Raw genomic sequence first — 144,179 nt, 5'->3', positions numbered from 1 at the left:
AATCTGAAAGATTAGAAACCGGAATAAGCGTCTCTACTTGAACTTTTGAGTAGCCTGGGGAGTGGGGACCATTCTGGACTTTTAATATTTTTAGGTTTGTTTATATCATTGGGCCTGGGCCTGATTTCTTAGAAGGAAGTCCATAATAAGTCGTCATTAAATTTCAAATAATATTTTCTGCTAATTGTTTAAGAAAATATATAATCTGAGCCCGGGATTGATCCCGACATTTCCCGATTTTTTTAAAAATACCAAAAAAAAAAAAAAAATTATTAATAATAACCAGTTTTTTGAAAAAATTTTAAAAATGCCCAAACCGTCTCAAAATTCGGCGGTCCTGAACTTTTATTCCGAACTACGGTCAGTCCATTTTTGTTTTTGTTCCAAATCGTCGAATTTATGGGTGGTCCGAGAAATTTTTTTTTTTTTTTTTTTTGGCATTTTTTTACAATTTTTTTCATTTTTTTGCAAATCAAATTTGCAACTCTGGTTAATATAGCAAAACATCTTCAAAAATCATGAAAGTTGACCGACATGCAGTCTTGACATCGTAGAACAGGACTGTGAAGTTTCATAGAAAATCTCCGAACAGGTCGTGAGATATCAGCTCTCAAAAATTGCCCGAACTGCTGAATATTTCATTATGAGCCCAACTTTGCACATCTGCTTAACATAGAAAAACATCTTCAAAATTCATGAAAATTGACCGACATGCAGTCTTGAAATCGTAGAAGAGGACTGTGAAATTTCATACAAAATCTCCAAACAGATCGCGAGATATCGGCTCTCAAAAATTGCCCGAACTGCTGAATATTTCATTATGAGCCCAACTTTGCACATCTGCTTAACATAGAAAAACATCTTCAAAATTCGTGAAAATTGATCGACATGCAGTCTTGACATCGTAGAAGAGGACTGTGAAGTTTCATACAAAATCTCCAAACAGATCGCGAGATATCGGCTCTCAAAAATTGCTCGAACTGCTGAATATTTCATTATGAGCCCAACTTTGCACATCTGCTTAACATAGCAAAACACCTTCAAAAATCGTGAAAATTGACCGACATACAGTCTTGACATCATAGAACAGGACTGTGAAGTTTTATACAAAATCTCAGAACAGGTCGTGAGATATCGGCTCTCAATAATTGCCCGAACTGCTGAATATTTCATTATGATCCCAAATTTGGGATCAGAATGAAATATTCAGGTTGAAACTTGGGATCAGAATGAAATATTGAGAGCCAATATCTCACGAATTGAGAGCCGATATTGAGAGCCCAAATTTTAACCAGATGTGGAAATTTGGGATCAGAATGAAATATTCAGCAGTTCGGGCAATTATTGAGAGCAGATATCTCACGACCTGTTACGAGATTTTGTATGAAACTTCACAGTTCTATTCTACGATGTCAAAACTGCATGTCGGTCAATTTTTCACGATTTTTGAAGGTCTTTTGCTATGTTAAGCAGATACCCAAATTTGGGATCAGAATGAAATATTTAGCAGTTCGGGCAATTATTGAGAGCCGATATCTCACGACCTGTTCTGAGATTTTGTATAAAACTTCACAGTCCTGTTCTATGATGTCAAGACTGTATGTCGGTCAATTTTCACGATTTTTGAAGGTGTTTTGCTATGTTAAGCAAATGTGCAAAGTTGGGCTCATAATGAAATATTCAGCAGTTCGAGCAATTTTTGAGAGCCGATATCTCGCGATCTGTTTGGAGATTTTGTATGAAACTTCACAGTCCTCTTCTACGATGTCAAGACTGCATGTCGGTCAATTTTCACGAATTTTGAAGATGTTTTTCTATGTTAAGCAGATGTGCAAAGTTGGGCTCATAATGAAATATTCAGCAGTTCGGGCAATTTTTGAGAGCTGATATCTCACGACCTGTTCGGAGATTTTCTATGAAACTTCACAGTCCTGTTCTACGATGTCAAGACTGCATGTCGGTCAATTTTCACGATTTTTGAAGATGTTTTGCTATGTTAACCAGAGTTGCAAATTTGATTTGCAAAAAAATGAAAAAAAATGTAAAAATATGCATAAAAAAAAAAAAAAAAATTCTCGGACCGCCCATAAATTCGGCGGTTTGGAACAAAAAAAAAAAAAAAAATCGGACTGACCGCGGTTCGGAATAAAAGTTCAGGACCGCCGAATTTTGAGGCGGTTTGGGCATTTTTAAATTTTTTTCAAAAAACTGATTATTATTAATAATTTATTTATTTTTTTGGGTATTTTTAAAAAAATCGGCGACATTTCTACTGATGGTACAACTCTTTTTATTTTCCTTTCTTTTTTTATATTATAATTTCTATGAATAAAATATTCTCCATAATACATTGGACCAAATACAATGCATAGTAATATTTTGTGAGATGGTAAGTGCATCCTAAAATGCTATTTAAACTCGTGAAATTCAGAGAAATTTAGGTGGAAAAAAAAATACATAAGTTTTACATTCAATTGCGCCAAAGTCTTCGTCTTCTCTCTGGGCGGTGATAACAAAGGTTTGATTATTTTCAAAATTTCAATTAGTTTGTATAGAAATCCTTCTCGTTTGGTTTATACAAGTAATTTATCAAATTGTAAATTTTGCTGAGAATTAAGGCAGACTTGACACCTTGTTACTGATTTTATAATTGTTTGGAATATTTTTTGTGAGGATAATTTTCTTCTAAAATATTTGATAATTAAAAAACATTTGGTTCATCGCGGAATCGATGTTTGCACTTTAATTGCCTTCAATTATTACTGTTAATATATATTCGTGATCATATAGTAGTTTCATTCATTCATTAAGATGGCCCCGTTTTTTTTTTGAAGTTTATTGACTTATCCTCACCATAATCTTCCTTTAATTGGTACTTCAACTATTCTTATAAAATCTTAGTTTTGAAATTTTAAATAACAGGAATTTTGTTCCTCTTTTTCCATTTTAGATTTGTTTTTAAAATGACATATGAACTTAGATGACATCTTCAAGAGCAATGAGGGAAAATTTTTATGACATCTTAATTCAGCATGGATGGTCTAGAAATTGTGTCGTCACAACTGGCGTTTTGTTTTCCCTTGCTCTGTTCTTGGTGATAGAAGGAGAGATATAGAAAGTCGGTGTGCACGAGAGAGACAAGCCGCCATCACCAGTGTTTTAAAAATCGGTCTATTCGGCCGAATATTCGTATTTGGTTGGATCCGAATACAAAATGAGTATTCGGTCCAATATACGGTTTTGAATATTTGACTGCATATTAGGCCGCATATTAGGCCGAATTGAGATTAATATATGAATATTTCAGTATTTCATTTAGTATGAAATGAGGATCGATATTTTAACATTTAATCACCAGTTTAACATGTACAGTCAATTATAAATACTTTTTTGTATACAAATTAATATGAATTCTTATTTTAAAATCCGCATATATATATAGGAATATGCTAGCATGCTATGCATAGCATAGAACCCCTCCATGCAACGGCTTGGATTTCGAGTTTTCAAAATCCTAATGGTCGATCCGAACCGTTCATCTTGTTCTCCATATTAATATGTGTTTGGAGACCAAATTTTATATTTTTTGGAATTTTTTTACTATTTCTTTAGATTTATTGAAAATCGCTGTTTTCAGCAAATCTGGACCATAAAAAAACAGTAATTTTCAATAAATCTAAAGAAATAGTAAAAAAATTCCAAAAAATGTAAAATTTGGTCTCCAAACACATATTAATATGGAGAACAAGATGAACGGTTCGGATCGACCGTTAGGATTTTGGAAACTCGAAATCCGAGCCGTTGCTATGCATAGCATGCTAGCATATTCCTATATATATATATCTGAATAAAAATCTGTATATGTGGTATGCAGTGGCTTTTCGAATACCGCATAAGAATCGATTTTTAAAACACTGGCCGTCACAAAGGTTTTCAGAGAAACAGAAGGGATTATTGATAGGTGTTCTTTATAAAGTTTAGTATTTTAGGATTAGAGTTTGTGGGGGAGGAATGTTATCTTTTTCAACCATGACTGCTTCCCTCGATGGTGGAGTCTAGGGTTTTGGTTATGGCTTGAGAAAATAAAGAAAGAGAAAAACCAAGATAAATTGAGGAGAGCGGAATAAATTTTGCTAACAATAGCGTCAATTTTTGTGGGAAATTAGCGGGAGCGAGGGAAACCATTTTTTTAAAATTGAAAGAAAAACCAAAATCGAAAACAAGAATAAAGGAGGAAGTGAATCTCATTGTCAATTCGGCATTCTTAGGACTCGGCGCACAAATTTTTGTTTAGATCCGAACCGTCTGATTGGAATCCGCACGAAAATTAAAGGGATCCATGCATTGTGCGTTGGGTCGGATTGGCCCGGATCATGATCGCACGGTCTGTATATAAATAGAAATATCATGTTATCATGTTATCTCAGGGAAATGAGGCGCGAAACCCGTTAGCATTTTTAAAAAACCTAAAATCTAAATTTTTCTTTCCTAAATATTAAATAGTAATTAAAAAAATGACATAAGAGAAATCAAACTTTGAATGTCGATTTTTTTAATATCTATTAAAAAAATAAAAAATTACACAAATATCCATTTTTTTTGGGTATTTCTAAAACTATCGAAAACCGCTTGAAATTCAATTCTTTCTCTGACCACCCAGAGTTTGGGCGGTTGAAGGTATTTTTTTTTCTCTTTTTTTACAAACATATAAAACCATTTTCTCTCTTCACTCAGTAACAATACCGTCAAATCAAAAAAAAAAAAAAAAAAAAAATAGAAAGAGGAGAGGGATTTGAGACGATTTATGAAGCTAAAAATGAATAGTAACAACTGAGGTAGATCGTCTAATTGTGACGGAGAGTGAAGAGAGTCAAATTACTTTTTTTGCCTCTGCTTTTGGATAAGAATTTGACTTAATTAAAAAAAAAAAATCAAAATCACAAAACTTGATATGCATTTAGACTTGTCGATTCTCTACAATTTCATATCAAGAACCAAATTGATCGTTTATTAAAAAATTCAGAATTAATTTTTTGAAGATAAAATAGTAAATTTGTAACACTTGCATTTCAATTTTTTTTTAAGAGATGAAAGAGAGAAAATATGTCAAATATATATTGCAATATACAATTTTGCTGTCAGAATTTGTGTTGTTGATGATTAGAGCATCTCCATTGGTGCAATTGAAATGCAATTGCAAATAAAAAATAACTGTCAAATGAAATTATCTTCAAACTTAATTTCAAATTCTCTACATTCATGCAATTACATTTCAATTGCATTTATGTCACGTCAGCGAAATTTTTATCAATTTTTTTCCGTTGACTGATGAGATATAAATTCAAAATACGTTAAACTCCTCTGTTCCTCCTCTCTACGATACCCTCTCTCTCTCTCTCTCTCTCTCTCTCTCTCTCTCTCTCTCTCTCTCTCTCTCTCTCTTAACCCCATCTCCACGATACCCTCCCTCCCTCTCTCTCTTTTTGAAAAATTGGCAGAAGCTGCCAATGCATATATTAGAAAAAATTATCCAAATTACAACAACGAACAGCTTCAAGCAAAAACATCTAAACAGAAAGCCAAGAAAAAATCCCCCTTTACCAGTATGCATACCAGTAAGATTAAATTCCTTTAGCCCTATTTTGCAAACCTCCCCATGCATAAATACATAGCTGTTGGGTAACTAAACACATCAAATTCATATACACTAACGACACAACAAAATTCTGAAAAATTAAAATGAAAAATTAAAATGTAATTTAAGCGAAAACACCCGTCTCCCACAGACCTATTAACATACCCATTAGTCAATCCGGGTCTGCCAGTAAGTTGGTACCCATCATTCTATGCTTTCCCAAGTTACAATACTTCAGCCATAATCTCCCATCCTGTATAATGCGGTCTGTCAGAAGTCTCGTTGTAGTCATTTTCCCAGAGAAGATTTTTTCGTTTCTTCTTTTCCACATGTGCCAACAAGCACACATGAAGAGTGACCGCCACTGCTTGTATGCTTGCTTTCCGCTTCTTTTTGCCTGTGACATGGATTTACTCCAAATTTCATCAAGTGACTGAGCAGTATGCATCAGTCGGAAACCAACCGTTGCTGAAACTTCACACCATACTTGGACAGCTACTGGACATAGGAATATCAGGTGCAGTGCCGATTCAGACGGACCGATCTCAGGCAGCTCTGCAGTTTGTACCATAAAATAATTCATCAAAATTTACAGACTAAAAATTGCTTTGAAGAATGGTATCTGCCAGGTACAGTATAGGCCTGATACCAGGTAAATCTAGAAATTCAGTACTTGGATTCTAATGTTAAACTACTCATTTGGATAGTATTACAATACCCACAAATTGAGCCAATACTATACTGGTAAAGGGCACACTAATATTATATTGTAATCAGGAGACTAGTTATATGTACACACGTCATAATTAAATTTATCCAAAATCCCAGATGTTTTGCATATTCAGAGTTCCAAGCAAAAAGAAAAGAATTAAACATGGCCCAAATCTTATTTAATAATAAAACTATAGTTTACGAGTCACTAAATGACCTTGGGTTTGGAAGTGCAAAATTCTGTAAAAAGAAGAAAAAAGGAAGGGTAAACTGGATATATAATCGGTGCTTGGGTTTACATATCTAATCATACCAAGAGCAAATACACAATATGAAAAAGCATGTTTAGTAGCTCATCTGTTGTTCATATGCTAATTCTGCAATTAAATCACATTCCATAAATTTTTTTGACTAGCTTTTGGGGCAATAATTTTCTAGGTTTTCTTAGTACATTTAGTTTCTAAACTTGATAAAATAACATACCCAAGGTGATAGTAAGGCAAGCTACCTTTGATCAGCTTCACCAGGCACTGACCCGATTAAGCTACCTTTGCGCATATACCTGATCCTATCACCTGATAAAAATAACAAGTCCATGTTTAAAATTGGCTGCCTGAAGATTTAACCACAGATTGGCATGAAAGAGAACAAAGAAAGATACCTTTCTTGAGAGACTTTTTTGAGTCAGACTATGTCAGATGCCGAGGTGCTCTCATCTTCAACATATACCTCAAAGAAGGTACTCAAGCAAGAAGAGTAAGATAGAGACTGGGTTATTCAGAGAAAACCTTACTCGCCAGAATCACATAATCAAAAACCATAACCGATTAAGCTACAAGACCAATGGAAAGGCGTATTAATTGTACTTGTTTTTCAAGAGCAAATCACAACCATGATATACAAAAAGAAAGGTAAAGCGGCATCTTATTTTCTGTCAAAGTAACTAGTATATCTCAAAGTAGATCAAGGCTACTGCTAAAAGGGCCTTTAAATGAGGAGATATGTACCAGTAGACAAGGGAGAATGTGTACCAACTGGTACTAAAGGGAGAATGTGTACCGGTAGATGCATAGTTATGAAAGGATACCACAAAACTAACAAACATAGAACAAAAGAATATCTATTCAGCAAAATTTGAGAGGGAGAGTTAACTAATTATGCGTCTGAAACAAAATTAATTATAACAATCCAAAATTGAAACAAAGATACGATTAAAGAGAAAATATGCACGTACTAGCTCTTTCAGCTGACAGGGTTCGTAGTTCATCTCTCTCTCTCTCTCTCTCTCTCGGTCTCGCGCTTGCTCGTTCCTGTTATTTCTGGAGTGAATAATTTTGCAGGGTTCGTTTACAAGTTATGTCCGAACTTGGATGCGAACTGAGAAATTAGAAGAGCATAAATCTGAAGTGAAAAATCAGACGCGGGGAACGGGGAACGAGGAAGAGCGAGGGCGGTGGCGATGCGGAGGAGGGGAACGGGGAAGGGAAGACCGGAGGTGGTGGCGACGGAGGTCAGATCTGCGGAGGCATGAGCAGGAAGGGGGAGAGGAAATTCTTGGAGGTGTGTGCCTGTGAATTTTAGCTGAGACAGGAAGAGGGGAAATGAAAGATAGACTGGATGGAGCGACGAGGTGGAATTCAGCAAAATTCAGCGAAATGAAAGGCTTTTGCAAGCTTTCAAATTATGCAAGCTTGCAAAATTGGATGTTCCTCTCCATCGGTGAAAGCAGGTTTTGCAATTGTGACGTCGGAGCCACGTCGGATTTGCAAGCGTATTTGCAAGCCGATGGAGATGCTCTTAGAACGGAGATCAAATTTGAAATTCTTTTACTATTTTTAACACACACACATATATATTTTGCAAAAGAGAATGTATCCACCTGTTTTATTAAGAAACTATATATAGTGCTCATACAAACAATTCATAGCTAATCAAAATAAGAACTAACTACCCTAGTAGAATTTTGATTATTTGCATAGGTAACTAAATGCAATTGCATCTTTAAGTGAATTCCATACAATTAATATTTTCTACATGAGTGCGCAAACTAAATTGCATGGGCTAAAAATTTCGGCTCATGCAATTAATAATCTCATACAATTGATGTAAAGTATCTATTAATGGTCTATCTTTATTGTTGCCATTTTGTATGAGGTTATTTATTCATGCTAGTTTTTCAATAGGCCTCTTCTTCAGTGGCGTCAGATATGGGCTCTTAATATAACAAACTCGGGTTTGACAAAAATATCTGCGAAAATACTAACGTTGTTTAGTATTTTTAACCACAAAATAGATTCTCGTTGTACATATCTAATTTTTTTTTTCAAAATATATAAAACTAGCTAATTATGCAAGTAACTAACATATTAATCAAATATAGCGATTCAAAATTTGCAATTTCAAATAGTTTAAACCACAAGCTATGTATTTTTAATAATTTACATATGGTGTGTACTACAATTAATTGAATTTGAGAATATTCAATATCAATTTAGGTCAATGAAGCGGATATGTTATTTTTTCAAATGTCTCAAAAACTGCTAAATGATATTAAAATTGTGACAAAATTTAATAAACAATCTAAGTATAATATCGATAAAATATCTATTGTTTTAGTTATTTCGACTAATTATTTTATTAATTGTTACCATTGTTTATATAATAGAAGAGAACTGGCCACTTAACAATCTTCACAATTATTTTTCAAATCAATTAGAATAAGATTGAAAATGAAATAAATTCATAATTATATAATTGGATATATAGATAATGTAATAATCAAATTCTATATCGAAAGGGAAACAAACGTTGTACTATTCATGTGCCAAATTTGTTTACGTAATGTAATATTTTTCGCTCAAATTATCAATTTATCACATTCGTTTTTAACTATGTTGTGATATTACTTCAACAAAAAAGGGTCTTTTACCACCAACAATTATTTGTATATAATTTTTCTAGTGAGCATGGTGACCATAAGCTCGAATTGTTGATTTGTCTCCAACTGGACTCCACGCGCGACTTTGTCTTTCTCTCCAGTTCTACCATCGCGGGACCCATCTTCAGCGAGTTGTCTTCCAAACGGTCGCGGCCATTGGTCTCTGACCCCACTGTCAGCGTCCGAGATATTAAATTAAACTCTTTTTTTTTTTTTGAAACATTGGCGGTGACTATCAAGTAAAATTTTTATTAATTAAAATATAAAATACATCCATCGTTCTACATCCAAAACATCATTCAAACTACATCAACATCTAAAAAATATTCATATCTAAACATAATATCTAACAACACAAACAATAAAAACAACAAAAACAACAAAAACAACAAAAACAACAAAAGAAATAAACTATATCCTTTAGTAGTAGACACTGATAACCTTTAGTATTGGCTGACTAGTGACTAAAGGAAATGAGATATATTTTTTTTCTTCTTCTTTTTTTCTATTTGGGTTATGGATGGAGAAGGCAGGGTGTCGCGGTGGTGTGAGTGCAAAGAGAGAGGAGAGCTGACGACTAGGGCTATTACCGCCAACTGTCCTTAGTTCTCCCAACAATGGTGAAGGAATAGAAGGTACCGATAGTGTTAATTAATGGATAGAACTTACAAAATACTCCGTTAATCTTCGTGCGGAAGCGGATCTTGCGAGCGTAGCAGTATCACTGGTTCTGCAAGGAATCACAAGCCGAAGCCGGAAGCCCTGCGTTTTCCACGACCTAAGACTTTCTTGTATTAACAGAGTACTTCTTGGTGTATTACGAAAATAGTGGTTCTGTTATTTCTGTTAAGTCAGAGAGAGAGAGAGAGAGAGAGGGATTTGGTTTATATAAAAACCAATGCACCTCTTCATTATGGATCAGCACCTTTTCATAACGGGTCAACACCTTTTCATAACGAGTCAGGTTTTGGATTCGGGTTTCCCATAACGGGCGTATTATTTAATTAATCCAATAGATAGACAAGAGAGATGACGACTAGGATTATCGTTAACTTTCTCTTCTCCTGACGGATATGTGCTGGGGTAGGGGCAGGAACGAGTAGCGCTTGCTAGCGGCTAGGTATATGCATAAGATCCCACGAGACCGATCTCGGTAAATTTCAATTCCTATAACATAAGAGGCTTCACCAAGATCCTTCATTTCAAACTTAGTTGATAGAAAACGTTTTGTCTCGTATAACATGTCTAAATCACTACTTGCCAATAAAATATCATCCACGTACAAAACGAGAAAGATAAATTTACTCCCACTAACCTTGAGGTATATGCATTGATCTATTATATTTTCTGTAAATCCAAATTCGGTTATAATCTCATCAAACTTGAGATACCACTGTCGTGAAGCTTGTTTTAATCCATATATTGAACGTTTTAACCTACATGCCATATGTTCCTTGCCTTCTTCAACAAACCCTTCAGGTTGTTTCATAAAAATTTCTTCATGCAAGTTACCATTGAGAAATGCAGTTTTCACGTCCATTTGATGTAGTTCTAAATCATAATGAGCTACAAGGGCTAAAACAATTCTTAATGAATCTTTCTTTGAGACAGGAGAAAATGTATTGTCAAAATGCACACCTTCTTGTTGTGTAAACCCTTTAGCGACTAGTCTGGCCTTAAATCTTTCAATGTTACCTTTGGAGTCAGTTTTAGTCTTATAGACCCATTTACATCCTACAGGTTTAACCCCGACAGGTAACTCAGTAAGATCCCAAACTTCATTAATTTCCATAGATTTCATCTCATCATTCATGGCTTCCAACCATTGAGATGATTTATCACTCATAATAGCTTGCTTGAATGAGATAGGATCATCTCCATTACCTATATCACAACCCTCCTCAGTAAGGTATACGATATAATCATCAGGTATGGCAGATCTTCTCTCTCTTTGTGATCTACGTAAGGGTTCTTGTGGCAGCATAGGAGCTTCATCAACAATAGGTACATCATGAACATGAGTTTCTTCATTAGCCTCTTGAACAACAATAGGTATAGAATTTGTAATTTCTCGAATTATCGGAATTGGAACATAAATCCGATTTTCTTCGAGGTTTACTGTTCTATTGGCATTACTCCCGCTGATGTTGCCATTTTCAAAAAATACAGCATGTCTCGTCTCAACTATTCTAGTGGTATGTGACGGGCAATAAAATCTGAAACCTTTGGATCTCTCTGGATAACCAATAAAATAACAACTAATGGTTCTGGAATCAAGTTTCTTAAGTTGCGGATTATAGACTTTTGCTTCAGCAGGACAGCCCCATACACGTAAGTATCCTAGTTGTGAATTTCTGCCAGTCCACAGTTCATAAGGTGTTTTTGGAACAGATTTACTAGGAACCCGATTTAGAATATGTGTGGCTGTTTTTAAAGCTTCTGTCCACAAAAAATCCGGCAATGTGGTATTGCATATCATACTTCGTACCATATCCATTAGTGTACGATTACGTCTTTCAGCAACTCCATTTTGTCGAGGATCTCCCGGCATAGAATACTGATGTACAATACCATTTTCTTGAAGAAATAAAGCGAACGGGCCTGGACTTTGACCAAGGTCGGTGTGTCTTCCATAATATTCACCGCCTCTATCTGATCGCACTATTTTAATTTTAAGGTTATGTTGATTTTCAACTTCAGCCTTAAAAATCTTGAATTTATCTAGTGCTTCAGATTTTTCATTAATCAAGTACACATAACCATAGCGAGAATAATCATCAATGAAAGTAATAAACGATTTATGCCCGTTAATACCCGGAGTAGGAAAAGGACCACAAATATCAGTATGAATAATTTCTAATAGTCCCCCACTTCGAGTGGCTCCTTTCTTATTTCCCTTGACAAATTTTCCTTTTACACATTCTACGCAGTTGTCAAAATCAGAAAAATCTAATGCAGGGAGAATTTCATTTCTAATGAGACGTTGCATTCTATCTCTTGAAATATGACCCAATCTGCGATGCCATAATTTGGAAGAATTTCCAACATCACGATTTCTCTTGACTCCACGTTTATGATTAACACTAGTAATATTCATAGATAACAGAGATTCACAAAAGGAAGAATCCAAACATAATTTATATAGATTATCACATAATAATCCAGAACCAACAAACTTAGAGTTATGATATAGTTTCAACTCATTATTTCCAAACTGAAACATAAAACCACACGCATCAAGTCTAGAAACAGAAATTAAATTCCTAATCACACTAGGAATATAAACGACATCATGCAAATCAAGAATAAAGCCACTCTTCAAAACTAAACGAAGAGTTCCAACAGCCTCGACTTCAGCCTCTAATCCGTTAGCTACTTTAAGTTTCCTTTCTCCCCTTTGAAGCATCCTCACGGAATGGAATCCCTGCAATGAGTTCGTAATGTGCACAGAGGCACCAGTGTCAACCCACCACGTATTTAAGGGAACATCAACTAAAAAGGTTTCACAAATCATGAAATTTAAATCATTACCCTTTTTAACGAGCCAATCTTTAAACTTCACACAGTCCTTCCTCATGTGTCCACGCTTCTTACAGTGATGACACTTAGGAGCATGCACGGGTTTTGTACCAGATGTACTTGCCTTGTTAATACCAGTAGCCATATTCATTTTACTTTTACCTTTACCATTTTCCTTATTTTTCGGTTTTGGACTTTGAACAGCAATGTGTGCATAGTCAGGTTTTTCAGCTTTAATCCTTTCTTCTTCTTCAACACACATGGCAATTAATTCGCTCATTTTCCACTTTTCTTTCTGCGTATTATAATTGATCTTGAAAGGACCAAATTGTGCAGGAAGAGAAGTCATAATGAAATGAACTAAAAAGCCTTCAGAAATTGCCATATCCATACCGTTCAATTTTGCGGCCATATCATTCATCTTCATGATATGTTCACGTACACCGCTTGTGCCGTTATACTTGGTGGTGAGCATTTTCATTATGAGAGTACTTGCATTAGCCTTAGAAGTACTTTTAAACTGCTCTTCAACAGAAGTCATATACTGTCTAGCAGTGAAGACATTATTTGCATCATCCTTCTCAGGAATACCTCCTCTTATAGCAGTTGTAATAGTACTTTTTATAATCATGAGAGACATGCGGTTTGACCGCTCCCATTTTTCAGAATTTTTCTTTTCATCATCAGTACTTGTATCTACAATAGTAGGTTTGTTCATTCGTAATGCCTGGTCAATATCCAGAACACCAAGACAAATCTCAATTTGCTCTTTCCAAGTGGAAAAATTAGTTCCGTTCAATGGTACTATTCCAGAGATTTGAGTATGAACATTATTCAATGCTGCATTAGATTCAGAAAAATAAAAAAAAATGCTTACTGTTATCAAATTATAAATCCACAAATAAAAAAAATAAAAAAAAATAATATTAAATCAACTGTATATAGAAGGGACTAACCAGTAATTATACTGAAATATATACAATAAAACGCCAAATTATATTTCAGTTCTATCATAACAGTTGTTGCATAAATTCGATTTATATCACCGTTGGGCAGAAATAAATTGAATTGTTAAAATAAAGAAATTCATTTAATAAATCATAATGGCAATTAAAGTTGGTAAAATTAACCTTTATAATTTATTACATGAAGAAAACGTAACTTTATTAAAAAAAAATAATTTGTATCACCGTTGGGCAGAAACAAATAAATTCATTTAATAAATCATAATGGCAATTAAAGTTGGTAAAATTACCGTCATAATTTATTAAATGTGAAACATAATTGTGACTTAAATCACAAAATTAATTTTAATAAAGATAACATCCAATTATTAAAATAATAATAATAATAATAATAATAATAATAATAAGGTCTAAAATTATTTATATGAAATATATATAATAAATTTCTGCAACAGAAAATTAATTAGGCCGAAAATTATATATGAATTCATATAAAATTATAGAAAATACCAACATAATACAATTTGTGCAACATATATACACATAGTTTTTTGTACATGCAATCCCATCTTATCCTATCATATAACATATAGTCAAGATCCAATACAACACATATAACACATAGTTCGGTCCTTCCCCTTTATTAGCCATGCAATCAACTTTTGGCCGAAATTCAGTAAGTTCGGCCCATTTTGCCAAAACGCATGGCTGTCATTGAGGTTGGACCGAATTTTTGTTCATCTTAAGTTGTATTAGATCCAATATAGCAAAAAATAGAGATGCGCATGTGAGGCCTCTTGTGAGGTTAAAGGTCTCCAACTTTTGCATCTCCCATAAATTTTAATAATAGAGAATAATTATGAATTGATTCAAGAATAATAATTCTCAAAATTTATACGAACCAAAGAATTAAATAAAATTAATAATTCTCCGATTAAAATTAGTAATTAATCCCAAAAAAAAAAATTTACTCTCGGATTAATCCAAAATTCGTTCAAAATGAATTTCTCAGTTTAAATTCGTCGTTCATAATATTTATACGAACCAAATATTGCATCTTATATGAATTTACGATTTGGCTCTGATACCAAATATTAGTTATACTGAAAACTTTAATATTAATCTAGAATCCGTAAATTCAAAATAAAATAGCAAACGTATTTAAAACTTACAATTTTGAATTGATGGCATTTTGCGGAAGCGTTAATACTGAGATCTTCAATGATTTTCCTGATAACTGATGATGGACACAGCGTTTTCTCTTAATGGCGTTTTTCAGAAATTCTCTCAAAATTCAGTAGAGAGAGTGAGACCTTTTTCTTAGTTGTTTTTTCTGTGACTTATCAGGCAATCAATTGGGACCAGTATATATTAATAGCAATAGATTTTTCCATCAAAAATGCTGAAGCCCTTTCGTTCATTTCTTTGAATGAACCCGGTGCATATTAATAACATAGGCCATAACATAATAAAATAAAACTAACACATGACTGATCTAGGAGGCTTGTAGCGCGAGATGGAAGGAAGAAGATGGCAGAGGCGGCTAGGGTTTTGATGATTTCTTAAATATGGATATTGAATTTTGTAAGCTACGTTGTGTTGTGAGTTTGTATAATTCATGAAATAGATAGATTTCAATAGTTTAGATTCGTAATTTAAAGTCTATCCGATAAGTTGAGACTTAAATTCACTAAAAGACTTGATAAGCTTAAGGATAACCTAGTTCTACTTTATGCAAAACTTCTTTAATTTTTTTCTCAAGGATAACAATATATTGAAATCGATTCTCGAATAATAAGCTATTAAAATTAAAAAAAGAAGAATAAAAACTAACTTTTAATTTAGTGACAAAGAAATATATCTCTAATGTAAGAGATTATGAATTTAAAACTCAAATAGATAAAATTCTTTATTACAGAGGCTGAAATAAAACGTCTTGAATGGGTTGACCCCATTACTTATTTTTTTTTTTAAAAATACAGATACAATGCGGTGGCAGATTTGTGTGCCTCAAAAAAAAAGAAAAGAAAAAAAAGACATTGAACGTTTCCTTTATTTACAACGTTAAAATGAGCGAGATTTTGCTAATTTACTAAGCAATGCATGTGCATAGGGTAAAATTCCAAGGCAAGAGTATTAAATGAACATCCAGCCCAGCATTTTTTTTCTCTGTTTTATTATTATCAATGATGTGTATTAGTATTGCCCGCTGTAATTGAGACAATCATTGCTCAATGGCGATGTAACCCACATGGGACTCCATTTATTTTAATACAACTGGCAACCTCTGCCATGTTTCAAAATAAATATATAGAGAATATATTGGAATGTTCAAATAGAAATATATAAATATATAGAGAATATATAGAGATTTTGCTAATGTTCGAATAGGTGGTTTGAATTTTTAAAATAGAAATATGATGTGGAGTACAAATGTATTTTTTTTTCATGACTCACCCAAGTCAACCTCTATGTGTGTGTATATATATGAGGAGAGTTCAAATGCCTATATTTTTGTGCTTCCATCCTGTCTTCATTTTTAAAAACTTAAATAACTCAAAATTTAAATCTTAAAATTCAAAATAAAACCATTGGATATGAACTACATAATTTTATCCATGCACATGTAAAAAATTATGACATTACAATTTTGTTTTGGTTGTCATCTTGAGTTTGTAAAAATGTATACTAATGTGGATAATTTATAGACGTTGATTTTTCAACTTATTGATTCATATAAAAGCAAAATCAAAAGGTGATACTTTTTTAATTATGGGTACATAGAGAAAATAACATAGATCACATCTAACGATTTTATTTTGATGTTTAAGTTTTAAACTTTGAGTTATTTAAGTTTTTAAAAATGAACGCATGATGGAGACAAAAAAATGGAGGCTTTTGAACCTTTCTCTATACATATAGAGTGAGTCTATGGTACTATGCATATCACGGGTTGGTCCGTAATACGGATCAATATTTTTATTTTCAACATTATAATGGTCGATTCGAACCGTTCAGCATATTCTCCATATGAATATGTACTTGCAGACCAAATTTTATATTTTTTAGATTTTTTTTACTATTTTTAAGATAGTTAGAAAATCACTTGATCTGAAAATTCTGGATCATCCAAAAACAGTGATTTTCTACGTACCTTAAAAAATAGTAAAAAAATTCTAAAAAATATAAAATTTGGTTTGCAAGTACATATTCATATGGAGAATATGTTGAACGGTTCGGATCGACCGTTATGAATTTGAAAATAAAAATATCGATCCGTATTATAGACCAAATCGTAATATGCATAGTACCATTAGTGGATTGATTTTACCCCAGTCGGGTATACCCGCCCGTACCCGCCGCCCGGGGTACCCGTGCCCGAGCTCGGATATGGGTCGGGTACTCGGGTATGGGCAAAAACCGGACCGGACCCGTTATTTTGGACCAATATCCAACCATACCCTACCCGAGTTTACTCGTACCCGACTACCCGAGTACCCGTACCCGTATACCCGACTACTGTTCATCCCATTTGAAAATTCAAAAAATCTGATTTTTTCCCCCCGAAACCAACAAAAAAACAAAAACAAAAAAACCAGAAAAAAAAACAGCAAAAAAAAAAAAAAAAAAAAATACCCGTACCAGCCTTACCCGTCAAGGGTACACGGGTAAGGGTATAGGACGGGTAGGGTATGGGTTTTGAAAATTATACCCGCCATACCCGTACCCGAATACCCTTGTACCCGAGTATACCCGTACCCGAGACATACCCGTACCCAAGACGGGTATACCCGGGGTACCCGTACCCGCCCGAGTTGCAAACCACTAAGTACCATAGACTCACTCATATATATATATATATATATATATATATAGAGAATGGCTAAGCTCAAATCGTTTGTTCCTGGGCTCAGGAACAAACGATTGGGTTCTCCAATTTCCGAAGTTCAAACGGACGATCCAAACCGTTAGATGTTTAATCTATATTAAAATGTGCTTGGAGACAAAATTTCATATTTTTTGGAATTTTTTTACTATTTATTAAGAGGGTTTGAAAGTTGCTGTTTTTATTAAAATTCTGCACCATAAAAAAACAGCGACTTTCAAACCCTCTTAATAAATAGTAAAAAAATTCCAAAAAATATAAAATTTTGTCTCCAAGCACATTTTAATATAGATTAAACATCTAACGGTTTGGATCGGCCGTTTGAACTTCGGAAATTGGAGAACCCAATCGTTTGTTCCTGAGCCCAGAAACAAACGATTTGAGCTTAGCCACTCTCTCTCTCTCTCTCTCTCTCTCTCTCTATATATATATATATATAATTACCAACTCTTGAAAAACAAGCATTCAAGGGCATCCTGCAAATTGATTAATACAATATTATCTCGCATGGCTCCGGGGCATGATCTCCTTTTCTCTCTTCACATCCCTACAATCACAATCCTTCTACTTCTATCAACAACTGCAAATTGTTGCTTCACCCACATTTTCTGCTTCGGCGACTCGACCAGCGATACTGGGAACTACCTGAAGTCTATCGGCGATGGCTACGACCCTGTTCGTAACCTGCCATATGGGGAGACTTATTTCGGCCGTCCCACTGGCCGGTTCTGTGATGGACGGTTAATTCTTGATTTCATTGGTTAGTGCACTTTACTACTCATAGGTTCCTTCCTTCTATACTGAGTTGTTTCTTATGAATTTAGGGATAGAATTAGTAAAGCAACAAACTAGCTAGCAGCCTAGCTAGCACCTCACACATTTAAAATGAATTCAGTTGCCAGGTACCCAAGGAATATGATGTGTAGATATTTTACGATAAAATCACGGGAATAATTCCCAACAAAATTAAAAAAAAAATTGATTAGTTAAATCAGTAAAATTTGTAAAGTTCTGCCTACATAATTTTAAATTTTAGTAGTTCTTTTTTAACAAGGAGATTGAGTGGCTTGTATTTCCTTGATTAGCGGAAGCATATGGGTTGCCATTTATCCCGCCATATCTCTCAGGAGAGAGCACAAAAGAGAACTTCCTGCATGGTGTGAATTTTGCTGTCGGTGGCGCAACAGCACTGAACAATTCCTTCTTTGAATCCATTGGAATCGAGCCATTCTGGACAGATTACTCGCTTAGCACTCAGATTCAGTGGTTCAAGAAATTACTACCTTCAATCTTGAAAGAACCAGGTATATATTATCCGAATGAATCAATGAATCCTCATGTTTATATTTATTTGGGATTCATGGGTGCACACCATGTATTTCTCTTAGTACCAATACAACAAAAATTGATTAAATTAATGCACTATAGCTAGGTACTTTTTTGTGGGATGAGTCTCTAGTTTTTTTTTTTTTTGGTATTTCTATTCTATTTCTTAAATTACTATTTTATGTGTGCGCGCGGAGGTTGTGAGAGAGAGAGACAGAGCCTGTTTAAGTTTTGTTTGATAGCTTTTTTTTTGTCCTTTTTTTGTTGTTGGTTGTAATCGGTCTCAAAAGTCAAAAGGAGAGGGAGAGAATCAATAAACCTCTATATTAAGCCAACAAATAATATTAGTCAATAATTCATATGTTCCAATTCAACTTAAACGGATGTGACAGTTTAATAGTCTATACTAATTTTTAAAAATAAATAAATAAAAGAGATTTTTTTTTTAAATGCGTTGATGGCAGGTATGGTGACGTGCTGTCATGTCCCTTTGTATATTATTCATGCAAAACGCGCGGCATCATGCATGGCCCATTATTTCCTGAATACAATATTTATCTATTTTAAAGAGTAAATTTTAAATTTTCTCCATGCTTCATTATAATAACAACAGCTATTCATCAACTATTTATCATATTAATTGAATAAACAGAAAGCAACCTTTCATTTTTCTTTGACAAAGTCCATTTAATGCGATTACACTAACTCGGACTTTGTCAAAGAAAATGAGAAGTGAAAGCAATAACAGACAAAAGTAAGTACCCAAAATACCACGAAAGGAAAAACCAAAAGACGAAAATGAGATTAAGTCAGACAAGTGTTGATCACCAATCAATGTACAGAATAGCAAATATTATTCACAAATTAATAAATTGAACTGTGCAGGAAGCGGCAGATCTATCATGAGCAGTGCTCTGTTTGTGGTGGGTGAAATAGGAGGAAACGACTACAATTATCCATTATTGTTCAAGGAGACAACACTTGATGAAGCCCGAACCTTTGTCCCTTATGTAATCGGAACCATCAGTTTAATAATCCATGTACGCATTCTTTTTCTCTTCTCTTAGCCATTGTTTCTTTTGCAAATTATCATGTATTGAAAGTGATAATTATTTGATAAAATAGATCAGTTGGGGTGATGTATGACTGGGATCTTAATTAAAAAAACCAATTATACAGGAATTGATCAGTCATGGAGCAAAAACATTATTGGTTCCAAATAATTTCCCGATAGGATGCGTCCCGATGTATCTTACGCGGTTCCAAAGCCAGAAAAAAGAAGACTATGACCCAAAAACAGGATGCATCAAGCGCTTAAATGAGTTTGCAGAGTACCACAATGCAATGCTTTTGGAGGAGCTTGAAAAGATTCGGCTTCTCTATCCTGATGTGACTATTATCTATGCAGATTACTATGAAGCTTCCATGAATATCTTTCGCAATCCACAGAAGTTAGGTAATATTTTGCAATCAAAATCAGCAAGATATACACTCAACAAGCTACCAAAATCTAAAAACAGTATTTTTGTACCTATCTAAAAAAATAGTAAAAAAATTCCTAAAAATATAAAATTTGGTCTCCAAACATATTTTAGTATGGAGGTTAGGTTGAGCGGTTCGGATCGACTGTTTGAACTTTGAAAATGATAGAGAGAGATGGAGGCATGATGGAGGCACAAAAACATGGAGGCATTTGAACCCTCCTATATATATATATATATATATGGTCCCAAAACTTTGATTTGACCTTTTTGAATTCGAATAAGATATATAAATGCAAAATACTAAAAAAATATTTATTTGTAAAAGAACTTATTAATCTATTATGCAAAAGAAAATAATATACTCATTACTTAGTGATTCATTTTGCTGAGCTATAAATTCTCTTTTATTTGGTTTTGCGCCCGTAAGCATCAATTTCAAGCAGATAAGAAATATTTTAGACTGTTCTTCTATTTATGGTGTGCACTAATTAGATTCACTAAAGTAACTATATATGCAGGATAATATAATATAATTTATTCCATTATTAGATCACTATACTAAAATGTAACATCCTTTTCATGTGTATTTAAGCCACTTTTCTGTGTAGGTTTCAGTTACCCTTTAATGACATGTTGTGGGGCCAAAGGCCCTTACAATTACTCGTCATTTGCATCATGCGGAAATCGAGGTTCTACAGTTTGTTCGGACCCATCAAAGTACGGATCATGGGATGGGCTCCACTGGACAGAGGCTGCTTACAAGGCGATTGCACATGGAGTGCTACGAGGGTCATACTCTTCTCCTCCCATAAGTAACACTTGCTCTGATATCATACTTGATTCGGGGAACCTTCTTCTCATTCCCTCCAATGCAATGTAAATGGATGAAATAGACAACATATACACAACCATTCTTGAATCTTGATTGTTATTTTGACCAAAATGGCCACTATAAGAAATGCGAATTTCCTTTTCCTTTGTTTTTATTGTTAGTATACTGTGGAATGTTTATATTACTGTTGCCTTTGGATGATGCTTCAGCCCAAAATAGTTTTTAATTAAGATTGGAACTGTTGTATTGGAGTAAGGACCAAGTTCATGTCTATAAAAGATATTCTAAAATTTCGGGAGATATCTTTTATTTTTTATTAAAAAAAGAAAAAAATAAAAGAAAAAGAAGAACGAGGCCCAAGTTCATGATTTATGGAATTACGTAACCCATAAATCTAAGTCCCGCTTTATTTTATTCGTCTCTGATTTTTAATTAACTTAAGCTACGGCTTCATTTTATGTTTTCGCAAGTGATTATGCGTAGATTAATTTAGAGTTAATTAATGTTTGCATTCATTTAGTAAGGAAATTCTCATTTTATTTTTCATTAGTTGAGCCTGTCTACAATTATCACCGGATCCCGCATTTACTTTGAATTTCCAATAAAATTAATCACCTCAACCCACAGATCCAAATTACAATTAAATTTTAATTTTGGGCCGAGAAGTAGACGCAAGGCCCTTTTATTTCTTTTCTCCAGGAGAGATCCATCCTAGAACTATTTTCTCTTTTTCTTTTTAAGCTTGTTCGGCTATCATGAGATAATACCAAATATGATCATATATATGAGCATGGAATTTTAGAATTTAATTTTTTTTAAATTCACAGATAAAAATCATGTGAAAATATACAGAATGACTCGTTTGATTGCGTTACGCGAAATATCATAAGAAATTCTAAACTTTAGATTGTATGTAACATCTTTATTCTCGTTGTAGTGTTGTTATTGTAAAAAATATTAGATAAAACTTAAAATTTACTTTGATTTACTAAATTTCTATGTTGCAATGTAGGGATCAATATTTGTACACATTTATTAAAAAATGTTGAAATATTATTGTGCTAAAAATATTTAGCTTTATTCAACTTTTTTTTAAAGAAAATTATAACTAAGGTGTCACAAAAGATTTGTAATTAATTTTCTTTTGTCAAGTTCAAAGAGGAAAGGTTAACCTTAGTTTGTGGGGAAAAAAAAAATATAAAGTTCGAGTAAATTTTTTAATTTCGCATGAGACCTGCACTGATATGACATAGACAAAGCAACTCAAATTTTTATTTTTAATTTTGTAATAGTCAGCCGAACACTTTTTTTAAAACTAAATCCTATTGAGTTGAATTTTCATTGAATTATCCCGAAATATTTTCGACCTAGAACAAAGGCCAGCCAGGTACAAAATACTTTCCCTTTCATTTTGACAAACGGTTTATTACAAACTTTTGCGAAACAAAGTTCACACCTGTTTGAATACTGCACAAGCCTTTTAACGGGCCTAGCTCGTAGAATTTTTTTTATAAACCATAAATAATTAAATTAAATTTAGAAACCAATATAATTGCATTTTTTTTTTTGAAAAATCATAAGGACCGAACGGCTCATTCGGTCTCCAAAATTGCCTTTGCCCCAGACCGAATGGGCTATTCGATCTCACCTTTTTTTTCTTTTTTTTTTTTTTTTTCAATTTTTCCACTGCTTCACAACTGCGGCTATAGAAGATCCCATCAATGCCATTTTTTTCTCTAGACCGAACGGTGTGTTAGGTCTCCCTTATTTTTTTCACTGTTGTCAATTCTTCAGTTACAATTTCCATGCTATCTTCTGTGTGGTACATGTTTATAGTAATTTAAATCTTGAAATATACATTAGAAATACTACCAAAAAGAAAGGAAACTAATTTAAAATTTTAAGTTGATGTGGGTTGCTATAGTCAGAAATTTTTATTTTTATAAATGTATAATTTTTTTTTTGCGAGGAATCAGAAAGATAGAAAAGGAAATGTATAATTATTTTTAGAAATGCATAATGTATAATTTCTCCTCCTGACAAAATATTTAATATATTTGTACAAAAAAAATTTTGAAAAGAAAAGGAAAATAATTGCTCACAACAATGCATAATGTATAATTTTCCCAGTTACACCATTGGTCACACGAGAAATTGGAAAAACTGAAAAAAAAAGAAAGAAAGAAAGTGAGACCGAATGGCCCATTCGGTCTGGGGAAAAGACAATTTTGGAGACCGAATGGGTCGTTCGGTCCTCATGGTTTTTCAAAAAAAAAAAAAGCAATCATAGTTCCCTAAATTTGATTTAATTATTTATGGTTTATAAAAAAAATTCTAGCTCGTACCACTAGAGCAAGTAACACCGATACCAATGTTTAAGCAAGTAGCACAAAGGTTTTATATAGCTCAAAATACTGTGGGAAACTCATTTTTCAGTGAACAATAAAGTTTAATAAATATATATTTAATTTTACAATTTGAGAAGTAAAAGAAAATGTAAAAGCTGAGAGGTGAGAGGTGAATAAAATAAATTGAAGTCTTTAGGATGAAAAATTATCTCGAAACAACTTTTACCGTTTCAACTGTTCATTGATAATATCAAAACCCAGCAGAGATGGTCATGTAAATGTAATGTGTGGTGCAAATCATGTACTAAATGTGAACGGATCTCTGATAACAAAAAAAAAAATATTGTCTGAAAAAGTACTGAAATAATGCAAAAAAGTGTACTCCTAATATTTTTGGAATGGTTTTTGCATATAATGGTTATGCCAAAAATACTCATGAACCAGAATAACATTGATTATGAACTTTATGTAAGAAGCTTAGTTTTTGGATTTATTTCTTTCTCGGTTTGATGCGGATGTGATAAATAAACTTTCCAGTGAGGCACAACACAAACTTTTTACAAAATTTCATATGTTCAAGATTTGATTCTTTCTATGTTTCATTAGATGATACTGCATATGCAATGGCAGAGGAGTTGTTGGGAATATTTTGGCAATTGGTGTTGCAGCTTAGGCGTTTGCTGAAATGCCTCTGAACTCTGAAGGAATGTGCTCCCCGCTTGAACACATACAAAAATTGATTTAATCATGAATTGAAACAACCCAAAAGCATGAGTCTTTTCCAGGTGTTGGTGTTCCTCCTAACCGGTGCTTGTCATTGGGGACTTGTTTTGTCTACTACATGCTATGCTGTACTTGTAATTGGATGGGATGTTGTAGAAGCCCTGTTGCATGTCAAAGCTGTTGGAAATAGAAGAATGTTGTGCAGGGTTCATCTCAAAGTTCAGTAATTGTGTCTTTATGTAAGCTCGGTTAATTTGCTTTTCTCTGTGTTTAGTAGCAAATACCAGTTATTTAATGATAAAGAAATTTCACACATTTCCTGGTCAAATAGCTACATTAGTGAACTCTAACAGAGACAGGAGTACAGGACTGTACTTGATTGTGCTTCTTTTATTTGTTCGTTTTCGTATGTAGGTGGTTTAATAGATAAATTCCATATTATTTCTTTTCACATCAGATTTTATTTTTTGTTCATATCTTTTATCAAGTCTGTAATGTTTAGCGGAGACAGCAGTGCCACTGCCAGTTTTGCTTAAATCAGGTGCATAAAATCAATAGTCACTACTCACTAGATATGGTTTGTACTATAGTCCCTGCACCATGAACTGTACCTACTGAGATATAGGAGTACCACCTTATCTGGTATCCAAAGAAGAATAACAAAAATCAGGACCTTTGCTGATACCAAAATTTGTACATGGTAAAAAAAAAAAAAAATGAAATCTTGTCATGTAATGCATTCTTCTCAAAACTAGTTCTGTTGTCCCCATTAATTCATACCAGTAAATTCAATAATTTATGGGGACATGAAAATTCGTTCATAAAGTAGGAGCATCATAATTTAGGCATCACCAAAAGGTCCCAAACGTAGTCAAAGGAGAAAGGAAATTCAATCCCTGGATGCTATTGTGGTAAGATCTATTAAGGGGAGGTTGCTTGGAGAGAATATTATTGTACTTAGCCCCATTACCTGATATGGATAATCCTCCAACTTTTTTTGCATTTTGCCTCAATAATAATTTATATAGGGAATACTAAGACTGCACTTCCAAAAAATCCATAACTTCGTTTTTCTAACTTTTTTACAAAAAAAAGAAGTAAATAATTAATCATTCATTGTGCAATAAATAAGTGTGCATCAGTGTAATATTTAAGTATTAAGCAATAGTCAAGTTTGCATTTTAGGAGGATTCAAGACATGAGTTCAGAAGATCAAGAATGTGGACAACGGTCAAAATACATTTTCTTTTCAGACATCCCAAAATACTTCTTGGTTTAGTCAAAATTACGTGACAGCAAAAAATTATACAAGTATGCATCAGAACAATGAGCAAATATATAAGAACCATTCATATTAAGGAGTATATTGAAACTAACGCCCCTATTTTCAATTTCGAAATATCAAATAAAATGTGAAGGATGCCCCTATTTTCAATATCTACAAATATCAAATAAAAATGTCAAGGATGATCCGTAATTTTTTCAACGCGCATAAAATGTCGTAAGATAATAATTTTATTTTAATTGGTGTCATATAAAATAATAGTTTCCGTCAGACTAGAAAATGTTATTAAATATTTAAAAAGATACAGAAACAAGAACATTCTCACATTAAATCTTTGAATTAAGAAATGGCGGGGGCCGCGCGAACGCGTACCCCCTCAGAAACAAATTACGACGTCCACTCTGCCACTTGGGCAGATGGTAAGCCAGGGCTCCCACCAAGTGCAATGTGGGCCCCTAGCCTAGGCCATGAGCCTTTTTGATCGCTCATTGACCCCGTCCAGGTAAGTACTTGAAAACGTTGCACCCCCAGCTCCTTTTATAGATCACTCGAGTATCCAGCGCTATTTGTACTGTGCATGTGGGACTAAAAGATCGGCAAGACTACAAACCGGAATGAGCATCAACTTTTGAGTAGACTGAGGAGTGGGGACCATTCGGGACTTTTAATATTTTAAGGCTTGTTTATATTATTGGGCCTGGGCCTGATTTCTTAAAAGGAAGTTCAAAATAAGTCGTGATTAAATTTCAAATAATATTTTTTGCTAATTGTTTAAGAAAATGTATAATCTAAGCCCGGGTTATTAGTACTTATATTATTATATAGTGATGTGAGCATAAGAATCCCAACAATTGTCTTTAAACCGTTAAACGTCTGATATATTAGAAATGAGGAACATTTTGTTATTACCATTTATCAGTGTAGAATATATTTTTGACAGCACTTGCTCTTCATTCTCTAATCTGATTCACAACTTGAAATACTCTAATTTGGATCCAAATTTGGGTTTTAGAGAATCCGGACCCCTGAACAAGCAGGTGTGTTAGACACAGGATTGGCAGTGTTTTTAATTCACATCCTCCTTCATAACATAAGAGAAATAGTAATGAAGACGGTATATATTGCTCTTAAGATTTATATTTCAATAAATAACAAAAGAGGAGGGATCAAGTTACAACAATTTTTGAGTTACAATAAGTTATAACAAGTATTTTTTATATTTTCAAAGTCCAAATCGTCGATCCAAACCATTAGATGTGATCTCTACAATAAAATGTTCTTGGAGACCAAATTTTACATTTTTTGAAATTTTGTTACTATTTATTAAGATGGGTACAAAATTCAATGGTATGAATTTGACTAGTTTTTGTACCCATCTTAATAAATAGTAAAAAAAATGTAAAATTTGGTCTCCAAGCACATTTTATTGTAGAGATCACATATAATGGTTTGGATCGACGATTTGGACTTTGAAAATGTAGAAAATACTTGTTGTAACTTGTTGTAACTCAAAAATTGTTGTAACTTGATCCCTCCTCATAACAAAATAGTAATTTGTGTTTTGTAATAACATTTATGATGGAATTAATGCTTCAAACTCTTACAAAAAAGTTCACCTTGGGAATATCCATGACTCGGTTCCCTTACTAGAAGAATTCGCTTCCAGAATTGTTTTCTCTAGTAGGGGAAATGCCTACTGAATTTCATTAACCAAAATATTGGAGCACAAAGAAACAAGAAAAATACAAAGACAATGAAAAGAAAGCTAAAGAAAGATTAAAAAAACAAAAAATTACACCACATAAGCATGGTTCGTATGTGCTTTGTTCAATGAGACTATGTACGTGTAATAAGCCCGCACTATATATTCATATCTTTGTTTTCAAAGTTCAAACATTCAATCTGAACCATTCAATGTGAACTTCATGCAAAAATGCGCCTGCAAACCTAATTTTACATTTTTTAAAACTTTTTTAAATAGGTAGAAAATAACTAGATTTCAAAATTCTTGACCATCCAAAAGCAGCGGTTTCTACCTATTTAAAAAAATAGTCAAAAGTTCTTAAAAATGTAAAATTTGGTCTTCAAGTACATTTTTACATGGAGATCATGTTTAACGATTCGGATTATTGTTTAAATATTACAAATAGAAATATGAGTCCATAGTAAAGATCAATCACTTCTGTTCAATTGTTATTTTCGTCGTTTTTATGATGTCCGTGTGGTTGCCATCATATCAATACAGTGCTACCAGATATGAGCAAAGCAAAACAGTAATGCAAGCTGGAAGCCCTGTTGTTATATGTTCCTATAAAACTTACTGCAGATAGATCTAAGGAGGGTCTTTATAATGGAATTTTAATTTAATTGAAAACTGACAGATTGCAACTATAAAATATTGAATCTCTAATGGTACCAGCTCAGTACCTACCTTTATTGCAGGTGAGCTCAGTACCTTCCTTACCTATATATAAAATAGTAAATTCTCTCAAACATGGATTGTCACATTATTGATGCCACACAAAATTTATTGTATATACAAATTTTTGGCATTGAAACTATCCTACTGGACTTGATCAATTGATAAAGCTATCTCAGTTGGATTAGTATATCTGGGGTAGGTGTGAAAGGAACAGCAAGAGAAAACAAAGTAATTTATATTGCATATCATCCTTCAGAAAACCTAACAGCTCAATTTAAAACTTTATTTAATTTGAAACAAGCTCTAACTTTTCAATTACGCAATTTACTGTGGTAGTTCTCCTGGTTTTCTTGTATTCATTCAAATTTGTCATATATGGTGCCTTATTTAAATATATAGATTAGCAATTAAACCACAACTAAACACCCAAAAGGAGAATTTTCATAAACAAAGCTATTCAGGGATGATGCAAATTGTGTTTCATATTTGTAGAAATCAATGGAGGAGAGTTAGAATTCCGTCTTTCTTATAAAATAAATTCAAAGAAATCATTTAGCAAGCAAACTACTATAGTAATTTCCAACTTATTCAAGGTTCATCACTACATATTTTGACAAACATAATTAATATTCAACATGCATTAATTGCTAATTTGACGAATGATAATATGACAAGACCGAATATAGAGTTTGCACAGTAGATAGAAACAAAAACATAATTGCAGCGATAAATGATATGATCGACCACGGGTTGCTGAAGTAATTGCGGTATAAATGCGCCCTGTACTTGTGCCACCTAGAATCACAGTACTTTTTCACTTTTTTGAAGAGCATAGCCTGGTGGTGCTCCTCGTAATCGAGATAAGAGCAATACCTGAGCTGGTTAAAAAACTCAGCCGCCGCCTTCTCATCTGCCAACGTATTCTCTATAATTTCATGCTGCTGCAATATCAGGACATCTTTTGACGTGTTCACGATGCAATCCATGAAGACAGCATAGCTTGTCAGTGGCTTTTCTTTCTGGCTAATGCACTGCTCAAATGCTATGAGGTTCATTAATTGGGGCCTTGTTGCTTCGTCAATCGAGGTGTAAGGTATCGTGAGCACACCATTGGAAAAGTTTACATTGAAAATGCTCTTTGATTTGGCCTTCTTGAATGTTATCCCCGCATCTTTAAGCTGGGTTGCGCAGGGGACCATTCGCGGTTTACGCTTAGCATTGTTAGCAATAATCGGGAGACGCCTGCGCATTGTTATGATCTTTTTGATACTAGCGGACATAAGAGGAAATACCTTTCTCGGCCTCGAAAATTTGAACGCAAGCAACTTCTGAGAGGACATGTAGCTGTGGTAGTAGAAATGAAGCAAATGGTCAAAGTTTTGATCTGCCTCTGGTAATGGCAAGGGCTCGTTTTTGTGCTGGAGAAAAGTAACCAAGAGTTGAGACAAAGAGGCTTTTGGGATCTCACTCTCTTGACTACTGGAGTCAAAGTTGGACGGGGTTTGTGAGCTATAGGTGTCGTCTATGCCCGAATAAAGATCGAACACACGCTGCAGCACAAAGAAAGGGATCTGGTTCTCGAGCATCAAAAGGTCACTCTTTATGAGAGGAATATTCCAGCCGATATCATAAATGATATCAGTTTCCTCCAGAAATTCAGCCAATTGAATGATAAAACAAGCATCAAATAATAGCATCTCAACAAACTGCTCACAATCCATGTCGATTTTCTCATAGTAGCACCTCCGTGCCACTGGCTCCAACCCTCTTAAAACCTCGAGGTACTTATTCAGGGTGATATTAGTGTTTTGAGAGAGAAATTTGCTTACGTACAACCATTTTTGTGCTTCCATACATTTGAGGTGCTCACGATCTCTATGGTACGGGCCGATTGAGACAATCCGTGGCTCGTAGAAGTTCTTGTTCCACTCTCTGATGTAAGAAGGCACACGGAAAATGGTGTGTGGTTTATTTGTGTCCGCCACTTCAAAAGGTATTTTATCAAGTTTGTTCTTGATATTTAGCGCCAAAGGATCATCGGTTCTTATTTCGATAGCTAAATGGTCAAACTGTGCCATCTCCGCCGTATCTTTCTTAATTTCACAAGTTATTCTTTCTAATGTGTGGTGTAATATTCGTATCTTTGAAACCAAGTCCTTCCTACAAAATAAAGGGCAGCAATAAATTATCTACTCTGGTTTCAAAAATTATACTATTTTAAAGTACTTGTTCCGGTGTATCAAAGAGAATGCAAGGGAAAAAAAACCATCAGTATTTTTTTTTTTTTAGAACCAAAGTTCTTATGTATTACATGATGCAAAAATGTATTTAATTTAATGTCAATATATCTGGAACTGAGAACTCTGACGCTTTTTCGTATGTGAATTAAAACTTAGTTTCTTTATTGTATTAGTTTAAGCTTACCATATGAGAACTCTGAAAACCGAAATGGTGACTTTGAAAAAAGTTGTCAAGAAATTTTTATACCAGGAGTTGGCAAAGTTTCTTGCCTCAAATAGGCTCGAAATCTTGTTTTTTCAGTCGTAGGGTATCGATCCAATAGAAATGCTTTTAAACCAGTTTTCATTAAGATTTATTTTACAAATACCTACTCATGCCAGATAAGAATTAATACTATTTGTTATTTTCAGACCGAAGGGGACACTGTTCCCCTTTGCTATCTCACTTGCTGTCAGAGATAGAATGAAAACCATTACTTCTGGATGTGTTTCATCCGTCTTATTGAACAATATGGCACAAATTAGTTCATCGTTTAATTAAATGATTTTCATTGACACCCCGATGGCCAACAAACCAAATGTAAACCTTAACCTTGAATTTATAGGAATTCCAACAAACCAACAAAAAGGAAATAATTTCACTTATAAGGTAAACTAATTAAAACAACAAAGTGTACCTCTTCTTGGGAATCTAGGATTTGGATTCTCTAGGAAAGAATTGGAACAATGGTTTTTTGCTTCTCATCCACTCGCTCTATATATCTCTCTACCTGCTATATATGTGAATATCTAGGATCTTTATTCTTTGATACTTGTAGACATGTACTATATATATATGATGAAGTGAACTTATGCTAGTGGATTCTTAAAATAAAATAAATAAGCCTTGTGCTAATGTAATGGACTAATGGGCCTTGAATACAAAGTAACTATATTTATAGGCGATAGATATTGTTAAGAATTAAGGATCTTCTGAGGCGAAGCTCATGCAACCGACTATGCGTTCAGTAACACATGGCCACATGGGTGATTGATGGACCTAGATCCTAACAGGGGAATTCGGCCTTTTTTCTTTTTCTTTTTTTTGGTTTATATCTCAACATAACTTTTTACAGATGCTTTTTTTTTTAGAGTTGAATATGTGTCTCTCTAGAAAAACAGAGCTCGTGCTAAGCCTATATGGTTGAGGGGAATTCAACTTAATCTCCATTTAATAGAAATGGCATTTTACCCTATGATTAAATATTTTTTTAGTAAAATTAAGGATTAAGCTATACAACTAGTTTAATATTAACAAAGAATTTCTATTTAGATTTTAAACCTAAAAAATATTAAAGAAGAGTTCAAATGCCTCTATTTTGTGTGCCTTCATCATTCCTCTATTTTTAAAAAATATTAATAAATCAAAATTTAAAACTTAAAAGTTAAATTAAAATCATTGGATATGATCTACATTATTAATTTCATCTATGCACGTATAGACAATTGTGACATTTTAACTTTGTGGATACATAAAAAATAAAATAATTTGAACCATTCTCAAAAATATTATTGTCTTTATCAATAGATCAAATATTGATTCTCTCAGTGATTAAATATTTAAATCGGTCAAAGTTAAACATGTGTCATATTAGGTGATGCTGGCTTAGGTACTAGCCCGTGCGATACATCCAATTAATACTGTTTTTATTTGGGTAAATATTACTACATATATCATGAGAGGATTAGTATTAGGATGTTTCACTAAAATTTTTGGTGGGCTTAATTCTAAATTTTATTGAATTGCTTTTAAATTACGAAATAAAATAGTTAAAACTGATCTATTTCACGAGTTATGTATTTCATGTCAAATTTATAAATTTTTGAATTAATTTAATATAAAGTTAAGCCGTTAAAAGTGATAAACATATTAAAATTTACTTACAAACGTTTTTTTTTTTTTTACAATCTGACTTATACTAAATTAATTCAAAAAATAATAAATTTGACATGTAAACGTATCACTCGTAAAGTAAATCGGTTTCAGTGATTCAGATTCATCATTTCAAATCATTCCGGTAGATTTTGAACTTAAGCTTTCCAAATGATTAGTAAATTCAAAAATCACCCTTGCCCTTATACACTCATAACAAACATATAATTCTGTATGCATATATTGTTAGTTTGTAATAATCTAGAAGTCAATAATACGATAAATTATCATAAAACTTTGTTCATGAATTGAATGTTTATTTATATATCATTTTGTTGCCTTGAGTATTATTGAATTTATGGATCATTTCGAGTTCATGACTGAAATTGTGAAACTCCATAATATAGATGATATATACTCTTAAAAGGTCATTGACCAAGGTAATTAGCAGGAACACTAATTACCGCGATAAAGTTAGTATGCGGATTAAAAGATGGTTAAGTTTTACAAACCACCTGACACGAGATGTCATTTTAATCACATAGATACATGTTCTAGGAACATGGTATTTGACAGACCCCGAATGAAACATTAAATAGAATTGTGTTCGTGTCATTTATGTTTTCATTCAGTGTCACGTTCTACAGTATGAGGTATTTATCGTTTCCACTGAGAAATATGTATGTGTGATTGTTATCTACCGCTGTCCGTAAAAACCAGTCATAACGGTAGCATTCCCATATGTATAGCTTAGCTGAGGAAGTGATAGTCTACCAAGAATACTATTTGTCCCTCGTATCTCTATACGGTGTAATTGATTATAAATTGGTTATGATCAATAGTAAGATGGTTATAATTAATTATACGTGTTATAATTAAATTATAAATGTTATGTAAAAATAACAAGCAAAAACATTGGTTAATTTATAAACGTGTGTAACACGTTGTATAAAAGTTAACCGGTTAATTTATAAATGTGCAGGACACGTTGTATAAATTACCAAAACAACAACCGCAAGAAAAATATATATAATTGTTCAGAATAATTATATGAATATTATTTGTATTCGGGCCGAGGGCATTCGGGTCTTTTTAGATTCGTCCTTATCCGCATGACATGTCATCGATCCTATCCAGATGACACGTCATCGATACCGAAACAAACAACCGCAAAAAAATATATATAATTGTTCAGAATAATTATACGAATATTATTTGTATTCGGGCCGAGGGTATTCGGGTCTTTTCAGATTCGTCCTTATCTGCATGACATGTCATCGATCCTATCCAGATGACACGCCATCGATCTTATCCACATGACATGTCATCATTATCCATAAAATGACATATCTTGTAAATAGGCCGAACTTGGAGGGCATTTTGGTCTTTTGGCAACCGACCCTAAACCCTATAAATAGGGGTGGAGGGGTAGAGAGAAAAATCGCTAATTCACTCATACCGTTTCATGTCGAAACGGATCGGTATTTTCTCTCTTTCTCGGTTTCTCTCCCAAATATTATTTCGGTTGAGAAAAGAAAGTTATACGTAGTTGACGTATAATCTTGCGGGTTGTTGTGAAGTATATTTACGAGATCGATGAATAGTGTTTTATCGAATTTCACGGTATGTCAGTTTTGCATATTGATGAAACTGAGCAACCGAAAATTTGTGTTTACGGGTTTTCGTCTTTTCCCCGTGAATAGTGTTTTTGCATAATTCCGCGGTTTACGGTATTTCTGGCAGAAGAAATAAACCGCTCTCCGGTTAGTCCTGGTGGATAACCGATAGAGGTATCACACGTGTGATACTCCGAGTCGATTCCTTCCCTGGTGAGGCTCTACTCGCTCGGTCTGCATTCCAACTGTGATTTGGAAATAAGGTATAAATATGTTATATTAATCTATTTAATTGGTAAGTAGATTAAAGTTTTAGAAATCAATCATGAAGTAGATCTGTAAAAGGATTAAATTGGGTTTTGATGCCAAAGGAATACTGAAGGTGGACCGCCTTGGAAAGTTTCCTGACATACCCCGTTTAATCCTGAGCTTAAGTTGGCCGTAGAAATTTTTGTTCTACGGTCATTCCGCAACTTAAGCCTAAACGGGTTTTGATTAGCACCGTGAAACCCCCAACATATATAACAAATAAAATATATTTTTTAATTTCCTTCATATGTCATAACTTTATTATGTATTTTTCATAGCATTTCTGGACTGTTCAAATTGGATTCTCCGTAAAATACATTATCTCATAAATATACTTTCTTGAATTTTATAATTTTCAAAGTTGTAATAATAACTGTAGACATTAAACATTTATAAAGTTAATTATGTAATATGGAGCTTGGTGGGCTTAACTCCAAAACATAGCTAATTAGTTTCAAATGACAAATCTAAATCGTTAAATTGGTCTACTATACAAGTAATGCATTTACATGTTAAATTTATAAACAAATTTAACTTTATTTAGTATAAAATCAAGTGGCAAAAAAATAATAAATAAATATATTAAAATTAACTTATGAATTTTTTTTTACCACTTGGTTTTCTACAAAATTAATTAAAAAATTTATAAATTTTACATGTAAACACATAAGTTTACATAACTTATGTAATAGATCGATTTCAGTAGTTTGAATTCGCCATATAAAATTAATCTGATGAATTTTGAAGTTAACTCGAGACATATGATATGTAAGCAATAATCTTGGATAACATTCAATATAAAAGCTTGTTAGAATCAAAATATCAAAATTGGGGATATAGTGAATTTGTTATACTAAATAAAGTTAGCGTCATACGACTCTGCTCCGAAAAGGAATATAAAAATAGTAAAATTTAGCGTCATATGATAATTTTGGAGTCCGCATCGTCTGCATTAACTCAAAAGAGCATCTTTTGAGTTAATATATATTGACCGTTCGATTGTAAACGGGTCTTATCCGGCCTCCACCTAAAAAACAGGGAGTCTTTAATATTAGTGCAAATTTAATCCACGCAAATCTTAAAGCCGATCGGACGGTTCAGATGCATTAACTCAAAAGATTTCTTTTTGAGTTAATGCAGAGGATAAAGTTCATAATTTTGAGGTGGCAGCGCCATATAAAATTAAACTTGTTCGGGTAGTTAGATGTGGTTGATGGTGTCCGAGACTGTCGGCAAGGAAAGGAAACACGTGTTTTTGACTTAAATTTAGTGTTTGGTAAACGGGTCAGACCGAGCGGTCCGGGCAAAACCCGGACACGGACACAGGTAGTCACGGTTACGGGCATCACGGGTACACGGGCATAACGGACCGGGCATTACGGGTTTTTTTTTTCAAAAATCCTGTCCTACCCGTTTAATATCCGTGCCCGTCACGGGTAGAACGGTCCGGATCCGGATCCGGTTTTTTTTTTTGTTTTTTTTTTTTTTGTTTTTCTTATTTCTGTTTCTTATTTCTGTTTTTCTTATTTCTGTTTTTTTATTTCTGTTTTTCTTATTTCTGTTTTTTATTTCTGTTTTTCTTATTTTTGTTTTTCTTATTTCTTATTTAAAAAACAGAAATAAAAAAAAACAGAAAAAAAACAGAAATAAAATAAACAGAAATAAAAAAAAAGAAATAAGAAAAACAGAAATAAGAAACAGAAATAAGAAAAACAGAAATAAAAAAACAGAAATACAAAATAGAAATAAGAAAAACAGAATTTAAAAAACAGAAATTAAAAAACAGTATTTAAAAAACAGAAATGGGGGAAATTTGGGTTTAAATTTTGAATTTTAGAGCAAAAGTAAAAAAAAAAAAAACTGTCACGGGCTCACGGGCAGGGCCAGGGGCACGGGCGCGGGCACACGGGTTCACGAGCACGGACTCACGGGTATGGGTTCAAGGGTATGGGGGTCCGGGTTCTCATGGGTTTTTTTTTCAAAAAACCGGGTCCGGCCCGTTTAATACCCGTACCCGTGTGCCCGTGTACCCGTGCATACCCGTGGCATAGGCACGGTCCGGTCCGGGCACGGACACGGGCGGATCGGTCCGGGTTGGGCCCCCGGGGGCATTTATCAAACACTACTTAAATTTGAGTTGGATCTCAATTAGGCCCTGTTATACTTAAAAATTCTCAAACATAAGTTAATTGACAGGATCTTAATTATGATACATGCACGCCATGACACTTTATTTAATTGCTATATTGAATACAAACATTAATTATCAATTTCTAACATTTATTCCGAGATTGTATCTTTGCGCCTCTAATCCCTAAATCCTAAACTCTAAGCAAGCACGGGTGGCTAACTAAAAGTACTGCACAAAACAAAGTGTGCATTCAATGGACAGGGTGACTTTGAAGTCAAGGTCAATTGTCGTCGTTAATAAATTAATTTTCAATAAGAAACTTGCCTGATTTTTGCTCTTTCTAATTGATAGATATTTTTTTGTCTGATTGATGCTCAGATTGTCCTGCTAACCATCAAAATAAAAATCCAAAGTAACCAGCGTCACAATCTCCAATTATTGCAATATAATGTATATATGAGATATGTTTGGTTTTAATGTTAGAATAGTTAGAATAGCAAAATTGGTGTTTGTTTTATTAGAATAGCATGTTTTAATTTTTTGTGAGAATAACTTGTTCTAATAAGACAGACAAGTTTGATTCTCTATTCTAGCTATTCCAACTCAATCAAACACCGAATAGAATGGTGTGTGGGTTATATATATATTGTTGTACTGAGTAGAACTAGGGTGCTCTTAGGGTCACCAAAGTTTTGGTAAGCTTAACTTTAAAACTCATCAAATCGATTTCAAATGACAAATCCGAACCGTTGAAACCCGCCTACCTTACGTGTGATGCATCTACATGTGAAATTTTTAAACATTCGAATTAATTTAGTATAAAGTCAAGCGGTCAAAATTAGAAGGTTAATAAATTAATTTTAGTGCATTCATTTTTGAACGTTTTTTGACCGCTTGACTTTATACTAAATTAATTCGAATGTTTAAAAATTTCACATGTAGATGCATCACACGTAAGGTAGACGGGTTTCAACGGTTCGGATTCGTCATTTGAAATCGATTTGATGAATTTTAGAGTTAAGCTCACCAAAACTTTGGTGAGCTTAAGAGCACCCTAGTTCTACTCTTGTTGTACTTGTCATTTTGTCTAGTTGTAGATTAGGAGTATGTTTGGATGTGTCAAAAATAGAAGTCATTCTAGAATAGAAGCTAGTCGAAATAGCAATGTACATCAAAATAACATTTTTGCTATTCCGAATAGCTAGAATAGCTAGAATAACTCTTTTTCCATTTGTCTTATTAGAATAGTCAAATTCAACTTTTTGTAGGAATAAGCCATTCAATTCCATCCAAATAAAAAATAAGACAAAATAGTTGAATTCACTATTCTAACTATTCAATCCTATCCAAATAAAGAATAAGGTATTCCGCATTAATATTAAACATTCCGATCTATTTTAAAATTCATGCAGATTAGATCCACACTAATATCAAAAGACCTCTTATATTATAAGCAGAAGTCGAATTGACTCCGTTTAAAATCAAACCGTTAAAATTTATTAACTCAAAAATATTCCTTTTTGAGTTAATGCAGAGGATAATCATTTCAAGTTTTGTGGATTGGGATTGAGAATCTTGTATTCTTATTTCTTTAGATAAAGTAAACTTTCTACTTTTGACAATTGGGGCAAAAATTGATATGATTGACAGAGCTCCCGCTTATTATTGACCAAGCGCCTAAGGGCTTTAACGTCAAAAAAAAAAAAAAAAAAAAAAATTGACCTAAAAAGAATGACAAAGATTTCTCGCTTTTTATGGAGCGAGCTGTACAGCCGTACAAACTACTATTAATTACCTGTTCGCTTTTAGATGTGGTGCAAATCTCATAGATGCGCTATGGTAGATTTATAATTAGAGTAAAGCTAATATACACTTAAGTGTACTGTACTCTTAACTGTATATTAGCTTTACTCTTATAATTATACAGAAAAGATGATTTTTTTTATTTATATATATATTTTTTAAAATTTGGTCCTTGTTTTATCCGTATCCGCTCGTTAAAACATAGATATAGATATAATATAAGCATTATCCGCTCCGTTTACACTCGATGCAGCCCAGAATAGTAAATTGCATTCTCGAATCACTGAAAGTTTGAAAAAAAAAAATTGGAGCCGCATCCTCTAGGTGCGGACCTCAGTCTAGGATTGCATCTAGCGGTTCCAGTAAAAGAGTCCACATTTGCTAGATGAGGCCGTGGTAGATTTATAATTTTACAGAAACCGTGGTTTTTTTATTATTATTTTCTTTTGAGAAATGGTAACTTTAAAAAATTCGGATCTACGGATACAGATATCAAAATTCTAAATAAAATATGTCTTAAACAAATATAGATAAAGACAGATAATCCACATATACAAATGCTAATTGAATATACAAGTTTTAAGATATAAATACCAAATTAAGAAAATTAAGAAAATGAAATCAAAAAATTAAAATTATATATTGAAAAACTTATATACAACACCGCACCAGAAAAATGCAGATCGTAGCAAAGTGGAACCGAGCAGAAAATTTCGGATCCGGATAGTACATATATCCTCTCCGTTTTTCCATACACCATTAAATCTGTATCTGTATCCGAATCATTTTTTTCTTTGTATTCAACAAATATCTCAATCCGTTTAGGATCATTTTATTTGTATTCAACAAATATCCGGATTCGAAATTATTCAGATCCGTTTACACCCCTAGGTGTCACGGATAGAACAAGAGTATTTCTTTTCCAGAAAACTAAGAAAATTTAATTGAAAAAAAAAATTACATCCTATTTTGTATGAATATGATATTGACGAGAGAGGAGGGCCTATTTTGTATGGTGCCAGGCTGCCAGCTAGGGATGTTCATCGGGTCTAGTTTGATTGTTTCTTCAAATTCTACTGTTAACATAATCGAGACAGTTCGGTTTAAATGATTTGATTTTTCCGATTAAATAGATCAATTCGATTCTTTTTTTTTTAACCGGTTTAATATTTCTGTTTAGTTCGGTTTAAAAAATTTGAAACCAGTTAGACCGAACCAGTTGGAATTTTAAACTCATCTCTTATTTGAACCAAATATTTAAAAAATTAAAAAATTATGATATAACATATATTGGCTGATTTAGTTTAAAACCGGTTAAACAGAACTAAACAAAAAATTTAACTTCATCTTTAAAATATTCAAAAATTAACAAAAAAAATATTTATTTTTATGATTAATATCCTATTTCAGTTTAACTAAACAAACTGAAATTTACTTTAGTTTGTTCGATTCAGTTCTTATTGTATTTCGGTTCACTTCGGTTCAATTTGATTTTTAAAAACCATTTCAAACTTTAGTTTGCATATTTTAATTCGGTTTGAATCGACCAACACCACTAGTGTGAGCCTTTCTATTGTAAAATAAGAATTAAAAGGATGAGTGGTATTTTCTATCACTAAAATTATTGTGTGGCATTTGAATTAACCTTCTCTTGTTTGAATCATTAGATTTGCTTTAGAACCGGAGGATGTGAAATAAAATTTTCTTGGACAAAAAAGTCATTGATATACATATTTCATGAGCATTAATTAATAATTATATCAGAGGGCCTTTTCAAATTTAGGGAGCGGAAAATTTAAACCATCTATCAAAAATTGGATCTCAAATGTCTGATTTGTTTTGAGATTTATGCCAACGAATTTATAACTTAATAAATTTAAACCGTTTATGCAAATTTTGATACAAATAAGATAATTTAAGACCGATTTTGATAAATCTTTGTACAAAACCCTTTGGACAAAATCCATGCCCAACAATTGCATGAAAGAAAAATAACAAGTCCATTTTGTTTTTTAAAAAAAAAATTAAATCATTCTGCATGAGTTGAGAAAACATTATAAAAATTAATAAGACAAGATGTTGTCAAGAGATTCTAACCTTTTTTTTTTTTACTCCTGGGCAAATAATTGCTACGAATAAAACCAGAACAATTTTTTTTTATTACAAATTACTGTAATGGTCTTGATAATTGAGATGATATGACAAATGAAGTTTTCTTTAAATTTGGAAAATACCATCAATTAAACCCTAAACCTATCATTTATAACAAACACTACAATTTTTTTATTATGACAAACACTAAAATATTTTATTTTGTCAGTGAGTATACCGAATTTTTTTTAGAAACCATAAATAAAAAATAGATTTTACCAAACCAACTTGAATGCTTTCTTTTTTACAAAAACTATAAAAATTGAGATGTCATTTCGGTCCCAGCCGCTTCACAGATTTCGAGAAAAAAATGTTGAAAAATTGTGAAAATACCTTGAAACGAATTGTCATTTTGGTTCTGAAAAAAAAAAGTTCAGACCGAAATAGTATTTCAGTTCTAATTATTTTTGTAAAAAAAAAATAACTAATCATGTTGGTGTCATAATTTTTTTTAATTATGCTTTATAAAAAAAAATCAGTATACTGGGTCTGCTAAAAATATCTGTGAGATCCCTGTTTGTCACTCCAACATCTGGGGACCAGTACCACTGCCCACTGGTACTGGTAGCTATCATTTACAATTTTTAATGGATATAAAATAATATTTCACGAAGACTTCGCTTGACTTCAATCTAAGCCAAGAAAACTTCTCCAACATGTCACACGTGACGTCATCGCACTGGCCGACGCGGTTCTGTAACTTTTTGTTCAATTTTAAGGTGCGGTGTCAATATCTTAATTCTTCCTAAATAAATTTATATGGAACAAGGGGATATATACAGATGAGATTACAATCCTCGTCACTTTCATATTTCATCATAATTTATATAAATTTTTTTTAAATTCATATTATCAATCCGAACTATTCAACATGATATTTTTACTAAAATATGATTGAAAATGAAATTTTATAATTTTTGAATTTTTTTTTTACTATTTGTTTTTTGAAAACTTGGTATTAGCTACCAAGGTTCGTGAGGGAGAATCGAACTCTCGACTTTTGAGTATAACAACTCTAGGACATTTTCCTAGCCAATTGTGCTACCTCCCTTTTCTCATTTTTTTTTCTATTTTTAAGATAGATACAAAATCATTGTTCATGGACCATTCAAAAGCAGTGATTATCTACCTATCTTAAAAAAATAATAAAAAAAATTTCAATTCATTACCAATCATATTTTAGTATGAATAACATGTTGAGCGGTTTAGATCGATGATATAGAATTTAAAAATAAAGATATAACATATGAGGTATAATGAGGTATTATAACCTCCTCCAGATAGATATAGTCTTGATAATTATCACACTCTGTTCTAAACAACTTATTTTAATATACATAGTATAAATATTGGGTTATTGACTGCAAATTATGAGTTTGTTAATTAACATTAAATACTCCTGATTGAAACTAATTAACAAACTATTAGTTGACAAATGAAGATTTTTAATTACCATCTACACTCATGATATTTTTATTTTTAACTTGATAAAAAATAGTATTAAATTCAAGTTGAACAACTGCGTCAATTTCAAAGGGTGTTTACGGTACCTTTCACACAAACACACTTTCTCTCATAAGCTACGTCTACTTTGAAGAATGGAAGATCAGAATACATACATCAAAAGCCTCACTTTCAAGGAAACAACTTGGGTCCGATGGTCATTGAACCCAAAGTGGTTTCAACGGGTTCTCTCACCGTCGGATCTGCTTTAGGATCCGCACCTGCAATTTTGCGTCTATTTTAAAATCCGTATACACAAATTCTAAAGCAAATCTGACGGTGAGAGAATCCGTTGGAACCACTTTGAATCTAATGACCATCGGACCCAAGCTGATTCCCACTTTCAAATGTTTCTTTCTTAAATAGAAAATGAAAGAAAGGAAATTATCATACAAAGGCGATAGATTAAATAATTTTGTAGTGACATCGAACACCTAATAATAAAGCAATATAATAAGCTGTTAATATTAACAATCACATTACGTGTGATCGTCAACAACATTAATTAGACAGGAGGAGGATAGAAGAGATTAGAATGAATTATTATATTTCATTGTCACTATTCGGAGTACATAAAACCTAACAGCTCTATTAATAAAAACTATATATATATTTTTGGAGCACTTTTTCTGGTCCTGGTTTGCTGATATCTTCATCTTTTCCTTATCTCTGTTTTTCTTAAAACAGGACATGGAAAATTGCTAACTCCTAGTTGTAGCAATTAACAAAGGGTTGGCCACCGGCGCATTTGTGATCGAAAAGACAATTTCTTACTAGATATTGAATTAACCTGTATCTGTGTGATGTTTGAGAAACTCTACGAGTGGATTCTTCATTACAGTTGCGGGGTCTAGGATCCGGTCCACAATCGCGGCTCACGCAACCAATCTGAAAGATTCAGCTCAAAATATATGTGGTACATTGTATGAATGCTGTATTTCTATGTTTGTAAATCACTAAAAGATTCGGATCAAATTAGGAACAGCAAGATTGCAAGAATATATCAGAAGTAGGTAAGTGGTCAACTAACCTAGCTCATGAATTGTATTATGTCACATATTAAGTTTAAACTCAACCATACTGTTATCTTTATAGCAACTGAACCAACGTATTTGAACTTAAAAAAAAAGTACAATGACATGACATCTTTTAGTTCACCAAACAAATAAAACTATATACGCAAACTTTTAAGTATTTCTTTATCAGAGAACAGTTGTGCCGGTTATGCATGGAGCAGCATTAAATGCAAGTTGGATGTCAACAGAAATGTTTTTAGAAAAATACAACTCTCATTGCATTCCAAATTTATTCAATGTTTATTACTGAAAGATCTGATTGAAAGAGCTAGAGAGGCGCTGAGATTTGTATCTTTTTTTTTTAAGCGATTGAGATCAGTTGAGTTTTGCTTTGGGTTGGGAGATTTTTAGAAAACTAGATTTAAGAGGATAATGTAATTATTCTACATTATTTTAAAAAATTATACACTAAAACGAGGAATGATTTCAATTGGTTTTGAAGCAAGTGGTTTACATCTGTCAGGAATCAGTATCATCTAATATGAAGTTGAACTGAACTCAAATGCTTGACGCCAAAAGAGAAATATGTATGTTTCTATAATGGGTTATCATTTCACTCAAAGTTATATATAGACTGATGGTCTCAGACTCACTAGTAGGCTTTCAATTGACCAAAGCGACAAAAAAAAATTAAAAAAAAAAAAAACAATTATTAGTTATTGGTTAATAAAACTAGTGTTTTAAAATGTGATTTTGTTCATACATGCGAAAGGCCACTGCATACTGCATATGCAGATTTTCATGCAGATATATATATATGGATTTTAAAATAAAAATTCACGTATATATATATGTATATATATATTTATATTCATATATTTGAATTTATTTCAACATAATAACATAATCAACAATAGTTTTTTCACATAAATTCTAATTATGCACCGCATGCTCAAAATTATATGATCATTCTAAATACGACTGCCGACTACATAGACATATGCGGCCGCATTTTAAAACACTAAATAAAACAATAAATTGAGGAAGACTTGCTTGACTTTGAAAAAGACAAGAAAACTTCAATCCAATTTGACGTCATTGCACACGCATTCACGCTTACGCTATTGCTCTTGTAACTAAACAATTATTGAGGTAACTTGAGCCGACAATTATTGGAAAAGAGAGATTCAGTTATAACTTATAACACCAATTTTAGCTACAGTACCACTTCGAAGTAGGGGTGTAAACGGATCGGATAATATCCAATTTCGTCCGAATTCAAATCCGAAAAAGTACTTAAATTATCCTATCCATATCCTTATCCGAGACTATCCGTATCCAAAAAATTATAACGGATACGGTAAGGCATTTTACTATCCGTATCCGACCGTTTATACTTTAAACCACAACAAATGTGATATATGTTTTTAAATTAATTTATTAAATTGCATATTGTATGAATAATTTATTAAATTGCATATAGATATATATTTTGATGAATAATATAACACTATGACATAATTAGTGACTAATATTTTAATAATATAATAGATGTTTTGTAACTAACAAGCTAATTATGAAAAATATCCGTATCCGTCCGATATCCGATCCGTATCCGTAACATTTAATATCCGATCCGTATCCGTATCCGTATCCATATCCGAAAAATTATAACGGATACGGATATGGTAAGGCCACTATCCGATCCGTATCCGACCGTTTACATACTTCGAAGGTTCACTTTTTAGTAGGAATGCTTTATTGGGCTCAACATTTTAACTTTCCCCATATCTCTGTTTTTATTTTTATCTGTTTTACAAGTAAAACCTGCCATTTGAGCCCTAAAAGGCCCAGTTTATGTGGGCTCTCCTTCAAGGCCCATATCCGATTGAATTAGAGATAAATTCTAATTGTATCACACAATCGGACACAAACAACTAATTGAATCATTACAATGTTGTAGCATTACAATGTTGTAGTGTTCATTGTCATAAATCACTGTTAACGGTTTACTACGGTTGCTCTATAAGTATGGTGTTTTGGTGGATAAATAGTGTACAAAACGAAGTAACTTAACTGTAACTCTGAAAAGAGCAGAACTTGTGTTAATACTAAGCTTGAGTTGTCTTTGATGAATTTCATGAACTAGTTGGTTAATATGAGGAAAACAGTACGAGGCAAATAAGAATGCTTAGTTACAGTTGTAAGAGTTTGCTTAAACTGGTTTCTGACATTTTTTTTTCAAACTTTAATTTCTACCCTTGAACTGGTTGTGAATTCTCTTTTCGTGATTTTGGTTTCTAATTAGTTTGATGAAGTAATCCAAAGTGCCTTGATTTTGTCTTAAAAATTATGAATAGTTTTGGGTAAAAGAGTAAATGACCTTAATTAGCTTGGTTTATGGTTTTTGTATTTCTTTGTAAATATTAGTTTGGATAATAGTTTGATCTAGCTTGAATTAAAGACATTCAAAAAAATAATGTGTTTTAGTATGAAATTTACAATTACACCTCTCTTTAATAGATGTTATTCTAAGCGCTTTGAAAGAAGAAATTTTTAATTGCCATCAATGGCTTTTTAAATTCTACTTTATAGCTACTTCTGGTGATCTGATTTTTTTACAATGTTGGTTCTCACTAGTCTTTTTATTAAATTTTTATAATTAAATTAAGAAAATAATAGTTTTATTAAAATACAAATTTAAATTTTTAGAAAATAATGTGCAATTAAAAGTCCAATAACACAATATTTTTAATTAAAAATGTATATTGACCGTTATTAATAGATGAATGAATCGATGAAGAGAGCAATTAAAAAACACAAGTCTTGAGAAAAACATTTTAAAAATATAAGCAACAATCTTGTAGAATTATTATTTTCCAATTAAATAATTCACATGTTTTGAGAAAAGGAGAAAGAGCTCGCTTCTCTCTTTGGTTTTATAAAACAGAATCCTTTCGTGCCGCCGACAGTCAGATATTTATAATTAAAATATTTTTTTATTGCAAAGCATGATTTAATATTCGTATTCATAATAAAATCGAATACGTTCTAGCCATATTTGAATAAAGAAATCTAAAATTATTTGATATAACAACTAAGACGATATTGTTTACATAAAGAATTTGCAGATTCGAAATTTAACTTAATTTATTTTTATAAATATGGAAATTTAGAAAACTTCTCATTTTATTTAAACATACAATAATCAATTTACCCTAACATCTTGGATAATATTTTTTTTTGTTTGAGGCAAAATCTTAGATATGTTTTTTGTCCTTCGACATAATCAAACCAAAGAACATTTCCTAAACATGATTTTATCCTAATTAGCTAAAAAAATCCTAATAAATCTGATCAACTTTATATATTTTATAAAAACTACTCCTAAATTTGTGTGAATATATGTTAATATGAAAATACATTTGACACATGATACACAACACTATATATCCATTAAATAATCTTAATTGCTATATACGCTAAACTTGAAAAAAGAAAAGCTAGTAAGTAGGCTAATATCATAAATTATTATATTTTATTTAATTTTTCTAATATTATAAAAAAAATTAGCAAGTAGCTAATTTATAAACGTGCGGACGAGTGTGAGAAATTTGGAATTGATTAGTTTAGTCAAATGATCTAAAATATATGTTTTTAACATTCTTTTTAGATTTTTATTATTATTAAGATTTACTCACTGTATGGATTTTACTCGATTGTAAATCCTGTGATCAATATAAATAGAACGATCACGTGAAAAGTGAGATCCATCTTAACACTTTGATTTTCAATTCATAATTGATTTCCTCCAATACTTCATTATGCTAAATTCAAATGAATTTTATTTTTAAAATTAGCTCTAAATTATGTTTTATATCTCTATTTATTAAAAAAAAATATTTAGTTTGAAGTGTATGATTAATTGCTGAGAAAATAACTAATAAAAACATCATGTGTATATAAAAATACATAAGTGTATGCTTAAATGATCTAAAATAATTATAGGAATGCATATCACATGTAGGAAAGGCATTTCATATGAACTTAAGGAGGAAATCATGTGTTTATTGTGCAAATATTTATTTAATAAATGTGAATGAATAATAAGCAAAAATGATGAAACTTTATTGTTCCAACAGATACGTGCTTAGTAATGAATGGCATGCAAAAAAAATAATAAGAAAGAGAACACAATATTACCATCTTGGCCCATGGGCCACATTCATCTCCAAAGTAGGTCAATATCATCTTTCACTGTCAATATTTAGAAAATTGGTTACTATTGAACAAAAAAAGAAGTTTATCGATTGGTTATTAGATTTAAACATTTAATTTTTTTACTTTATTATTGAGTAATTATGTAGATCGCTATTATCAATAATTATTATGGGCAAATACGAGGTGCTTTGAGCTCAGTTGCAAAAAGCAGAGGCGTGCGCTTCTTCTCTTGGTTCCGACAGGCAGGGCAAAAAGGATGACCGTCCGATTGGAACTCTCCTAGGACCATGGTGGATCTCAACCGCACGGGCCCGTTATCCTTCCACCGTTGAGAGCGGGAGGTATTCGCTGCTCTGTGAAACCAGCCTCACGCATTCCCCTCCTCTCTACGATCCAGTTAACCCAGGCCTTCGCCTAAGCCGCTTAGATCAACTGCCCAACTTGGAACGGGCGGGCCGACTAAGAGCGGTATGAGATCCGGTCCAAGGAATCGAACCAATCGTTCAAATCATCCAGTGCCTCCGCTTGGATTACAAGCCCACGCTACTGAGCTCGGCGATAAATGGCCTATGCATAGGTAATATAAGTGCTATGCTATTTTTATTATCGCCCATAGTGGGATTAAGAAGTCTCAAACCGGAACAAATCTCCATATCTGTAGATTAGATGTGGAATTGCTTCATGCTACCTTTCATATAGCGTTTTACATTGAATTTGATTTCGGATGAATTGAGTGGATCATGTTCGGCTCTCTTATCATGGGGCTCTGTGCACTGAAGCAGTTTGCCGTTTGACGTTGCAGCTTAGGTGTTTGCTGAAATGCCTTTGATGGAATGTGCTCCCGGCTTACAACATTTACAAAATTGCTTCAATTATGATCAAGTGGCATGACCCAAAAGCATGGATTTTTACCTGGAGTTTCTACTAAATGCTTCGTTGTCGGGTCCGGATCCCCTAAAGTAACCCAACTTTTGGGTTTTGGATTGGGACCGTCCGATTCAAATTCGTCGCTCGAGATCGCCTTAGGATTCGAATTCGTTGCTTGGGATGTGTGCGCTCCACTTTGGATGAATTGTCTCATATTCGAATCGGATGGTCCCGATCTAAAACCCAAAAATTTGAGTTACTTCGCTGGATCTGAATTCCTTGTTGCCAGTGCCATGTCTACTGCTATCATTTACTTGTAAATGGACGGGATGTTGTAAGATCCCTGTTGCATTTGACAAGACAGGGATTGTTACTTATGGGCCCTGAATAGCGACATAATTTTTTTTATTGTTAAAATTATCTAGGATCTCAGTTATAGAGAGAAAATCGAGTCATTTCATTCCATGGCTGGTCAAGTATGCCCGGTCTAACTAAACTGAACCAAGACCATATAATTACCAGAGTTCTTAATTAATGTTCCCAGGCGGGGTCATTGTCGGTAAAATTGATGCACAAGATACTTCTGATAGAAATAAAAGAGTTGTAGTGTGTGCTGTGCTTCGTATCAAAGTTCAGTAATTGTCTATAGGTAAACTTTATTAATATCATGTTTGTTTCTTTGTGTCTTTAGTAGCAAAATTCAGCTATTTAGTAAATTCTAATCGGGATATGACTGTACGTTTACAATGATTAGTCTATTGTATCTGTGTGTACTGTCAAGTTTGTAATGCTTACCGGAGACAGCAGTGCCACCGCCAATTTTGCTCAAAATCAGGTGCATAAAATCATCTTTTGTATATTGTTCGTATTTCTTTGTAACTACTAGTCTACTAGACTATGGTTAGTCCCTGCAACATGAACTTTACTGGTACCAAAATTTGTAGCAAAGTAACGAAATTAGTAGCTCAAGACTAGTACTGCTGCCCCCATCAATTTATACCAGTAATCTAGCAATGTACAGGCGCGTGACTACATGAGAATTAGTTTACAAGTAGCAGCATCATAATTCAGGCATGACCAATGTAATATTTATCACCAGTGTTGTAAAAAACGGTCATTTAGGCCAATCAATCGTCTGATTAGTCGTTGGCGGCGACCAAACCGTTATGAATTTTTCCGACTAATTGCTGATTATTTCCGATTATGACTGATTATTCCCGATTATTTCCGATTAATCGCTTGGCGGTACCTTGTCCATCCGACGAGCGCATACTGTCATTTACAACACTATTTATCACCAAAACCTAGTCAATCATGGTACCTTACTGCCAGTGTCAGTACCTTAACAAAACTCATGTAATAAAGTTCTTAACTCACTAGATAGGATTTTATGGTGTCACCACTGGAAAGAAGAGAAAGGAGAAAGGAAATTCATGCCAATTAAGGAGGCATTTATGTAAGATCTACGAAGATGAGGTTGCTAGGAGAGAAAATTAGGGTAATGGGTGTTGCTAAAATTTAATGAAATTTCCTGAGATTATTACATAGTAGACAGACTATGGGTAAAAGAGTAAATAATATTAGCTTGGTTTATGGTTCTTGTATTTCCTTGTAAATGTTAGTTTGGATAATAGTTCAACTTCTGTATATAGTCCATTATGGTCATGACAATTCAAATATTCAATGGTTGGAACATTTTGTGTTTTTTTTTCAGCTATAGAGAGCTCTTTATTTTGCTAGCTTGCTTTTCATTGACCTAGTTGGAAAGGCATTTTAAAAAAAAAAAATGTGTTCTAGTATGAAATTTACAATTGCATCTCTCTTCAATATAGATGTTATTCTGAGCGCTTTGAAAGAAGAAACTTAAAATTATTGCCATCAACCGCTTCAGATGTTAAATTCTACTGTATCACAATTTCTAGTGATCTAAATATATAAAAATGTTTGTTCAATTGTTCTACTAGTCTTTTTATTAACTTCTTTAAATTAAATTATCAAAATAATAGTTTAAAATATAAATTTTAGTTTTTTTATAAAAGTAACGTGCAATTAAAAATCAGATTACACAATATTTTTAATTAAAAATATATACTGACCGTTATTAATAAATGAATGAATCGCTGAAGAGCAATTAATAAACACAAGTGTTGAGAAAAACATTTTAAAAATACAAGTAACAATTATAGGGACAATCTTGTAGATTATTATTTTTCAATTAAATACATATCCCTTTATTTATTAAATAATTCCTGTGTTTTGAGAAAAGGAGAAAGAGCTAGCTTCTCCCTTTGGTTAAAACAGAATCCTATCGTGCAAAAGCATGATTTAATATAAGGATCGGTGTTTATAATCTCAATTGATAGTAAGCATCCAATATAAGATGAAGTATCTGAAATATGCGGAGTTTGACATTTGGTGCTTACCATGCATGTTAACAATTAACATGCCATCCATATTCATATTAAAGTCGAATACGACAGAATTGTTGCCATATTTGGATAAAGAAATGTAAAATTATTGGATTTTGCAAAAATATTTAAATATAGAAAACTTCCCAAGTTTTAATAGATAGAAAATCACTATTTTTAAACAACTAATTTCCATATCAGGTGATTTAAAAATTAAATATAATATAAAAAGCAATTTAAATGACCTTGCTTTTTAATTCAAATTTGAAATGCAGCATTTATTATTAAAAATTAACAATGAAAATCATAATACGAAATCAATCACAGTTTCGTAACTTAAAAAGTTGAATTAAGAAATGGCAGGGGCCGCGCGAACGCGTACCCCCTCAGAAACAAATTACGACGTCCATTCTGCCACTTGGGCAGATGGTAAGCCAGCACTCCCACAAAGTGCAATGTGGGTCACTAGCCTAGGCCATGAGGCTTCTTGATCACTCATTGACCCCGTCCAGGTAAGTACTTCAAAACGCTGCATCCCCAGCTTATTATATAGACCCCTTGAGCACCCAGCGCTTTTGTACTTTGCATGTGGGACTAAACGTTGGTATGGTTATTAGAAACCGGACAGAGCGCCTCCACTTGACCGCTCTGGACTTTTTAATTTTTGAAGGCCTGTTTATATAACTGGGCCTAATGCCCTAATTTCATAGAAGGAAATCCAAAATTCAAGAATTCCCTGTCTAAATGAATCACGCTTAAATTTTTAAATAAAACGATTTGTTAATTGATTAAGAAAATGTATAATCCATGTTCCACGGTTAGTACTTTTATTGTGATGCGGAGCATTACCCAAATGTCTTATACTTTAGAAATTGAGAAACATTCTGTTATTACAATTTTTGACAGCACTTGCTCTCCTTTCGGAAGTTTGAAATAAATCATTTCTTTCAATTTGATTTAAATTTGTTTAATTCATGGTTTTATGTATTGATTCTATTACATTAAATTTGAGATTGTAACTTTTTTATTTCAAAAAGAAATGAAAGCTGGCAATTCTTCTTGGTTTGCTCTTAAAAAAAAATTAATTAATAAAACTTGATATTTAAGTCATTTGCAAGGTGTTTGTTTACTTCAATAAGAAGAAACAAAACACTGTTAACAACACCAAAATCGGATTGATTTCTGTTATGAACAAATGATATTTTTTTAATACAAAAATCTTGTTTGCATATTTTTTTACGTTTCTTTTCATTCCACAAAAAACTTGGTTTGTTTTAGAAAAAATACTAGAGATAATAATGGACTTCCTCTAATAATTGGTCGAAATAGGAGAGCCTAGCAAGCAGTAGCGGAGCCAATTCAGAGCAGGGGTGGGCAACTGCCCACCCCTTTTACCGGATATAGGGATTTCAAATGATGCCCACCTTTGATTTGTTTGTTGCCTCTCTCTGCAGCCCACAAAGCAACCCAAAGCCCAAATCTTATTATTAACATCAACCCAAAGCCACTGGACGGCTGGACCTGCTCTAGCGATCTGGGGAAATCCAGAAGAAAGAAGCGGAGATCCAGAAGACCAGAATTTTGTGTATAACTAGGGCCTACGATGATTGGCTCCTAGCTTAAGTGGGAGATTGTTAGTTTGTAATAATTTAGAAGTCAATAATACGATAAATTATCATAAAACTTTGTTCATGAATTGAATGTTTATATCATTTTGTTGCCTTGAGTATTATTGAATTTATGGATCATTTCGAGTTCATGACTGAAATTGTGAAACTCCATAATATAGATGATATATACTCTTAAAAGGTCACTGACCAAGGTAATTAGCAGGAACACTAATTACCGCGATAAGGTTAGTATGTGGATTAAAAGATGGTTAAGTTTTACAAACCACCTGACACGAGATGTCATTTTAATCACATAGATACATGTTCTATGAACATGGTATTTGACAGACCCCGAATGAAACATTAAATAGAATTGTGTTTGTGTCATTTATGTTTTCATTCAGTGTCAGGTTCTACAGTATGAGGTATTTATCGTTCCCACTGAGAAATATGTATGTGTGATTGTTATCTACCGCTGTCCTTAAAAAGCAGTCATAACGGTAGCTTTTCCATATGTATAGCTTGGCTGAGGAAGTGATAGTTTACCAAGAATACTATTTGTCCCTCGTATCTCTATACGAGCTATAGCATCACTGGGCCCCTTGATAGAGTAAGATTATCTGCTAGTGGTATAATTACAAGAGTAATTATATTTGATAATCTACTCAAGATCAAGAAAAGATTCAGTTAGCAAGGATGACACACAATTACCTTGAAACTGATCTGATAGCTATGAGACAGAAGAACAGACACAAGTAAATTGTTTACTGGATCGTGATATTGTACAGTACAGCATCATCTGTGTAATTGGATGGTCATGATGTGTTTCCAGATGCCACCCATGATTATAGAAGTTAAAACAGTTTTAACTCTATTTACCAACATAACACAGATCCTATTGGGTCACACCATATAGGAGTTAATCGGAGAATCTTATTGTGATTGATTATAAATTGGTTATGATCAATAGTAAGATGGTTATAATTAATTATACGTGTTATAATTAAATTATAAATGTTATGTAAAAATAACAAGCAAAAACATTGGTTAATTTATAAACGTGTGTGACACGTTGTATAAAAGTTAACCGGTTAATTTATAAATGTGCAGGACACGTTGTATAAATTACCGAAACAACAAACCGCAAGAAAAATATATATATAATTGTTCAGAATAATTATACGAATATTATTTGTGTTCGGGCCGAGGGCATTCGGGTCTTTTCAGATTCGTCCTTATCCGCATGACATGTCATTGATCCTATCCAGATGACATGTCATCAATCCTATCCACAAGGACAAAATGGTCATTTCACACCTATGCCACCTTGCATGTGTAGAAACATGGAGAAAAGTGTGGAAGGGTGTGGAAGGGGTATTTTGGTCATTTCACATATAAAAGGATGAGGTGTCAATGGCATACCTTGTAAATAGGCCGAACTTGGAGGGCATTTTGGTCTTTTGCAACCGACCCTAAACACTATAAATAGGGGTAGAGGGGTAGAGAGAAAATAACTAATTCATTCGTACCGGTTTCGTGTCGAAACGGATCGGTATTTTCTTTCTTTCTCGGTTTCTCTCCCAAATAGTGTTTCGGTTAAGAAAAGAAAGTTATACGTACTTGACGTATAATCTTGCGGGTTGTTGTGGAGTATATTTACGGGATCGATGAATAGTGTTTTACCGAATTTAGCGGTATGTCAGTTTTGCATATTGATGAAACTGAGCAACCGAAAATTCGTGTTTACGGGTTTTCGTCTTTTTCTTGTGAATAGTGTTTTTGCAGAATTCCACGATTTACGGTATTTCTGGCAGAAGAAATAAACCGCTCTCCGGTTAGTCCTGGTGGATAACCGATAGAGGCATCTGACGTGTGATGCTCCGAGTCGATTCCTTCCCTGGTGAGGCTCTACTCGCTCGGTCTGCATTCCAACTGTGATTTGGAAACAAGGTATAAATATGCTATATTAATCTATTTAATTGGTAAGTAGATTAAAGTTTTAGAAATCAATCATGAAGTAGATCTGTAAAAGGATTAAATTGGGTTTTGATGCCAAAGGAATACTGAAGGTGGACCGCCTTGGAAGGTTTCCTGACATACCCCTTTTAATCTTGAGCTTAAGTTGGCCGTAGAAATTTTTGTTCTACAGTCATTCCGCAACTTAAGCCTAAACGGGTTTTTGGTTATAGCACCGCGAAACCCCAACACCACCCCCCCCCCCCCAAGCTTGAATGAAGCATTGTCCTCAATGCTTGAATTCACACAAGAAAAAGAAAATAGAAGAAAATATGGAAACTAACCAGATACGGAGTGAGGGGTGAAGCAGGGCGCCTCACCGATTGGGTGGTTTTTGGTGGAGCGCCGTGTCAAATGTGTCAAAGGTGTTGGGGTTTCGCGGTGCTGTAACCAAAACTCATTTAGGCTTAAGGTGCGGAATGACCGTAGAACAAAAATTTCTACGGCCAACTTAAGCTCAGGATTAAACGGGGTATGTCAGGAAACTTTCCAAGGCGGTCCACCTTCAGTATTCCTTTGGCATCAAAACCCAATTTAATCCTTTTACAAATCTACTCCATGATTGATTTCTAAAACTTTAATCTACTTACCAATTAAATAAATTAACATAACATATTTATACCTTGTTTCCAAATCACAGTTGGAATGCAGACCGAGCGAGTAGAGCCTCACCAGGGAAGGAATCGACTCGGAGTATCACACGTGTGATACCTCTATCGGTTATCCACCAGGACTAACCAGAGAGCGGTTTATTTCTTCTGCCAGAAATACCGTAAACCGCGGAATTCTGCAAAAACACTATTCACGGGGAAAAGACGAAAACCCGTAAACACGAATTTTCGGTTGCTCAGTTTCATCAATATGCAAAACTGACATACCGCAAAATTCAGTAAAAAAACACTATTCATCGATCCCGTAAATATACTTCACAACAACCCGCAAGATTATACGTCAACTACGTATAACTTTCTTTTCTCAACCGAAACACTATTTGGGAGAGAAACCGAGAAAGAGAGAAAATACCGATTTGTTTCGACACGAAACGGTACGAATGAATTAGTATTTTAATCCTTTCATGCACCCCTATATTTATAGCCTCTAAAATGGTGTGAAAAGACCAAAATACCCTTATGACAAGGCATGCCACCTAGGGGGGTGAGGTGTCATGTGGATAGGATTGATGACGTGTCATCTGGATAGGATCGATGATGTGTCATGCGGATAAGGACGGATCTGAAAAGACTCGAATGCCCTCGGCCCGAATACAAATAATATTCGTATAATTATTCTGAACAATTATATATATTTTTCTGCGGTTATTTGTTTCGGTATCGATGACGTGTCATCTGGATATGATCGATGACATGTCATGCGGATAAGGACGAATCTGAAAAGACCCGGATGCCCTCGGCCCGAATACAAATAATATTCGTATAATTATTCTGAACAATTATATATATTTTTCTTGCGGTTGTTGTTTCGGTAATTTATACAACGTGTCCTGCACATTTATAAATTAACCGGTTAACTTTTATACAACGTGTCACACACGTTTATAAATTAACCAATGTTTTTGCTTGTTATTTTTACATAACATTTATAATTTAATTATAACACGTATAATTAATTATAACCATCTTACTATTGATCATAACCAATTTATAATCAATCACAATAAGATTCTCCGATTAACTCCTATATGGTGTGACCCAATAGGATCTGTGTTATGTTGGTAAACAGAGTTAAAACTGTTTTAACTTCTATAATCATGAGCGGCATCTGGCAATACATCATGACCATCCAATTACACAGATGATGCTGTACAGTACAATATCACGATCCAGTAAACAATTTACTTGTGTCTGTTCTTCTGTCTCATAGCTATCAGATTAGTTTCAAGATAGATGTGTGTCATCCTTACTAACTGAATCTTTTCTTGATCTTGAGCAGATTATCAAATATAATTACTCTTGTAATTATACCGCTAGCAGATAATCTTACTCTATCAAGGGGCCCAGTGATGCTATAGCTCGTATAGAGATACGAGGGACAAATAGTATTCTTGGTAAACTATCACTTCCTCAGCTAAGCTATACATATGGAAAAGCTACTGTTATGACTGCTTTTTACGAACAGCGGTAGATAACAATCACACATACATATTTCTCAGTGGGAACGATAAATACCTCATACTGTAGAACCTGACACTGAATGAAAACATAAATGACACGAACACAATTCTATTTAATGTTTCATTCGGGGTCTGTCAAATACCATGTTCCTAGAACATGTATCTATGTGATTAAAATGACATCTCGTGTCAGGTGGTTTGTAAAACTTAACCATCTTTTAATCCACATACTAACCTTATCGCGGTAATTAGTTTTCCTGCTAATTACCTTGGTCAGTGACCTTTTAAGAGTATATATTATCTATATTATGGAGTTTCACAATTTCAGTCATGAACTCGAAATGATCCATAAATTCAATAATACTCAAGGCAACAAAATGATATATAAATAAACATTCAATTCATGAATAAAGCTTTATGATAATTTATCGTATTATTGACTTCTAGATTATTACAAACTAACAAAAGGGATACACCATTCTTTCCTTATACTGGTCGGGAGGTTTTTTCGTTTTAATGCACCAAGGGACAGAATGCATAGACCAGGTTGGTTGTGCACGGCCCGTATGTTGGTCTATACGGTCCGTGTGCCTGTGATCATCCGCTGGTATGGTCCTGTGCATGCATGTGGCTAGGTTTGTGCCCATCAACTCCTCGATTAAGTTCCCGATCACAGTTTGCTGAGTTTTCAAATCCTTCAAGAGTCCAACAGTGCGATTCGGGGGCAGATCTGAGCGAAGTGCCGTGTTCTCAAACACTTGCAAAAGAAAAATCCACCCCATATCTTTCAAGTCCTTGATCGAGCACCCGATCGCGCTTATGTGAGCTTTCAATTTTCCCAAGAGCATGGCAGTCCGATCAGGGTTGAGATCTGCATTTAAGATCACAAGACAAGATTTATTTGGGTCTAGAAACTCATACCTGAAGTTAGCTGGGAGAGGCTTGAGCTCAGGAGTCGGATGCTCTGCCTTGGTACGGCCCTTGCCGGATTTGTCCGACCTGTGTAAGGTCCTCGGATCAGCCTTGTCCGACCAGCGCCCTTCGTTCTCCAGGTGCTCAGATTGAGTTGTACGCCCCGTATCAAATTTGTCCGACCCGTATCCAGGTTCTTCCAGATTGTCAGAGTTCACATCTGCTGTAAAAATCGATTCCATCTCGCTTGTTTCAACCTGCAACTCAGATAAATAATCAGGGTAATTTTTAACTGAGCTTCCGTATCCCTCGCGGAGTTGTCCCTTAGCCAATTGATCCACCACGTTGACTGCGCAGCATGTTTCTGGTTCAGCTAGCCTCTGAGGAAAAGGAACAGGTGGTTGGTAGGGTGGTGTTTTCTCGGCCACCTTCTTTTTCTGTCTGTCAGCTTCATTTTGTACGGGCCGTACGAGATTGGTACGGACCGTATGGTCTGTCTTCTCATTCACAACTTCAATCGGATCAGGCTCTGACTGTTCGAAAATCACAGTGGGGGTCGATACGGGCCGTATAGGATTCGTACAGACCGTATGGTTGGCTTCTGGCTCGACAGGTATGGCTGGTCCTTGGTTCTGTGTCCCACTTCGCAATGTCATCGCTTTGGCCTCTTCCCTGGGGTTAATCTCTGGTTGACTGGGCAGTCTTCCAGGAGGTGGTTGTGCAGAGGCAGCTTGATGACCCATTTGTTCATTCCTTCTGTTCTGAGCAACTGAACCGGCCAGTTGGGCATTGAGAGCCTGCAATTGCACGATGATCATTTGGTTCATTTTCCCCTGCTCATGCATGAAATTACTCACCGCGGGGTCAATGTACGGCTCGGGTGGATCGGATTGGAATGGGCAGTTGTTTGAAGTGTCGAATGATGCATTGTTGTAGAAATTGCGATTGTAGTTGCCGAGATAGTTGACCTGTTCGGGTTCCTCATCCCATTCCGCCAGTGGGCAATACTCGTAAGAGTGCCTCCTATCTCCACACATGACACAAGGCTGTGGTTGATGGTTACTGACTGCCTTCACGCTCATTTTGGTTAAAGCCTCTTGCATGGCCTCCTCCAGCTTGGCAGCTCTATCAAATAGAGTTGTGATCTGATCAACTTTGGATCGGCCGCCTCCTCCAGCTCGAGAACTGTCACGGCCAAACCACTGTTGGTTTGTCGCCATGTTATACATCAGATCCATGGCATCTTGTTCTGGGTCTGTCTGGCCTCTGTTGTCGGCTTCTACGGTCCGTATGTATCTTGTACGGGCCGTACAGAGAGGTGACAGATGTGGTGGTGCTGGAACGAATGTGTTGGAAGTTTGCCCCTTGCTTCTGAGATGGTAGTTGTTCTTGGGCCGTGACTCTTCCAGTATGTTCCTGCAAAGATGGAAAAGAAAAAGAAAAAGTAAAATCTAGAATCAAGCAAAAATAAGAAAAAGTCTAGAATTTTCGTTGCCGTCCCCGGCAACGGCGCCAAAAACTTGTTCGCACAGAATATATGCTTACAAAGTTTCGGTATAGCAAGCTATACCTTTTAAACCTTTGTTATACTCTGTCAAATCAGATAGCAAGTGTACTATCCTATCGATGAGTATGCTCAGGTATCGATCCACAGGGACGGAAGAAAATGACCGGACTCGTCTTAAAATTACTTGAGATTCTAGAAGTGAGAGAAATTGGTTTGGTCTGGTTCTAACAATTCTAATGATTTATGACAAGTTTAAAAGACAATAAAGAGAATTAAATTTGTTTTCAATTGATAAAAAAGCATTTCCAGGGTTCATATTTCATTTCTGTTCAGCCCCGAGGCATACGGCCCGTACGGATTCTCGTACGGCCCGTAGGGGACCCCGAATTAATGCTGCAGCTACTGTTTTCTGCGTTGATGCTAATGTTTAGGGTTTCTATCGACCAGATCTAGATACCTAACCTCAACTTTCGCATTTTGGCCTAGTACCCGATTACCGGACTCAAATACTTCCCTCTTAGATGCGTTAAACCTCAACTTTTGCATTTTGGCCTAATTTATCCAAGTTACTTGTTGGTTTACTAAAAGTATCCAAGGACTTTCGCCTCAAGGAAAGTTTCACCTTTCGGGTACTCCTTGGTTTTACCCTACTTCATATACTTTATTCGGTTGGATTAAATGTCATAGACTTGGCTCCTAACACTTAGATGTGCACATTCATCTAACGGGATGACTAATCGATTCAAGCAAGCACAAATAAAGCAATCAAAATACTACTCAACAAGGTAAAAACAAAGCATTCAACACAAAATCCAAGTAGCATGCAAACAAAACCAAATTAGAAACTACATCTTAACCCTAGAAACAAAGTAAATTAGCTACTCATGTTCACAAGATAACACAAATAACAAGAAATAAAAGAGTTCATGACAAAACAGTGGAAAATCCGAAGATCTGTTACAAACTCGCATTTTTTACTTCTCTTCCTCTTCTCCTCCTCTTGTCTTTTGCTCCAAGAAAAGTCCTCCCAGTTCCAGTGGTGAATCCTCCTTTTTTTGGTGTGGAATATCTTATTTAATGCCCCAGATCACGCCCCCAGAGGCTTCCTTTTCGGCCTCCTTAAATTATGCTCATTTCAGATTCCAGCTGGATTTTCCGAATTAGCGTCCTACGGCCCGTAGGGGACCCCCTACGGGCCGTATGCCTGTGCTTTGTCTTGGAGACTTGTGCCTCTGTTGGGGAACCTTTTGTGTGGTTGGACAGATCTCGTACGGTCCGTAGGGAATGTCATACGGGCCGTATGAAAAGTAGTCAGATCCAGTTTTTCGCCCTTTCTCCTGCAAAATACCAAACAAAGCATAGCAGTACCACATTTCAAAGTAAAAGTCCACATTTATAGGCTTTAAAGCACATGTTTTAGTGTAAATCAGGGCCGTAATTCAGATATAATATGGAGATATCAATAGAATTCGTCGATTTTATCTAGTAAAAAGCCCATGTCAACCTAACAACTATGATTTTCTCCAAAGAGATATAGGGGGTACAATGAGAAGATTTAACAAAGATTGGTTTAAACCTGATCAGTATGGCTCTTGGTTGGAATATAACATTAATAAAGATGCAGCATTTTGCCTTTGTTGTTATCTCTTTAGACCAGAAAACCTTGGATCAGGTGGAAGGACCAACTTTGTAGGAGAGGGTTATAGAAATTGGAAAAATAAGAAAAGGTTTGATGAACATGTTGGTGATACAAATAGCTGGCACAATCAAGCTTGGAGAAAAAGTTTGGATTTGTTGAACCAGAGACAATGCATCCAAACGGTCTTTGAGAAACAAACTGTTAGGCAAAAGATGGATTATCGGGTACAATTGAATGCTTCTGTAGACTGTGCTCGATTTCTCGCGAAGCAAGGTTTGGCATTCCGTGGGCATGACGAGTCCGAAAGATCTAGCAACAAAGGAAATTTCCTTGAAATTTTGAGATTTTTAGGAGATCATAATGAATTTATAAACAATGTGGTTCTAGACAAGGCTCCCCAAAACCTAAGGTTGACTTCACCTGATACCCAAAATGATATAGTTAATGCTACTGCAAAGGAGACAACCAAGGAGATAATTGCAGAGCTTGGCGATGATTTGTTTGCTGTCTTGGTTGATGAGTCAAGAGATGTCTCATTTAAGGAACAAATGGCAGTTGTAATTCATTTTGTGAACAATAAAGGTTTAGTTGTTGAACGGTTTCTAGGTATTGTTCATGTTTCTGAGACTACTTCACTGTCTTTGAAGGCAGCACTTGAGGATTTATTGGGTAAGAATGGTTTATCTTTTGTCTAAATTGCGTGGTCAAGGTTATGATGGAGCTAGTAATATGAGAGGGGAGTTCAATGGTCTAAAGACATTGATCATGAAGGAAAATAGTACCGCATACTTTGTGCATTGCTTTGCCCATCAACTTCAGCTATGTCTCGTTGCAGTAGCCAAGAGTCATTCCAAAGTCGCCTTACTATTCCAAATGGTCTCTAGCATTCTCAATGTTGCTTGTGCATCTTGTAAAAGGCGTGATCGATTACGTGAGAAGCGGAGAATTGAAATGGTGGAAGCTATTTCACATTATGAGGCCCTAAGCGGAAGAGGTTTAAATCAAGAAACAAGTCTTACACGTGGAGGTGACACTCTTTTCATTTACTAACAATCATTTTTTTTTTGCAAATTTGATGCTTTATCTTATTTTCATTCTCTTATTTTGTCACATGTAGGTGATACTCGATGGAGTTCTCATTTCAAGGCTCTCAATAGCATTATTACACTATTTTCAGCCACTGTAGAAGTAATTGAGGAAGTAGAACGGGATGGAGCATTTCCCGAACAACGAGGAGAAGCTGCTGGTTTGGTAGAATCTATGCTATCTTTTGAGTTTGTTTTCAATTGTCATGTCATGAGAAATTTGTTAGCCATCACTTATGATTTGTCCCAATTATTACAACGCAAAGATCAAGATATAGTGAATGCTATATGCATGGTAGAAATTGCTAAGCGTTGATTGCAAGAAATGAGGGATAGTGGATGGGAATTATTATTCCAAGAAGTAAGTGCATTTTGTGGGGAACACGATATTGAAATTCCAAATATGGAGGATATGCACACTCGTAGGTCAAGGCGTCGAGCAACAGATGTAACCAATTTGCATTATTATCGTGTTGAAATGTTTTATACAGTTATTGATATGCAATTGCAAGAGCTTAATAGTCGTTTCACAGAAACAACTACTGAACTTCTTAGGTGTATTGCATGCTTAGACCCAAATAATTCTTTTTCATCATTTAACAAAGATAGATTGCTTCAATTAGCTCAATTTTATCACTCTGATTTCAATCAATGGGAGCTCACTATCTTAGAAAATCAATTGATGAATTACCACATGGATTTGCAAAGTGATAGTGATTTTTTGGAGGTAAGGGGCTTAGTTGAACTTTCTCAAAAGATGGTGGAAAAGAATAAACACACTGCTTATCCCTTGGCTTACAAATTAGTGAAATTGGTTTTGATATTGCCGGTGGCTACCACAAGTGTTGAGATGGTATTTTCGGCAATGAATGCGGTGAAAAGTCGCTTAAGGAATAAAATGGGAGATCAATGGATGAATAATTGTTTGATTATTTATATTGAGAAGGATGTGTTTAGCCGTGTGGATAATGAGAAAATTATGCAAAGATTTCAGAAGATGAAGAATCGTAGAGGATTGCTCGCTTCAATGTCATTGGCTTGAAGATTCCGTACTCATTGTTGGATTGTTGGAGCTATTAGATCAATAGATGAATTCTTGAATTGTTGAATTTTTTTGAAACTTTCATATTTCTTGGTGAATTGTTGGACTTATCATATCATTGTATAAATTGTTGAATTTGTTGAAAATTTTGTATCTATTGTTGAATTATTCTTCCCACCCCTGACTCAAATCCTGGCTACACCACTACTACCAAGAATTAACATCCATAGGTATCTGACCTGGTAGAAAGAGATCCAGAACCGTTTATTTCAATTTGGCACAAACCTTAAAAGACATATTTTTATATTGTAGATTAAATATCTATAAATTTTGGGAGGGGAAGCTGTCTCAAAGAGATTAAAAGATCTTTTTTTTTTTTTTCCTCTTCAGGTTTTATGAAACCTAAAATCCCTCCCCATATAATTGCTACCCTAAAAAACAAACATAGATACTAAGATCTTTAATAAATGTCCAACTTCTGTACATACAGGTGTCCATAATACAAAAACCATGGCAAAACCTATAAAACAGTATTTTGAGAATATACATGGTAGCCACAACACCTCTATATACAAAGATTCTGCCCTAAAATTGTATCATGAAAGACCTCCGAAATTTTGTGAGAGTAAAACAAACAAAACTCTCCTAACCTCTCAAAATGTGAGTAAATTGTAAAAGCAACAATGGAGAGGTGGAAATAATTTAGCTCTGTGATTTCTTTGGTATCTTTGATCTATTTTTCCTTCCAGAGTTCACTTTTGCCTACTCAATAAAATCAAAAGCAACACCAAATTTTGAGAAATTTAAAGTACATAAAGAACAAAATACATTCAGATATAAAATCTGAAGAAAATGCATCAATAGCAAAGCCTAAATGGTGTAACCCTTTTGATATAAGATATCTTAAATGCATTTGGTTTGCAAACATTCTTCAAAAGGTATGCCACACTATGATGCCCAAACTCCCCCCTCCCCCCAAACCTCAAAAAAAAAGGAATTCAAAGAAAAACATATAAATGAGCAGGAATGTTTCTGATATGTAAAGAGCATGAACAAGAATGTACACCTGAATATGTTGCAAAAGTGTTTCCAGTTGAAAGGTTATATCAGAAAAAGAGGGCCTCTTAGTTGGATTCACATCCCAACATCTCCTCATCAAATCAGCCAAAGTAGGGTTTAGACCTGAAGGTATCTCAGGACGCAATCCCTAATTTCCAAAAAAAAAATATCATTTTAAAGGTATATCTTAAACACTAAGTACCAACTAAATTGGGTATTAAGTTATACTAATGTGAACCCACTGTTAAGACAACAAGTCTCCTGTGTGCATGTAATATTTTTGACAAAACAAGTGCTACAGTGTTTCAAATGTGGTGGTTTAACTCAATAGTCAAAAGCTTTCACATATCAGTAAACCTGTACCAGGTTTTGTAGTGCCAGACCGGAATGGAGCTCAATTTTAATTTTTACTTTGTGTAGGTTACTCCAAGTGAACTAGATAGACAGAATTTTAAATAGGTAGAACAGACCTGTCGAACACCTAATGCAGCTTGCAATGGTGTCAGATTATCATATGGCACCTGCACAAGAGAATTGCTAGGATTTATTAACAGCTCTCAACTAAAAGTTATATTGATGAAAAGTAAAACTACAGATCCTATCAGGAAATGACACAAGAGATGAGTAACTGTTGTTTACCTTTGATGTAGCAAGCTCCCATAATACTATTGCAAAGCTAAATACATCTGCTTTGTTATCATAAGGCCTATGGTTTATTACCTATTGAGGGAAGAGAAGAGAAGATTAATAAAATGTACACCTGATTGCATACAAACAAAGGGTTCTTTTGAAAATAACACCCAGCTTGTTATTGTATTAGAAAACATAAACATCCAATAATTGTAGCATTTGCAAATATAAACCAACATTTACACAAAATATGAACCAACACTTTTTATGTACTTGTGCAATAAAATCCAACCACAACCACTACCTTAGCATGAGTCTTCAGGTACACTACACTAGTTGCTGATTATTATACCACCAACTGTGCATAACATGACTTGCTCGATAAAAGTAGAACTAAAATTAAGCAAAACTAAAAGTGGATTTCAAAGTTAACATGGACTTTTATAAGGAGATCTAATTGGGATAATATAAATAGGCCAAAAGTATTTAAACATCTTTTGCTTCACTTAACGTATGTATAAGAGTCATTGGCAGCTAAACCCCGGAACAATTTAAAGAAAAAAAAAGATGGGTGCTCTTTGCAAACATGAGATATAGGGTGCTGTTGGCAATTTGCTAAAATATTGGTTATAATTTGCACAAAAGCCATAAGCAAACATAGACATACCAGAAATAAGATAAATGGATCTTCAAAGAACAAAAATTAAATACCTCAGGAGCCATCCATCGGTACGTGCCAGTTTCAGCAGTCATGTCTCCATGTTGGCTCTCAATCCTTGCAACTCCAAAGTCTGCCACCTTGATAACCTACCATACAAATATAATTTTTTTTTAAATATGCAAACAACAAGGTTAAAATAGAAAATTATTCACTAATACCATTAAAAAACAAAGAATGTTTATTAGATCTACTGTCTACTGTAGAGGTGTACCAGTTTAGAAATGCTTTCAATCTTTTAGTTAAACATTAGTTAAATAGAGTTTTTTACTGCGTGGGCAAAGAATGTGTAGGATTTTGTAGTTTTTTGGAAAAGGAGCTAGGTGACAAAGAGCTGTCTAGTACTGAGAGAGTTCTTTTTTTTTTTTTTGCCCTTATTCCAAAAAAATCATTAAAAACAAAGAAAAAATTAATGCATGTACCTGATCAGAGTCAATAAGCAAGTTGGCCGATTTCAAATCACGATGGATGATGTTGTGTCGGTGGAGGTAATCCATTCCTTTCGACACATCTATCGCCATCTTTAATATCTGAGCAATATCCAATTTGTTGTGATACTTGTGCAAATAGTCATACAAATTCCCTCCAGGCATATACTCTGAAATCAGTTACCATATCAGATCACATCTTTCATTAAATGAAAATTTGAGGAGTGTACGATATCATAAAATTAAGTAACAGACAGATCACATATTCAGTGATATATAGGGTCAAGGCACTTGCATAAACAATTCAAGAGGACTCGGAAAGATATCTGTTGGTTACAACTGTATGTTATCTGTATGTTATCGACACACCTCTACATTTTGGATAGTTGCAAGATAGTCGAGACAACATGTTTTACATTTTTGTTGTTAAAAAAAATAAGAGGAAATTTTAAATGGAATAGAGGTGATCAGAAAATTTGCATTCGCATAGGATAAACTCTCAATGAGGGGGAGGGAGAGAGAGAGAGAGACTGTGACACATGTTTGGTTCTCTGTTCATTCAATCCTGGGCTACCCGATTATGACACATGGCCATTCAGTACAGCAGATATGGGAAGATTCTGCATGAATGGTGCGGCAAAGAGATGCACAGCTGGGGGTCTTATTTTGCATCTACATGCTGGGTACTGTGGAAGCACCGAAATGAGGTGGTGTTTGGAGGGAAAAGGTCACGTCCGGAGGTCCTGGCTCAACGTGCGGTACAAGATGCTAAACTATGGATGAAGTATTCCTAGGATTCTGTTGTTCATGCTGTAAAATTTCTAGGGGCAAATTGTGCTCTTGTAATATTTTGGTTTTTGTTGTGAACTGGTTGTAAAAACTTTTATTCTTTAATGCAGCACTTGACAGCCGCTGTCAAGTTTTTAAAAAAAAAAAAAAACAGAGAGAGAGAGAGAGACTGTGACCTGTAACAATGCAGAAGTCAGGACGGTCGGTACATGCTCCACAGAAGCGGACAATGTTAGCATGCTCAAGTTTCCTAAAGCCACAAGTGACCTATTTTGAATTAATCAATTATTGCAATTTATATGATTTATATAATAGAACTACATTATATGAGATAGATCAGGGATCAGAAGGAAACTTCACTTTAGAATGGATACTTCTTGAAGAAATTCAACCTCCAAAGAATTATTCAAATGTTCAGACCGAAGAAACTTTATTGCCACTTCATGTCCATGATATGTTCCATGGAATCTGTATATTAAATTAGCATAAATTTCAGGTCTTCATAAAACAAAATAACCAACTTCATTTGTATAAACTTCAGCAACAACATTAGTGTATATTCCCTTCGAAAGACGTGGCTTATTCATGGAAGAAAATTTTCAGTTGTACCCACACCTCTGTTGTTGTTTCAATGTTTCTAGGTTTTCTTTTTGAGTGAGTCTATGGTACTATGCATATCACGGGTTGTTATTGTGCTACGGCTCTATATTCGAGTTTTTAAATCCTAATGGTCAATCCGAACCGTTCATCTTGTTCTCCATATTAATATGTGTTTGGAGACCAAAATTTGACATTTTTTGAAATTTTTTTACTATTTTTTTAGATATTTAGAAAATCACTTGATCTGAAAATTCTTGACCATCCAAAAACAGTGATTTTCAATAAATCTAAAAAAATAGTAAAAAAATTTCAAAAAATGTAAAATTTGATCTCCAAACACATATTAATATGGAGAACAAGATGAACGGTTCGGATCGACCGTTAGGATTTGAAAACTCGAATATAGAGCCGTAGCACTGTGCCAAATCGTAATATGCATAGTACCATAGACTCGCTCTTTCTTTTTTGACCTTTTGGCATGTCTTTCCCTTTTTAATTTATTCATTCATGTTTCTAGGCTTATTCAAGATAGATTTTGGCATGGCTTTCCCTTTTTATTTGTTCTGCTGTGACACTGGGTGTACCAAAACAAATTTTCGGTACTTGCTATTTTTGGAAGATAAAAGGCAATCAACCCATGTTATTAAAATATATATATATATTTTTTTTTTTTTTTGCTAAAAAAGTTCCCAGTAACATCCCATTTTCATATGACTGTTTCATTTTCAGTCTAAAAGAAACCAGTTAATAGGTTTTTCATAAAATGATCTATAATGTTTCAGACCATATCGAATAGAACTAATGAGTCAAAAGTGTTGACCAAGAAAATCATACAGATCTCCAGAAGAACCGGAAGCAATCTTCTCCCCTATATGCAACATACTTCGGTCAAATTCCATGTCACCAACCTTTTTGTGCAAATCATGTAGCTTGTCTGAAGCTGATAAGTGTGATTTACCAGATAATGATAGCTGCTCAAAAGTTAAATTAGGAACACAGATTTTGCACATTTTTAAGTAACTAAGTTAAATTTAATTAATAGAAGAAAACATAAGAAGCAATTCAAAAGGAGATGCACACATTTTTTCTTGATGCAATCTCCTTGAGTCTTTTGAGCAAATCTTCAGTCTCCTGCATTCAATGAGAGAGACAGTCATAGATATACCATGTACACAAGCAAAATCACTCTTTTATAGTTTTTTTTTTTCCTTCCCACGAATTTGTTAACCAAAAGATAATTCATGTTCATGTTCTTCCCTTATGTCAATTCATGCTTTTTTTTTCCTAGCAGAAGCACACATACACAGAGAGTGACAGTGAGAGTTTGAGGGAGAGTGTGTGTGTGTGTGTGTGTGTGTGAGAGAGAGAGAGAGAGAGAACCTCCACGGGCCAACCATCAACAACAAAGACATCCAAGCAATAACCATCTAATGTAGAAAATACATGCGCTTCCCTTATGTTCAAACTAAGATCCGATAGCAAGGCCGATAGCTTAAGAAACAAATGCACCCACAATGATGCATTTAGTAAATTCCTTATAAAAAATAATATAAAGAAAAAATAATTTGAGAAGAGGAAAATAAAAAATCTGTACTTGGCTAAGTAGCTTTGGCTTGTCCAGGGAAGAAAATATTATCTCATGAAGAGGTATGATTTCTGCATCTTTCCTGCATTTATATAATATTCACAAGATTATAATTAGAACTATAGTGTGTATTCAGCATGCATAGCACAACTATTTTGTCATGGAAGTACCATCAATGATTATTTGGATGACCAATTTGTCCTACTGTCTGATTGTTGGTCGGAGCTTTTATTTTATTTTTATACTTTTGGGAAATAATTGATTGCCCTACAATATCTCAAATACTGCTTTGGTTATAGGATCTCAATTACTGCTTTGGTCAGTGTATATGAAAAAGGAACACCTGACAAAGATAACAACTGGAACCACCCGAGTAACAATAAAGGCACAGATGTATTGTATCAAAAAGTTATAAATCATCACAAACTAGGCATATCACTTCAAAAAGAGGAGGGATCCAATTACACCATTTTATGGTGACACATCTTGACACCATATATTTATAAGTTATTTTTGCAATTCCAAAATTCAAGCAATCGATCTGAACCGTTCAACATTATCTCCGTATTAAAATGTGCTTGGAGACCAAATTTAACATTTTTTGGAAATTCTGTACTATTTATGTAGAATTTTTGAAAATCGTTCAAACATAGCTATATCAGAGAAAAAGAGGTTATACAGACACAGGTGGCAAAAATCACTTTCCTATGCAAATACAAAAATTAATAGTATAAGCAAGGCAACCTCTTAAAGCCATGCTTAGTAGTGGAATAAAGTGCTTTGATAAGGTGATAACTCTTATCAAATACAGTTTAAGGGACTCTTCTTCGATCCTTTCATTTACGTCTTCTTTTTTCACTTTCATCTTTATAATGGTAACTCAACTTACCAAAATTAATTACCCGGACATAACTCAAGATAAAAAGCATATTCTGAAAATGTTAAAAAATAAGAATGACAACCTGGCCGAAAGAACTTCATTGGTGCAATCCCTTCCATTAGTGCCATCAGGGTAAGGAAAGCCCAGTTTTAGGTCTTCTAGCCTAGTACAAGGCTCAAATTCACCCCTATTATGTACAATTGCAACGATATCAGTACCCAATTCTTCGTACCAAATCTACTTCCACTTCAGTTTTTTAAAATCTAAACCTAACACTCAAATTTCCAATTTGAAGAGCCAAATACAGGTATCCTACTAGTATATCAAATACTATTTTAGCTTTTCCCGTAATTATGTCATATGAGGTACAACCTTAGCAGTGAAATCAGTAACAAAAGTATCTGACCTAGGACTTTCTGGTACGTCAGCATATTGGGCACCACTTTCATGTGCTCGTGGACTTGAACCAACACTTGGAGTTCGGTGTTGCTCATCATCATCATCTAGTGTTTGCAGCACATACTGCTCATTGAAAGCGAATTAAATTATTCACAAGTAAATAAAGAAATTCAGTGTTCTCAGGAATTTCATTTATTCAGGGGAGGAAGTAGGTGGAGGGGAAGGGGCTAGCACCCCCTATAAATTGGAATTTTTCAGTTTTATCCATTAATAATTTTAATTTTTACAAAAATTATACTATTAGCCCCTATCATTAAATGAAATTACAAAACACTTATTTATCCAGTCTCCCATCTCAATTTTTCTGGTTCCCCCTGGGTTTATTATGACTATTTTTCTATTGAAGGACCTTGGACTGGTATAATCAGTTGTACTACTAGCAATGGGCACTCATCAGAAATTGGTCTGGCATTTCACAGGGTTAACATAAATTTATTATAACTTATTATAGTGGAACTTTAATTTGTTGGAGACACTTAGCAACACACCTTAGGAAAATTATCAATTAGTCCCTCTAAGATTCCTATATCAATTACATTAACTGTATATCAATTAGAGATCAATTAGCATTAATTAGTAGATATAGAAAATCATGTAATTAGGAAACTACAAAGGCCTATAAATAGTAATACCCTTGTACACCATGTAATTTTATAACAGAAATCAATTAAATATAAAATTCTTTCTCACATTCAGTTTGAAACATTTAACAACTGCTAGATAGTAAACACAGCAGGAAATAAAGGGTTAATAAGAGAGGGGAAAAAAAAAAGAGAAAACAATTGGCAGTTGACAAATTTGTGGGAGAGCTAGAATGAAAAATTGTTGATAAATATGTATAAGCAACAAAAATTACCTTCAGAAAGCGTGCATGGAAAACGGGGCGTTTGTCAGGATCCTCACACTCAATTAGAATTTTACGGTGCAAAAGCACATCCTCTGCTCTATCAACATGCACATCCAATGCATAACTACCGATAAAAAAACGCAAGAACAAAACAAAAAAATTAGTTTTATGCGTTACTGTTTGCGACTTGTTTATCTCCCCTCGAAGATTTCCAATTTATGCTCACTTCTTTGCATAAAAGGATAAAATTCAATGGAAATCTCAAATCTCAAATTAGCTGATTCAAATCCTCCAAGGACAGTATAGAAATATGACTTGGAATTGATCAGAAAACTAATTAAAAAGGGAAGGATATAATCGATCATCATTCTTGCTACAAAATGTGAATTTCATATTTTATGAGGGCATATAAGTAAAAACTTGTCAGAATCGGATAAACCACGAAAAGAGTTATTCTTCTGGCAATCAATCAACCAATCCACCTCAAGAGAATATATACTACCCAAAGAATAGGAGCACATCTCTTATCCAGTAATATGCAATCAACAAAACAAACCTGGCGGGAAGCCGATTGAAGTGTTCATCGAGCTGTTCTCTGAGACTGGGATTGGAGAGCGCCTCTTTGTTCCCGCTCTCGACTAGCCTCGTGTAGATCTCGTTTTTAATCTCGTGCAAGAAATATAAACCGTGTAGCCCCTTGTTCACTGGAGGTGAGCTCTCTCCGCACCCCTCCTCCAATTCCTCCATGTCTCTCTCAATCTTCACCTACCTCAACTTTGAAATACGTATCTCACTTGCTCTACTTTAGAAGAAGCATGTGATTACCAACGCCATGGCTGATGGAAGGAGAACAGAGAAAGAGATGTAAACGCTTCAAGGGTTTTTTTTTTTTGGAGAGAGAGAGAGAAAGATGGTGTGAATATAGGGAATCTTTGACGGTTAAGAGGAGAATCTTCGGCTGGGAAGCTGGGCGTTTTAAAACAGCTGCTCAATGTAGAATAGACTTCTTACCATTTTCTCTTTAGGCCCTTCTTTTTTAAAATATTAGCATCCGTAAGGACTCTTTTCTGTCCAAAACTTGAATTTTTTTCATAAACCATAATTAATAAATGGAAAATTAGGAAACCAATATGATTACTTTTTTTTTTTGAAAAACCATAAGGACCGTATGGTCCCTACGGTCTCCAAAATTACATTTCTCCAGACCGTAGGAACCATACGGTCTTACCATTTTATTTTATTTTTTATAAAACATAATTTTTTTAAATTTTTTATTTTTTGTATTAAAATATTAGAAATATTGAATATATTTCTTTGAAAATAGATGAAATATAATATAATTTGATTTATTAGAAAGACTGTAACAAATAACCTGGATCAATATTTTTGAGGTCGGATTTTTCGCGGCTGTAAGAAAAATTAATATATTTCTTTATGTGTTATTGAAAAAAAATAAAAATGCTTAGATTCTGAGTTATTGATCCCGGTTCAAAAGTCACTTCTAAGTAATTCAGAAAATATTGTGATCCTTCTTGTACATTTAATTTATGAAAAATTGTATCTATTTTTGAAAAAAAAAAACTTTAAGTTATTTAATGATTGTTATTCAAAAAGAATTCTCAAAATAGATACAACTTTTTATAAATTAAATGTCCTAGAAGGATCACAATATTTTCTGGATTAACTAGAAGTGACTTTTGAACCGGGATCAATAACTCAGAATCTAAGCATTTTTATTTTTTTCCAATAACACATAAAGAAATATATTAATTTTTCTTACAGCCGCGAAAAATCCGACCTCAAAAATATTGATCCGGGTTATTTGTTGCAGTCTTTCTAATAAATCAAATTATATTATATTTCATCTATTTTCAAAGAAATATATTCAATATTTCTAATATTTTAATACAAAAAATAAAAAATTTATGTTTTATAAAAAAAAAAATGGTAAGACCTTATGGTTCCTACGGTCTGGAGAAATGCAATTTTGAAGACCGTAGGGACCATACGGTCCTTATGGTTTTTCAAAAAAAAAAAAAAAAAAAGTAATCATATTGGTTTCCTAATTTTTGATCTATTAATTATGGTTTATGAAAAATATTCCCAAAACTTTGATGAATGAATCCAAAATGTTTCTCCTAAATTGTACTTCAGAAGGGGTTATGCGAGAAAAAGAAAAGAGAGCGGAGAGAAGACTAATTATGACTGTATTTTTCATTTACTTTAGAATATTAAAATCAAAAGGAAAGTGGAGGTGAAGATGTTGTATAAATTCAGCGAATTTTGTCATCTTTAATCAAAATCCGAGTTTTTTAAAAATACCCAAAAAAAAACAAATTATTAAAAATAACCATGTTTCAGGAAAAATTTTAAAAATATTCAAACCGCCCAATTTTTCGGCAGTCCTGAATATTTATTTCGAACCGCCAATTTCCTGGCAGTCCGAGATTTTTTTTTTCTTCCGAACCGCCAATATTTTCGGCGGTCCGAGATTTTTTTTTTTTTTTGCAAATTTTTTTAGGCACTTCAACTTTGCACCTCTGATTAACATAGCAAACCACCTTCAAAAATTGTGAAAATTGACCGACATGCAGTCTTGACATGGTAGAACAGAACTGTGAAGTTTCATACAAAATCTCCGAACAGGTCGTGAGATATCAGCTCTCAAAAATTGCCTGAATTGCTTAATATTTCATTCTGAGTCCAACTTTGCACATCTGATTAACATAGCAAACCATCTTCAAAAATCGTGAAAATTGACCTTCATGCATTCTTGACATGGTATAACAGGACTGTAAAGTTTCATACAAAATCTCCAAACAGGTCGTGAGATATCGACTCTCAAATATTGCCCGAATTGCTGAATATTTTATTCTGAGTCCAACTTTGCACCTCTGATTAATATAGCAAACCACCTTCAAAAATCGTGAAAATGGACCGTCATGCATTCTTGACATGATAGAACAGGACTGTGAAGTTTCATACAAAATCACCGAACAAGTCGTGAGATATCGACTCTCAAAAATTGCCCGAATTGCGGAATATTTCATTCTAAGTTCAACTTTGCACCTCTGATTAACATAGCAAAACACCTCCAAAAATCATGAAAATTTATCGACATGCAGTTATAGTTGTTTAATGTTATAGCTGTTTAAAGTTACGTGTAACTCCGGCTTTGCTAGGCAAAGTTGTAACTGTTTAAAGTTTTTTCGAAAGTTGAATTTTAGAAATTCATAACTAACTGTAAAAACTCCAAATAAATTGAAATTTATGTTAATTTTATGTATTTTTTTAATGCTCTACATGCTGATATAATCACTTTTGCAATTTGGTCCATAGTTTGCTATGTTAACCAGATGTGCAAAGTTGGGCTCAGAATGAAATATTCAACAGTTCGGGCAATATTTGAGAGCCGATATCTCACGACCTGTTCGGAAATTTTGTATGAAACTTCACAGTCCTGTTCTACCATGTCAAGAATGCATGTCTGTTAATTTTCACGATTTTGGAAGGTGGTTTGCTATGTTAATCAGAGGTGCAAAGTTGGACTCAGAATGAAATATTCAGCAATTCAGGCAATTTTTGAGAGCCGATATCTCACGACCTGTTCCGAGATTTTGTATGAAACTTCACAGTCCTGTTCTACCATGTCAAGAATGCATGACGGTCAATTTTCACAATTTTTGAAGGTGGTTTGCTATGTTAATCAGAGGTGCAAAGTTGGACTCAGAATAAAATATTCAGCAATTCGGGCAATTTTTTAGAGCCGATATCTCACGACCTGTTTGGAGATTTTGTATGAAACTTTACAGTCCTGTTCTAACATGTCAAGAATGTATGACAGTCAATTTTCACAATTTTTGAAGGTGGTTTGCTATGTTAATCAGAGGTGCAAAGTTGGACTCGGAATGAAATATTCAGCAATTCAGGCAATTTTTGAGAGCCGATATCTCACGACCTGTTTGGAGATTTTGTTTGAAACTTGACAGTCCTGTTCTACCATGTCAAGACTGCATGTCGGTCAATTTTCACGATTTTTGAAGGTGGTTTGCTATGTTAATCAGAGGTGCAAAGTTGAGGTGCCTAAAAAAATTTGCAAAAAAAAAAAATCTCGGACCGCCAGAAAATTTGGCGGTTCGAAATAAATATTCAGGACCGCCGAAAAATTAGGCGGTTTGGGCATTTTTAAATTTTTTTCTGAAACATGGTTATTTTTAATAATTTGTTTTTTTTTGGGGTATTTTTAAAAAACTCAGAATCAAAATATAGATGAGATAAAAAGTTTAGAGTGAGTCTATGGTACTATGCATATTACGATTTGGTCCGTAATACGGCTTAATATTTGACTTTTCAAAATCCTAACGGTCGATCCGAACCGTTCATCTTGTTCTCCATATTAATATGTGTTTGGAGACCAAATTTTACATTTTTTTTGAAATTTTTTTACTATTTTTTAAGATTTATTAAAAATCATTGTTTTTGGATGGTCCAGAATTTTCAGATCAAGTGATTTTCTAAATATCTAAAAAAATAGTCAAAAAATTTCAAAAAATGTAAAATTTGGTCTCCAAACACATATTAATATGGAGAACAAGATGAACGGTTCAGATCGACCGTTAGGATTTTGAAAAGTCAAATATTAAACCGTATTACAGACCAACCCATAATATGCATAGTACCGTAGACTCACTCAAAAGTTTACACGTCGTTTCCACTTCTTCTTCTTTTTATTTCGCTTTACATAGTCGAACATACTTTACTTCTATCTGTACGCAAAAGAAGTCGTGTGGCACAAGTATATCAAATTTGTTTATTTGTCATTGGTAAAATCTTTATTAATAAAAAAAAAAAATCAATACTAGATACACTATTTATTAGATATTTTATTTATTTTTAAATTAAAACATTTGACATTTTTTTTTTATTATTATTTTTTTTTATTCTTACACGACCCGTAGGTCTAAACATTTGACATATACATATAAGATATCCAGTAAAAGTACCATGCTCTTTTGCAAACATAATCTTTCAAGCAATAAATTCTTGTCATGAAATTTTGTAAGAATACATCACGGGTGATTGATTTGTTATGGTCAACAACAACTTGGGATGTCAATTATGTCAGAGATTCAGATTCGGATCAGATTCCATTTTCGTTCAAATGTGAACACATTAGGTCGTGTTGGGTTTATCCATGGGAATGGGTGTGGGCATAGAAAAAGTGAAAATTTGAACTGTTTTTTACTGTTTCTGTGAGGAAAAAAAATTCAGTTCAACTGAATTTTTTTTTCCCCACGGGAACAATAACGCGGCTGAACAGGGCCTAAGAGTTGTTCAGCGGACGAAGAGGGAAAGAGAATGGGAATGGAATTGCAAAATTTTTGAACTAATTTTTACTATTCACATAAGAAAGTGAATTTTTTATTTTCCCACGTAAACAGTAAAATTTTTGAGGGAGCCAATCAGCGCCTAAGATTTTACAAGATCCACACACAATTTTATATTCAATTAAAGTTTGACAAATGATAATCCAAATACGTAATATTTATTATTGTAAGATTTAGATTGGACTCGGATCATATAACATATTATTTAATTAAAATGTTTGAAACAGCAATCACAAATTAATATAATAAATTTAATTAAACTTAATTATATGACTAATTTAAATTAAATTCTTTGGACCTACATGATACTTGGCATTCGGATGTTCAAAATACATTTATTTATTAGAATAATAAAATTTATTAAATTTTATCAGATTTCAGATTCAGATAATGTAAGGTCCAGATATGAAATTCAATAAAGTGAATCTTTTTTCGATTCAATAAATCATTAGACATAATTTTGAGATCTATCCGATAATGGCATTTATTAGTACCAGAATAATTTCGTATTAGTTATATAAAACTTCCTAAATTAGATCTTATTGTTAAATTGTCAACAGCGCTTTAATCTTCCGGTCCTCTCAATCTAGTGTATTTATACTCGGGCGGATACGGGTACCCCGGGTATACCCGGGACGGGTACGGGTACGTCTCGGGTACAGGTATACTCGGGTACAAGGGTATAATTTTCAAAAACCATACCCTACCCGTCCTATACCCTTACCCGTGTACCCTTGACGGGTAAGGCGGGTACGGGTACGGGTTTTTTTTTTTTTTTTGTTGGTTTTTTTGTTTTTGTTTTTGTTTTTTTGTTGGTTTTTTTTTTCTGGTTTTTTTCTATTTTTTTGGTTTTTTTTGCTGGTTTGGGGGGAAAAAATCAGATTTTTTGAATTTTGAAATGGGATGAACAGTGGTCGGGTATACGGGTACAGGTACTCGGGTAGTCGGGTACGGGTAAACTCGAGTAGGGTATGGTCGGGTATTGGTCCAAAATAACGGGTCCGGTCCGGTTTTTGCCCATACCCGCGTACCCGAGTACCTGACCCATACCCGGGCTCGGGCACGGGTACCCCGGGCGGCGGGTACGGGCGGGTATGGTCGGGTATACCCGACCCGGGTTTTATTCAAACTCTATCTCAATCTCACCAGACATTAAAAAGTAGTCTGAAATGTTTCGAATATAGGAAATTACAGGGTTATCTATGAAAATGGTGAATAAAGTCAACAAGGGGCGCATGACTAGTACCTTATTTATTCAGCCGAAACTCCTCCCGCATTCCTGGAGCAACCCATTCTGATCCTCTGTTACAAACTTACTGGTTCTGTCCCTGTACAAAATATCTGTTGTTACTTATTAAGGTCCTCCGAACTAATTATAATTTATGCCATGGAGCCCACCCATGATGAACTTTAACAGGATGTTTACTTCAAATTTTGTAACAGAGAATCCGGAACCCGAGGCCCAGGCTATAGCAGAATGCTTAATGTCGTCACCCAACTTTCAGCGGTCGCCCCACAAGCTTTCTCTAGTATCTCCAGTTTCTATAGCCTGGAGATCTTATGTTCACTCGCTAGGAACATAACTGGAGACTGGAGTTATATGATCATCGGAGAATTATAGAAACTTCAAGTCGTTAGGTCCGCATTGAAAATTGGCAATGCTTTTTTGAATTTTTTTAATACGGATTAATTTAAGCAAAAGGTTCAGTTCGGCAGAGTAGATGGATAAGAGCAAAGATCTTACCATTCCACGTGTCAACAAAAATAACAAATCCGGTTTTGTGGTTGCACAGCTGATTTTGAAGAGAAAGCTACTAGTTTTCAATGGCGCCTCAGTTCAGTTTTCTCAGCAAGGAAATAACGTGTCGGTGTCGCAGACGACCAAACATTACTCCCCTTCCCCAGTCCGGTTTTCCAAAATACTATTTAGCCCTCGTTATAATACTTATTTACAATTTTGTGGTTTCCCAATGCCTGACCTCTTTTTTTTTTTTTTTGAATTTGTATATTAACCGTTCCTATTCGATTGAATTAATGGGAGTGTTTGCAATATGAATTTAACTCGTGCAAATTGGTCCTGTCACTGTCAAATATTCGAAAAGAAAAGAAATGGTTGATTTATTATCACGTAAAATTAAAAAAAAAAAAAATTATCCTTTTGAATCGGAAGAGATTGTGTTAAGTATAAATAAAAAAAAATTATTTGTAAGGAGCAGACTTGAAGTTAGAAGGAAAATTTAATAAGGCGGTGCCAATCAATTATTCAAGCAAAATTTGTCCGGGGCTCATTCGCAGAAGCATATCTCTATTTTATTATTAAGCACGTTGGGTGTCCGATCCGCCAACGGCTACGATTGAGAGATGAAACTTCGGATTTGATCTCAGCTCTCCAATAACATATTTTGTCTTTTTTTGATTAAATACATCTGTTTTATATATAGAAGTCTAAATTTAGTTAAAAACATACCCACCACATTTGCTGCCACACGATATGTTACAATTAAAATTGAATAAATTCTGAAATATAGCTATATATTTATTTGTTTCCTTATTCCTTTATTTTCATATTTTTTTCCTCTTCAATTGAGAAGACTCCACATTCCATTTTCTTATTTATTGTTTCCTTCTTCGTTTCTATACGAATCACAATGGAAATCATTTTTTTTTAATTTCCTTATTTTTCTTTTTTTTTGTTTCTATACATATTGGTGTGGGCAATTTAGAATATATTTCCAATATATAATATATCAATGTGTGTATGTGTGTGTGTATTCTAAATTGGAAACAAAGAAGAATATAAATTGGAACATGTGTGTGAATATATATTTTTCTTATAATATGTGTGTGTGTGTGTGTGTGTGTGTGTATACCAGTGTTTTAAAATGCGGCCGCATGGGCCGCATATGCGTATGCGGTCGGCAGCCGCGCTCAGAACGGCCATGCAGTCATCTCATGCGGTTTTGAGCATGCGGCCGCATATGCGGTCCGAATATGCGGCCATGCGGAATAAAAAAATGCATATGCGGATTAAAATGCGGCCATGCGGTCCGAATATGCGGCCATGCAGTCCTCCCATGCGGATCAGCAGCCACCGTTGGATCAGCAATTTTCAAAGTGGCTTAATAAATAGTAAAAAAATTCAGAAAAATATAAAATTTGGTCTCCAAGCACATATTAATATGGAGAACAAGATGAACGGTTCGGATCGACATTTTGGATTTTTAAATTTTAAATTTGGACCGTATACATACAAATGCACATTAGTCACACACTCTCTCTCTCTATATATATACGTGGATTTTTATTTTAAAATCCGCATATATAAATCCACATAAAAATCCGCATACCGCATATGCGGTATGCAGTGGCCTTCCGCATGCATGAACAAAACCGCATTTTAAAACACTGGTGTATACATCCTATACATACAAACGATAACACTTTTTATTTATGTTTTTTTGATATCATATTATATGTTGTATTGAATTGTTGTATGATATTTGATATTATATTCGAATCGAGCTATTATTTGATATCATATTATATGTAGATATTGAATTGTTGTATGATATTTGATATTAGATTCGAATCGAGCTATTATTTGATATCATTGGTACTTAAAAATAAAGAATCATCACATCATCAAATTGTTATCAGAGATCACGATTAAAGTTAATTAAAAATACATAATCATATAAATTTTCTATTAACATGTGTTTTAATTTTTAGATAATTATTATTTTCATTGATATATTTGTTTCTTATAATATGTCCCCGTTGCAACGCACGGGTATGATACTAGTATTTAATTATGTACATAATTAATTTAGACCTAATTGAACATCTCATTGGCTCAATTGATTAATGCAATAGGTCAAATGTTGCTTTTGTGCTGTGAACTCAGAATATATGTATATGTAATATCTGATGTGGAAGTAGGTATCACGTTTGTGACTGTTTAATTATTGTTGCATATTTTTCTCCTTCATTCTTAATTTATTTTGCTTCCTTTTTTCTTATTCCTATTTTTTAATAACTTGTCTATCTTTGACTTTTTATTTTAAGATACCTTTTTTTATTTTTAAGATATTTTTTTTTATGTGGTCGTCGTTAGCTAGCTCTCTAAGTTATTTTGATTTTATTGGTGTCAGTCCTTTACTTTATTATGGTTTTAATATTTAAGAGATAATTCGGTTGAAACTTACTTGTCTTATGTCATGAAATTTTATTAGAGGTTTAAAAACTATAGTAGTGAAGCTTTATGTAAATATTTTATTTTCTCTTTCGCGTGGATGACCCGTCATTAAATTTTAGATAATATTTTATAATTTGTACAAATTTTAATATACAGCAATAGTCTGAATAAAAATTTGAGAGGAGGTCAATACATTGCACCAAATTATTGGTTTCTAAAAAATCACTTTAAAAGTTTTGTAACAATTTAAAATTATGAATTTAAGAAAAGGCCAATTAATGAAGTTTTAAGTGTATATTGTATAAACAAATAAAAGTTTTTACAGTTACCAATAATTATTATGAGATTAATTTTTACTTGTGATATAATAAAAATATATAAATTAATGTAGTATTGGCATTAAAAATTACTTTTATGTTCTTTTAAATTACTAGCTCTATTTTGAATATTTGTTAAAATAAACTATTTATATATATAATAAGAGGAGGGTTCAAATGCCTCCATTTTTTGTGTCTCCATTATGCCTTCATTTTTAAAACGTTAAATACTCAAAATTTAAAATATAAATGTCAAAATAAAACCGTTAGATGTGATCTATATGATTTTCACTACGTGTTCATAAAAAATTATCACGCTTCGATTTTGTTTTTATATGAATCAATAAGTTGAAAAATGAACTTCTAGAAATTATCCATGCTAGTACATTTTTTACAAGCTCTTGATGACAAACACATCAAAGTTGCAATATCATAATTTTTTTACACGTGCATAGATAAAATAATGTAGATCATATATAATGGTTTTATTTTGAGTTATTAAAGTTTAAAAAATAGATTCATGATAGAGACACAAAAATAAAGACATTTGAGCCCTCATAAAATAAATACACATTAGAATCATCCTTAATCAATTGTAAATACGAATCAAATTTTAGAGGAGGTCGATCAATACATTACCCTCAAATTAATAATGTAAAATCAGTTTAAAAGTTATAAAAATTAAAATTGAGTATTTAGAAGAAAAAAATGTTTAAAAGTTTCTAAGTTTTAAAGTTACCAATTGTAACATTTCACAAAATATGTATATGAAATTAATAATTGAAAATAATATACGAAATATCTAAATATGTTTTTAATAAAATAAATTACATTCTAGTGTGAAATATCATTTTTATTAGTAGAATATGATAATTAAGTTACATTGTCGAGATATATATTGTTAATTTGATATCCTAAGATAATCGAATATTCAAAAGTCAGACAAATTAATTGATACAATAAAGGATTAAACAACTAGTACTAATTATAGTCATCTTTTTAGTATTTGGACTAATTTGAAAAGCTTGGAAAATTTTGAAGGTTAAATATATAAAATGGCAAACTTATTAAAATAAAAAAAAATAACCAAATGGGAAATGCCACATGATGTATGTCTAGTGAAACACCAGCTACTTGAATCTTCCTTAATCAAGGAGATTTCTTCTCTCTTTCGAAAGGAAAGGAAAATTAAAATAAAGAAAAGAAAAAAGAAATTGATCAAGGTGGCACCATTGCCACGCGGCATGTGGTTTTCCTCTAATCCCTTCCTGTTGCACTTCTTTTATTCTCATATGAATTAAGATTCTTTGATGATTGAACTCTTGAGCTTTATTAGCATGTATATATATGCCGCTTAATTTTGAATTGAGCAAGAAATTAAGCTAGTGATTAGGTGAAACAAGAAAACCTATCGGTATCTTTCTGTCTATTTCCTTTTTAATTTAATATGATATGAAGATTTGGAACTCGTTAAACCACTCAAGTGCATAGCTTTAATTTCTATAATGATTGAAATGAAACGAAAATTTATTTAATCTTTGAAAGTGATGAATTTACTTTATGGATCATTTCTTCTTTTTCTTTTACTGAATCTGAATTATATAATTAATTGAATTCTCGATTATGGATATAAAGCTTAAACCTTAAAATATTATAAGGTTAAATTAGAGATTAGGAAATTTGTGAGTTATAAGAAAATTTGTTTAGCTGATTCATATGGGGTTCTTTTGTTGACCTGACTCGAAAAAAAAATAAAAATTAAAGAAGGAATGAACCACAATTGAAATATGATATTATTAGATTTTAATTGATTAGACTGGAAATTGATACAGATTAAAGAATTAAGGAAATGACAAAATAATAAATACATAATGTCATTAATCAAACATAAATTAATTACTACTATATGTATATTGTTTCGTAATGATAATTTATGAGTGTTAAATTGTTAATCGAGAATATGTTATTATGCTATAGGCATATATAGTGTGGAATGAGACTTGACAGGACTGTTCGGAACAACTGATATACAATGATTGATCGCTCTATTTGTCCTACGATATCAGGTGCGAGGTTATTGGATTAGTCTAAGTTTCATTACTAGGAATTAAATCGTAACTCGCTATGCATTTTGAATATTTGATTGACTGCATTGATTGAATTATTGCATCATATGCATAGCCCAATACAATTGAAACTGAATTACAGGTAAGTCTATTGATTGTCATGTTGATATGGTTTATCGATTGGTGGATTCTTATTGTAAATGATTAATTGAGACCACAGTGACTGAATTAATTCTCTATAAAATACTGTAATCCTTGAACCTCCATATAGTGGAGAAAAATGATTAATATATCGTAAAGTCTAGCTAGCTACTAGACTTTACTCCAGGACCCTTATACGCATATGGTGAATGGCCCCAACTGAACCTAGTACCGATTGGGTAAGGGATATTGAATAAATTGTGAATTGTGACTATGAGATTAATGAACTGTGGTAACTGTCTTATCAATGATTTTCTTTCTGATAATGACAGTATTGTAATATTGATTTCGTATTGTTTCTGTTAACCAATTGTAAGGATAGTTATAACAGTATAAGCCTAACACGACAGATACATGTTATGGTATTTGTCAGTGTTACTAGACTTGAAATTGTAAAGTTAAGAAACAAAACATTACCAGACTTAGTGGTTCTAAAGATTAGGTTCCAAACATTACCAGACTTTATGGGTTATAAGACTTTGATCCAAACCATCTATTTTGATAAGATTCGTGGAGTTCTGATTTATTTATCTAATTTTTGTTGTTCAATTTGATACTGTTATTGAGCATTTGCATTCGTCATTATATAATGAACTGTTTGTTTCTCGTGAGGTGATTTCATTTTGAATATGAATTTCCTTCAAATCCAATAATCTGAGTGGCAATCAGCACTGAGAAATAATTTATTATTTCTCACTCGTTTCCCCTTGTGGGTTACAGGTTTATTATACGAAGATAAAGAGCGCTTCCGGGTTATATTTGACAATAGGGTCACCTAGTGATATGTGATTTGGGTTATTTTATCTGACATGGTGCATAGAGTATTTATCTAGCATCATCCACTATAAAATGTCACGTAATTCTTGTTAAATAAATTGGGATGTGACAAAATATAATGGATGCTATTGGCAATGCATAAAAAGATCCATGCCTTGTGTTATGTATATTGAATGGTAAATATACGCGATAGAATTGTCGCATCTCCGGATCGGGAGTGTGACACCAATAAATAGAATGACACTAATTTTAACTTGATATACAATTTGTGTTATATAAAAATTATTTAAATTTAGTGTTGTCGTTGAAAGATACATTTTTGTTCTTTAAAAATTACTAGTTATTATTCTGGATATGTGTTAGATTAAAAAGTAAAATAAAAAATAAGATACGCGCTAGAATTATACTTAATTAAATGTACTGAGAATCACATTTTGAATTAAATAAATACATAGCCATACTTTTCAACGCATGAACCACACATTTTATGACACATGCATGATCCTAGCTAGCTTTTACGTCATAGGTTGAGTTTAATTATCTTTCTACATCCAGAAAAATTTGGATCAACTCGCGTTAAAACAAAATAAAATCATTTAAAAAAATAGCAACTAACACGCACTTGGATTAGACATCTAAGACATGTAAATTTGACTTTATCTATATTTTAATTGAGGCAACTCAGAAGCACTTTCATTCCGACAAGAGAAGGTGAAAACTAATCAGCAATTCCTTCAAATGGTGCAAATGATGAGATAAGCACAAAGCTTTATCACCAAGCATTATTGCATTAAGCAATCTCTTTCCATGAATTAAATAATTATAAATGAAAGGCATAGGTTTGCACCAAGCCAGAGTCAAGGTCATTATTGGAGCATGTACATGTTGCCTAATTAATTAATTAAGGGGTGTAACAATATTTTACAATACATGTCTGAGACTTATCTGGGTAGATTGTTAAATATTTAAGTGATTGGATATGGATTAGGATTAGCACAAAGCTATTTGCGGTCAGGTCAAACCCTCTCATATGCTTAGATTAATTTTATATTATTTTTCATATATATAGATATATACCAGATCAGGAATGAAACTAGAATTTGTATATAAGGGTGTTAATATCATATATAAAAAATATTTTTTTGATTTGTGGTACTTTTATTTCCTTTTCATTATGGATTTCTTTCTCTTTATCTTTTACTCTTTTGTTTTACTTGCTATTTTTTGGGCCAGCTTATTTGGGCCCAAATTCTAATATTCTTATTTGGGATTGACTAACAGTCCCCTAAATGTCCCCATAACTAACTGATGTATAAAGTACAATGGAGACCACTAATTACATGGGAAACTACTAACTACTTTGGGGACCACTTATATTTGAAAAAATTAACAACTGGCACAGTCATGTACGAATACTTATATGCACAAGTATTACCATATGATATATTAAGTATTCATACTTAAGACATTAAGTATTAAAAAAAAAATGGACATCAACTTTCTTTTACACACTCATCTTTTATACATTTTTAGAAGTGAGTTTTTTTTTTGTCTATTTAATCTCGTCAATATTTCTAACAATATGTGAGAAATTTTACGAATCTAAAACCACAAATATCTTCTACGTAATTTTTTCTTTCAAATGAGATCCATGATGAAGTACTTTCGGGTCCTTCGTCATTCAAGTATTCATAACTCGGTGTGCAAGTATTCATACCTTGTCAAGTATTCTTCTCTAAAATGTCGAGTATCTATATTTACTTAGTAAAGTGTGAATATTTATTTGTAAAGTATTTCCGAGAAATCCACAGAAGTGTCTTTGGCATTAACTACCCGGGGGATCATTACCGATAGTTTTTCTAAAAATATTAATATCTAAAATTTTAAGTATTCACACTTAAGCATTGAAGTGTGAACTGCTATGGTGTAAAGTAACTTAAATCAGTTAATCTATTTGGTACTTGAATGTATTGATGGATACTGAATAAAGTATTCATACTTATAAGTGAAGTATTAATTATTTACATATGACATTTATATTTATAAAAAAAATATATAACATATCAAGCATTCATACTTACACATTGAAGTGTGAATTGTTATGTTGTAAAGTAACTTAAATCAATTAATTTGTTTGGTGATTGAACATATTGATAGGTACCGAGAAAAGTATTCATACTAGTAACTGAAGTATGAATTGTTACGTTGTAAAGTATCTTAATTTAATATTTTTTTAAATTGATAATATTCAAACAATTAATATATGAAATGGTAAGTAATAATAGTTAAGACAATAATTATTCATATCTACTTGGTCAAATTTTGTTGTTACTGTGATGCATATGTTTTACCAATTTTTAAGATAGGAAGTATTCATATCTACTTGGTTAAATTTTAGTGTTACTGTGATGCATATGTTTTACCAATAGTTAAGACATGAAGTATTCATATTTACTCATTTGTGTTATTATTCTTTTCATACATACTTTATCTAACTTATTGATATCTAAAACACTTAGTATTCATACTTAAGTGTGAAGATGTGTATGGTTATGAAATAATATTTGATTTTAATTTTTTTGATATTTATAGATAATAGCAATCATATTAACATTTGTATTCATACCTATGAATTTATGCACAAATATTAATGTTGAAAAGAAATTTTAATAAACCTCAACCATCTCCAATATTTATCAACAAATTTGTACATGCTCGTAATAAGCACCTGGATGCTCCCGATACTTATTTTATTTTTAGTTAAAACCCATACATGCAATGCTATAACCAAAGTAAAGTACATAAAGTACATATAAAATTTAGAACAATTTGAAATGCTAAAATTAAAATCTATAACACTTGAAATATTATCGAATTTAAGAATGAAAGCAAGCATGACATTTAAAAACAAAATAGCTTTGTTTTTAAAGACGTGAAGTATTCATATCTACTTAGTCAAATTTGATGTTACTGTGATGCATATGTTTTACCAATAGTCAAGACATGAAGTATTAATATCTACTTGTTTATGTTATTATATTTATATACATACTTTATCTGAATTATTGATATCTAAAATATTTAGTATTCATAGTTATGTGTGAAAATGTGTATTGTTATGAAACAATATTTGATTTGATTTTCTTTTTATATTTATAAATAATAGAAACCATATTAACATTTGTATTCATACTTGTGAATTTATGTACGAATACCCACAAATAGTAACAATAAATATAAATATGTCATAAGCGGGTTTATACCCATAAAAAGTCATCCTCTTCGTTAACTTATTAGTATAGTTATAGTCCTATGGTGAATTTATTCAAGAAAAATCACAAATTAGACATTTTAGCATAGGCAGAAAAGCCATATCTAATTGATCAACAGTAGAGAGAACTTAAATTAATGAATAATAAGTGACTTTTGTTAGCCTAAGCCAAACTCTTTACTGGACTAGTTCTTCTAGTGTCCCATTTCATAACCCATTATGGCAACACTTGCAAATTAATACATTGAGCATTTTATCGAGCACCTCATGGTCATTATCTTTGATCTCCTTAAGGAACTGACAAGAAACCCTGGTTCTTTCATCAAGCACTAGAATCTCAATTAGGGCATCGTATGTGGATCCCGTGTGGGCTTACCCGATTTGCCGGCCAACCCAGATGAAAAACTTGATACATAATTTGGGATTTTTGACACTTAACCACCTCAGTCACAAAAGAATCATTCAATTTTTCTCTAAATTGCCTCAAAATTTCAGGATTTTGTTGTCACAGTGTTGCAAATCAAAGGTCGAAGAGGTGATGTAGGTGAGGTAGTGGTGCTCAGAGAGAGGCATCGATGGTGAAAGCTGAAGCGGTGGGGTGGTGACAATGGGTTCCATTTCCCCAACTGCTGCCACCCTTGCCATCTCTTCTCCCTCTCGTAGGTAACCCCACGATCAAGTCAATTGATCGCACCCTTGCCGTCAATGAGGAACTTCTGAGTCTGGAACTCGGATCCACCTTCGATGCCAGGTTGCCGATTTGAGAAGAATGGCTGGAGAAGAAGTGAGCAGGGGTAGCAAAAGGGGATCCAAGGAATACTCTACGAGCGCTAATGAAGCTCTCAGGTGGAGATCATTGAGGCAGGGAGTGGGTTCGGGTGGCAGAGGCTGTTGAGATTGATCGGGATATGAAGGTTTTTTTTTTCGAAGAGGGGTTAGATCCAATTGGAGAGAAAGCTGGTTTCTTTTTTTTTAAAAATCATTTGACTTTGACTTTGACAGTTAGTGAGACTAATTAGTTAGGGGGACAAATAGGAGACTAGAAAGCGGGGGATGAAATCATTACTCTTTTTATTTATGGGTCATGGCAGCGTAAGAGATTGATTTAATTTGTCTAATTTTTTGGGCTTTAGGTTATGGGAGCGTTTCTTCGTGTGGGCAAGAGCAAACGCACAATTTTCATGTGGAAAGTCAAGAATAATCCTGTTTGAACATTCAGACTTGTCACATTTTGAATTTAATTTGTATGTACTTTCTTTTCAATTTTCATCGAATATTAATGTGGTATCCAATAGTTTTAGAGATTGTGCTTTTAAGTCAGAATCCACTTTAGTGGCATCACAAATTGTGCTTTAAGTCAGAAACCTGCTGATTCAACAAACAGAGATCAATTTGTCCATATTCTGAATGAGTTCTACAAAAATTAAAAGGCAACAAGGATATGAATTAGAATATCGTCAAATACAATAGTAAAAAAAAGAAGAATTTTAAAATTCAATCCCCCATCACTGTCTCATTTCTATATCTTCTGTCTCCACGAATCGTAAAATAATTAAAATTTTCCTTCATAGAAATTTACGAACTTGAAAGAGAAAAGGCCCATATCCAGCTTAGGTAATCCAAGAGATTAACAACGCTATTTAGGCTTTATGCAACATAGAGTTGTATGTGTTTTTTCATTTTAATTTTATTGTTTGTGTATTGCATGAAACCAATAGAAACTATAAATATTTTTGCCCTCTTAACTTCTCTTAAGCATTAGACACAATATGATGAGCTATCCGTAAGTCTTTTCTATCACTAAAAAAAGAAAGAAAGAAAAATCTTATAATTTTGTTTTCAACTTCTTAGTGTATTTAACAAGTACATTAACTTGTACCTTAGAATGACACTGCAGCTGGTATGACTGTTTAAGCATGACATGTAACTTGTATTCATATTATGCCATGTTTGGTTGTGGAGTAAAAGGTGGAGTAAACCCCTTACTCCACGCTTAAGGAGTCAAACGAGGAGTAACATAGACGGTTTAAGATGGAGTAAGATTTGAGCTAAACCGGAGTAACTTACACCATCTAGAGAGGTGGTTTAGCTTACTCCACCAAACATAATTAACTTATTCCAGTTTAGCTTGGAGTAAGAAATTTAATCCGGTTTAACTTTACTCCACAACCAAACATGACCATAGATTTGTTTACTAGTTCTGCTTAACTTGAGCATCGGTAAGTTGTGTGTGTTTGAATGCTCTTTTAGATCAACTTGAAGCCTTGCACATTTAAAGGCTTATAAAGCTATTTTGTATAGAAGCATTTGGTGATGAACCGAGTCATCAGAAAAAGTACTATTTTTTGTTTTTGTAAACGAACGAAATATTTAAGCTAGCTGCGCTTATGCTCATCAAAGTGAGTTCATGAGCTTTAACTTAAAAAACCACCGAAATGACTTAAAAGTATCAAATTTAAAAATGTTGCTTTACTAGCTTCACAAATCCAGTGATTTCATATTAAATTATTTTAATTGCTCAAATTTGTTTTGCATAAAATCAAGCATGCAAAAATAAAATTGAGAGCACCAAAACAATTATTTCTCAACCTCTTGATATAATACAAATCAAACACATACAAATTTAGACTGTTAATATCTAACTGGTGAGTGGTGAAATAGATCAAGAGCAATAATTTGAAATCATCATTTGAAACCAATCCAACCACCTCACAGTTCTCTGAAAACTACAAATAATTAAAACTGAAAAAGTATCAGGCAATCAATCGAAGCACAGAAAGCTAAAGCGCAGAAAAATTACAACATAATCGGAAAGGTCACATAACTTAAGAAAATACTTATCCAAAATAGTAAGAAGACATTACAACAGTTACAGATACATACCATTGTGTTGTGTAGGTCAATTGAGAACAAATACATACCAATAATAAACTTTAATCATATAAGAGAGGCAAATGAAATTTGGTAAATAAATCTAGCATTACATCATCTGATTGCGACAAATTCTTTGATCTGACCAATTAGCAACTTCATGCACTTGCCTTTAAAATCTAATAAACTCCCAGTGTGTACATTACTGCATAAGAAAAATCAATGAAGAAATTAATGTAAAAAAATAGCTACTAATCAACTAATGAGATAACCATTAGTCGTCATCAAATATTGACATCATCTAATGACCTTTGTATAATACTTTAGTAGGAAACAATTGCTTGGAGCAGAGTGTACAAGTATACAAAATAACTTCAACCAAAAGAAAATCGACATTTTGTACAAAGATTCTACTTTTAGACATCACAATTATGTCCTCCCAAAAAAAATACAAAACTAAAGAGAAGCACTAGCCTCTAAAGTGCGCTTGAATGAAGTACATAATATTATCTTACAATTAATACTGTCCAGCTTTTCTGGAATTGTATTTTAAAGTTGGTTTCTCCCTATTTTACTCATTTTAACATGGTTGCTTCAATATCAGATGCTTTTCAGACTATAAATAAGCGCAATCAATTCTGAAGAATCATTTCTTCTGAGAATTATTTTCTCAAAATGAACAAGGTTGCAATAAAGTTGTGACAATAAATAAAAAAAAGAATGGAGATAATATGACAGATCCTTGGTTGTGAAGGTACGTTATCTGACCTATGAAATATTTGACTTTTTAAGTACAAAGCATGGTCAGAAGAACAAAAAATATATAGAAATTACTAATTAAATATATGCATAGATAGATTTGGTCCTTCGTGATTTGATCACCAAATTGATAAACAAAGCATATTCCTTGCATCTACATAAGCAGGGGCAGATCTACATTCACCCATACGGGTACTAAGCCACCCTATAATTTTAAAATTTTAGTTATGTATAGTGAAATTTTATTGAATTTTATTTTTTTAAGAACTTTTTTATATAGCCTAGCCCCCCTCATAAAATATCACAGGTCTACTTGTAGCCTAATGGTTAGAGTTTACTTTGTGGTTCTGGAGAGCTTGGGTTCAATTCCCACCAACAACATATTGTTCATTTTAATTTTAGCACCCCCTATTATGAATTTCTAGTTCCACCCCTGTACATAAGTAATAAACTCCAAAAATATATATACTAAAATCCCATGAAATAAAACTATTGGTTCATCATAAAACCAACAGTTAAGCAGAATGCTGTAGGGCTTATTGATGCTATTTTTTTCCCCTTTTTTAAAAAAATAAAGGAGACTTAATTTCTGTAATTTTCCATAGAAACTCAACCAAAACTTACAGCAAGTTTAACAATAGAAGACAAAAAAAGCTCTCAAAATCTAAAAACAAATAGCACATTACACTATATATAGTATATACGCCTTAAAATAGTGGCAATACAAGGGAATGGTAATCAGATATAAAGTGATCTGATTGTTAGGTTTAAACATCTCAAGTCACCTCCAACAAACAGAAACTTAGCTACAGAATTACACGACCATTACTTTGCTCTTAAATTTGAACTATTATGTTATAATCACTCATAAACCTGGCAAAAACATGTAGAAGTGTAAACTCTCAGTAAATTAAGAAAAGAGTAGTTAATCTCCTCCTTTCCCAAGAAAAAGCAAAGATCATGTTGCTCAATTTACTCCTTAGTACGAAGCAAGGATCTATGGTAGAACTAAGTTGAAGTATTCCCATAATAATAAGGGGGAGTTTCATGTATAACCCTCAAAAACTTTGAAATTATGTATTTCCCCCTCTAAAATTCATAATATCATACTTACGTTCTAAACTTAAAACACTCACAAATTTACCCTTACTGTTTTTTCTATTAAAATTCATTTTAAATTTAAAAAAGTAACCATTTTACCCTTTATTAAGAAAAATAAAAAAGATATGTAGCGTGTTTCAGAAAAATGCTAGTCTTCTAATTGGTCAATTTTTTAGGACAAATGGGTCATTTATCTACTTTTGACACATACAGAACGGAAGGGAAGGGGAAACTTGTTTCTTCGATGATCTGATACGGAGATTATGAGAGGGAATGGAGCTACTGATACTTTTAAGATTGGACAATATTATCCTTGGTCTTGAGCAGAAATGCAAGGGGTATTTCTGGCACTATATTATCCAAAAACCACAACCAATGGAAGAAATAAAGTTGAACTATTTCTGCATGAGAAATATTTGCAAGTAGGTTCAAAATTTATAGGAACTCCATTTCCTTTCCCCACTGACATGCAATAAAAAATCAGCTTATCAGGTTTTCTAGTCATTACTAATTTATGATCAGAAATTCAACTTCTTTTCCTTCTTTAACTAGAGTTGTATGCTTCTATCATAATATATAGAATATGAAATGAAAAAGAGGAAAATAACCATTGCAGTGTACAATAGTTAGATTAAGATCACAGCCCTATTGAGTACAAATTTAAAATGTCATTTATCTGGAGACGCACATGTTTCATATTCTTAAACATTAATAAAACTTCATATTCAATTGTAGATCAGCATTTCTTAACAATATGTAAAAAAAATTCAACTTTATCAACTCAGGAGCACAGCCAGAACAACACCCATCACATCTTTCAAAATTTTCCAATTTACAATTGTAAAATATCTTATTCCAATTAAAAGTACGCAACCTTTTATGTTTAATCTGAAATTAGAGTAGAACTATGATGTTCTTAAGCTCTCCAACTCTTTTGGTGACCTTAACTTCAAATCTTATTGAATTGATTTCAAACAACACATCTAAATAGTTGAAATTGATCTACTTCACCAGTGATGCATTCACATATCAAATTTACATATTTTTGAATTAATTTAGTATAAAGTCAAGCAGTAAAAAAAATGATGAAAAATGAACGCATTAAAATTAACTTATAAGCCATATTTTTTTATGGCTTGACTTTATACTAAATTAATTCGAAAAATTAAAATATTTACAAGTAAACATATAACTCGTGAAGTAATCGAATTCAACGGTTTGGATTCGTCGTTGTAAAATGGACATATACCTTTCTTGCTGGATGGAGGAAAGAAAAGAGATATGTTCTGGTGCATCATATCAAAAATACATCGGTCCTAATTATAGTAATTCATGATGATTATTTGCGTATTTCATATGGGGATTTCGCAGACAAATCTTGCGACACACTAGTTCTTCTTTCCCTTTTTTCCCAAATCTGTAATTCAAAAATAGCTGCTCCTTTCATTGTACAGTAGCTCATCTCAATCTAAGCTGACTCAGCTATTATTTTCCAAGTCAGCTGAGCTAACTAAGGCCAGCTACCCAAGAACATATCAAAATGCGACTAAGGCTTTAGACGGGTCTTGAGACTCATCCAGCTCAGATCAGACTCTAAGAGTTTTAGATCACAAGGGAAAATTTTGATACCTGATGTTGTTCTTATTTTATTCAATGTGATTGAAATTGAACATTCATTTGGTCAAGATTTAAGACAAATCCTAGAGATGAGTATTGCCTGGTCAAGTCAAAGGAAAGAAATATATAAAATGCACGGACATTTCTAAACTTGACAAAGTGGAGAAAATTTCAGAGAGGACAGTTTCTAGATTGGCTAAAAACTGGAAGAAACAGAGGCAGGGGTCATACACATTAGATAAAGGGGGGCCAATTGATCCCCATTCTTTCTCGAAAGTCCTTTATATTTGTACTGTATATTTATAATATTTAAGAGCTATATGTACACTAATAACCCACAATCTATTTTATAATTTTTTTTATAGCTGAGCCCCATAATTTTCTCAAGAAAAATAAATAAACTATAGTAGATCTTGTATAAATATTGACCTACCATAGATCAAAATTCAGCCTCTACAACTGCACAGAAGCAGCATTCTCAACAGCAGGAGTGGTTAACTCTGCTTGTCTTTATTTAATAATCAATTTCATACTTAATAGTAGAACTAAAAGGGGGCCAAATTGAACAGTATCAAATAGTTTTACTAACCAATTTGAAAAATAGTTCTGAGTCATATTTAAACAAGCAGCATCACTAGATTCAATTTCACAATTTTAATAACCGCTTTAATTAAATTACACAAAACAAATGAATAAATTCACAACATGATATCTTTGTTCAAGTATGGCTATGGTGCTAACAACAAGTACCAAGGGGTTGGTACTTGGTACTAACAGACTAACTTGGATCCCTTATTAATGCTGACGACTCTGTTAATAACTTCATTAGACGTTTGGATGACACAGGAATAGCGCTAACCCAAGAATAGCTGCTATTTCTGACGAGCTATTCTCAACACAACACGTTTGGATGAAAAAAAACGCTATTCTCAACAAAGGAATAGCTCGGGTTAGCTGCTATTCCGCTATTCCTATGAAATGTTGGGTTAGCGGCTATTTCGAACCCAGGAATAGCTGCTATTCCGAGCTATTCCTTGATTCATCCAAACGCACCAAGGTTTCTCAAATCAGATGCCAGGTACCATCAGTGGCAATTAAATCCAAGTATGTCAAGACAGCTACACAAATAGTTTATGTAACAAAACGACAACACGAACTAATTCATAATATGGTCAATAAGCACAAGCAAAATCTCTTATTTACCTTAATTGTCATTGCATCTTCACTCAAGGCATGGCAGTGAACCCAGCATCAAAGACAATCCCACGATATACTCCTTCATTATAGCCCGGTATACCTTCGACCCAGCTCCATTCCCCTCCCGTACTACCATCTTCGTATTCCTCCCACATCGCAATTTTACCCCTGACCCGCTTGCCAGAGAACCAAACCCTACCTTCCCCACCAAATACCTTCACCTTGTTATTCCCCACTGTGACTATACCAGGTCCGGCCAATGGATCACGAATCTCACCGATACCAGTGAAGCACCTATTTTAAATCCATATCAGTTCCACAATCATGGACATCATATTGAGGTGATAATATGGAAATAACACTACAACAGTACGACTAAACTCATGGTATATGTTAGCTGGATAATGAAAACTAACACATACAGATAAAATCAAATCCAAGTGAACTTTCCAAGTTACCATTACACAATTGCAAAAGCAGTAAACAAAACCTCGAGTAGTTAGCAGTTCTATACCTGTACATTTCAGGGGGCATTCTCCCGGCCTCATCCCACTCCATGCGCTCCAGATCCAACCGCAAAATTAGCACTGTTGAACATGGCGCATCCATGGCAAAGGACGATCTCAGCCCTCCAATCATTAGCAATCTCCTCCCCCCACTCCCTGGCAAAAGCCTCGGCCTTTTCAGGATCTCGAACACATCACCCCACATGTGCCTCTCCACTGGGGCCCACCCACCTTGTCTAGGCCCAAACCCTAACCCTAACCCAGCTAGCGGGCATGAAAACAGCTTCCATTGGCTCCTCCAAGCTGATCCAACATCACATAGTGTGAAAAGAGTCTCGTTTATCAGAACTGGACTCCGTGGTTTTGTGGGGAGAGAGAGCGCGTGCTTCATCCACTGAGATTCGTTTTGGAGAGGGGAAAAACACATCACCGCCAGCTCAGAGATCACTAGGAGAGTTCCACGTGGCCCAGCAAGAACAGTGCCATGGCGGGACCAGGCTGATCCAAGTGGGGGCAAGAGACGGTAGGACTGAGACAATGGGTTGCATACAGCTAGTGATTTGGTGCTAGGAGGATTGGGATCGAGCCATAGGTATAGGAGGGAAGTGGAAGAGGAGACAGGAGAGAAAGAGGTGACCTGAGAGGGAAGGAACGGGAGGGGGAGAAGCAGCCAACGGCGAGTGGAGGGATCGAAGGCATGTAAAGAAGGTGGAGAAGAGGGGCCGTGGGTCGGGCGGGGGTGGCGGAGGAGGAGGAGGCGTAGGGTGGGGAGCAATGAAAGAAAGGAAGGGGCGGAGAGGGAGTCACGCAGGGTACGGGAGACGGCTCGGCAGGAGACGGCGTCGCGCAAGGGGAGACGAAGGAGGATGTTGTGAAGAGCGTCCGGAGGGAGGTAGTTGATCGGAGCTCCGTCGTAAGAGGCAGAGTCGTCTGAGGCCTCGCCGGAGCCCGGTGAGGGGTTATCTGAGGAGGGAGACGGTGGCATCTCCCAGTCTTTGGTTCCTTGGTTGAGGAAGGGGAAGAAAGAGAGAAAGATAGGAATGTAGGTTGGACCCGTTCTATACTTCGGTTTGGTCGGGATAGTAGTCACTGATATGTGGGCCCGATTTATGAGAGGTTTCAGCTGGGCTGTTAGAACAGGGTGTCCGATGGGTAATCAGTCCAATACCAAATTTCAGCCGTTAATATTGCATCACAATTCGCGTGAAGAGAATTCAGATTCGTGTGCATAATGTGCGCTCGAAATTGACGCAGATCGGACAGCTCTTACGGGCAAGGGACCAATTTTGGTACGATGCCAATGGGACGCCTGCCGATTCAAGGAGGGCCCACAGATTCCTTGGAGCGGAAAATATAGATATTTCATCTGGGCCTGCTAATGCACTCCAACAGTGTCCCTAAGAAGCAGCTCGTATCAATGCTAGTTACGCTACCGATTAGTCAAAATTTGTAGATTGTCTTGGAAAAATGTGAGCAATTACCAAGTTGCATCGCGTGCGTGCAATTTTACTATCTAGTCATTTTAAAATATGTAATTAGTACACATTTTGAAAGTTTGCAAATATATTTGTTGTAAGAATTTGTTGTTGAATAGCTGTAAATATATCACTCGTATATTAATGACTTACATGTGTTGTAATAGAACTAGTCAACTAGATTGTACTTAAGTTCATTAAGATTTTTTGTAAACTCAATTATAAAATATATCTGATTGGTTTCAAATGACGAATCTAAACTATTGAAATCTATCTACTTTATAAGTAATGAGTCTATATGAGACAAATTTTAATTTTTAAACTAATTTTGTATAGAGTCAAGTAGTAAAAAAACGTTCAAAAAATGAATATACTAAAATTAATTTATAAACATTCTAATTTTGACCGCTTGACTTCATACAAAATTAATTTAAAAGTTTAAATTTCCGCATGTAGATGCATCATTCGTAAGATAGATTGATTTGAACAGTTTAAATTCGTCATTTAGAGCCAATTCGATATGTTTTGGAGTTATTTAAGTTCACAAAAAATTGATGAACCGAGAAACATCCTTGTTTTACTCATAAATAAGAAAAGAGGATAAAATCTGATGGATGAAAAAGTTAATGATATATAACGTAAATGAAAAAGCATAAAATTGAAAAGGAGCTTTTAAAAAAAAAATTCAAGTTTGTTACTTTAATTATTGTCTCTATTGCCTGTAGATAGTACTCAAATTAAATTGTGATTTGACATGCGGATTAATTCATCAAATAAGACCCACATAATCAAGAGGTCCAAAAAGATATAGACGATTTTTTTTTCAAGATCACAATGGATCAAAAGAAGATCACAGAAAATAAAGACGCTAAATGCATAATATTCACCGTATATAATCAAATAGCTAACCTTTTGCATTATCCTTCGGCTAAAAATTAGACCGTAAATCTCCTCTATAAGACATCGTACTGTATTGAATGTGGTGGGACCCGTTCTATACTATTCTACTTTTTGGTCAGGATAAAACTCACAGTCACTGATATGTAGGGCTTGATTTATGCGAGGTGTCAGAGGGCCCACAGCTTCCTTGGAGCGGAAAAAATGCAACTTGGATGGATCAACAAAATGTGGGCGCTGCTATTGAACTCAATATAGTGTCCCCCAAAATGCAGCTTGGATCAATACTATCAATAGTAGATCAATATTGGTAGATTGTCTTAGCAAAATGTAAGCAATTCTTAATATGTAGCATTACGTGCGTGCAATTTTACTAAGTTATATAATTAGTGGCAATTTTGATAGTTTGACAAATGTTTATTTTTTTCTGTTCTAACTTCTAAGAATTTATTGTTGAAGAGTTGTATAAACTTCACTTGTTTATTAATGACTTTCATGTATTACAAGATTATAACAGAGATAGAACATTGTTTAGAAATACGAAAGTAATGACAGTGATATAAATTAGAGTTGTTTTTAAGACTTCATTTCAGAAGAAAAATATATACAACAACAACAACCAAATCTTTAGTCTCAAACTCAGAAGAGAAATATATATTTTATAAAAAAAATGTGTAAAATAAGACAATATGTATATAACATTTCACATTCAACAAACTTTAAACACAAATAAATATTCTTTTTAGTGAAAAAATTATGTATAATGAAAATTAATACGATAAGTCATGTAAGAGTTCCTGCAGAGAAATACAAAGAAATTACACGACCTTAAAATGTTTTGATACATCCTAGGCACATCAAAACACTTTAATTATCTTTAATAACTGAGGAAAAAAGTATGTAAAAATACAAATATAATTTGAAATATATAATGAATTGGTTCAAGTTCGAACATCCCACTTTTTTTACTTATATATCATGAGTCATAACAATATTCACTTGATTGAAAAATGTATTAATTCTACATTGATATGCGCTAATACCTTGCGTGAACTCTTTCCTGTGCTGGTATATATAATCCTCAAATTTGTCTCATGCCGACCAAACCTTTCATGCACTCGTATTTATTAAAAACTATACTACTTTCTTTCTTCACTCGCTCTGTTTTTCATATCTCTTGTTATTTTTATTTATTATAGTCATTAAAAGTAGTCGTGTCTCTACAAACGAAGACGGAGAGAGGATGTTCATGGCTCTTCCAGAAAAGCACTTTCGCGAGAAAAAAGAGTGCCGCTTTGAGAGTCGACCGACGAAACCACTGTGTAGAGTTTCTTCTAGGTTTTCACCTGGGCTTCACCTCTTGGCTGTTTAACGTTGTTTCTCTGCTGCTTAAAGCGATGGTCAAGTGCTCATCTGCCGCCGTCGTTCCATTTGCCGCTTGTACCACCGCTTCCCTATCGCTTGCACCATCACCTCTTCGCTGCTGGGGCCGCCTAGGGTTACTGTAAATTAAGTAATAAGTAATAAGTATTTAGTTTTTGTAATGATGATGACGTGTGTCGTTTTGTTTTGTCTTTCTGTCTTTTTCTTCTTGTTCAAAGGTGACTGTCCTGGACTGGTTGATTTGGTTCTGATAAGGCTATGTATCAAAGCCCCATAAAAGCCTTCCTGAAAGCCCATTTAAACAAGGCCCGGAATTAAACACATCTGGCCTCTCCCGGTTCCGAATAACAGGCCTGCTGACCAAACTCGGGAAAGGCCTAAAATCCGGGACTGACTTAAAACCGAAACAGGCCCGCCAACCTGACATACAAAAGGGCCCGGAATATAGGAACCGACAGGGGCAAAGAGAAAGGCCCTATAAATACCTTTCGAAGTCCTCTGGGAAAAGGGGGAGGGAGGAAGACGGACACATACTTAAAGGATAGAGTAAACGTACCCAGAAGATTTAGGCTGGTTGAAAAGAAAGAAACACGGGAATCCCCGATTTATTACGTGAGAGCTAAATCCCGCGGATTAGATCTCACTAACCTGACGCGTGCCCCAAACTCGCCAGAGTTGAGCTGTATTAGGTTCCCAGTCTGGTTTAATTCAGTGCATTCTCAGCTGATTGGTGACTGTCCTGGTCCGGCCGATTCAATTCCCGGACTAGTTTGGATTCAGTGCCTTCTTGGCTGTGCTATACGTACAGAGGATACAATCACTAGGCTTCTATCACTCAAATCAAGTAAGGATAATCGATTTGCGTCTGCAGGATGCACATATCCATGTGCGTTTTTAGCTATTAGTTGTATATTTTTACAAACACTAGTTGTCTAATCGTATGCAATAGCTACGAGCTACGTTGTAACTTTTTATATTAATGCAAGTGCCTACGAGTTTTTAAAAAAAAAAAAAAAAACCAAAGACGAAGAGAGAAATACCCCTAAGGAAAGACGTTAAGTTGCCATCACTTTCCACTTAGCGAATAACGTGTCATGTCCGAGTGCCTCAATTACCTATTAACGTGAGCTTGAGGGGTCTAATAAATTGCATGCAAGAGGAATAAAGTGGGAAACAATATTAATTGTTTTGAGGAGCAAAATCATATAACTAACAATCTAATAAGAGAGAAGGGCCCACATGTCGAAGAGTTGGTGGAAAGTGAGGAATGATCAGACGAGGGACGTGGAAGGAAGTGAGTCTGACTCGGATCAATTGACAAGTGGTAGCGGTAGCCGCCTCTCAGCTCTGTACATTATTGGAGTTCTTATTCTGTTAGATTAGGACTGTCCAATCAGAATTCAGATGATTTGGATTCTGATCGGACGGTCTCTATTTGAACATAAATATGATATTACCTTAGGTGATATGAATTCAGATTATTGGTCTTGGGTGCTTCAATTTTTCTCTAGTTTAGAATTTAGAAGTCATGTACTCATGTTCATGTCGCGGTCCCACTATTCAGATTACCTATCCGTTTTAACCACTGATCTTTTTAAAGGAAAAAAAAAAGGTTATTGGTTGTTGAGTCTTGTGGTGTAATCCTAATTGGGATCGAAATATGTCAAAAGAAAAAAATATATATATATATATTTTCATAAGGTCATTTGATTTTGTCTAATATTATCATTTTTTTTTCTAAAAAGAAAATGGCTCAGTTTTCCATTTTATGGCCTCCAATTGACTGCAAGTAAATGACTCAATTTTGTTTAATTTTCAAGAAACAAGTAATTTTCACCGATTATAAATAAAGCCAACATTGTTTTAGTATTTCAACGGTTTACCGTGGTAAATTAATTGTAAAAACAAGTTAACAGTCTGTTGGTCCGGTTGAATAGATTAAGGCAATGCTGCTAAAAATAATTTATTCAGATAAGCAACGAGGCCATACTCTAATGAGTTAAACGTGCGGTCATGTACGACAGACACAGAAAGCTTTTTCTGCCATATATTTCAACTTGAAGGATTTTGGCAGAACATGTCAAAAATAAAAAGAACTTTATTCTTTTCTTTTTTGAAAGATTGAAAGCAGCTATCAATCGGACAAAAGAACTTTATTCTTTGCACAAATTTTAAAGCTCAAATAATAGAATACTCTTCCTTGAAAATAATCTTTTACACATATTAAATTTTAAAGCTCAAAGTAAATCTCAAACCGTAACGTGAAGAAAATCTTTTACACATATTAAAAATGATACTCTTCCTTGAAAATAATCAATGCATTTGGATATAGGTGGAACCTAGGGCTGCACAAAAAATTTGTAGTTCGTGATTCGATTCAAGTTTGATTCGAAAAAGTTTCGATTCAAAATAGTTTGAAATTAATTCAAACCAAATTCAAACTGGACCCGGTTCGTTCGAAATAGGTTCGCGAACTATTTTAGTTTGAAATTCAAAGTAACGTGAACCATTGATTTCCATTTTCCACTGATGACTTAAAAGTTAAAATATAAGGCTGCCCAGTCATAAGTCATAACTCGTAAGTCGTAACCCTCGCTCTCAGTTCTAAAACCCTAGACGACTTTCACCTCTCGCTTTCGACGACTACGATCACTCTTCTTCCTATTAAAAAAGTTCGTAAAATATTCGAAATTGAGTTCGTAAAAAATTTGATTCGAAATTAATTTAAAGCAAACTTAGTTCGAAATTAATTCAAACTAAACTCAAACTGGAGTAAGTTTGATTCGTTTGCAGCCCTAGTGGAACCCATCATAATATGTCATGGATAGGTTTTCCGCAAGTGATATTTTTGTTCAAAATTTTTATTTAAAGTCGAATCTAAATTCTCCAATCTATGTTAATATTCATGAAAATGGTTTATATTTACGTGGTAGTTTAAATTTATTAAATTTTATATTCGTTCGCACAAAATATAATTTATTAAGTTCTAAATCTATTCGCACACATATATATAAATTGAATAGTTTAAAATTAACTTTGATAGGATATGTCCAAAACGCCTTTAGACAAAACCCATTTTTTTTTCGGAATTCACAGCCTCACTCAAGATACCGATTTTTTTATTTATATTCAAAAAAATATATAAATTTAAAAAACTAACTAAATCGCTTGTTTTTTTCCAAAACTACCCAAACTGGAATTTTTTTTTCCAATTTCAATACCAATTTTCGGAAATTGGATCCCAAATCTGGAATAATTTTTTCCGGATTTAGGATATCTTTTTTTTTTTTTTTTGCTAAATCCGGAATATTTTTTTCCGGATTTAGAATTTTTTTTTTCCGGATTATTTGTAACAGTGTTTCGAATAAATCAAATTATATAGTATTCCATCTATTTTTTTTTTAAATATATTCAATATCTGTAATACTTCAATACAAAAAATAAATAAATTATAAATAAAAACTGAAAAATGAAAAAAAATTTCCTAAAAAAAAAATCCTAAATCCGGAAAAAATTATTCCGGATTTAGGATTCAATTTCCGGAAATTGGTATTGAAACCGGAAATTTTTTTTCCGGTTTGGGTAGTTTTGGAAATAAACAAGCGGTTTGATTAGTTTTTTAAATTTATATATTTTTTTGGATATAAATAAAAAAATCGGCTCAAGATATATAGACTCACTTGTTAACAAAATATTTGTTGCCTAGCTTTTAAAAATGAGAAAAAATGATAAGAATCGACGGCGGTTCTACAATATGAAATTTCCATACAAAAAAAAATATATTTCTGACTACTTTATAGTGAATAATCAATAAATATGCTTTCATCCGTACTTCACGTATTTAATTGTTTTTTTTTTCTTCAATCAGATTCGTTTCCCGTTCCATATGGTTAATTTCATTTCATAGGTTTTAAATTTATTATTATACTTACTAATCAATAAATGTATAAAGGTTTTTTTTTTTTTGCACGGTAAAAATCATTGCGCCGCTAATTATAATATAATCAAAAGAGATTGGGTGGCTACGAGTGAGATGAGATGCCATGTTTTTTTTATTTTAATCTTTGCAATTTATGGATTTATGGAATTAAGATACAAAAGTCAGAAAAAGACCTATTCAATCTAGATTAAAAATTTACAAATTGGGTTTATTATATTTTATTGTATTTTCAAAAATTAAATTTGTAGAAAGCTTATTTGAAATTTTAGGGTGTTAAATTATCCGTAAAATTCATGAATACTAGAATATGGGATGAATTATGTGTAAACTTATATTATTTTTTCAATTCATTTAGAAACATTTAAAAAAGATTAATAAGTATATAATACAATTATTATTCAAAAATCTTGTTATTATGCTTGACCCATACATTGGATGTTAAATTGAACTTTGTAAGAGCCAAATTTATGCGACAATAATTAGTTAATTACATCAATGGCAATAAAATATTAGTTGAATTTCAAGGAATTGTTAGAACAAGCAATGCTTCTTATTGCTAAACTAAAATTCTTCAACAAAAAAAAAAAGAATTTCCGATTGATCTAGATTTTTTTTTCTAGGTGTGCAATTCACTGTGACCGGTTAATTAAAAGGATATCATTAAAAAAATGTGACAAATCTTCAACATTTTTCTAGAAAAATATCTTGCGTCTAGCTATTGTATACGTAATAATAATAAAAAAAAAACCACCAATTGACTCTTGTTAAATTAATCTAGAGAACTTTCACAGTTATGGACATTTACACCACTTGAAAGACACTAAAAAAACAAACCAATCTTCATAGACACAATATGTTTATTATTATTATTATTATTATTATTATTATTATTATTATTATTATTATATATGAGTAAGGTTTAGGTGCTATAGATAGCATAAGATCTTTTACGGTCTGAAAAATTTATCGTATAAACTTTTAACTTTGATCTAAGTAGTTCAATAAATTAGTTATATAATAAATTTGTAGAATATAATCTTTTTATTATTATTTTTTTATTTCTTATGATTTATGAAGATGACATGCAGGTACCTGGTTATGAAATTAAGGAAAATGCCGTTACCTGGTTACTAAGGAATGCAGAATGTTTCTTTCCAAATTTTCTTCTTATATTATTTTTTAAATGATAATTTTTTTTACTGGACATGTCATAGGTGCTTTTTTTTTAAGAAAAAACAATTTTTTTTTTATAGAGTCGTTGGCCCAACTTCGTTTGGAAGGCATGTTACCTTCATTTTTGAAATTCTATACTTGGATATCTTTATAAAGCTTGACATCTGATGTACAAAATGTTGAAATTAATTTTGCTAATGTCTGGAATCTTGTATTTTTACGCACAGGGGAGAGAAAAATAAAAGTTTTTTCTTAAATATTTAAGGTCATGTTTGGTTCTGGAGTAAAGTTAAACCAGATTAAATTTCTTACTTCAAGCTAAACCGGAGTAAATTAATCATGTTTGGTGAAGTAAGCTAAACCACATCTCTAGGTGGTGTAAGTTACTCCGGTTTAACTCAAATCTTACTTCATCTTAAACCACCTATGTTACTTCTCGTTTGGCTCCTTAAGCGTAGAGTAAGGATTAAGTAGCTTACTTTATTCTACTTCTTTTGTTTTATATTTCGATTGATAGTTGAAGTTAATTATGACTAATTAATAATCCGTCCACAGAAGAGAAATTAAGAAATAAATCTCAGTCTATAACAGTGGATTATAGATAGAGTAAATTAATCCTCCATAATACCGTCTTATTCCTATATTATACTTCATATTATATTTCGTTTGATAACTTTAAGTATGGAGTAAGTAATTTACTCCACTTCTTATTCCACAATTAAACATAACCTATGATTTTTCAACGTTTAAGTAAGATTGTTGTACTGTGAAAATTAATTATATTTTTATTTAAAACAAAACAATTATTGTAATGTTTATTATTTTTTCTTTTCACGGAAGTCCAATGTTTCTTAAAAATTACTTTTGTTGATCATCTATTTTATATCCTATTTTTATCTAAATAAATTTCAAATTGGACTTCTTTTTCTAAAAACCCTTTTCAAACATGCTTATCTTAGCTTCTGCCGATTTCTTAAGTGTTTAAGTACAGATGATTTTATTCTTTGCTAAAGAGTCATAAACTGAATTTTCATACTTCAAGCAAATTTTCATGCTCCAAATATTTATTGAAAAAGTTTCTGCAATTTTTTTTTTTTTTTTACCAACTTTCATAATCCGAGGCTTCAAACATTTAGTGCAACATTATCTGTAAGGTTTGAAATATCATTTTAATGCATAATAGTTTTGTCAAATTTTATAGGTTTTATACTCTACTCTGAAGAGCTAACAAGTTCTCAAGCAATTAGTACATTTTTGTGTAAGAAGTTTTCAAATATTTTAGGTCAGGTTTTGTTACAGCAGAATTTTCTTTTTGTTTATAATAATTGTTGACAAGTTTTTCAAGGTTTCAGACTCTAATTTGAAGAACTAGCAAATTTTCAAACATTTATTTTGTGTTTTGCATCCAAGAGTTTTTTTTTTTCAAGTAAATTCAGATATTTGTTTAGTCAAGTTTTCAAATATGTTTCAAATTTTAGACTTTTTTCAAGCTTAAATTTATGAAAAAAAGTTCGAAACTTTTAAACTTGTCAAATAATTCTAAAAACAAAACTTGAGAATTTTTTATGTGTTGTTTTTAGGTGTCATCTATGATTGAAAAGCAACTAACCTTAATTTAAAACTGAATAAACTAAACATTTTTATTCAATTTATAAATATTATTTTCAAAATTCTAAGTCTTTTACAAAATTTCAAATATAGGACCGACTAATACACAATTCATAGACTAAAATTCTGAAACCTGACACTATTTGATGAAAACTTGACACTGGTTGTTGAACCCTGAAATAATTCAATTAAATATAGGTCAAATACAGTCAAAATCTATGTACAAAATTTCTGAATTTGACTAAATTGTATATGTATTTAAATGTGAAACATTGACACACAAACTTATTGTTTGATCCAAATTACACCGTACAATTTTGCAAATTTGTGGTGAACCTTTATTTGAAACTGAAAATTATTTTCAACATTTTTAATTCAATTTGTTTAGATTTTTTTTTCCCAGAATTGTAACTTCTTGGAAAATGAGTATGAATTTTATCTCTAAATTCAAGCAGGATAAACAAGAAGGATTATTTATATAGTCAGATTGAATTGTCTGATTTGAATTAAATAATTGAACTTTTACAAAGACAATCCAACCGAAAATTTTAAAAATACCATTTTATTAAAATTGATAAACCAAAACACCAATCTGGGTCGGAATTTATATAATCCGCATGGCCGCTGCCAAGGGAAGCGGGCATCTGAAACCGGGCCGCTGCGAGAGGAAGCGGGCGCTTATTTAGGCCGCTTCTGGGCCCAGTGGGCTGGGCCGCTTTGGGGGCTAGCGGCCACACTGGATTTTGATTTTTTTTTTCTTCTTTTTTGGAAAACAGAATTTTATTTTTTATTTTTTTTGTATTAAAATATTAGAAATGTTGAATATATTTCTTTGAAAATAGATGAAATACAATATAATTTGATTTATTAGAAAGACTGCAACAAATAACCCGGATCAATATTTTTCAGGCCGAATTTTTCGCGGCTGTAAGAAAAATTAATATATTTCTTTATGTGTTATTGGAAAATAATAAAAATACTTAGATTCTGAGTTATTGATCCCGGTTCAAAATTCAATTCTAGGTAATACAAAAAAATATTATGATCCTTCTAGTACATTTAATTTTTAAAAAGTTGTATCTATTTTTGAAAAAAATTAAAAACTTTAATTTATTTAATGATTGTTTTTCAAAAATAATTCTCAAAATAGATATAACTTTTTATAAATTAAATGTATTAGAAAGATCACAATATTTTTTGGATTACCTAGAAGTGACTTTTGAACCGGGATCAATAACTCAGAATCTAAGTATTTTTATTATTTTCCAATAACACATAAAGAAATATATTAATTTTTCTTACAGCCGCGAAAAATCCGGCCTGAAAAATATTGATCCGGGTTATTTGTTGCAGTCTTTCTAATAAATCAAATTATATTGTATTTCATCTATTTTCAAAGAAATATATTCAACATTTCTAATATTTTAATACAAAAAATAAAAATAATAAAAAAAATTCTGTTTTCCATAAAAAAAAAAAGAAGAAGAGAAAAATAAGCAAAATCCAGTGTGGCCGCTGGCCCCCAAAGCGGCCCAGCCCGCTGGGCCCAGAAGCGACCAAAATAAGCGTCCGCTTCCCCTCGCAACGGCAATGCGAAATTTAACAATTCCAGACCAATTTGGTGTTTTGGTTTATTAATTTTAATAAAATGGTATTTTTAAAAATTTCGGACAATCCAATAAGTTATTTAAATTGGATAGGTTATGATTCCATGAATGTACAATTAAAACACAGAGTCAGAGGAGACACTTGCTCTTTGGCTCAAAATATTTCAAAAATATATTTATATTTTATTCTTTCTTAATGAAAATTATACAAAACATACTTAAGTTTCAAAAAATAATTTTTTTATACCTCATCGTAATATTTTTTTTCAAAATATGTTTTTTTTTGTCTTTTTAAAAAAAAAGGAAAAACTGTACTTAATATTCATAATAATTATAAAATTATGTTTCACTTAAATTTTTTCCATCCTATTAAAAATCTTTTCTTTGCTCCTAAGCAAACAACCAAGTAATCTAAAATTCATAGATAGTGATGCAAAACATTCCCCAGTAAATTCTACTATTCAAATTGCTTTTTAACCAAATTTCTTCATCATAGCACTCACTGTCATAAAACATTTCTTAGAATAAAAAAATCAAATCACTTGCATCTAGCAACCATTATGACATTATCCAGCTATTGATCAAATTATAAAGTACTATAGTCAAACGTATTTACATTTCACCACCTATAAGATTCTATAATTACTTTGACCGGGTGCTTTATTTGTCGAGAATTACGAAGAAATTAAACAATTTAATTAAGTTCTATCCATGAATCACTCAATTAGGGGCGGACCCACCTTGAGCCAGAGGGGGACAACCGCCCCCCCTCTGAATTTTGAAATTCAGTGAAAAAATACGGGTTCCGTATCATTTTGCCCCTCCCTGGAATTAAAAATCTTGCCAGACCAGTTCAAAAGCATTGTGAATTAAAAATTGTGTTGTTTTTATATAAATTTTATAGAAATTTACGGGCTCGGACCAACTTTGTTGTTTTTTAATATGTAAAATGATATTATTTTGTTGTTTTTATTATGTAAGAGTATGTTATTTATATTGTTTTTTTATTATGTTGATTGTTTTTTTATTTAGTATTTGATAGCTAATGAGTTTAAACCCTGTAAGCTATTTGAATCCGATTCCTGTTCCTCCCTGACAGAAATTCTGCGTCCGCCCCTGCACTCAATCATACAAACATATTATATCAATAATTGTTTTATAAAACAAATCAAATCATGTCCTATTAAAAAAATCACATGAGATCCGCCTAACATCACAGTTATCCCAACGTTAACTAATAACTATTAAATTTCCCACAACCTGTCCACAAATCCGAAAATTTTACATTTACTAATTGACCCCTGTAGAATGAAGAAATCAAAGACTAATCCCTGATATCACCGTGACAGCTAGTGATATATGGCGTGAACGCACGCCCCTTTAAACCCGACTGCACGACCCAGACTGATGACGTGGCAATACCGCTTTGCGGGACCCCTGATTTCTCATCTAACGGTTGAAAATTATTTCAAGAGTCAGCTCCAGACCCCTCTTTGCTCACCTCCAGTCTCCCCATCATGGTCATCACAGCAAACAGCATGTACCTCACCCCTACCAACGGCCAGCTAAGAATTACCTCAGTGGGACCCGCAGTATTAATCGTACGTGGCGACCACCTGTTGGTATTACCAAACAGAATTACGCTAGGCCATCCCATTGATTGAACCACACTCTGCACCCGGACTAAGGGAGTGACGGCGCCTCTGATTTCAACGGGTCCACTGTGCCAGAAACAACACGAAACTGGTGTTTGTGAACCGAGAGCAGTCAATTAAGAAAATAAAGAGAGTGGGGAGGGAGTTGAGTTGAATTAAGAGAGCTAACAGCTATAAAATGGAGGGATGCATTGAGCTCTTCCTCTATCTCTTCGTCTGTATCTTTCCTGCATTTCATTTCTTTGGTGTTTTTTTTCGAAGGGATCAGCTTCTTATCTTCAACTTCTTCATTTCCAAAGCGAAGGTATGGATTCCATCTCATCTCTTTTGTGTTTTCTTTTTGGTGTTATTAGATCGTGTGGCACCGAGCTTGGATCAATTGCATAGTTTCCAAACTGATGCCTATCAGGTGTTTGACTTTGGCTTTTAGTGATTCCATCTGTTATATCTTATATAAGATCATATCAATCTCTGATATCTAGAACATGTTCCAAAATTACTGTTGTGTTGTAGTATAGCCTTGGTTCTTTGACTTGGAATACTGTATAGTTCGTGCAAGTTTGGTATATAGTTTGGTCAGTAAATCGTTGGTGCAATTGTGCATTAAATGATGCATGATTAAATTTCAACATCATCTATTGTAGGTTCTTCTTATATACCTTGCATAGAATTTTGAAATGTATATGATCTGTATTTCAAATGCATCAAATTCAAGTTGACCCAAAATATTTATGATTTAATTGTACAGTTTATTATAATACAGCTAAAGCATTCAATGAATTGGCTATATATTGTTTTCTTGTTAAAAATTCTAAAGAATTTTTTTTTCTTGATATATGTATTCGTTTCAGCATATAGGAATTTATGATCTAATTTTTAAGTTGAACTTGGTTGTTGTCATGCATGCTATAGATATAAGCTTTCAAATGAAGTCTTCAAACCATGTTAGTTTTTTTTAATTGCCCAATACCATGCATGATCTAATTATACCTTTTAATGTGACACTGAGCCATTGACCAGAGTTTTATATTTTTTAGTTTTTCTAATTTTTTCTAAATTTCAATAGAACAAATGGCCGACGGTGAAGAAGTTCAGCCCCTCGTCTGCGACAATGGTACCGGTATGGTCAAGGTATATACTATTTTCCTCTCCATCCTTATTTTCTGCGATAATGATATAGCTTAAATTATTATCACCTTTTACTCATAAAAATCTTAATTTTTTTTTTTCTCTTCATTCAGGCTGGTTTCGCAGGTGATGATGCCCCCAGAGCCGTCTTCCCCAGTATCGTCGGCCGGCCCCGCCACCAAGGAGTCATGGTTGGTATGGGCCAGAAGGATGCCTATGTAGGTGACGAGGCCCAGTCCAAGAGGGGTATCCTCACCTTGAAATACCCGATCGAGCATGGTATCGTCACCAACTGGGATGACATGGAGAAGATCTGGTTGCACACATTTAACAATGAGCTCCGTGTAGCCCCTGAGGAGCACCCGATCCTACTCACTGAGGCCCCACTAAACCCCAAGAACAACAGGGAGAAGATGACCCAGATCATCTTTGAGTCCTTCAACTCCCCTGCCATGTATGTCGCCATCCAGGCCGTGCTATCTCTCTATGCCAGTGGCCGTACAACTGGTATCGTCCTTGACTCTGGTGATGGTGTGACCCACACAGTCCCGATCTACGAGGGGTATGCTCTCCCGCATGCCATCCTCCGTCTCGACCTTGCCGGCCGTGACCTGACCGACTACCTGATGAAGATCCTCACTGAGCGCGGTTACACTTTCACCACCTCAGCTGAGCGTGAAATCGTGCGTGACATGAAGGAGAAGCTCGCCTTTGTTGCCCTTGACATCGAGAAAGAACAGGAGACTTCTAAGAACAGCTCCTCTGTTGAGAAGACCTACGAGTTGCCAGATGGCCAGGTCATCACCATCGCCGATGAGCGTTTCAGGTTGCTCTTTGTATTCATTCATCCATTTAAATTCACATCTTTAATCTTATTTGTCTATATTCAACCCAACGCCTTTCCTTGTGCAGGTGTCCTGAGGTGTTGTTCCAGCCATCACTGATTGGTATGGAATCAGGAGGTATCCACGAGATGACATACAACTCGATCATGAAGTGTGACGTGGATATCAGGAAGGATCTGTATGGTAACATCGTGCTCAGTGGTGGCACAACCATGTTCCCGGGTATTGCTGACCGTATGAGCAAGGATATCACTGCTCTTGCCCCCGGCAGCATGAAGATCAAGGTTGTCGCTCCTCCCGAGAGGAAGTACAGTGTCTGGATCGGTGGTTCCATCCTTGCCTCACTCAGCACCTTCCAACAGGTACCCAAATATTTACATAAAAATTTATCATTTATTATTTCAACTGTGATGATTCATGTATAAATTCATCTTTTTTTTTTCCTAATTTCTCGTAGATGTGGATCTCAAAGGCTGAGTATGATGAAGCTGGTCCCCAAATTGTGCACAGGAAGTGCTTCTAAGTATTCTATCTTCAGTTTCATTCATTTTTTTTTTCTATACATTATTTCTTTTTCCTACTGCTCTTTGTGTCCTTTGGGTGGATTTGAGAGTTTTGTCACAACTTTTGCCTCTGTTTTGAGTGCGGCTTTGCAAAGGAGTCTACGTGCTCGGGTTTTGGAACTTTGAGCAAAACAGGGTTGATCGATGCCTTGTGGCTACTCTTGAAATGGGATTGAAGGAAAAGTTGAAAGCTATCTTTTCTACTTGATCTCTTTCATGCGCTTCATGTCTCATGGCCACAATAGGTTCTTTGTTCAAGTTGTCTTCTTTGTGTAGTTCCTTTCATTTGTATTTTGAATGTTAGTAGTGGTGGTAGATCATTTGTTTGGGTGTTTACATTTACTTGTACTTCAAAACATTTATTTCGAAGGGGTTTATTTGTTTTGGCACAGGAACTAAAATAACTGTATACAATACTTTATTACAACATATTTGTTTGCCTGAAAATATCTCTTATTCCTCCTAGTTACTCATTATCCAAAAGCATCCTTTATTTGATTTATAAGGACTGGCTGTTAGTACTGTTAAATACTTAAAAGCACAATAAATTTATTGTCTTACTCAGGACGTCGGTGCGTATATATATATATCAAAATAGTTCAGTACACATGCGCGCGCACACACACACATTCTGGTCTTGCAATGCTGAGCTCATTTAATTACTTGTATGATGGTTGCTAGATTAAAGATAGATTTTTTAAGAGAATTTCAGAATATTAATACCTGTTCATCAGTTTTATTTTTGGCCATCAATGCCCAACATTCATCAAAGTTCTATTGCATAGTTCATTACACATCATAAAATAAGGGAATTGCGAAACCTAAATAACAGATGTTACCAGTTTGACCCAAATTTTCAAGTTTGTAGGATGAAACATTCGTTTCCCTATTAATGTGAGTGCATCTGAATCCCTTCATTTCAAGTCATCAAAAACCACGCCTGCAAGAGTATATTCACTTCTTATCCCATAATGTGCTGTTAGGGTAATATTTTGCACTAACCCACAAAGCTTTGTGCCAAGAGGCTATTTTCCATAAATTCTTCATACGTAGTGCCCTGTTCAATATGTGAAAATTCCTTAATTCCTTAATGCAATGTACCTGCACTGATCCCTACCCCCAAAAAAGACTTCTCAACTTTGTTTCAATTAATGTTCAATAATACTGATCCATGAAATTTGAGTAGTTGACATATAATATAGAAGGGTGCATGGATTCTAGACTGACTTGATCAATACTATATTGCCGGCTTGTGATAGCAGTTTCCCTTTCCAAGCACTCAATTGGCCATCAGTCTTATCCAACAGTGGTTGAAAAGATGCCGGCTTAGATACCTCGACTGGACACCCAAGATATAATTCTGTTGCCGTTGCAAAGCCAGCTTGAAAAATTAATACTTGTAACAACGTTTGCTACTTCATGTGGTGTATACTGGCTTACTGATATCCTAGATTTAGCAGGGGAAATCTGTTGCCCTGAAACAGCACAAAACACGTCCAAAATCCCTTTTATCCGGGTAGCCTCGGTCTGATTCGTCTGCCCCATTAAAATCAGATCGTCTGCATACCGTACGTGCCGTGTGTAGAGACTGCAGAAAGCTTGGAATTGGGCTTAAGTTCAATTTATTTCTTCATCCTATCTGTCAATTTTGCTTGATTTTGTAATATTAGGTCAAATTTAAATAGACCGATTGACTTTATACTAAACTAATTCGAATGTTTAAAAATTTCACATGTAGATACATCACACGTAAAATAGGCGGGTTCTAACGGTTCGGATTCGTCATTAAAAACCGATTTGATGAGTTTTGGAGTTAAGGTCACCAAACACTTTGGTGAGCTCAAGAACACCCTAGTTCTACTCAATAAGATGAATAAAATATCTTGAAGTGTAGGATATAAAAATATTAGAGTGAGTCAAAAATGTCTTAAGTACTCTAGATATTTTTTTTGCTCTTGTTAAGTAAGTATAATTAGGAGGTCTTGATCTCCACTTTGAACCAACCAAGCAAAAAAAAAAAAAAAAAGAGAAGATAAGACGAAGATTGTTTTCGTAGTTTGGATGTTTAGGAAATATTAAGTAGTAGAACTGTTATAAGAATAGTTTGAGTGAGTAAAATATAATCTCTCTACTCAACATCACCGATCAAACAAGACCGACTATCTAAATCAAAATGATGGAAACTGGTGCATTGGTGCCTCGTGAATTGTAAACGTGCCGTGCTCCAGAGTGTCGTGTGCTGTGCTAAAAAACACCGAGATTGATCTATGGACACGGTACATCTAAGCTTGATATGCTGGGCCATGCTCCAGTGTGAACCCTGGCCACCCCTCTCTCCTCTTCGCCTCGTCCCCACCTGCCTCATTCTATCGGCATGGCCACTCCTCTCTCCTCTCCGCCTCGTCCCCACCTGCCTCATTCTATCTCCCAATGCCGCAACCCTCTCCCCAGCCCCGTCCTCCTTCTCTTCTTCCTTTCTCCATTTCTCTGTCTTTTACATTCTTTGTTTTCTCGAGCATTTCAAAATCGGGAGAGAGGGAACTTGGAAACAAGGCTGAAAAAGAAAATATGAAGCTTTAATTTAGCCCTTGTGACTAAAAACATATAATCAAATATTAATTTTTATCGATTTTATCTTTGTTTTTTAATTTTCTTATAGACAAGTTCTATATCCAAACACATTAATGTGCCGTGTCCCTGCTAGACGTACGTGTCGTGTTATACCGTGCATCTAAGATTTGCTAAAATGAACACAACATTTCTTACAACACGATACAAACACATCTTGACATAGCCTCCTAACATCATCCACCGTGCCGTGTGCACATCTTCGGTGGCCTTTTGTTATTCACAAGTGGTGCCCAGGTTTTTACGTGGTTTTCCGCACTTTTGGGCCGGGCTTATAAGTTTAGAAATGTCTTTGCATAGAACAATCATTTAATTTTGCTGATGCCGCCTTCCTAACTGCCAATCATTACATATTGACAACTAAACAAAAACAAAGCATAAGAATTTTAAGCAAGATATGGGAGAGGGGGGGTGTTCGATGGCCATCGGACCCAAAGTGGTTTCAACGGGTTCTCTCATCGTTGGACCTGCTTTAGGATTCACGCCCACAATTTTGTGTCTGCTTTAAAATTCGTACACACGAATCCTAAAGCAGATCTGACGGTGAGAGAACCCGTTGGAACCACTTTTGGGTCCGATGGCTATCGGACACCCCCCTCTCCCGCAAGATATATGTGCTTGAAATAACCAAGGTAGGGGTGTCAATGACACCCGTTTATCCTACCTGTATTGTATTCGATAAGACAGATATGAGTAAAATTTTTTTTCGTTAACTTATTGGGTATGAGTATGGGTAAGAATTTTTCTTTCATTAGATAAACGAGTATGAGTATGGGTATATGTTATTTCGTATCCGTTGAGTAATGGATAATTATATAAAATAAATTATATCATAAGAAAAATATTATGCTAAATATTTTAATTTTTTATTATTTAGTTAAGGAATTGAATTTGTTCGAAGAGATATTTGTGTTTTTTTTTCTTAATAAAAAATTATTACTTAGAATTAATTGAATATTTATATTTTAATTTTATATTAGTAATTGTGTTTGCATATGTATGATATGATAAGTTTTGGTGGTTTATTTGTAAAAATAATAAAACTATTATATTAATTTGTATTATTCGTTATTTTCCCACTACCGTTTCGTTACCTGCTAATTTTAACGGGTATGGGTAGGGTAGGGTAAGGCAAATTCTTAACGAGTATGGATAGGATATGGGTAAGATCAATTCTTAATGGGTATGGGTATGAAAATAGTTCCACCCTACCCGTATCGTATCCATTGACACCCCTAAACCAAGGTGGCCTCTTATAGATCGATGTGATGTACTCGTTTGAATATATCTGCAATCCCATAATAGATATGTAAACTGAAAATAATAATAATAATGAGTTCATAAATGGTGATTGAATATATCTGCATAAAAATTTATACTGGTACAATTACAGGTACTTTTAGCTTCTTTGCATATATACCCGAAAATGAGAAGTTTTGACTCTCGTATAACAAAATTAATGAAGTGTCTACGAATTGATTAATAAATGAAACTAAACAAAGTTCATACGTACCATCAGGAGTTTGGACATGCACTTCAAATAACCAAATTTCTGTAACAAAAGAACAATAATAATGGGCCATTAGTTTTACTAAATATATATATATATAATCGGACAAGGTTACTCATGTTTTACTGCCAGACTTTGTATATGCCTTATTATCATATATAAGAGTTAGGCTGGGGTGCTATGGATAGCATAGTGGCCTCCCGTGCTACGGCTCAATATTCAAGTTTTCAAAATCCAAACGGTCGATCCGAACCGTTCATTGTTTAATCCATATTGAAATGTGCTTGGAGACCAAATTTTACATTTTTTGGAATTTTTTTGCTATTTATTAAGATGGTTTGAAATCGCTGTTTTCCAGTGGTGCAGAATTTTAATAAAAACAGCGATTTTGAAACCATCTTAATAAATAGAAAAAAAATTCCAAAAAATGTAAAATTTGGTCTCCAAGCACATTTCAATATGGATTAAACAATGAACGGTTCGGATCGACCGTTTGAATTTTGAAAACTTGAATATTGAGCCGTAGCACGGGAGGCCACTATGCTATCCATAGCACCCCAGCCTAACTCCATATATAATACGCATATGACCAAAAAATGGTCCTCTAGGTTACTCTAGCTACTCATTGCTCGAATAATAAATAAATGTGCTAGTACAAGATTTTGCAATTTGCAATGGTGTTTATGCAAAAATGCCGTGGAGATGACTTTCTTTTGCTTGTCTAAGAGGGACAATAAATTGTTCTTCAAATAAAAGCTCTAGGTGTGCATGTATCTTTCAATTAATATCTGGTTCCATACATAATTTTCCTGTTTTTGGTTGACATATTTATTTTGCTAATTGATCAACTGTTCCTAACTAGACAAAGCAAATAATAGACACGCTGAAGCTGTTTAATTTATGAGTTGTATCCTTATCATAAAAATAAAAATTATTAGCTGTTTAGTGACATTGATGTCTATTTCTTTTATTTATTTTGAGAATGTCAACTCTTAAACTAAAATGAATAAACCCAGTATAATAAACGGAAGGACCAAAGAGTAAGTATAGAAAAATTATACATATAATATTCTAAGGTGAACATATATAAGACAGTGCATGCTTGTTAGTCTCATTTGCAAATATAATTGGAACAATAGAATTCAATAGTACAACAATATTTTTTACAAGCCCACTGCACTTGACGGGTGGCTTACTAATTTGGATAAGTTGTTCATGAATAAAAAAAAAATGGCATCGTTTGATACCAATGCAATGACCATATATATATGGTCTATTTCATTAACAAATATATTAATTGTTAGACTAAATTTTTACTAATCAACTGGTGTCCAACCTATAAGAAGTAAATATAAATCCAAATTTTAGGGACCTCCCTAACGCGAAAATAATAAGTTAACCACAACACACCAACAATTTGGATTTCCATTGATTATGTTTGCAAAAAAAAAAAAATTAGGATGGACAATTCCCACATGACAGGTCAACCACTAAAATGCAGTATTTTTCTTATTGCTGTCACATTCCTTCTTAATGAGTCAATGATATAATAACTTCCAATAATGCTTAGTTTTAGAATACATGCAAATTGTAAGTTTAAAAATGAACAAATCTTAAAAATTGGAACATGTCAAGTATATATATACTCATTAAGGAACCTCTGGTCTACACACCAAAGCAATCAACAAATGCAGCGATAATTTCATTCTCGCTAGTGTGCTCTAATTTTCCAAGAAATGGTATGCGCCAACATTTTTATATACAGAGGTCAAAATGTTAGTTTTCTGTGGAAAATGAATATTCAGAAACTAATTAGTGAGAAATTCCTCTAATTTATAATTCATATTCAAAAGGAATATCATCGTAGATTTAATTATAAAAATGTATTAAGTTGATCTCCAAGTATTTTTCTCTCTCTGTTTATATATATATTTAGTTTCCTCCATTTTGAAATTAATCACTCCAATTTACTTCAGCAGAACAGAGAAGGATGCGTCAGGAAAGAACATGAGGATTGCAAGCAGGTTTCCTTTTCTCACCATATTTTCGCAAATATATTTCTTATATTGTTTAGTGAGACATTGTTGATCGATTTTCCTCTCTTTTGGACACAGAAGATGAAACACACAGAGGCCGAATATTTGAAGCAATTGCAAAAATTAAGAGCTGAGTTGGATTCCAAAGATGACATGCAAAAGAAGCTCGAAATCAAGGTACCCATTGTGTATTACTTTTCATAATTTTTCTGTTGGTTCTTTAATTTTCATTGACCTGCATATGCATTGCTTTATCTGTTTGTAGATTGAGTCCCTAAAAAACAAGAATGAATTACTTCAAACCGAGTTCAAGAACACAGAAGCCGAGTATTTGAAGCAATTGCAACAATTAATCGGTGAGTTGGATTCAAAAGATATCTTGCAAAATGAGCTCAAATCCAAGGTACTAATTATTGTGCATTTCTTTTCACAACTTTTAAATTTGTTATTCAATTTTGATTGACCCTCGTATGCATTGGTTTATGTATTGATAGATAGTATACCTAGAAAACGAGAATGAGTCATTGCCGACTAAGTTCAAATACAGAGAGGCTGTGCATTTGAATCGCTCGCAAGAATTAAAAGCTGAGTTGGTTTCCAGAGATAGCTTGCAAAAGAAGCTCGAATCCAAGGCACTCATTGTGTATTATTACTTTTCTTACTTTTGTAATTGGCTGTTCAATTTTGATTGATCCGCATATCTGCATTGGTTTATCTATTGATAGATTTGAGTACCTGAAAAACGAGAATAAGTTACTTCAGTCTAAGTTCAAGCACACAGAGGACGGACCTTTGATGCACTCGATCGCAAGAATTAAGAGCTGACTTACCAAACAAGCTAGAATCCGAGGTACTCATTATCATTTTTCATATGTGTAAATTGAACAGACATCGAATTAAAAGAGGTCGATGATACGATGGGCAGGAAGGGCTCAACAATAATGCAACTGATGCACTATATCTTGTTGATTCTTTTGGTGAGGTAGGTTGATGATACGACGGGCAGCACAAGTGACGGTGGGAACACTGGTGGTTCAACTGGTACTGGTTGGGCTGGTACAAAGTGACAGAATGTTGTCGAGGTCGCCTGGTTTTTACTTTATATATATATGTAATTTCAAGTTAAGAATTCATCGATTCTAATCCTTGTTTCCATTGTTTATGCTTGTATCATATGCATGTTATGATCAATAATGTTATTTATTCTCTGTTGCTCGTGTCTTCAATAATATCACAATAACTTGACTACGTGACAAATAGACTTCATTGAATAGTTAATAAGGAAATATTAATTGTTAAGTGTTGTGGAATTTAAGAACTGATAACACGGTTAGATAAGATTTTGTGTTTCATTTAAAGTTTAGAAGTTCAAAATATAGTGTTGTTGCTTGGAGCGATTTAAGCCTTTAATACTCATTTTTTTTTTTAAATAGGGAGATTTTCATGTATACCCCACAAAATATCTCAAAATTATATTCGGCAATTCGTTGAACACATCCTTTGCGCTAAAAATACCACCCCCCAAATCTCTAAAGCTACTGATTCAAAACCCACATCAAGCGTCACTGATAAATATTCATCATGTATATTAAACTTATAAAGGATTAGGTACTAATTAATTAATTATTTATAATTTTTTTTTTTGAAAGTCAGGTTTATTAAAAGCTGGATTTAAACTGTCTGATTTAAAAGTTTTATTAAAAGTCAGATTTAAACCGTCTGATTCATGTCAATATAATTAACATAAACAATTTAAATTCACTAGACAGTTTAAATTTATTAATTTTGAAATTCGTCTACATAAATCTCAATACAAATCGGACGGTTTAGATCCGACTTTGAATAAATCACTCAACTTTTTAAGATCAAACTCTGAGTTCTCTCACTTTTTCAATATTTTCTCTCTAAATCTAAACATTCTTGCACACTAAAAAATCTTTGATACCAAAATATTGTGCCTAAAAAAAAAAAAATCAATCTAAATCAGACACAAGCTAATTAATGTTCGGTTGGTTCTCGACCTAATCCCAACATCCAGCAGTATGAGTTCAATTAAATTTTTTTTTAACCACTTCGGCCGAAAATTTTACTTTAGGTTCTTTTATTTTATCAAAAAGCCTAAAAAAATAAATAAAGAGAAATGTGTACTAGCAGCAAGGACAACAATTTACAAATAATGACCAAGCAAAAATATGATTTAGCATTTCAATTTTCAAAACTAATCAAGGAACGTCCTGAAGCAATATGTAGCACGTGTTTGATGCATTTTGTCATGGTCGCAATTATAGCACAATTAACCATTAAACAAAATCTATATCATTTGACAAATCTCGAAAATTCTCATTCTAAAGGTAACAGGGACATTTCAGATAAATTTTCAAATTAATTTAGAATATACTGAATTAGTAAAAAAATGATAAAGAAATAAATGCAGTGATTTTTTTTGTTTACTATTTGACTTTATACAAAATTAATTTATAAATTTAATATGTTAAAAAATAATGAGCCTGATAATTGTACCCCAAACAAAATTCCCGAGCGTGTCCCCCAAATAATTTAACAGAAAAAACTTCCAATATTACTTAACTTTCATTTCCAGTGCTAATATTCAAATATTTAAAGCTCTGTTTATAACATTTTACAATGCTACTCACAAGCATTAATTTAAATCTCTGTCTGCAAGTATTAAAATTCTAAATCTGTATAGTTTTAACTCTTAACTATTTTTATTTTCAAGCTAAAAATAGAAAAATTCCTTTCATTAAGAGCAAAAACAATTATAGCACAAAAAGCAACAAAAATAAAAAATAAAAGAAAATTTGGGTGAAATTCAAGAACTTACAAGAACAAGCTATATCGGTCATGAGAAGAAATAATGGACAATACATTATCAAAATGGATCTCAAAAGATAGAGCATCTCAAGGGAAAACTTCTGTGGTATTAGTTCTCGATATCGGCATCCGACGACCGTGGCTTAGGCCAGAAAGGAGGAGGCGTATTTTCATAGATGTAATTCAATTCTGTGCATGTGAGAGAGAATGAGTAGGATGTAAAAAATTGTTAAAAAAATTTAACCCATATTTTGATAAGGTTTACTAAACATTGAAGGACCTAATTAATTATTTGCAATAAAATGCATCATGTTGCACATAATGTTTAACTTCTAATCCATTTTAAATTATAACATACTTTGACTAGGTCAAGTTGGTTGGGATTTATAACCTGTAATCAAAATATCAAATAATTGAGAAGCCTTAATTATATGACTATCTCAGTTTCTGTGCCAAACTATCTACTTAAAAATGAACTAAATATACTTTTCTACTTAATACTACCATAATTAAAAAAAAAATGGTCAACAAATGGCCAGTTACCTCTTCAAAACCACATGCAAGTAGACCATTGACCAAGGTTTGGACCATATCTTTTTTATTTAAAATTTACCTAACATAATTTTTTACTTAATTGGTATGAATATTTCTCTTGCTTCAAATTAGTTCAACTAATATTGTAATTTTCTGGAAAAATATTTTAACGACATGATCGTTTTCAATGACCATGGAAGCCAGAGGTGGATGCATGTAGGTTGAATGGAGTCAATTGACTCATTTTTTTCTTATTAATAGAATTAAAAAAAAAAAATCTAAATAAGGATAGAATTTGGTGAAATTTTAAAATATAGGAAGAACGGAAGGTTTACTCCGTCCATCACGTCCAGCTAATTCTGTCCTTAACTATGCAAACTTGCTAATTACAAAAAAATTCTTAGACGGGATAATCCATCCCTGTCCAGTACTGTTCAATGTTTTTTTTTTTGTTTGGGTTAGAAGAATGACAAAAGAAGAAGAAAAAAAATTATGAATTGTACTGGATGGGATGGACTATCCCGTCTAGGAATTTTTTTAGCGATTTTGTGTGATTAGCAACGTAATTGGTTCGATCAGATAGTTTATTCAGTCCAACGGATGAGATAAACCATCTCGTTCTTCTTATATTTCGAAGTTTCATACAAACTATTTTGTTTTTTTATTTTTCTATTAATAAAAAATCAGTCCATGGTTTTTTAATTATTTTTATGTATTTATGTATAGTTTCCTATATAATTTGAAGCAAAATGTTCGATTACTATAAAACTGACTCTCATTCTCAGTTTAAAATTATTATATAATTGACTTTCATTTACATTTAATTATTATATTTTAAAAGTCTGACTCATATAAACCGTTTTTATTTCAAACAAACTCACCGTATCATATGCGTCTCCAGTTGAAAAAAGAAAATATTTTTATTTTTCACCAAAATAGAAATTATGGACTAGTTCGGGCAGAAAATGACCTTTGCTAATTAATTGTTGCATTGTTAAAGAAATAAGGAGAAACGAAAAGTAGACTTTGGATTAAAAGGTGAGCGCCTGAGCGGGGCCCACTGGATTAGCATGACGGTAAGGTAATTTAAATTAATATAGTCTTGATTGAGGCTACAGCTTTCAATTTTCAAGCAAGATTATTGTAAAATTAAGTATTTTTTTTTTAACTTGGCAACCTCCGCCAAAGATTTAATTTAAAAAAAATATAAGTATTTATTTATTTATTTAAAACGAAAGATTCAGTTAACAATTCCTTTTGTTAATCATATCTTATTTACTTTTTTTTTTCTAAATAATTTTCCAATTGATTTTTTTTCTTCTAAAAACCCTTTCAAACATGCTGATCAAGTCCATTGTTTCTTTTTCTATATATCTCTTCTCTCCCTGTATCTTTCCTGCATTTCATTTCTTTGGTGACTTTTCTTTTAAGGCATCAGCTTCTCTTCTCCACCTTTATTTCTTCATTTCCAAAGCGAAGGTATGGATTAATCCGATCTCTTTTGTGCTTTCTTTCTGGTGTTATTAGATCATGCGGCACCAAGCTTGGATTGATTGCATAGTTTCCAAATTGATGCCTATCAGGTGTTTGACTTTCGGTTTTAGCGGTTGCATCTGTTCTGATTAGTAGATTTTTGTAAAGTAAAGCTTAGTTCATATGGTTTGATCTTCGCTTTTGAGTAAAAACAGGGGACATACCCATATTTTATTAATAGCCGGATCTACAAAAATTTGTAACTACGTAAACTGAATTGAAATTAAAGACAACTAGCTCAATACATTTGATCTAAAGAAAGTGAAAAGAAAATGAAATGAAAACAGCTAGTAAACAAACAGAGTTGTACATTGAAGGATATTGTTTTATGTTAAAGTATTGCAGTTCCTGTCTGATATTTTTTGATATTAATTGTTGATACTCTGTTATATATATCTTATATACAATGAGATCAATCTCTGATATCAAGAACACATTCATATTCTAAGTTCATACAAGTTTGGTATATAGTTAGGTCTGGTTTGTAATTAAATTGTTGAAGAAATAGTGGATTAAATAAATGCTTAAGTTTCAACATCAACTATTATTTAGGTGCTTGTTATACTGCAGTTAGAGTTTTGAAATGTATTTCTGTATTTGAAATGGATTAATTCAAGTTGATAGAAAAATCTTTATGAATTGATTGTACAGTTTATTATAATATAGCTAAAACATTCAATGAATTAGCAATTATTTTGTTGTTGAAATTTATTATAAAAAAAAAAATATTTTTCTTGATGCATGTATTTTATTTTAGTATATATTTCATGATCTAATTTCTAAGTTCAACTTGGTTTTTTTTTTATCCTGCTTGCTTTAGATATAAGCTTTCAAATGAAGTCTTCAAACCATATTAATTTTTTTTAATTGGTCATACCATGTATGATCTAATACCTTTTCAAAGGACATATGATCCATTGACCAGAGTATTATCTTTTTAAATTTTTTGAATTTTTCTAAATTTCAAAGGACAAATGGCCGACGGTGAGGAAATTCAGCCCATTGTCTGCGACAATGGTACCGGTATGGTCAAGGTATATAATATTTTCCTCTATATCCTTACTTTAAATGCATATCTACCATCATCATATAGCTCAAATTATTATCACCTTTTACTGATAAAAATCTTTAATTTTTTCCTTCATTCAGGCTGGTTTCGCCGGAGATGATGCCCCCAGAGCTGTCTTCCCCAGTATTGTTGGCCGGCCACGCCACCATGGAGTCATGGTTGGTATGGGCCAGAAGGAATGCTATATAGGTGATGAGGCCCAGTCAAAGAGGGGTATTCTCACCTTGAAATACCCGATCGAGCATGGAATTGTCAACAACTGGGATGACATGGAGAAGATCTGGTCGCACACCTTCAACAACGAGCTCCGTGTGGCCCCCGAAGAGCACCCAATCCTGCTCACTGAGGCCCCGCTTAACCCCAAGAACAACAGGGAGAAGATGACCCAGATCATCTTTGAAACCTTCAACGCCCCGGCCATGTACGTCGCCATCCAGGCAGTGCTATCTCTCTATGCCAGTGGCCGTACAACTGGTAACATACAAAATGAACTTTTTGTAAACATAACTCTACTATCTTTCTATAAGCAACAAAAAAGGAAATTAAATTAAACATTTATTTTGTTGAACAGGTATCGTCCTTGACTCTGGTGATGGTGTGACCCACACAGTCCCGATATATGAGGGTTTTTCTCTCCCGCACGCCATCCTCCGTCTCAACCTTGCTGGTCGTGACCTGACCGACTACCTGATGAAGATACTCACTGAGCGCGGTTACTCTTTCACAACCTCAGCCGAGCGTGAAATCGTGCGTGACATAAAGGAGAAGCTCGCTTATGTTGCCCTTGACATTGAGACAGAGCAGGAGACTGCCAAGAACAGCTCCTCTGTCGAGAAGACCTACGAGATGCCTGATGGCCAGGTCATCACCATCGCCGATGAGCGTTTCAGGTTGCTCTTTGGATCCATATATTCAATCTTGCATCTTTGATCTAAATTTGTATGTATTCAACCCAACGATTTAATTTATTATTTCCTTGTGCAGGTGCCCTGAGGTGCTGTTCCAGCCATCACTGATTGGATTGGAAGCAGGAGGCATCCACGAGATGACATACAACTCGATCATGAAGTGCGACGTGGATATCAGGAAGGATCTGTATAATAACATTGTGCTCAGTGGTGGCACAACCATGTTCGCAGGTATTGCCGACCGTATGAGCAAGGATATCGATGCTCTTGCTCCCCCCAGCATGAAGATCAAGGTTGTTGCTCCTCCTGAGAGAAAGTACAGTGTCTGGATCGGTGGTTCCATCCTCGCCTCACTCAGCACTTTTCAACAGGTACGCAAACATATTCTCAAAATTTTCTTCATATATTATTTATTGACGTGCAAAAGTGTTCTAGACATGATTTTGTTTTGATGATTTTTCTATTTTCTCGCAGATGTGGGTCTCAAAGGCTGAGTATGATGAAGTTGGTCCCCATATTGTGCACAGGAAGTGCTTCTAGATTTGTTATCTTCATTTTCATTCATTTTTTATTTTCTATTCGTCATTTCTTTTTCCGTAGTGCTCTTTGTCCTTTGGGTGGATTTGAGAGTTTTGTCACAGCTTTTGCCTCTGCTTCGAGTGCGGCTTTGCGAAGGAGTGTACGTGCTCTCGGGTTTTGGGAACTTTTGAGCATAATAACAGAGTTGATCGATGTCTTGTGGCTACTCTTGAAATGGGATTGAAGTCGAAGGCTATCTCTTCTACTTGATCTCTTTCATGCGCTTCATTCCTCATGGCCACAATTGGTTCTTTGTTCAAGTTGTTTTCTTTGTATAGTTCCTTTCATTTGTATTTTAAATGTTACTACTGGTAGTAGAGCATTTGTTTGGGTGTTTACATTTACTTGTACTTCCAAACATTTATTTCGAAGGGGTTTATTTGTTTTGGCACAGGAAAATAACTGTATACATTTTTTTTGTTACTAAATATTTGTTGGCTTGAAACTGTATCTCTTATATATTCTTCCTAGCTAGTTAATCATTATCCAAAAGCACTCTTTATTTGATTAATTTATGAAGGACTGGCTAGTACTGTTAAGAGCACAATATATTAACTTGTCTTAGAATACTAACCTCATTTAATTACTTGTATTACGGTTGCGCTGGGTTAAATATTCAGAGTTTAATTAAGAGAAAAACAGAAAATTAAGTCCTGTTGATCAACCTTAAAAAAAACCTCCTGTTGATAAGATTACTAAGAACATTGCCTGAATATCTTTCCTGTATCTACAAAATAGGTTCTGACCATTTGCAATGAAAACCACATGCAAGTAGACCATTGACCAAGGTATTTTTTTTTTGTTTTGAGGAAAAATAGGGGTCTAGCCCATATTTGATTGATAATTGCGATTACAAAAGTTTTGTAGTTGCAATTCAAAAATTTAAAAAAAAAAAAAAAAACACAAGTTGCTCAAAATGCTTGAGCTTAAACAAAAATTAAAAAGTACGGAAGTAAGGAAAAGTAAAATCTAAGTAGAAAAATCTAGAGTAGTAAAATTTTCTCTCTTAATTCACCGGTCAATCTTCTCGCGTTTGTGGGGCAGAGCCATGTAGTAGCTGGTCTACTTCATCTATCAATTCCGGTATTGTTTTGTCCGATTCTCTGAAAATTTGTGCGCATCTCTCCCTCCAGATGACAAACATTGTAACCAGTAAGGTTCCTCTCGCATTCTTGTTGTTGTTAATGTCGAGAGCGGCTTCAATTGGTTGTATTCTCATTTGCGGTGTAATGTCCATTCGTCTATACATCTCTACAGCAAATTTGTAGTGTCCCATCATGTGAGCCGTTGTTTCCGCATCGCACTTGCACATAACACACCTGTTTGTAATTGACCATCCTTTTTTATTTAGGTTGTCAATGGTGAGCAGTCCATTGACCAAGGTCTGGACCATATTTTATTATTTTTAATTTTAACTAAAATATATTTTACTTTGTATGAATATTTCTCTTTCTTCAAATGTGTGCTGGCAAATTATTTTAAGAACATGATCGTTTCCTATGACCAATGAAGCTGATTATGAATTATTGAATATATTTTTTTCTTTTTTCTTTTGACAAACTCACCGTATCATATGCGTCTGCGTCTCTCCAGTTGAACAAAGAAAAGATTTTTTTTATTTTTCTTCGAAACAGACATTACGGACTAGTTCGTGCAGAAGATGACCTTTGCTAATTAATTGTTGCAATGTTAAAATAAAATTCGTACAAACGAAAAGGAGACTTTGAATTAAAAAGTGACCGGGACCCACTGAATCAGCATGACGGAGAAATTGGAGTTATTTGATTTTTTTTTTTGAGATGATAAAAATAAAATTTTCGGGGATTTGTATAGTTCTACTCTTATCTTAAAAATGGATTTAAAATTTTAATTCGCGTTGAAATTTACACGAACGGGTTAGATTGACTAAACAAATGCCAACACAGATTAGACGAATAAAATCGGACTTTATTTTAAGTTGTGCGCAAACCCTTCAGGCAATCCATCCCTCGTTTTATTTCGATAAAAGAATATTGACGAGTATGTCTAATATTTAGAGAAATCCACCGATTTTGATTATTAAATGACTTAAAATTCGGTCTTTATTGATTAAAAATATCAGTTCATAAATGTGAAGTGATGTAACTTTAATCTAACGATTTGTATGCACAATGTTGCACAATTTTATTTATATTTCATGAAAACAAATCCTCAAGCACATTGGAAATGTTCATCAACAAGTGACTTGTAATTCCAACAATTCGCGGTCATTTTTATTAATACCCTTAAGGAAAAAGTTAATTTTAAAAATAATCATCAGTTCTGTTTTTTTTTCAAAACTAACATAATTGCCAGGCCCACGGGCAGCCCAGTAAATAAGGAAACCGCCTTGCTCACGGGTGGTCTTATGGAGAGCAAACCGCCTCCCCCATAGGCGGTCTCCTAGGGGACCAAACCGCCCCCCCCCCCACGAGCGGTTTGCTATATGTTTAGAGTTTTTGAATAAAAAAAAAATATTATTTGATAATTGGTTATAATTAAAATTCGATTAAAATTCATATGTTAGGGTTATTGGTTAGGATATATATTTTCTAAGTGTGGTGAGATGAATGGGTGAGATTATCTTTTTTTTTTATGTGTATTGAAATTGTTCATTTAGGGTACGTTTCGATCGATCGAGCAATAATTAGTGCAAGAATAGCGATTTTTGAGTTAGTGGTTGAGAATAGTGTTAACCCGAATGGAGATAATTAGTTACAACATAATTATAGTGAGTAACCTAATCTAATATTTAAACTAATATTATATTACATTTAATATCTAAACTAATATTTTATTTCATTTAATATTTAGACTAATATTATATTACATTTGAACTAATATTTTTTAATACTAATCGAATATTTTATTTAATACTAATCTATTTAAATATGGTATTATATTTATTTAATGCTAATTTAATATTTTATTTTAATACTAATTTAATATTTAAACTAATATTATATTACATTTAACATTTAAATTAATATTATATTATATTTAATCTAATCTAATATTTTATTTAATAATAAACTAAAATTTAAAGTAATATTTTATTACATTTAATATTTAAAGAAATATGATACTTTATATTTTATTTTACATTTTATTTATATTAATATTTAAAGTAATATTATATTTTTTATTTTATTTAATATTAATATAATATTTAAAGTAATATTATATTACATTTAATATGGGAGAGGAGAGTGGAGAGGAGGACTTGGGAGATGTGAGTCCGCAGGGGCAGATACAGAGGCGTAGCGGCTCATAGGTTGTATTATATGTTTGTGATTATGTTGGCATTATGTTTTTTTATTTTATATTCATGTTGGCATTATGTTGTTTGCACTTTAGATTTCATCATTTCTATTCGAACAAAAACAACTTATTAGTTACAACATAATTATAACAAATCGAATTAAAACATATCAGATTATAACTAAGCAAGTTTTAAAACTAAGCAATTCCATAGACTAGCAAATTATAACTAATTAGTTACAACATAATTATAACAAATCGAAATAAGTTCACACTAGCAAAATAACAGGTTTATCTGCCCCTGCCACCATGTCTCAATATTGGCTAGTTGTACTGGTACCAGCTGCAGGTGCGGCATTACTTGTAGAGGCTTGGCAACTAGATGAATATTGGCTCAGAGGAGGGGGGGTTGTGTTCTACCAGTTGCTTCAGCAACAACTCTGGCATTTTCTCTTTCGTTGTGCTCGTTTATGGCATCTGAACATAAGAACACAATTCAGTTAGTAATATAATAAGATCATAAATGAATTTCGTACAATGCTACATACCTGCCCTGCGCCTGTCAGAAATAGAACGGCGAGCCTGATTTCCCGACGGTCGCCTGCCACTCATCTCGTCCATGGTCATTATAATACGCTTGTGTCTCCTCCTCCACTTTCTTATCCATCCTTCTGAAGGGAGTATTCTATCATCGACAACTGCAGGCCACTCATGCTGATCGGGATAAGAATGAAAAGATCCACCCCAAGTGGAAGCAAGGTAATCGGTACGGTACATGTCAGCAACATAGTGATCCTCGCAGTAGTTCCTCACTCGGCATACCGCCATCACGTGACTGCAGGGTATGTGACTTAGCTGGGGGTCATTGGCATGTACAGGTTATCGCCCTGGCATCTCCGAATTTAACCACGTACTTGCAAGCCCTCTTGACAAACGCCATAGTGCTATCTGGTTTACGGCTGGTAGGAACGTACTCATTTGAATTTTGCACTTCGAATTCTGTTCCATCATTACCCATCGGGATCACGGTCATAGTTGCACCTTTGTCCCTGTGTCGTCTTAGTTTCTCCTCCACCCTTGTTGAAAATGGCTGGTTCATCCTTATTAATTATGCGGCCTTAGCACGCCGTTCCTGAAACCAGGCATTTAACTTGTAGAATGTGTCCTCTACAATTGCAGCCACAAGCAACATCCAGCTCTGCTTGAATACTGCATTCAGCGACTCGGACCCGTTGGTGGTCATAATTCTCCAACGCCAACCTCCATCACGGGATTGATATATTTTCTCGTATGCTGGATGTCACACCCCAAATCCACGGGTGCGACAGCCTGCCGCGTATATTTATCAAGTGTCACATATACACGCAAGGCAGTGGATCTTTTATATGCATTACCAATATCCTCATTTGCTGCATCCGTGAAATAAACCTGAAAATAATCGGGAGGGTGGGGGTGAGAATAAATTCTCAGTGCGAAATTTGCCACAGTTTAGATTATTGGATTTGCAATCAAACTCTATATTAAAAAATGAAACCCAAACAATAACAATGCAAACAGATATATATAATCATAAATAACAGAATGCCAATGCTCGACAACAATCAATCAACCTGAAACACAGTTCACGGAATTTCCAAGATGAGTTTCAAAATGAACACATATATTTGGCTTAACTTGATTCATTAGGGCTTGTAGCAACTACAGATGTTCTTTCGAGCTGGACCATTTATCAAACCCACATCTGTAGGGTTACAGACGCCTACAGATGGCCAACCAAGCTGGACCATTTATCTGACACCCATCTGTAGCTGTTTGGCTTAACCATATCCTAAGGTCTGGTTACAAGTCACCTATACAGGTCAACTTGACACAAATGCAAACACACGGAATCAAAGTCAGCCATACCGCTCAACCTTGCAATTTCATTCAAATAGAATCACAAACAACTATCAGCCTTGCACAATTCATTAAACAGGTCAACGGATAGGTCACCGTCACCTTATCCAGCTACCTAAACAGGTCGGTCTGGCAAATTCGAACAGGTCAACGCATAAGTCAGCAGCGTCACCTTATCCAGCCACCTAAACAGGTCGGCCTGGCAAATTCATAAACACAGGTCAACGGATAGGTCACCGTTACCTTATCCAGCCACCTAAACAGGTCGGCCTGGCAGATTCATTCACATCAAGAACAATTAATAGAACTAATCAAATAATAACCATACCAACATGCCAAATAATCTTAACCGAACAATTCAAATCATTCTCAGTTATACAAGAATCAATCTACAGCATGAATTCCAAAATATGCAACCATTAATCATTCAATATGACAAACGAATAAACAGTTTAATTCCTGAAAATAAAGTATCAAACAAGTCCAAGAATCCCGCACCTGATTATGACGAGCGTACCGCTTAATTTAAGGATCGGGCGTCTCGAATTACCTCGCGATATCTTGCTCGACCGAGCCTACACCTATATTATACGTATACTTGGTTTAATTCGGTTACATCATTAAAACTTAAATTTCAAAAGCCGTCTTTTAATTTGTCAATTCTTTTATACCTTTCAGCTCATTTATAATCATTTCAATTCAAGTCCAATTTACTAAGGCCCAAAACAATCAATCATTTCAATTCGATTCAAGTATATCCCAACCGCAAAGTCACGGCTATCATTCATATAAATTCACATCTTTTTCATATTGGTCCTCAATTAATATAATTTCACACATTGGTGTCTACTTTGCAATTCAACCCTTTTTATTCCTCTTTATTACTTAACATTTATCCAATCTCACATAAATACATACATATGGTCATAACGAGCTATTCCAAAGCCTATTTACCAACATTTCAATTTAAGGCCTCTTTACAATTATTTAAATTCACCTATGGCCGGCCACCATTTCAAACAAATAATTTCTTACATTTTAGTCCCTTTAATTCATACAAATCACCATGGTCCTATATTTTACAATTCCGACCATTAATAACAATCATTTTGCAATATAACCCCTTATACTTAATTTATTCGAGCAAATCGATCGAGTCGGGAAAATCAACAACCCGTACTCGAAACTAATAAATTCACATCCTACGACATTAATCAATTCATCAAGACACAAATCCAGAAGTTTAGAAGTTATTTTAGAAATTACCCGAAAGAGAAAATATTGAAAGAAAGCGGCCGATTTCGAGGGTATTGTCCCGTCTCACGGCCGTCGGAATAGATCAACACTACCAATTTCATGCGTCTTCAAGCACCAATTTCGCACAGGGACAGCACCAATCAACCACCGAGACAGCACCCCTCAACCCTAATTCCTAGGGTTTCATGAGAGGGGAGGGGAGGCGGGAAAAGAGAAGGAGGGGGCGGTTGATGGGGGTTTCCTGAAGCGAGAAGGAGAGAGAGGAGAGGGTGGGGTGGCGGCCGGTGGTGGCCGTGGAAGCGACGCAAGGGGAGAGGCGGAGCCTTTTTTTTTGGGCGTAGAAGTTCTGGCGGGTCAGGTGGGTCGGACCGAGAAGAGAAGGAGAGGGAGATAGGGCTGGGGCGCGGCGCGGCTTGCCGGCGACGGAGGAGGGAAGAGGGGGCGGAGCCCCTCTGTTTTCTTTCTTTGGCGTAGAAGAGATGAGAGGGGAACGGGTCTGGGTTGGGGCTGTCACGGGTAGGGAAGGAGAGGAGAGAAATAGAGATGGAGTGTTTAAATTGGCTGCTTTGAGATTGGTGCTAGATTAGATCCAATGGTTCACAATATATGAATTTCCAATATAGTTTCATTTAATTGATTCATGGTGCATTTACTTTGTAAAAATCGAGTCGAAGTTTCATAAAATTTTACAATTAATTTCGCATGAATACTTCGTACTTTTATTTCTCTATTCTAAGATTTGAATCATTCGATATCAATTGTATATCTCCATATATATATTTTTATTTAATTAAACTTCCATAATTCATTAATAAACAAGATTTATAAATTTCATAATTTATGTGTACAAATAATTCGTTCTCAATTTATATAACTTTTATATACTCCATTAAATCTCTAAAATTCCTAAATGACTAGTTTTATAAATTCTAAAATCTAATTGTACGAATAATTTCGTATAATTATGCTCTTATTTGGAATTTAATTAATTAATTTATTTACACGAATCTAATTAAATCAATTTCTGCTTTCCTGAAAATTAAAAGGAATTGTAACGGATTTTCTAAGTTTCTAATTTACCGAATAATTATAATTTTATTCCTAGTGCTGTATTTTATTTTATTTCTAAATCTCTAAGTCTTTAATATACATAATTTCATACATTATTTATATTACGAAATTTTAGTTTCGTTTTAGTCGGTCAGAAAATTTCTGAACGATCGTTGAGTTAATTAAACTTTTTATTTAGCCAAATGTTCGATTTAGAAATTTAATCATGTTTTAAAATTTCGGAATGTAACACTGGATCTTCGTTGACATCTCGGGGATTATTTTTTCCCACATTCATTAGGTAGAGATTTGCTTTTGGCATGTACTACACAAAAAATAAGGAAATAAAATAATGTAAGTAAACAATTGTACTGAAAAAATCGTCTTCTTGAAATACAATAATATATGTAAATAATTGAAATATATATACCTTTGCAAAACTGCTGGTCATCTCTACCACCCTTCTCGATTTTTTCTTTCTGCAATTTCGTCTAAATGTTCGTTCAACCCACTCGTCGCCCCCGGTTGCCTTGGAAAGGTTCTCTGCAATGTATTGCATACACAACCTGTGCACACACTGGCCAGTACGTGTTGACCAACCGTAATCTTCACGATCAAAAACATATTTTATTCCTTTGTGCTAGTCTGAAATCACACATAAAAACTTCTCTTCCCCAATCACCCGTCTTCTTAAAAACTGCATAAAGAATCCCCAGTTCTCACCATCCTCTTTCTGAACAATTGGAAAGGCCAAAGGCAACAATTGGTTCTCAGCATCATATGCACATGCTATCAGTAACCTTCCCTCGTAACGGCCAGACATGAAGCATGCATCAATGCTGATAACGGGTCTGATGTATGGCACAGCTTGGATACAAGCACCAAAAGCCCATGCTATGCCCTTGAATTGTTGAGCTCCCTCTATTAGTACTCTATCCTTATCAAAAAAGGGGCCATGCCACTGCTCATATACAGTGCCAATATTTGTACTTGCCATAGCCTGGAGCAATGGTGCCAGATAGTTGTATGAATCATTCCAACTACCGAATATCCTGCAGATAGCAAGTTCACGACCTCTCCACAGCCTGTTGTATTTTGGGATTACATATTTGTATTTGTGTCTGACGGTCATAGCCACCGCCTTGATGCTCATCGATGGATCCAACTTAATGTCCTCCTCAATTGTATCGGCAATTAGTGATGCCGTCAGCTGTGCATGGTCTGTCCTTGTGGACGCAGACTTGCATGTATGAGGTGGTTCGCACTTCTTAATCATCAATGCTTCACCTGAACCCGCAGGGGTTGCATAAAGGCGGGACTCGCACCACGGGTGAGTTTTACAAAGCACAACTAATCTTGTTCGCTCCCTTTTGTGTATTTTACATTCCCAGTTGCCATGAACATGAGTCTCATTGATTTTCTTTATAAGTTCGTCTATGATGGTATAAAGTTGCCCTGCGGCAAGTTCGTGATTGTATTGAACACGAGGACCAAAGAAACTAATGTCTGCCTCTTCGAAAGCTGTGGTGTCATTGAATGTGGCGACCGGATGCTTATTCCCCTGACCTCTAATCGGGAACTTTTCTATCCTGGACAACCCTGGTACATTTGCATCACCATCTGATAAGTCATCAGCTTCCCAAACCCCTTGGTATTAATCCCCCATTTCCATTTCCCTTTCTGGTATGGCATCAATAGCATCAACATTAATATCAATATCAGTTCGATTAACGGGTACCGGTCCTGACTCTGGCATAGTTGGAAATCTAGGGATTATGGGTGTCTGTCTGGGTGGTGGTGGTAACTCTTCAGTATTTTCAGGGGAGTTGTGGTACCCCTGGTTGTCATAAGGGAGTGTTGGTGGTACCCCTGGTTGTCATAAGGGGAGTGCTGGTGGTATCCCGAATTGTCATAAGGGGAGTGCTGGTGGTACCCCTGGTTGTCATAAGGGGAGTGCTGGTGGTATCCCGAATTGTTATAACCCGAATGGTCATAACCTGAATTGTCATAACCTAAATTGTCATAACCTGAAGGTCCAGCCCCAACCGCACTTGAAGGTCCAGTCCTAGCCCGGGGAACCCTCTTCGAATATATGTCCATTACCTGGACCCCACTGGCCACAATTTGAGTGTACAAAACTCTCGACAAATTCGCATCTGTTAGTGGATACCTCACATAATAAGGTCTACCCCCCACCCCATGTGAGTTGTCAATCCGTGTAACCAATTCTATTTCATACCTGTTGGGGTTCACAACAGTCTTTTTGTATATTAGCTACTTAAGTTCCTGAAATGTAGTATTTTCATTAATCTCGAAGTCAAATGTGGCATCTTTCGTGTACTCCACGCCATCTTCACTTCTTTGTAGCTTGCCGCCCACATACAGTGCAACTAACATCTTTTCCTTGACAAACTACATTTAAAAAATAATTTTATAAGGATTAAAGTAATTGTACAATAATTATAACGGGTACAGTAATCAATGGCTAATTAGAAAATAAAAAATTAAAAAAAAATTCTCGTGGCTACATTAATTCAGTGTATGTAGTTTGCTCTCCATAAGACCACCCGTGGGCCAGGCGGTTTCCTTATTTACGGGGCCGCCCGTGGGCTTGGCAGTTAGGTTAGTTTTGAAAAAAACAGAACTGATGGTTATTTTTAAAATTAACTTTTCGTATTAATAAAAATGGCCGAACAATTCGATATAAACAATCTTAGTTGCGTCATCAAACAAACTTAAAATTGCATGAAATTTAATTGTTATGCTTTATATATGTTCAATAAAATACATATAAATTTACTTCCTAGTTTTTAATTTCATCAATTCTTTTAAGAAAAATATTCTCAAAATTGTTAAAATTACCATTGTCAACTGATTCATCCTCATTATAAACTTGTAAGATCCTGATTGATTAAAGACAATTGTAGATAGGAATATCATACACTGAAGAATATTTCTCCGCCACCGACTATTTTCTCTCTCACAACAGCATATAAAAAAAAAAACAAAAACAAAAAAAATAGAAGAATTCCAGCTACAGACATGGAACAAATTCTCCTTTGTTTGCTAGGGAAGAAAATTTTTCCTTGAACAACGGTACAGCTAGTTTTCTATAAAAACGGTATAATACAAAAACAACTAAAGCGTGTTCTGCAGCATGTACAAGAGGCTACAAAATTGTCGTTCATATTTTCATGCATCCATTCTTTTTATCATAAAAAAATACTGATTTCAGAATGAATATTTGATAGTTTAACTAAAATCAATAAATGAAAAAAAAAAATGGTTATTCATTAGAACTCAACAGCACTACTATAGCAAATGGCTCATTCTATGAGGGTCAAAATCAGGATGCTCTCCACCTTTTGCAAATGGCATAACAAACCTGAACCCATCAAACATGCCGCCTCCCTCTGGACCCGCTAACCCAGCATCCGTCATCCCGAAACCAACCATGGGAGAGGAGTTCCAGTGTGCTGGTGTGTTTGTTTCAGAGCCCATAATTGCCAGAGAATTTTGCTCCGAGTTGCAAGAATTTCTCCTGTTGTTGCCAGAATTGCCTAATCCGAGAGGCGGTATTGATTGCTGTTGCTGGTTCTTCTGAGGTGGCGATTTCGGCCGAAGTAACTCAATCTCTGGAGTTGTGACGACTAAATGTGAAGCTTCTGTAGGCGGATTGCGGCCCCCACCTCCCTGCCACACTTTTCCATCCCTATCCGCAAAGTTCTTGAGGTACGCCTGTAATTCAAGATGTGTTAATTCAAAATAAGAATGGTAGCAATCAGGCTATTATTTTATTGTTTATTCATCTAAGATTAATTTATGAGGGAATAAAGGGTATGACTTTATATTCAGACTCTGCAGTTCCAAACACACCAGAATTGATCAAATCGAGTTCTCTTTTTGTTCAGAGAACTGAAACTAAAATTATAATAGCAAATAGACCTGTATATTATGGTGTACAAGGTTAAATCTAAAAGGTTTTACAAAATCAAATAATGTTCATTAAGCTAATTTGGCTTTCAAAACCACAAACTAAAATAACCATGCTGTTCCAACTAATGTTGTTAAATCAAAATTCGCATTAAGTGTCATTTTATTTTGATTTTATTTTGAATTGATCATATTGTAAATCGAATCAAATGATAAGCTCCACTTATCCATAATGGGAATGAATTAAACAACTAATGAGACTTATAGGAAACAAATTTCATTAGAAATTGTTACCATATAAAATGATGTCTGTGTGGGCTTTGGATAAGATGCACGCTATTAAGCATGAATTACAATGAATACACACTACATGATAATAATAATATTACAATGAATATAAATATTACACGCTACATAACTATAGTATTTCACTTTTAATGCCAATGTTTTAACATACACTGAGACGAAACATGATTTCTTCAGATATGATCACATAGGATGCCAATCAAATATTAAGCACAATGTTTTACTTGCATAGAATCACAGATCCTATATATCAGGTAATTAAGATTATAGCATCTACATATAATCACAGATTCCATATATCAGGTAATTAAGATTCTAGCATCTCAAGTAATAGACAGGATTAGACATAACCAAATATTTCTCATCCAAAACCATATTTGATAAAAAAATATTTTGCTAATTTGCAAGGCAATTACTGTATTAAGTCAACAAACCCATCACCTACTTACAAGTATAGCGTTTAACAATATTGGATCTGAAAAAAAAAATTAAATATTATCATTGTAAAGTTCGTCATTATGGCCAATTGACAGGTGGTCATTTACAGTACAAAAGGTGTGAACCAGATCTACTCAAAATTATTATATAAAAGTTCCCATTCGTTCCCAACCCCGCCACCGATTCTTCATAAAGTAAAGTCGTCACATCTGTGTGAAGAAAAAGGAAAGAAAAACAAGGTCGCAAGGCAATACATAAGGACGGAGAAGTCGCTGTTGATCTAAGCAAGCGAAGAAACTACTTTGTTCCCTCACCTCTCACTTCATTCCTTAGCTCAAGGGTTGTTAAAGAAAAAAAAAAAAAGGAGGCAAGAAGAGAGTTGCAACCAAGTGCAGAAGTGTAGATGACTAACTAGCAGCTCCAAACCCCAGTAAAAGTAAATCGAGGAAATATAACAATTTGTATTGAATCACGCCCAGTGATTCGTAGGGACAATATGCAATGACGAGGGTGAGAATCAAACTGAATTGGGCAGTACAAAACGTGAATCACATGATTCTAATCACTAATAGAAGGTTTGAGGTTGAGAGTCTAGGGACCTAGGCTTTGAAATAATATTGTGTTCATGTGAAATACGGTTGAGAGACTACACTTTCAAGTTTCAAATTAAGGCCAGAAATTATAATCACTAGGTTATGGAACAGCTAATGTATGCCTTGTAAAAATGTTGCTTGTATGTTAAAGTACCTTATTTGAAGTTACATCCCAAAGGAAACAAACAAAGGGAAAACCCCGAAACATGAACAAGATCAGATCCTCAGATTTTGAATCCATAAATCCAATTATATGAATAATTGCAAAAGAAGCATTTAATATCTAACAGTATATGCAGCTTGAGAAATTGATTTACCTCGTTAAAATTGGAAGAGGATAAATCTTTGCCGAGAGTTAGCCAACCAGGGCGAATGTTATGGTCTTCCCCAAACAACTCAAGCCGTCTCTTTCCCAATGCAAAGTGTTCAATGATTCGGTACATGTCCTCTGGCTTCTTTGTTGAACCTGCTTGTTTTCAAGTGAATTTTAATTGAAGCATTGACAAAATAAAATAATGAGTAGACCTACGGCATTCCTGAATTCACCAAGCATCTTGTAAGATTAACTCCAAAACCTATTGATTGGCTTTAAACAATCCAAACCATTAAAAACGATTTACTTTACGAGTGATGTGTTTACATGCAAAATTAATAAATTTTTGAAATAATTTCATGTAAAGTCAAGCGGTCAACAAAAGGAGGTTTATATGATTTTTGTCATTCATTTTTTATCATTTTTGACAACTTGATTTTATACTAAATAAATTTCAAAATTTGTACATTTTGCATGTAAACATATCACTCGTTAAGTATATCGGTTTCAACAGTTTAGATTCGCCATTTGAAGCTAATTCGGTAAATTTTAGACTTAAGCTCACCAAATAGCTTAGTGAGCTAAGAACGCCCCAATCCTACTCGAATAAAATAACATGAACTGATAGTGAAGGATAAGACACTAACCATCGGTAGGCTCTTCAGCTATGATGATATCAGTGTCAATGTTTGCATGAATTATATGACCGTCTGTGCTACGACGAACAGTCCCCTTAATGCCCATCAAGCAATGCTCCTGACAAGTCAAGTACCAGCATCCCATGTTTAATAAAACGATAATTGAGGAAAGATAAAAAAATTATGAAATATGGAAAATATATAGGTACCAACCTTTGAATGCTGGAACAGTGTGCGAGAATCATGCCGTAAACTACCACCCCCAGCATTCTTTTTGTTGGTCTTAACCCAGCAAATATCCTCACATCTCCTGAATCCCCACTGCAGCAGAATATAAAAATCAGATGATCATTATTCTGAGCTTCTGATGAAAAGGCAGATAACTAATTAAAAACTACAAAAGTGCAGTAAAATCATGAAACCCTGAGAAATACAAAATGTAATCATGCTTAATAGAAATATTGCATATGCTCCACAATACATAGGAAGTAGCATGTATAAACCATGAAATATTAGAACTTACAAAACCTTTTGAAACATTTTAGAACTGTGGTATAAAGGAAGTGAACCATCCATTATTCATGGTGCATGTATGAATTAGAAGACATGATTCTTGTATGGCAGAGGTATACTTAAGCCAAGGATAACTAACCTTCTTCAAGCATGCACGGCCTTGTTCAAGACCAACACCATCACCGACCCAAAGGAAGATAAAAGATGGAGTATCAGCTATAGACTAAGAAAACCAAAGAAAACCCTGGTGAGAACTGAAGAAAACAACAGCTTTTCTAAACCACAAAAAAACAGAAAACAGAAGTTGAAAAACTACCTCAATCTTCAAGTTCATAATCTCATCAACAGTCCAGTTCTCTAAATGGTCAGTGATGCCTGGGGCCCGGTGCACATATTCTTCCCATGGTGGGTCCACAAGTATTACATCAAACTTGGTACCAAAGAACTCTGGAGATAGCACTTGCTCCCGTAAATCACATTTGTAATACATAGGAGGGGATGCTGACATGGACACAATTTCATCTTTCCTCTGAATAAGCTCTCTCAGCTTGGGGTAATCCTCTACCACACTTGTCAGCTCTAGTTCACGTATAAAATTCTGGGGACGCATACCAGTATCCACAAAGTTTTGAGAGTAGTCATTCTGTTCACCTCTTGAAGGGGCTTTTCCCATGGGCCCACCACTGTTCCTGGGTGGTATCCATGTGTTGGAAGGTTTCTCATGTGGGGTCATCTCGCGATTAGGTGTTGCCATTGGGCTAGGTCCATGCACATTTTGGGTTGCTCTACCAGTACCTGGTTGATTCAAGGAATGACTCGGGCTGGGTGCAACACTAGACCCAAACCGAGGAGCAACTGGAGGGATAGGAGGAAGGTTAGGTGGGACCCCAGAGAGCAAATTTAAATCTATACCCCTGCCACCAGGCCAAACAAGCGGTCCAGGAAAAGGAGGTATGAACACACCAGGGCCAAGATGTGGACCTGGCTGGGACAGGTTCGGCGCTAAATTGGGACCGATGTTGGGCCCAATTGGTTGGATGGATCCAGGTGGTAACCCTAAAGGACTGAATGGTGGGCCCATCATTGGCATCTGTAAATTCGGCATTCCCATCCGTTGAGGGGTGTTATCTCTGCCATTTGGCCTCCCTCTTCCTCCCCTAACTCCCCTTCCTCCTCCCTTCGGCCCAAATGAGCCTGGACCTGAGCCTGATGATAATGGACTGCTAATACCTTGACCGGGCCCACGTTGGATAGGGTTCATACCTGCTCTTTGCATCCTCCCTCTCTGATCAGCCGAACTGTCATTACCATCCAAATCAGATCCATCTCTTGTGAAATCAAGATTTCTTACTGGTCTGATCTCTATTGAATCAGAACTATCATTTCTATTACCAAATCCTGACATTCCACCACCACCTCTCGATTCTTTTCTATAACCACCACCTCCTCTTGACTGAATGCCAATACCACTGCTTGAACTATCCATTCTCTCCCCTTGGCCCCTATTCCTCCAATACTCTCTAGAACTTTCCCTCTCCCTTCCGTTGTATGCTTCATCCCTTTCCTTATCCTTCGCACCTGCATTCCTCTCGGTGTCAGAGTCCGAGTAAGCCCGGTCCCGCTCCTCAGTCTCACCATAATATTTCCCAATCCTCTCAGTAGGTGGACCCACATCAAATCTGGCTTCTTCAATTTCTTCTCTCATCACCTGCTCCTTACTCTTATCGACATCTGATCTCGATTTAGTAACCCTAGAATCATATGTCCTCTCTCTTCTGGAGGACTCTTCCCTCTCCTTGCTTCTCTCCTTAACCCTGCCACCAGGTGGGTCCCACTCTTCCTCGGGACTTCTCCTGGAAGAGTCCTTTGAAGAGCGACGGTACAAGGATGAAGATTCCCTCCTGCTGACGTGCCGTCCCTCATCAGGGCCTTCAGTCTCGTCAGAGTAACCACTGCCATGCTTTCTGGATTTGCTTAGGCGGCTTCTTTTACGATCTGGGTCGTCCTCGTACTCCGCTCTGCTCTCCCCGCCTTCTTCATACTCTCGTTTGCTTCGGCTCCTACTTGGTTCCGGCAAAGCCTCCATTGATCTTTTTAAGAAACTGGAGAATCAAAAGCTAAATTTCCTGTAAGGTAGAAGAGCAGTGCAGTGGATAAAATTGTAACTTGAATAATGTCAAGACTACATTTAACTTTTCAGAAAAAAAAATATATTAAGGAATAAGATCAATCTCATGCTATTTGCCCTGTGTGCTTTCCCCTAATTAAATTAAAATGGATGGAAAAAGAGCTGAATCATATCTGTTAATATATATATGTAAAGAACGGAACCAGATCAATTCATCTCTAATTAGCAACGACAGGATGGAAATTACCATTAAGTCAATTTGCCTTTTTGCCAAACCAGAATTAAAAGTACTCGAATTGAGGCAATTTGGACTTGATATCAAAAGAAAAACTGAAAAGGGGAAATGTTCTGGACTTTTTTACTCGAAAACAAACGGAAGCCAGATTTTGGCATCTAGGGTTTCACAACAACATCATCAATCTGTCGTCTAGGGGTTTCAAAACAACATTCGATAGTTATACTAATCAGCGAACAAATTAGAGAAGAAATTGATGACTTAGTTTGATTTCTTGCATAACCTAGGTTAGTAAACAAGGGAAAAAAAATAAAAAATAACTAAAGAGTATCAGATATGGAGGCTCGCCATAGACTTGACAGCGTTCGGGCATCAAAACGAAATCGATCTTCTCATAAAATTACGAATGCAACACCAAGAACATATTCCATGTACGGAGAAAAGAAAATAAATTGATGGATCACCGGACCTTAAGCAGCGCATAGGCAGCGGCGGCGGCAGCCGAGAAAAGGAGAGACGATGAGATCGCCGACAATCTGCGGATCACGCCCCTGAGAAAAGGGTTGTGGGATCTTTTCGCGAATGGTTGAAAAATCAGGGGAAAGATTGGGAATTTTGGGAATTGGGGTAAACAAGCGAAAGTGCATGGAAGAGGATAAATTCACATACTATACTATGTGGTATTTCAAATTTTGAGTTGATTCGTAGAATATCGAAACCGTTCAAAATTTTATTGTACGAATCTCAAAGCAACAATCAATGCTCCTCCAACCTCCATGCATATACTGAACAAGATTGGGGAATTTTATAAAATGATTTACTTTCAAAAATAGTAGAACAAAATATTGTCTTTCGAATTTTTTGTCAAAATGTACTGGATCCAATATTCTCTGGTTTATAGAGAGTATTTTGTCCGACACTGGTTTATGCTTTTTGTCAAAGCGCGCCGGTTACCGAATCAAAACAGCACTGTTTGTTCTTCATGCTCTGCATGAAACCAAAACTACTCTGTTAAATTCTTTACTCCGGAGTATGGAATAAGAGAGGACCAATGTGAAAAAAACAGCAAGGCCTAATCTATTAATTTCAAATTTTGGGTGTATCGGTAAATCTGAAATTGAATTTGCATGCGCTACAACGGATCCAATACGGATCGGATGGTGATAAAACCATATTTGTATCCGTTTTTATTTTTCGAATATGGATACGAATACGGATCAGATATTAATCGAATATAATCTAAATTTTTAATTCGGATAATATAACAAAATTAATATTATATAAAAAATTGAAGATAAAGTTAATGCATAAAAAGAATTGAAGAACTCGATTGCTAAATAATATTTGCTTGCTTCTGACCTATAAGCGATTTACAAAATCAAAGAAAATTTTCAAATGGAAAAGAGAAATATTTGAAGAAGTAAAAATTCAAAAAATTTCAAAATTGATTAATTACAATCAGTGTTCTAAATAGCATGCTATAGCGTTTTGGACCCTAAACGCTAAGTTATGGCATCAAAACGTGTTATTTGAGTTACGGTTGCTATAGCGGTAATAGCGGTTCGCTATAGCGTATAGCGTGTAGCGCAATAATGCACGCTATGCAACATGAGTTTTTTTTTTTCAATTTATATGGGCTTTAAATAAAGGCTCGGATTGGATTTTAACCATGATTTTTTTTTTGCAATTGACGTACTAAGCTTTATATTAAACTATTAATTATTAAATGAGAGATCCATCAAATGAAATCAAATAAGGAAGCTACAGCGCGCTATGCAACATGAGCTTTTTTTTTCCTTTCAATTTATATGGGCTTTAAATAAAGGCTTAGATTGAATATATTAAGATATTTCTTGAAGTAACAAAATGATACTTACTATATGGTAGTTTGAATATTTTGAATAGATTAAGATAGTTAATTATGCCATGATGTCTAGGTTATTTTGAAATTTAAATAGAAAAAAGATATATTATGTCATGACACTTAATATATTTTGAATAGAAAAAGATCCATAGTTTATGATATTAGTATTACTATGGATATTTTGAATCACAATTTGGACTTATATTGGTTCAATATAAATATTATAATTTTTTAATCAATTTGAAGTTATTTATTATTCTATGAGACTTAGATAATGTTGATATTTAGTACAAATATATGATATAATTTTTATAAGAATAAAAAAAACACTATGTAGCATAGCTTTCGCTATAGCGACACTATTCGTTATAGCTTTTTTTCTAGGCTTCCCGCCATGAAACGATAAACGCTATTTAGAACCTTGATTACAATAAATCATAATTTACGATATATTAAAATCAAGATTTAATAGATAACTAATAATTTTAACCCATTTAGAACTTCTTAGAAAAAATATTAAATTAAAATCATAACTTTTAACTTTTGAGATTAATGAATTACATAAATATCAATTAAACTAAAATGAACATGGCTATTAACTTCCAAACAAGATTGTATAACATTGAATTAAATTTTTTAATTGTAAAACAAGTATTCACATTTGAAATCAGAACAAAATTAATTAACTAATGTATTATTTAATAAAAATAAAATAACTCGTCATAAACATAAAATTACATCAAAACTCAATTAATTAAATGAGAAAATAATTAAAAAAATTAAAACGATTATTAGCATTTTTGAAAATTTATTAAAAATTTAACTTAAACAAAGAAATGACAATTTAAGATGTTGTTTGAATGACAATGGGATCCCATGACAGGACCCCTCACTCAAGGATGGCCACACAGATCTCATCTCTTTCTTCTCTTCTCTCTATTTCTATTACAGACAGACCAAACTCGTATCCAGATATCCAAAAAACTATCTGAAAAATTCAAAAATCTGGATATCCGAAAAATTATCCGATTATTTGAAAATTAAAAAATTCGGATATTCGAAAAATAAACATATCCGGATTCGGATAATTATTCGAATCTGTATCCGCTTCTGAAATTAAAACCGAATTTGTATCCGTATCCATATCTGTCACGACCCTGCCGTCGGGCCTGGAGTCGCGACAAGAGATGCACCATTGCATCCATCATTCGTCCTGTCAACCTACGTCGCAACAAAGATAAGAAACAGAAACAATACGGAGTTAGCTACAAAGCTCAGTAAGCGCTTATTTAACGACGCGCTTCTCTATAACTGACTTAATTAAACAACCATTCAAACAGACTGGATTAATCCACACAAATTCAAATCAAATTATGAATA

The 144,179-nt window shown here is 34.0% G+C and overlaps 7 protein-coding genes, 1 long non-coding RNA gene, 2 other non-coding genes and 1 pseudogene across 12 annotated transcripts; 4 read left to right on the top strand and 7 right to left on the bottom strand.

The window, feature by feature from the left end:
* Window positions 1–5,491: 5,491 nt before the first annotated feature.
* LOC144566539 (uncharacterized) lies at window positions 5,492–8,101 on the bottom strand. 2 transcript variants are annotated; one of them, XR_013515218.1, is made up of 4 exons: window positions 7,581–8,101; window positions 7,008–7,178; window positions 6,830–6,921; window positions 5,492–6,190 (listed from the first exon to the last, which is right to left on the bottom strand). It is a non-coding gene; the product is annotated as an uncharacterized LOC144566539 (long non-coding RNA). The 2 variants fall into 2 exon arrangements; XR_013515222.1 differs by having other exon boundaries at window positions 6,855–6,921.
* Window positions 8,102–18,110: 10,009 nt separating this feature from the next.
* Window positions 18,111–21,423, top strand: LOC144559110 (GDSL esterase/lipase At1g28600-like). Its single transcript, XM_078308062.1, has 5 exons — window positions 18,111–18,414; window positions 18,740–18,958; window positions 19,866–20,020; window positions 20,160–20,436; window positions 21,073–21,423. The coding sequence occupies exons 1-5, from the start codon at window positions 18,162–18,164 to the stop codon at window positions 21,342–21,344; spliced, it is 1,176 nt and encodes a 391-aa protein (XP_078164188.1). The 5' UTR covers window positions 18,111–18,161; the 3' UTR covers window positions 21,345–21,423.
* A 4,578-nt stretch (window positions 21,424–26,001) lies between these two features.
* On the bottom strand, window positions 26,002–26,162 carry LOC144566627 (U1 spliceosomal RNA). The gene has a single exon (XR_013515239.1). It is a non-coding gene; the product is annotated as a U1 spliceosomal RNA (small nuclear RNA).
* A 2,463-nt stretch (window positions 26,163–28,625) lies between these two features.
* LOC144559102 (UPF0481 protein At3g47200-like) lies at window positions 28,626–31,127 on the bottom strand. Its single transcript, XM_078308050.1, has 2 exons — window positions 30,992–31,127; window positions 28,626–30,234 (listed from the first exon to the last, which is right to left on the bottom strand). Exon 2 carries the CDS (start codon window positions 30,150–30,152, stop codon window positions 28,722–28,724), a length of 1,431 nt encoding a protein of 476 aa, XP_078164176.1. The 5' UTR covers window positions 30,153–30,234; window positions 30,992–31,127; the 3' UTR covers window positions 28,626–28,721.
* Window positions 31,128–50,611: 19,484 nt separating this feature from the next.
* LOC144566718 (U1 spliceosomal RNA) lies at window positions 50,612–50,771 on the bottom strand. The gene has a single exon (XR_013515270.1). It is a non-coding gene; the product is annotated as a U1 spliceosomal RNA (small nuclear RNA).
* Window positions 50,772–59,844: 9,073 nt separating this feature from the next.
* Window positions 59,845–106,194, top strand: LOC144559076 (uncharacterized; annotated as a pseudogene). Its single transcript, XR_013513088.1, has 3 exons — window positions 59,845–61,093; window positions 61,184–62,209; window positions 106,180–106,194. The product of XR_013513088.1 is annotated as an uncharacterized LOC144559076 (transcript).
* Window positions 62,639–71,133, bottom strand: LOC144559085 (serine/threonine-protein kinase STY8-like). Its single transcript, XM_078308026.1, has 16 exons — window positions 70,745–71,133; window positions 70,198–70,312; window positions 69,289–69,404; window positions 68,965–69,069; window positions 68,012–68,084; window positions 67,798–67,908; window positions 67,498–67,548; window positions 67,252–67,388; window positions 66,178–66,285; window positions 65,994–66,067; window positions 65,023–65,198; window positions 64,594–64,689; window positions 63,892–63,972; window positions 63,723–63,773; window positions 63,260–63,400; window positions 62,639–62,955 (listed from the first exon to the last, which is right to left on the bottom strand). The coding sequence occupies exons 1-16, from the start codon at window positions 70,933–70,935 to the stop codon at window positions 62,896–62,898; spliced, it is 1,686 nt and encodes a 561-aa protein (XP_078164152.1). The 5' UTR covers window positions 70,936–71,133; the 3' UTR covers window positions 62,639–62,895.
* On the bottom strand, window positions 89,182–95,497 carry LOC144559092 (F-box family protein). Its single transcript, XM_078308039.1, has 3 exons — window positions 94,462–95,497; window positions 93,954–94,241; window positions 89,182–89,478 (listed from the first exon to the last, which is right to left on the bottom strand). The coding sequence occupies exons 1-2, from the start codon at window positions 95,436–95,438 to the stop codon at window positions 93,977–93,979; spliced, it is 1,242 nt and encodes a 413-aa protein (XP_078164165.1). The 5' UTR covers window positions 95,439–95,497; the 3' UTR covers window positions 89,182–89,478; window positions 93,954–93,976.
* A 2,185-nt stretch (window positions 106,195–108,379) lies between the features above and the next one.
* LOC144559069 (actin-97-like) lies at window positions 108,380–111,174 on the top strand. The gene is made up of 5 exons (XM_078308004.1): window positions 108,380–108,495; window positions 109,258–109,322; window positions 109,433–110,145; window positions 110,232–110,526; window positions 110,622–111,174. The coding sequence occupies exons 2-5, from the start codon at window positions 109,263–109,265 to the stop codon at window positions 110,685–110,687; spliced, it is 1,134 nt and encodes a 377-aa protein (XP_078164130.1). The 5' UTR covers window positions 108,380–108,495; window positions 109,258–109,262; the 3' UTR covers window positions 110,688–111,174.
* Window positions 111,175–121,627: 10,453 nt separating this feature from the next.
* On the top strand, window positions 121,628–124,801 carry LOC144559060 (actin-11-like). The gene is made up of 6 exons (XM_078307993.1): window positions 121,628–121,746; window positions 122,770–122,834; window positions 122,950–123,343; window positions 123,441–123,759; window positions 123,854–124,148; window positions 124,252–124,801. Exons 2-6 carry the CDS (start codon window positions 122,775–122,777, stop codon window positions 124,315–124,317), a joined length of 1,134 nt encoding a protein of 377 aa, XP_078164119.1. The 5' UTR covers window positions 121,628–121,746; window positions 122,770–122,774; the 3' UTR covers window positions 124,318–124,801.
* A 10,191-nt stretch (window positions 124,802–134,992) lies between these two features.
* On the bottom strand, window positions 134,993–141,544 carry LOC144559051 (uncharacterized). The gene is made up of 7 exons (XM_078307982.1): window positions 141,405–141,544; window positions 138,889–140,698; window positions 138,712–138,795; window positions 138,273–138,380; window positions 138,069–138,177; window positions 137,426–137,574; window positions 134,993–135,576 (listed from the first exon to the last, which is right to left on the bottom strand). The coding sequence occupies exons 2-7, from the start codon at window positions 140,656–140,658 to the stop codon at window positions 135,151–135,153; spliced, it is 2,646 nt and encodes an 881-aa protein (XP_078164108.1). The 5' UTR covers window positions 140,659–140,698; window positions 141,405–141,544; the 3' UTR covers window positions 134,993–135,150.
* Window positions 141,545–144,179: the final 2,635 nt, after the last annotated feature.

Source organism: Carex rostrata, chromosome 1 (genome assembly GCF_964058835.1).
Source record: "Carex rostrata chromosome 1, lpCarRost1.2, whole genome shotgun sequence".
In the NCBI taxonomy this organism is placed as follows: domain Eukaryota; kingdom Viridiplantae; phylum Streptophyta; class Magnoliopsida; order Poales; family Cyperaceae; genus Carex; species Carex rostrata.
Note: the sequence above shows the minus strand (reverse complement) of the source record. Positions and strands in the feature narration are given on the sequence as shown.

What these genes read in the sequence shown, in the direction of transcription:
- LOC144559051 (XM_078307982.1), bottom strand. Translation starts at nt 140,658, where the DNA reads ATGGAGGCTTTGCCGGAACCAAGTAGGAGCCGAAGCAAACGAGAGTAT. An exon ending in AGCTGAAGAGCCTACCGATG is followed by an intron (nt 137,575 to 138,068) that starts GTTAGTGTCTTA and finishes GAAAACAAGCAG; the next exon opens with GTTCAACAAAGAAGCCAGAG. An exon ending in CCTCTTCCAATTTTAACGAG is followed by an intron (nt 135,577 to 137,425) that starts GTAAATCAATTT and finishes CTTGAATTACAG; the next exon opens with GCGTACCTCAAGAACTTTGC.
- LOC144559110 (XM_078308062.1), top strand. Translation starts at nt 18,162, where the DNA reads ATGGCTCCGGGGCATGATCTCCTTTTCTCTCTTCACATCCCTACAATC. An exon ending in GTTAATTCTTGATTTCATTG is followed by an intron (nt 18,415 to 18,739) that starts GTTAGTGCACTT and finishes TTCCTTGATTAG; the next exon opens with CGGAAGCATATGGGTTGCCA. An exon ending in TTCAATCTTGAAAGAACCAG is followed by an intron (nt 18,959 to 19,865) that starts GTATATATTATC and finishes TGAACTGTGCAG; the next exon opens with GAAGCGGCAGATCTATCATG.
- LOC144559069 (XM_078308004.1), top strand. Translation starts at nt 109,263, where the DNA reads ATGGCCGACGGTGAAGAAGTTCAGCCCCTCGTCTGCGACAATGGTACC. An exon ending in ATCGCCGATGAGCGTTTCAG is followed by an intron (nt 110,146 to 110,231) that starts GTTGCTCTTTGT and finishes TTCCTTGTGCAG; the next exon opens with GTGTCCTGAGGTGTTGTTCC. An exon ending in CACTCAGCACCTTCCAACAG is followed by an intron (nt 110,527 to 110,621) that starts GTACCCAAATAT and finishes AATTTCTCGTAG; the next exon opens with ATGTGGATCTCAAAGGCTGA.
- LOC144559085 (XM_078308026.1), bottom strand. Translation starts at nt 70,935, where the DNA reads ATGGAGGAATTGGAGGAGGGGTGCGGAGAGAGCTCACCTCCAGTGAAC. An exon ending in TCCGGTTCTTCTGGAGATCT is followed by an intron (nt 66,286 to 67,251) that starts GTATGATTTTCT and finishes TTTAATATACAG; the next exon opens with ATTCCATGGAACATATCATG. An exon ending in TGCTTATTGACTCTGATCAG is followed by an intron (nt 64,690 to 65,022) that starts GTACATGCATTA and finishes TTTGTATGGTAG; the next exon opens with GTTATCAAGGTGGCAGACTT.
- LOC144559060 (XM_078307993.1), top strand. Translation starts at nt 122,775, where the DNA reads ATGGCCGACGGTGAGGAAATTCAGCCCATTGTCTGCGACAATGGTACC. An exon ending in ATCGCCGATGAGCGTTTCAG is followed by an intron (nt 123,760 to 123,853) that starts GTTGCTCTTTGG and finishes TTCCTTGTGCAG; the next exon opens with GTGCCCTGAGGTGCTGTTCC. An exon ending in CACTCAGCACTTTTCAACAG is followed by an intron (nt 124,149 to 124,251) that starts GTACGCAAACAT and finishes ATTTTCTCGCAG; the next exon opens with ATGTGGGTCTCAAAGGCTGA.
- LOC144559092 (XM_078308039.1), bottom strand. Translation starts at nt 95,438, where the DNA reads ATGCCACCGTCTCCCTCCTCAGATAACCCCTCACCGGGCTCCGGCGAG. An exon ending in ATGCCCCCTGAAATGTACAG is followed by an intron (nt 94,242 to 94,461) that starts GTATAGAACTGC and finishes GATTTAAAATAG; the next exon opens with GTGCTTCACTGGTATCGGTG.
- LOC144559102 (XM_078308050.1), bottom strand. Translation starts at nt 30,152, where the DNA reads ATGGCACAGTTTGACCATTTAGCTATCGAAATAAGAACCGATGATCCT.